Source organism: Ascaphus truei, chromosome 1 (genome assembly GCF_040206685.1).
Source record: "Ascaphus truei isolate aAscTru1 chromosome 1, aAscTru1.hap1, whole genome shotgun sequence".
Taxonomy (NCBI): Eukaryota; Metazoa; Chordata; class Amphibia; order Anura; family Ascaphidae; genus Ascaphus; species Ascaphus truei.
The window spans coordinates 248,463,266-248,607,444 of NC_134483.1; the positions used below are offsets into that span (position 1 = coordinate 248,463,266).

General features: G+C 45.4%; 3 protein-coding genes across 6 annotated transcripts in view; 1 reads left to right on the top strand and 2 right to left on the bottom strand.

Moving 5' to 3' along the window:
• Positions 1 to 1,893: 1,893 nt before the first annotated feature.
• On the bottom strand, positions 1,894 to 33,399 carry ZBTB5 (zinc finger and BTB domain containing 5). Of its 2 annotated transcripts, none has more exons than XM_075602716.1 (2): positions 33,328 to 33,399; positions 1,894 to 6,479 (listed from the first exon to the last, which is right to left on the bottom strand). In XM_075602716.1, the coding sequence occupies exon 2, from the start codon at positions 6,473 to 6,475 to the stop codon at positions 4,439 to 4,441; it is 2,037 nt and encodes a 678-aa protein (XP_075458831.1). In that variant the 5' UTR covers positions 6,476 to 6,479; positions 33,328 to 33,399; the 3' UTR covers positions 1,894 to 4,438. The 2 variants fall into 2 exon arrangements, with proteins under 2 accessions (XP_075458831.1, XP_075458821.1); XM_075602706.1 differs by lacking the exon at positions 33,328 to 33,399 and adding an exon at positions 14,024 to 14,500.
• A 3,661-nt stretch (positions 33,400 to 37,060) lies between these two features.
• On the top strand, positions 37,061 to 72,986 carry POLR1E (RNA polymerase I subunit E). The gene is made up of 12 exons (XM_075602728.1): positions 37,061 to 37,209; positions 48,051 to 48,154; positions 51,035 to 51,111; positions 54,549 to 54,646; positions 56,800 to 56,855; positions 57,406 to 57,550; positions 59,119 to 59,226; positions 60,390 to 60,486; positions 61,249 to 61,382; positions 66,141 to 66,222; positions 66,902 to 67,033; positions 72,625 to 72,986. The coding sequence occupies exons 1-12, from the start codon at positions 37,146 to 37,148 to the stop codon at positions 72,779 to 72,781; spliced, it is 1,254 nt and encodes a 417-aa protein (XP_075458843.1). The 5' UTR covers positions 37,061 to 37,145; the 3' UTR covers positions 72,782 to 72,986.
• Positions 72,987 to 142,752: 69,766 nt separating this feature from the next.
• Positions 142,753 to 144,179, bottom strand: part of LOC142496203 (uncharacterized) — an 8,552-nt gene continuing 7,125 nt past the window's right edge. The window contains exon 2 of one of the 3 annotated variants that reach the window (XM_075602747.1): positions 142,753 to 144,179. This exon is cut by the window's right edge and continues 130 nt beyond it. In XM_075602747.1, coding sequence (XP_075458862.1) covers positions 143,627 to 144,179 — 553 coding nt within the window. In that variant the 3' untranslated portion in view covers positions 142,753 to 143,626. The other 2 variants (XM_075602738.1, XM_075602756.1) reach the window with 2 other exon arrangements.

Genomic DNA, 144,179 nt, shown 5'->3' on the forward strand with positions numbered 1-144,179 from the left:
GCACATACATGGGACTTGTCCTGTTTACACAATAAATAGGTTAGGCTTACAGCTACATTGCTTAAAAAGGGGTAACTACCTTGAAATTTAGCATGCTACTGTAGGCATGAAAAGAAATACTGCACAATCCCAATAAATACCTTAATGAACCTCAATGTTCCCAACCCCTGTACTTTGAGGAATTTAATTATTGCAAAACCCATTCAGGACTAAGGTGCATTAATGTAAGTTGTCTTTAACTAGATACTCTGGGTACCGCTCTAAATACAAAACCTTCTAATTCTCTATTTTTGGTAAGTTACAAATATGGGTAGAGATGGACAAAATTCAGACATTTGAATTCGGGAGTTCCTGTCAGCCGCGAATGTCCATGCCAACCACCACAGAGCTAGAGAGAAAGCTAGAGCATATTTGTTTTAGTTTTTTAACTACAGTCCAGATTGATTGAGAGATATAGATATCAATCTCCCCTTAAATCCACCTTGAAATAACTTGTGGAGACATACCAGTGCACAAAAAGGAGCACACCTGGGAGATATGCAAGACTTGCTGTCCTTGTGGCCGTGGAAAACAAAATGCAGAAAACGAAGACCCAAGAACAGCCCAAAAGGATTAACATGGCGGGGTGTTCATGCTTTTGAATGGGACCCTGCAATATTAAATCATTCGCTTGAATGGGCGATCTGCAGGGAGAGAATACTGGTATTCACCTTTCAGATGAGCTGTGCAACCATCTGCAGCTGTGCCCCCACAGTGCTGAAGGTAAGAGATGCAGGACTGTACTGTATTTCCTTGCAGCTGGATGATGTAAAGTTCCATATAAGGGCCCAAGAAAGAACACAGGAGCACACAAAGGTATGGAAAATTGTATTCAACAAGTGCAAATAGCAAACAAGTAATCACTTACATATAAGTAAAATTCAGTCCGTTTAGGAATCAGTCAAGCTCCTCGACACATCGGCAGGGCAGTGGGATAGGGGAGGTGCTGGTGTGGTAAGCTTCAATCCCGCGCGCTGGGATGAAGCCGGTCGCAGTCCACGACAGCTCGCTTCCGGGTTCACGCGCCGTTGTGATACCCGTGTGAAGTAAGCCCCCTTGTCCTCGTCACTGAATTTTGCTGTCCCGTATAGGGGAGATGATGATGAATGAGCGATGACCAATATGTTAAAAAGCACACTATAGTGTAAGATAACCAATTTGTGTATAACCTGGTTTCTACACTCTGGATTTCCGCATTTCTGGGCCAGTAACTTGAGAAAGAATTTAGCATAAGTTCTAAACGTTGTGTGTGCCACTAAAAAGAATAAATTTCTTCTCTGCAAATCCAAAGTGCCCAGGATCCTTCTATTTATTTAATATACTCTGAAACTACAACAGACAGGTTGTTTCCCTGAACCACGGAGCACCGGTACACTAAGAGCAAGTATAGTGCTGATAGTATTTTTAAGGTGTGCAAGGCTATTCTCTGTATTTACATTATTGAGACCTATAAGGGCATCTACATCATCCAAGGGCAAGGAAATACAGTACAGTCCATCTTACTGTACCTTCTGCACTGCAAGGACACAGCTGTGCAGCTCATCAGAAAGGTGAGTACCGATATTCTCTCCCTGCAGATGGCCCAATAGGATTAACACTGCGGGGTCACATTCACGTAAATAACACACAGCTTTAAATTGATCAACTTGGCGACTAAAAAAAATATGTCTGGGTATAACAGCCAAAAATAAATACTTGTGCGAGTTCTTTGTGGGTGCAATACTGTGATTAAATGTTGAATGAGAAGAAAGCAAACGGTTACAGATAGTGAAAGAAAATATACAGTACTACAGGAACTTGTATATTTCATACCTTTCATAATAAATCATCAACGCAAAAAATGCAAAAAACGAATTTCACGTTTCACTAGGTATGTTTTTTTACTTTTGAATTACAAGTTGGTTAAAATACTGCTTGAATAGCACATACAGAAACAGTACTTCACTGATCACTTGATACAAACTTGCTTTTACAAGGAGAAAAAAAATGCTGACACCTATCCCAAATATTTTGGTTAATTACAAAAAGTAAATTAGATTCAGCAGGCTAGTTTATTTACTTTGGACACAGTGTAACGTGAGCACCTTTATTAAAAAGACACCAATGTTTGTTTAGCCATAATACATAGAAACAGATTCTACAACTATTTTAATTATTAGTATTACATTAAAGCATGTTGTGGTAAGTGGAGAACACTGAACCATTCTTTTGTCATGTATTTATGAACGAGAACATTTGTTTTGTTAAAACAAGATCACATTGTTAAAGCTTTTTTTAACGAGGGTCAATACCCTAAAGTCAGTTTACTATAATAACACCTTAAGAGGGAAATACTCCTCCCAATTAAGATATTTAAACCTGGTTGAAACCGAACACACTTAGAAATTTGTCATGTTTACAACCAAAAAAAAAAAAAAAGCGTTTCAATGCCAGAGCACTGGTTTACTTAAGGTTGTCATTCCTCAGCAACTCCTTCCATGAAGTTTACCCCCAGACCTGCCTCCAATTTTTTCCCTTTTAACTTGAATACAGTTCTATTCAACAGGTAAAAGTTTCCTTAGAATACTATTATCATAAGCACAAGCTTTTATTTTAAGTTTGTTGTCGCACTGATATTAAATTATGCCAACGATGTTTGAGGATCTCCAGTTGAGAATATATTTGAAATGCGCGGTTTGTGAACTGGTTACCCCAGTCTCACTAAATATCATGACAAGTTTTGCTTGTTTTCTAGAAGACATCGTGTTTACAGGAGCAGCAAACAAGAGCTGAAAGGAAGAGGGGGGCGGTGGATCCCTGCTCTTCTATTTAATGGACTAGTAGCAACCACATGTTCGCTACCCAATCAACGACATGGTCCCAAGCTTCCTGTATCAATAAAAGGTTTGATATTCTGACCTTTACAGGACAAAATCACATTTTAATAAGGGAAGTGCACATACTGAGGGCCAGGGTGTTATTCATATCCAGAATGTACCTTAAAGAAGTTTTAAAACGTTGCAGATAGAGACACGGCAGAGTACTTTTGTGTCTGTTGCATTTGAATGAATAAGGATTAGCCTGAGACATCTTCAATACCTTGTAAACTTGGGGGGGGACTTATTGCAGAGAGGCTATTTTTAGGGTGAAAGTGTAATTGATCTACTTTACACAGGAGCTTTTTATACACATAATTGTACATGTAATGGAAAGTGGGAAGATCAAGATACTGGTCCTGTAGTGACCAAATATACCATATGCGAAGATCTGTTATACAAAGGAATCTTTATGCACAGCTGTCAATATTATAAACCTCACAAATGTAGTTATGTCATCAGCCTTCCCTCTTCATCCAACTAATTAAAGTGGAAGTTCAACACTTGCATTCATTTTGCACAATTATTATTTTTTTCACACAAGTATAAATACACTTAATGGAGCTTCTGTATAATTGTTGATGGTCTAGGTAAACTTTGCTTTCTCCATTCCGTACAACCCCAACACATGTCCCCCATCCTGAGACCCAACAGCTACTCAGACTACAACTTCCTGGCCGCGCTGTAGTTTAAATAGCTGCCAGGTCCCGAGGGAATCCCTGTCAGGACTTTTAGTCAGAACAGAAAAGCATTTACCCGATTACTCAATTACAGAACATCAGCCAAGTGGTTTTTACATGTTTATAGGACACATTAAAAAAAAAAATTTTTTTATTATGTTAGCAAGTAGGTTGGACTGGAGCTTTAAAAAATTTTGTTTTTAAAAATAAAACAAAAGTTGAAGAACATGTCAGTCACATGAGTTGTGCTGGACAACAGTAAACAGGAGCACTGGCGGTGGAGATCCTCTTATTGGTAAAGATGTAGCAGGACTTGCTGTCCTCAGCATCACAAACAAGCAAAAGTCCACAGCACCAACGTTTGCTCCTGAATGAAACCCCACGCAAAGTTAATCCTTCGGTACCGTGATTGGCAGTGGCACCAAAGACAGCAAGTCTTGCTACATCTGTAAGTTTCAAATATTTTCTTTCATTAGGAAGACACACAGTCTTTCCTAAAACGGGCAGCGGGAGAGGGAGAAAAATCTCGTCTTTTCCATTAAAACGTTTACAGTAAGACAAATGCTTATTAAAATTCAGCATGTTTTCATCGTTTATCGTTTTACACAAATATACACAAACAAATTAAGTACTTTCTGGCACCTCAAAAGAGAAAGAGGTGAAATTGTTATTTGTGTGTGCGTTTCCAAGACACGTTTTTATCCAAGAGTCGCTTGCTTCTTAGTATATTGTGAATAAACAAAGTCAGCCTTCTTAGCTTTTTCAGTAAGGAACAAAAGATGAATTGATGATTCACGTGACATGAAATATATAAATTGGTCTTGGAGGGTTTCTTTATTTTCTGAAGAAGGTGATAAGGAAAAGTTAAAGCAAAGTTGTGGGAAGATTGCTGTTTTGCCACCTAAGGCAAGTGGTTTTGGAATGCTTATACAAGTGGCTAGATTGACTAAACCTTTTCCCACATTTCAAGCAGGCATAGGGTTTTTCACCTGTATGCACACGGATGTGCTTTTTACAGTCTGTTAGGGTCAGAAAGGTCTTGCAGCATATTTTACAAGCATATTTGCGGGCACCTTCCACCACCAACACATTATGCTCAGATAAAGCCTTCTTGCACTTTGAAAGAACATCTGCAGATGCCCTGGTCAACTGTGGCGGACCCTGCTGGGATGTATGCCCATTTTCGTATGAGGAAGTTGCCCCATTCATCAGGAGTTGAGAATTGGATGCGCTGTCCTGTAGCTGGGTGCTCCGTACAGAAGTTACAATGGGCATTTTGGGGGCGATGCGGCGATAGCCTGGAAAGCTACAAGCACCACCCCTGGCATTTCCCATAATAGACCTGGACATAGAGTGAAGCCCCAAGCCAGACCTTGGAAAGTCCATTCCAAACTGATCTGTTGCTCGGTAACCAGACTGAACACACGGCATAGACATTACATCCTGCATAGGACGAGCAAAATGAGAATCTGAAACATCACTGAAGGGATTATCCATATGAGATATGGCCGAAGAATGACCACTTGTGGGTCCAGAATCTGGGCTAACTAGGTAAGACATTTCTCCATCCATTCTGCAGTCACTGGTAGTATTTGGAATGTTGTCATCATTGTTTTGACTTAAGCTGAAGTTGCTATTTCTGCTCTTGTTCAGAAAGTTAGAGATGCTAAAGGAGGATTTGTGCTCTAGGTTGGATGTCACATCTAACATATGAATATCCCCTACTCTGTCAGTACTTGACTGAGGATCAGAAAAACTCCGATCACTGCTTTCTGGGCTTAGTTCGATCTTTTCAGCGCTTACAACTCCTTCTACTTCAACAGGCTCACTTCCCTCTGCTTGTGAAGTGACATCACTCACCTCATCCTGAGGCTCAGGGGAACTTAGAGGTTCAGATTTGACAATTACTCTCATGTGGTCTTTTTCACTCACACTAATCCCATGGTTTTCCGAGGAAAATAAATTTTTTCCACAAGCAGACGCTTGGTCATATCTAGTTTGAACTGGGGTCGTCTGGGATGCCATTGATATCTGTGAAATGGCTTCCCCACTGTTGTCAGACTGGCTGGGTACTTGTGCATCTTCTTGGTTGTTGTAGGACTGATCAAATATAATTGTGCTATCATCCTGGTTGTCTGGTGCAGAATCAGATTTTGAATTGTCCACCATTTTGAGGGAATCGGGAGAGAAATATTCTTCACGAGAATTAACCATGGAATGCATACTCTCAGGGGTAATGTCTGTTATGAGCGACTCATCAATAGAAGGCCTCATACGTTGCCTAGCCCTTTCTTCATTTGACTGCTTTCTTTTGTGAAGCCGTCTTATTGGAAATGTGGCCCTTTGCTCCACCATGCTACTTCGTACTGACGAGCTCATTGAATTCTGTTGCTGCTGTGGCTGCTCTTCATTACTCTGACCTGAATTCAAGGCAGAGCTCACTATGCTTAATCCCAGTTGCTGAAGCATGAAAGATCTCTGCATGCGAGCATTCTGTTCCTGGACCCTGTCATTGGGGGGAGACATGGGCAGTGTCCTTGTAGTTAGGTAGTGCTTGCATGCTTTCACTACAGAATTTAGGTGCAGGTGAGACGCTGCCAGTAAAACATCCATGACATTGCTCTCTCCAAGCATAAGTGTGGATGTATACATCATATCTACTAGTGCAGCAAAGGCTTCTGCTGTCACCACCTCACTATCCAGCTGGATCATGTTCATGCTCTGATCGCTCTCTGCCACCGTAAAGAGAGCCCGGAAATGAGTACTGCATGCTGCCAGCACAGAACGATGAGCTTTGAAATGACGATTACCAACCACGATAACGCAGTCACAGAGCTGTCCATGAAGTCTTTGATAGTTCAACTGCTGAAATGTCTGATCAAAATGTCCTGGAAAATCCATGGCCCTACAAACAAAAGAATGATCAGTAAACATTACACAATCAATTACAAGCAGTGCACGTAGTAATAATGATATAAGAGAAGGACACAAAGCACCAAATTAATTCCAATCTCAAAATATTAAAGCAATAAAATAAACAGCTTAAGGCATGATAGAAACAAACAGCAGAACAATACATAAAAATGGAGTTTGTGTGATATGTACCCAATTTATTTCTATGTAGCACATGGTGTCAATACTAAAATACACATATTGTAAAGAATTTGAAGAGAAGTACAATAACTAAAGTTCTGTAGTTTTCCAAGTCTGGCAGGAAGAGAGAAGGATCATGGCAACTAGCCCATCTTGGGACATGACAGTTGTACCACAACAACAACAACAACAACAAATGTTCAGTGTCACCAAAACACAAATCCATGTAAGGTGTGTCTCAGTTTTTTTAATACGCCATTTTTATGCTGATAAAAAAAAAAGGCATTCCTGAAGGAATTCTGTGCTACGGTTACTTACACCGTTTCCCGCATATATTGGGTAATTCCTGCATTTTATATCTTGTGCATACACAGAATTCCAAAGGGAATGTACAAGGGCTGCTTTTAAATGCAGAAAAGTCAAAGGTTTACTCTACTAAACACTTTAGCAGCCAAGGTAGTTTCCTCCTGAGAAGCCAAGAAAATTTAGTGTAAAACTTTCTATGTACCTACGGTATGAGAACCTTTTTTTTTGTAGTAAAAAAGTTAAGGTTTTCAGCAGTATCCATCCTGATTAGATTGCATTTCAGGCAACCATATGTCATAAATCTGAATTTTTACTATGTCTAGTCTCCTTCTCCCCTAGCAATATGCATTATAATAATTCTGTATACAACAAATTCCCTTAATATTTGGCATCAATAAATAAAAAAGTTTTTTTTTGTCTCTACTTGAATGTGTGATATTAGTTAGTACATGGGTAGGTACTGAGTGTGCTGCATAACGACGTTCAAAGGGAATGCAAGGTAAGCAATGTCCTACAAGTGACAAACTTACCCCACAAAGTGCGTCAGTCACATTGTAGCTTGTAATTATGTTTCTCTTTAGCCTCCTCTAATCGAGAACGGAAAAAAAAAAGCTCACAATAGTGGGTAAACTATCATAGAGGCAGCAAAACGAGAAACAATGAGGCGTGTGTATAATTAGTAAAACTGCTGCACTCCTAAAATGCAACAATAAAGATGTCGCCATGTGCATGTAGCAATCCCCGTCAAATAGACCAGGGGTGCGCAAACTTCTTCAGCTGCGCCCCCTGCCTGGCAGCCACAGCGTTCGCACTCCCCCTCTCCAAGGAATCAGCGTCAAATGACGCGGTGGTCATTTGACGTGCGTTGCCATGGCGACGGGTCATGTCACATGACCCCGCTGCATCGTTTGACGCTGCGTTGCCGAAAACACGGCAGAGAACAGGTAAGTGAGTTAGAGGACTCACACCTCCCCAGGCATTTAATTTAAATGCCGTGGGGAAGAGTGCGGGACCTCTGTAACCGCCGTGCCCCCCCCCCCCCCCCCCTTATAAATTCTCCCCAGTTTACGCACTGCTGTATTAGACCATACATTACTCAAACCAAAGTTTAAATGAATGACTATGCAGAGCACGAGTCTTTAATAAAAACAAACAACTTTTCGGTCCTATATAAAAAAGTAGCTTCTTCAGGGTTGGAGTCATTGGTATAGGATCAAAAACATTGTTGCTTCTCTCGGACAATGATATATATATTTTCACCAATGACTTGTGTGCTGCATTGCCATTTATTTAATCTTTGGTTTGGGTAATGTATGGTCTAACTAAAAGATGTACACAAAATAAATCTGTTATCTTTTATTTGTAAACACACAGATACCCAACAAGCTCTGAGAAACCCCAAACATTACCACATCATATATATGTGTATATAAGTGTCAAAAGGAGTGCTAGTGGGCATGGCTAAATGTATACAACAAAAAACAAACAAAGATGCCCAAAGCTACTTCCAATGCGACAAAAATACAGTGCAATACCTATATATTCTCTTGAAAAAGGGTCATTTAGTTTAACCATTTGACCAAAGCATCTTAAGCCTGCTGCCACTTCAAGGCATGACTATTAGCAGGTCCTAACACAACCTGAGTTACAATTCTTATTTACCTGTATAATTACAGGAAGAATGATCTGCATTGGATCCCCCGAGTCCTTTGTACTGCCCTTGGGATAAATAGTGTCATGAAAAGGGGGTGGCTGGCCCGGTAATAAAGGGGTTACACCCCAGCTGGCCACCCCTACCATTGTGTGGGAGACGAGGGGTTAACTGTAGTAATGTTTGTGTTGTCATGCCCCTGCCTCAGTGCAAAATGTGTTTTCCCCTGGTTACATGTATTTCTCCCCTTACAGTGTATGGCACCAACCACATACACTGGGATCAGGTCGGGAGGGAAAGGGTGAATTGTATTTACATGTTTATGGACCTTTGTTCCCCTTCCCGCCTTTTTAATCCCCGTTTGCAGCCCGCCCCATAGGTCGCCATTGGAGCTCCATGCAAGTTTATGGAGATTTCAAGGGTTTTGGCCTGATATCAAAAAAGACCAGCAGATGGCGCCCGAGAGGATGAGCGGAATTTCTCCATTGAAGTGAGTGGCGTAATGTCTTTCAATGGGGGTTCCTCAAGTCCGCTCTCCAAGAACGAGCTGGCTGCCGGCCAAACCGCAATCTCTGAAAGTGGATACAATTTCAATAAGAGAGCCTTTGAACACTAAAGTGCCGTAGGAACCTGGTCACGGCCAAGTTCAATCATATTAAAATTGTAACTCCGGTCCTAGGGCAGATAGCGGTACAGTTCTCTTTGCCCCTAGCTCAGGGGACCCCCCTTACTCGACCCCAACAGGGTCCGACGGCCAATGGCCACGGGAAAGGGTCGTGGCCGCCACGAGGGTTGCCCCACTAACCGCAATGGCGGAGAAAAGCTGTTTGGTTTTAAAAACACCAAGTGCGAAAGTACGAAAATGTAAAACCCAGATCTCCGGTTCGATAAGGACTAGAGGGCTGCGGTTTGGCCACCATGTAGTCACTGCTCCGGCATGATTGCATGGCAATTCCCAGCCCTCTCCGATCAACCGAACGGAGTATGGGTAACTGTTTAAAATGTGGTTCTGCCATTGACTCCAATGGTGGAGAAATGCAATATGTTTAACATGTGGTGTTAAAGTGCTATATTGTTATCTCCGGTTCGGTGGGTCCCAGCTAGCTGAAAATTGGCCACCATGTAGAATCCCCTCAGGCATTAGGGTATGGCAATTTGTAGAATAGGAGGATCCAATGCGCACAGAACAGAATATTTTTATGTATATGAAATATTATGGACTCACTGTATTTTATGCCAAGTGTAAAGCCCGCGAAAACTACTGGCCCATACAGTATGTTAATGGTCAGGGGGCGACAGTATGTCTACACAAAGGCCACTGATCAAAGGCTCATCCCCCCGGTTTGTATATAAAGGGCGGAGGGTTTGTATATAAAGGGCGGAGGGACATGGCCTTTCACACGAAGTGCTATAATTCACACCTTTAGTCAGGTTTCCTCGGCCCAGATCCCCATCTGGCAGACTTAGTGACGCCAACTCTTTTGAGTGGGGTTAGGAAAATGGGTGCCTGACTAAGGAATTGTGCGTATGTGCCCGCTACCTGGGGACAGGTATCAAAGTGCTTCCCACGTTAACTGGCAAAAGGTGATAGGGTACAGATAATTGTTAACCAATACCCGAGACCCAATGTTAGGGTATAGAGCCCAAATCACATAAAAACGATGGTAAGCTCTATGCCCAGTGTGGTTCATGTTCGTCTTCATATTCCATCTGAATGTTACCTGATGCCTGATGAATTGTTAATCTGAATCCTGATGACTTCATTGCCCCATTCCCACGTAAGTGTATATATTCTGTGTTATTTGTTCAATATTGTGTGTTCACCTTCCCTGAAGGAATAAACTTTCTTTATCATATCACAGTCGCTTTCAATTCAACCCAGTTATTTGGTGTATATAATAACCCTGTAAGCTACCGTGACAAATAGTTATTTTGAAAGCTCCTTGTATTGTCCCCGAATACATTTGTATATAGTCATCATATCTCCTCTTAGACACCTCTTTCCTAATGTAAATAAATCTAATTTAGCTAGTCTCTCCTCATAAGTTAGAATGTCCATCCCCTTTATTAATTTGGTGGCTCTTCTCTGCACTCTCTCTAGTTCCAAAATGTTTTTTCTTAGCATTGGTGCCCAAAATTGTACTCCATATTCAAGGTGTGGTCTTACTAATGCTTTGTAAAGGGGCATAATTATGTTTACTTCCCTTCCATCCATTGCCCGTTTGATGCAAGATAAGATCTTGTTTGCCTTTGCAGTTACTGCATGACTTTGGGCACTATTGCCAAGCCTGCTGTCTACAAGAACTCCTAAATCCTTCTCCATCAAGGATTACCCCAATTTATCCCCATTTAATTTGTAATTCGCTTTTTTATTCTTGCATCCCAAATGCATAACCTTACATTTATCTGTATTAAACCTCATCTGCCATTTACCTGCCCACGTTTCCAGTCTCTCCAAGTCCTTCTGAAGAGAAATTACATCCTGCTCTGATTCTATTACCTTACACAATTTAGAATCATCAGCAAAGATGGAGACTTTGCTCTCGATGCCAACCACAAGGTCATTAATAAACAAGTTAAAAAAGCAGGGGTCCCAGCATCGATCCCTGTGGTACCCCACTCACGACTTTAGCCCAACCTGAAAAAGTTCCATTTATGACAACCCTCTGTTGTCTGTCCTTTAACCAGTTCTCAATCCAGGTGCATATATTATTACGGAGTCCAATTTGCTTTATTTTGTACACCAACCTTGTGTGAAACCGTATCAAAAGCCTTTGCAAAATCTAAGTAGACCACATCAACTGCATTACCCTGGTCTAAATTCCTACTTACCTCCTCAAAGAAACAAATAAGGTTAGTTTGGCATGATCTATCCTTCATAAATCCATGCTGACTATTACTAATAATTATGTTTTCCATTAGGTATTCCTGAATATTATCTTGTATTAAACCTTCAAGTAGTTCCCCCACTATTGAAGTCCGGCTTACAGGTCTAATTCCCTGGTTGTGATCTAGCTCCCTTTTTAAATATAGGCACCACATCTGCTTTACGCCAATCTTGTGGTACTGAGCCTGTGGAAATGGGAGTGCTTGATATAGGTATTGCACTGTGTATCCTTTATTTGTAACAATAATCCTTGGTGTTCAGTGGTGGATAGATTCCCAGGACAGCTACTTTACACTGCTCTTCTGTAGGACCTGCCTCCGGTGCTCTAACTCCGGATGACAACGTCATTACCTGGAGACACCAAAGTGCAGGGCCTGCACTCTAGTCGGCCTCCTACACGAGTTCTGCAGGAGGCTCCTCTGAGAATCCTTGACCCACTGGATGCCAATGAACCCCCTCCATTTAAATTTACCAGAAGAAAAAAAAGTGAAGACGTACTTTCCAGTACAGTTCTGCAAGCTTATCAAAAACAATCCTTTAATTTTTTTTTTTAATCAAAAAGTGTCATCTTGGAAATGATGATGGGATATCAAAGTCAATTCTGACAAAACAGCACCGAATTATGAACAAATAATTTTGCTTTTAGTATATGTTCTTCAATAATAATAATATTTTACTTGGTTATTTAGTTAAACCCTCTGGCCAAAGCGTCATAAGCCTCCATACCACGTCAAGGCATAACCAAATTTTGCAGGTCCTAACATTAAAAACTGTGAACCTTTCCCGTTTACGTCTGTAAGGTCCTGTTCAAAAAGCAAAATGTAAAAACCTCTGAAGTTAAGTTAAGTTTTTAACTTAGGAGGTTTTTACATTTTGCTGTATGAACAGGACCTACTATGATTGTTTCCCCTCATACAGAGGCAAAAGGAAAGGTTCACAGTTTAGTGTTAGGACCTGCAAAATTTGGTTATACCATGACGTGGTATGCAGGCTTATGACGCTTTGGCCAAATGGTTTTATGATGCTTTGGCCAAACGGTTTAACTAAATAACCAAGTAAAATATTATTATTGAAGTATTTACACTTTATACCATATATGTTTAGTCAATTGGAGGTAGCATTGGGCTCCCCTGTCATTTTTTAGTATACGTCCAATTACTCCAACAGGGGGGAACCTAGAATACAACAATGTGTGTAGACACACACGTATTCCTAACTCGCGCCTATTCTGTTCGTGCAGCAGTTCCTCCCCATTTTTCATTATCAGGATTGGAAACAGGGGGTCGTCAAAGCTCAACAGGGCCAATATCAGCTCAGGGGACACCCTGGTTCCAGAGATACTTACCAGTTAACGCTGGTACTTCCAGGTATTTAAATCCTACACGTGATGCAGACCGTCATAGCATCCTTATTAGCCCGTGTGATGACAGATTTAAACTGCCATATTGTTTCCCCTGGAGGGGACTTCAACACGCTACCTTCCCCGCCACAACATTTTTGTAACCGACTGATAAATTTCAAATATACTTTTGTCCGGACTCCTACATTGCAAAAAGAATGTGACATTTTCCATTGTTTACTTTTAACTGGGTTAAATGAATGAAGTGGTTACTACATCTGGTTCTCAGTGACTAGTGCAGCCCTACTTCATTCACGCAATTGCAAATCCCACATTAGGCTTTCATTGCAATGTTTATTTAAATTAGCTCACTTTGCACAGTGCACAACTTTGCAGGCATTTTCAGGTCTGAAACACACTTCAATAGTACTTCTACAGCAATAGTACCCCAATCGTACTTCTCTCCTTAAATACTGTATGTTTGGCAATATTCCTTCCATTTGTCATGATTTGTATGCAAACGTTATATTTTACTAGTCACACAATACGAGGCAGCTTATATCCTTACAGTAATGTTTTCCAAAATAAATAGGTCACCAAAATCACCAATATGAATAATTTCCATTATTAATTTTCTGCAAATTTACCTAAACTTGTCGACAACTCGGCCAAAAATTATTGTCAGATCAAAAAAAAAAAAATGTGTTGGGGATCTGATAAATGGAGCTGCATTCCCAGGACTTGTGTCTTTCACCTGTCAAATTGGTTTGCTTCTTTAAAAAAAACAAAAAAACCTAAGTATACAATAGAACAATAACAAAAATGTGTGTGCGCTTTAAAGCTGTAACCCCAAATGGTCCCCCCCGATATTTTTTGTAACAGTGTATATAAATTATATAGGAGATAATATACAGCTTTGAGATAAGAGATTATATATATATATATATATATATATATATATATACTGTATATAAAAAAATATTTACACAGTTATACAAACATTAAAGGACCAATGCAAATACACTGATATTGTGTAATGTGCGTGTGCGCGTGTGTATGCGTGTAATATATAAATATATATATATATAGACACATATGCACACATACACAGACAGTTATGTAAACAGTCGGCGGTGTAGATACTTGGCGTGTATGAGGATATGAGACACACACCTGTCTGTGACGCAGGTCCCGGTCACACGCCCGCCTCTTTGTGTGTGTCTGGCGGCTCCCCCGGGTGCTGCCGCCGCCGCCGCCGCCGCTTCTTCTTCTTCCCCTTCTGGCCTCGGCCTCCTCCGGCTACCGGACGTGACGAAGACACCGGGGGACAGAAGACAGCGCGCAGCAGGAGGGGGAGGCAGCAGCCAATGGCTGGAGGAAACTCAGGGCGGAGACACAGACAGACTGAGCCCCAGACACCACAACCTCCTCCTCCTCCCGTCTCCAAGCTGTGACGCCCCGCGCACAGGCGCGCGAGCCTCGATAGAACGGCCACAGTATAACGGACCCGCCTGATTGGTCAGCTTCCCCCGCCTTGTCCTCGCGACCTTTCACCGCAAGCGCGCACGCGCGCCCCTTGCGGGAAAACAATGGGGGAAAACAGCTACCAAAATGAAAACAATAATAATTAATAACACATTTTATTTACTTAATTCTCCCGGCCCTCCTACCCCCCAAAAGAGAGAGATCTCATTTCGAAGCACTCGAAATAGATAGAAAATCCCACCCCATCTGATTGTGCCACTGAAACGCGCGTGACCGTCCTCGCGCCTGAGAACAGTCATTTGGAAGTCAATAGGACGCTGCGGATGCATAGATTGGAGGTGACAGACCACGCCCCGTCGGCTGGGGAGACATTCTATTCGCCCCGCCCCACCCGTTCTGTCAGTGTGTCTGAGGAAAGGTGCTGAACATACCTGCATTATTAATAGCTTTGTTTATTTTGCATGTATACATTAAATCACAATTGCAGTATACTCGTATTTCCATGGCTATCTTTTTATTGAGTGGATGGGAATAATATATGTGCTGCATTGCAAAACGTAGGATAGTGTTGCCACCTGTCCCACAGGCAGGGCCGGCGACGCTGCAGCCATGCCCCCACCCCCTCCAATTAACTTTTGCACATTAATATTGTGTATTGGTATGAATAAAAATGTTATATTTATAATTGCAGATTTATTTGACATGAAAAATTATATGATACTGATTGTAGATAACAAAACTGATTTATGTATTTTTTTGGCTTTTCTGTTCAGTACTGTGGATAGGGTTGTCAGGTGGCTTGTCCAAAAATACTGGACACAATGGTAAAAGATAAGACCAACCCCCCCCCCCCCCCCCAATACATGTAAAAAAATACCCCCACGCTTCCCCGAATACATACTGTATAAAAAAATACCCCAACGCCCCCGAATACATACTGTATAAAAAAATACCCCAAGGCCCCCCGAATACATATAAAAAAATACCCCAATGCCCCCCAAATACATATAAAAAATACCCCCACGCCCCCTGAATATATATATATATATATATATAAAAATACCCCCACACCCCCCGAATACATATAAAAAATGCCCCCACCTCCCCAATACATATAAAAAATGCCCCCACCTCACCAATACATATATAGCCTGGCCTTCGGCAGCTATAGCTAATTCTGGGCCTTTCCTCTGTCAGTCCTGTTAGAACTGGACCTTTCCTCTGTCAGTCCTGTCCTCGCCTCCCACATACAACTTCTACTCCTTCTGGTGTTAACCCCTCCAACCTCATACCCATCCCCTGCCACCCTCCCTCCTCTCTCCCTTTCTCCTGTGCCCTTTGGAATGCTCGCTCCCTCTCTAACAAGTTCCTCTCTGTGCATGACTTCTTTCTCTCTCACTCCCTGCTTCTCTTTGCTATAACTGAGACCTGGCTCACTCAGTCTGACTCTGCTCTGGAAGCTGCCCTCTCTTATGGTGGCCTTTCCTTCTCCCACACTCCGCGCCTTGATGGCAGGGGTGGAGGTGTGGGGCTCCTGCTCTCCTCTCTCTGCCGTTACCGAACTATTCCTATTCCCCCCTCTCTTGCCTTTCCCTCCTTTGAGGTTCACACTGTCCAGATCTTCTCTCCTCTCCCTGTTCATGTGGCGGTCATGTATCGCCCACCTACCTCTACTCATCCCCCTTCTGCCTTTCTCTCTCACTTTGAATCCTGGCTCTCTTTCTTCCTCTCCTCAGACTCCCCTGTTCTTCTTCTTGGGGACTTCAATTGCCACATTGATGACCCCTCTCTCCCTTGGGCTTCCCGCTTTCTTTCTCTAACCTCTTCTTTTGGCCTTCAACAGTGGACTGCAGCCAGCACCCACAAGGATGGCCACTACTTAGACCTGGTTTTCACTAAAAATTTCTCTCTCTCTGATTTCTCCATTTCCCCTTTTCCTCTCTCTGACCATCACCTCATCTCATTCTCTCTATCTCGCTTCTCAACTTCTCCACCTCCATCTACACCCCGGTTCTGCAGAAACCTGCGCTCTATTCACTTACCTGACTTTGAGTCCACGTTACACTCCTCCCTCTCCTCTCTCAGATCTGCTACAGACCCTGACAAACTGGTCAGGAACTACAACTCTGCCTTGTCCTCCTCTCTTGATCTACATGCCCCGCTTTCTCTCTGCCGCACTCGCCCTTTTAACCCTAGACCCTGGTTAAATTCCCACACGCGCATGCTGCGTTCCTCCACTTGTTCCTCTGAACGCCTCTGGAGGAAATCTCATACTCTCGCAGACTTCCTTCACTACAAATTTATGCTATCCTGTTTCAACTCTGCCCTCTCGCAAGCTAAACAAGCCTACTTTTCTTCACTAATCAACATGCACAAGTCTAACCCACGCCGACTGTTCTCTGTCTTTGATACTCTACTCAAACCACCCTCCGCTGCCTCTCCTTCCTCCATCTCCGCTCAGGACTTTGCTGACTATTTTAAGGAAAAGGTGGAATCCATACGTCAGAACATCCCCTCTGTTTCTTCCTCCCATCCTACACCTCTTCCTAACTCTCCTCCTGCCTTCCTTGACTCTTTTTCCACTGTCTCAGAGGAGGATGTGTCGCTGTTGATCGCCTCTTCTCCCTCTACCACTTGCCCTCTTGACCCCATTCCCTCCCATCTCCTAAAACCTCTTGCTCCTACTATAATCCCTACGCTCACGCACATTTTTAACTCCTCCCTCTGCTCTGGAACCTTTCCATCCTCCTTCAAACATGCAACAGTCATACCATTACTCAAAAACAGCAAGCTTGACCCTACCTGTCTTTCTAACTATCGGCCTGTCTCCCTCCTGCCTTTTGCCTCTAAACTCCTTGAACGTCTTGTATTCGCTCGCTTGCTCCATTTTCTCAACACCTATTCTCTCATAGACCCTCTACAATCTGGCTTCCGTACTGCTCACTCCACGGAAACAGCCCTCACTAAAATAACTGATGACCTCCATGCTGCCAAAGACAGAGGTCATTACACTCTGCTCATATTACTCGACCTCTCTGCAGCATTTGACACCGTGGACCACCCTCTTCTCCTTCACATTCTCCATACTCTTGGCATTCGGAACAAAGCTCTATCCTGGATCTCATCCTACCTCTCCCATCGTACTTTCAGTGTCTCTTCTGCTAATACCTCCTCCTCCTCTATTGATCTCTCTGTGGGGGTACCCCAGGGCTCTGTCCTGGGACCTCTTCTCTTTTCTCTGTATACACTCTCTCTAGGTGACCTAATAACATCTTTTGGGTTTAATTATCACCTCTATGCTGACGACACACAAATATATTTCTCAACACCCGACCTTACACCTACTGTACAAACCAAAGTTTCTGAATGTCTCTCTGCTATATCATCCTGGATGGCCCTCCGCCGCCTTAAACTCAACATGGCTAAAACAGAGCTCCTCATACTTCCTCCCAAACCTGGCCCTACTACCTCCTTCCACATTACTGTTGGAACTACGATCATTCACCCAGTAGCCCAAGCACGCTGCCTTGGGGTCACACTCGACTCCTCTCTCACATTTGCCCCTCACATTCAAAACATTTCTAAAACCTGTCGCTTTTTCCTCCGCAATATAACAAAGATACGCCCTTTCCTCTGTTGCTCGACTGCTAAAACTCTGACTCAGGCCCTCATTCTCTCCCGTCTTGATTACTGTAACCTCCTGCTGTCCGGCCTTCCTGCCTCTCACCTGTCTCCCCTACAATCTATCCTTAACGCTGCTGCCAGAATCACTCTACTCTTTCCTAGATCTGTCTCAGCATCTCCCCTCATGAAATCCCTCTCCTGGCTTCCGATCAAATCCCGCATCTCACACTCCATTCTTCTCCTCACTTTTAAAGCTTTACACTCTTCTGCCCCTCCTTACATCTCAGCCCTAATTTCTCGTTATGCACCATCCAGACTCTTGCGTTCTTCTCAAGGATGTCTTCTTTCTACCCCCTTTGTATCTAAAGCCCTCTCCCGCCTTAAACCTTTTTCATTGACTGCCCCTCACCTCTGGAATGCCCTTCCCCTCAGTACCCGACTAGCACCCTCTCTATCCACCTTTAAGACCCACCTTAAGACACACTTGCTTAAAGAAGCATATGAATAGCACTGTGGATGTTCTGAACACATGATACATAAAGCTTGGCCCCCTGCAGATGCACTTACCAGAACTCCCTCCTACTGTCTCTGTACGTTCTCCCTACCTACCAATTAGACTGTAAGCTCCTCGGAGCAGGGACTCCTCTTCCTTAATGTCTAAAGCACTTATTCCCATGATCTGTTATTTATATTATCTGTTATTTATTGGATTACCACGTGTATTACTGCTGTGAAGCGCTATGTACATTAATGGCGCTATATAAATAAAGACATACAATACAATACAATACAATACAACAGGCAGTGGAAAGGTTAATTCCTCCAGTTGGTCTGTTTTGCATTTCAGCTCTGAGTATGTAGCAATATTCAGGGGCAGACCTAAGCAACCTTTGAATGTGTTAATCCAAAGGGTGGATATGGGTTGGAACACCCCCTAATGTGTGTGTGAGCCAATCGGTATCCAGCTTTGAGTTGTAATGATTCAAAGATAGAAACACTCCCTGAGGATATTCAAATTGAGACATATTCCCAAATTCAGTGAGTGATCAGGAGTCTTCAGAGAGAGAGCAAGCCAAGAAGAGTTCTCTCCCTCCTGCCCCACCTGGGTGAGGAGGGAGGGGAAGTTAAGCTGCCATGAGCAGAAATGCAGAGAGCAAGATCAGGCCTATGATGTTCTGCTGTATGCTGTGTATGCTGCTCTGAATAAAGAACCACAGAAAGAAGCTGCTGTGTGTGTATCACTGTTCCTGGTGTGAGGAGAATGGAGTGTCAGTGGGGGTCTCTCCTCTGGAGACCCCAGGGGATCCCTACTGGCTGGAGGCACTGCACCACCCAGAGAGAGCAATGTAACCTGTCCCACACCACCTCCTGTCCCTGTCCTGGTTCTCCCCACAACACCGCGGAGCCCTCAGCCCTCCTGTTTACCAGCAGGTCACAGCACCCAGACCACTCAGTGACCAGAACAAGTGTACCCCCCAATCTCATGTCGGGTGGGGTACCATAGAAGGGTTACACATATAAAAAATATTCCCACCTCCCAATACATATACAAAATACCCCCACCTCCCCAATTAAATTCAGACTTACCTTGGGGATGGTGTCAGGCCAGACACAGTGGTTGCGGGGGGGGGGAGGGGTGATTCTGTGGAAGGGGGGGGGTCCATTGGCTGCAGAGAGGAGAGGGGCAGTGGCTGCGGATGGGGGGGGTGGCGGTGGCTGCAGAGAGGAGGAGCCGTGGATGCGGAGGGGGGCAGTGGATGCGGAGGGGCCGGTGGCAAGTCAGAACAGTTGCCGCCATGCCCAGCTCTCCCCCGCTGCAGGCTTCTCTCTCCCTGTCTGTCCCACGCCAAGGTGTCTGAGGCTGACGCATGCCGGGCCTCCCTCTCACGCCGGCACTGACTTCCGGTGCTGACGCCAGAGGACGCGCCAGAGGCGCGCGTCAGCATTACAGCACCTTTGCATGGAACAGACAGGGAGAGTGAAGCCTGAAGCGGGAGAGAGCCGGGGCATGGTGGCCACTGCTCTGAGCAACCACTGCCCCCCCCCCCCCACCCCCCCCCCCCCCCACAGCCACCCTGCGTTCGAAGAGAGGTAATACCGGACACATACATGTCCGGTATTACCTTTCATTTTATACCGGACGCAGGGGCAAAATACCGGGCTGTCCGGTTCAAAACCGGATACCTTGCAACTCTAACTTTTTAGCCCACAAGTACAAGTATCATTGGACTATTCAGTAACTTTGTCTCTGATTGTGATGCTGTAGTGCTGTTGTCTGGTTGTGCTTACATTTCTCTGTGTCCTTGTGTACACTATGAGTTAATACACTCTTTCTCTACTCTACCTTATCTCTCGTTGAATACTTTACTACATGAGTATGGGCCAAGAATTGTTTTATTTTTAGGGATTGAGGGGTCCCTCTGGTTGCCCTACACCAAACAATATACTATCCATTACTACATTTACGCATTGGAGTGCTGACTCTAATTTTGTTATTTATTTATGATACTGATTGTCCATTCTCATTGTAGTGGGGGGTAGTTATGTGCATAGGAGGGAGGAGAAGGAGGTATGGGCCTAAGGGTAAAGGTATGGGCCTTGGGGAGGGACACAACACAGAAGTGGGAGCAGAGTGTGCAGCCTTGGAGGATGGAGGAGGCCTGCTTTAGGCCTGCCAGAGGGGGCCCTCACCGCAGATGTGCCTGGAGTCTCTTCAGATCTGGCACATGTTAGTATAGCCTGGGTCCCCCTGGTCCCCTGTTTGTCCCTGTGACAGGGTGAAGTCAACCCCTATCAGTTATGCCTGGGAAACATATGTCTGAGTGCTTCATCCAGCATTCATAAGGGTTAACTCAGGTGGAAGCTAGCTAATCATGATGTAAGCTGACACCTGAGAGCCAGCAAGATAGATAAGGATCTTGTTACCAGCAGTAGCTGCCTGTCTCAGATGAGAGCACATGGATAGATGTGCTGCTAGCCAGAAGGATACAGCACACTACTTACTGCAGCCAAAGTAAGATTTCTTTCATTTGTTTGCATGACTGCTTAAAAAGACTCTTACGGTTTGGGTATGGTTTAGCCAGCCAGCCTGCTAGCTAGGACTGCTGTGTTAGTCAGTTTTCTCCCAACGTGGAGCAGGATTTATTTGCTTAAAGGGACAGTGTACCCGCATGTTATGTTGCTGTGGAGAAATAAAGCCACTGAACGTTTTCATTTATCCTGAAAATACACGTGTGGACTGTTCCCTGACCTCGGCTACAGGCCGTCCTGCCACAGGTGGTGTCAGAAGTGGGATGTTGGACGGGCCCTGTATCTGAAGGGCCACACACACACACACACACGGGGGGAAAAAAAAATGGAGACAATTTTTTCTCAGTTCCTTGAGCAACAGCTCCAGCTAGCAGAGAAACAAGCTGAGCAACAGACCCAGCAATCTGAGCGACAGGTCCAGCAAGATGAGCGACAGGCCCAGCAAGATGAGCGACAGGCCCGGCGAGAGGAAAAGCTACTCCAATTGCTGGCCGAAGGCCCAGCTCCAGGCAGACCAGGGATTCCAAATAACCCATCGGTGATGCTGCATAAAATGAAGCCAAACGAAGACCCAGAGGCATTTCTCCTCACTTTTGAAAGGGTAGCCACGGCCCACGGCTGGACAGTTGATCGCTGGGTAACGACTCTGGCTCCACTCCTCATAGGGGAAGCTCAGGCATCCTACCAGGCTCTTCCAGCAGACGAGGCCATGAACTATCAGCAACTAAAGGCTGCTATTCTGGATCGCCTAGGCCTCACTCCAGAGACCTACCGATGGCGGTTCCGGACAGTCAAATATACAAACAGAGACAGACCCCGGGTCGTAGCCCACCGCTTAGTAGACTTATGTACCAGGTGGATACAACCGGAAAAACATGACAAGGCAGAGATCCTTGAACAGTTTGTGCTCGAGCAGTTCATACAGATTCTGCCCCCCTCCTCCCGCTCCTGGGTAAAAAGACACGCTGCATTTTCCCTGGATTCAGCGGTCCGCTTGGTGGAAAACTTCCTGGGCGACGACACCCAACAGGATAGCTGGGAACGGCCGGTGTAAACACCAATTGCTTCCGGTGATGCTAGAGGCAGGAGAGCTGACAATCGAGGGGTCTACAACCCGCCAGCTCGGGAGATCCAGTCAACCCGATCGGAAGACCCTTTCCCATCTCGGAGGGTTCCTGGTACAAACTCCCGCAGAGACGCCCATCCTGGGTCCGAGGCCACTGGATCACTCAAGGGAGGCCGCCACCCACAGTATTCCCCGAGAACCTGGACTCCTGTCACCCACCCGGTGGAGAGGATAACCCCACCAACCAGAAGGGAGGACCCCATCCAACAGCGGAGAGGTCCAAACACCGAGCCCCGTCGAGAGCTTCCGCAGACGACCGAGGTTGCGGATTCAGGAGATGATGAGATGGACTGTTCATATGGCAGAACCACTGCTACAGCTTATCTCCGAGGGGACCACAATCCGTGGTTAGTCCCAGCATCTCTGGAGGGGACAAAAGTAAACGCCATGCTGGACTCGGGCTCTGGAAAAACCCTGATTCTAGAGGGCCTAATTCCAAGCAATAGACTATCTTATGACTCTCCTTGGAATATCGAGTGTATCCATGGGGATACAAAGAGATACCCGACGGCGAACGTTCTACTGCGTATCCAGGATCAAGAGGCTAGCCTACTAGTGGGAGTTGCTCCCTGGCTACCTGCTCCTGTTCTACTTGGCCGAGACTGGCCCTACCTCGAAACATTGTTGGCCCCTACTCCTACGGAGCCTACTTCTCTGGTACCGGAGAAGCCCGGAGACTTGTTCCCTTTTTCCCCAGAGATTTTTCCCCGTAGACACCATGTCCCAAAGACACGTAAACAGAGACGTGCGGAAAAAGAGGACTGGTTAAGAAAGGCTGGGACTCTTAGTAACATTAGTCAGCCCAAAGGACTGCAGGTCATGGCCGGGGATGACCAGGGTGGGGAACAGATAGATACGGGAATTTTGCCAGACCTGGATCTTCCTGACTTCCGTCAGAGGCAGAGGGAGGACCCAGCTCTGGCTAGACAATATGAGAAGGTGGTACAGGTCAACAACAAGATAATGGATGAACAGGGTGTAAAAGTGTTTCCACATTTTGAACTGTTGAATGACATTCTATATCGTGTGAATAAGGTTACACAAACAGGGGAGGTCATTCGACAGATGCTAGTCCCTAAAGGGTTGATTAAAACAGTGTTCACCCTAGCCCATACTCTCCCATGGGGTGGTCATTTGGGCAGAGATAAAACCACGGACCGCATCTCGTCCTGGTTTTACTGGCCAGGCATACATGGTGACATCATGAAACTATGTGAGACATGTCCTGAATGCCAGTTAACTAGCCAAAAAGGACAGAAGCCGGCTCCCTTGGTTCCTCTGCCCTTGGTAGCCGTCCCATTCGAGAGAATTGGGGTAGATCTGGTCGGACCTTTAGAACCCTCTGCGAAGGGACATAAATTTATACTCGTTGTGGTAGATTATGCCACCAGATATCCTGAGGCCTTCCCTCTGAGATCAGCCACTGCTAAACAGGTTGCTCACAGGCTGTTAGAACTGTTCTCTAGGGTAGGACTTCCCCAAGTAATGTTAACTGACCAGGGAACAAATTTCATGGCAAAGTTAATGCAGGATGTCCTAAAGTTATTGGAGGTAAAATCCGTCCGGACCTCAGTCTACCATCCTCAGACTGATGGATTGGTAGAGAGGTTTAACCGTACTTTAAAAACCATGTTTAGGAAGTTTGTGGACACTGAAAAGCGAGCTTGGGATGAACTTCTCCCTTTCCTGTTGTTTGCGGTACGAGAAGTTCCCCAATCATCCACAGGCTTCTCCCCGTTTGAGCTCCTATATGGACGCCAACCTCGGGGTATTCTCGACCTACTGAAGGAATCCTGGGAGGAGGAGCCTTCCCCCTCCAAGAATACCCTTCAGTATGTCATAGACCTTAGAAACCGCCTAGACATGATAGGTCGGTTTGCTAAGGAAAACCTCAAATCTGCCCAAGAACGTCGAGAGGCAGTACAACCAAAATGCTCGCTTGAGGGTCTTCCAACCTGGGGACCAAGTGATGCTACTACTACCGACATCAGAGAGTAAACTCCTTGCGAAGTGGCAGGGTCCTTTCCAAGTTCTCCGCCGCACCGGGGAGGTGAACTATGAGATCTCTCAACCAGGGTCCAGGAAGGGTAAACAAATCTACCACGTGAACCTCCTGAAACCCTGGAAAATGATGAGATCGCTGTTCATCCACCCTCGGGAAGGAGAGACGGATTTGGGTCCGCAGCTTCCAAAGGGTAGTACGTACAATGACCATCAGGTTCCCATGGGAGGGCAGTTAACAACGGAACAAAGGTCAGACCTACTAGAATTATGTGACCAGTTCCCAGATGTTTTTTCGGAGCTGCCAGGGCAGACTAATTTAGTGTCCCATAGGATTGAGACAGAACCTGGCGTAAAAGTACGGTCCCGTCCCTATAGATTGCCAGAGGGCCGAAAAGACCTGGTAGAGAGGGAGATAATAGACATGTTGGAATTGGGCGTGATCGAGGAGTCCCACAGCGAATGGTGTAGCCCTATCGTGTTGGTCCCTAAACCAGATGGGAAGGTGAGGTTTTGCGTGGATCTGCGAAAGGTAAATGCTGTATCCAGATTTGATGCATATCCAATGCCTAGGGTGGATGAATTGCTTGACTCGCTTGGGAAAGCAGAGTATATCTCTACCCTAGATCTCACGAAAGGATATTGGCAGATACCTCTAGCGGAAGAATCCAAATGCAAAACTGTCTTCGCCACCCCTCTCGGGTTATACCAATTCGTCACTATGCCATTTGGATTACATGGGGCTCCAGCCACATTCCAAAGGTTAATGGACAAGGTACTACGAACCCATAGGGCATTTGCCGCGGCCTACTTGGATGACATTATCATCTATAGCAGACACTGGCAGTCTCATATAAAAAGGTTAAGGGCAGTCCTAACGTCCTTAAGAGAAGCAGGGCTCACTGCAAATCCAAAAAAATGTGCCCTGGGTAAATCCACTACAAAGTACTTGGGCTATGCCGTTGGGGGAGGGATAGTAAGGCCACTAGCTAGCAAGGTGGTCGCCATAAAGGAAGTCCCCACCCCACAGACAAAGACACAGGTCTGCTCCCTTTTGGGGTTAGCAGGGTATTACCGGCGGTTTATCCCCAATTTTTCAGAAATATCTGCACCCCTAACAGATCTGACAAAAAAGAGTGCCCCGACACAAGTTAAATGGTCTTGGGAGTGCCAAGACGCCTTTGACATGCTAAAAAAGTGCCTGTCAGAGGGCCCCGCTCTTCGGAGCCCAGATTTTAAAGAGCCCTTCATCATCCAGACGGATGCCTCAGATGTAGGACTGGGAGCAGTGCTGTCTCAGCAATTTGATGGTGTTGAACACCCCATACTGTTCATCAGCCGGAAGCTGTTCCCAAGGGAAGTGAGGTATTCCGTTATTGAGAAGGAGTGCCTCGCTGTAAAATGGGCAATTGAGGCCTTGAGACATTATGTCGCCGGAATACACTTCACCCTGGTCACTGACCATGCGCCCTTGAAGTGGTTAAACAACTTGAAGGACACAAATCCAAGGTTGACCAGGTGGTATATGGCCCTCCAACCCTTCTCTTTTGATATTCAGCATAGACCTGGAAAAGACCATGGAAATGCTGATTTTTTGTCAAGAGAAGGAGTGGAGGGTCGGGTTTCAGCCGTGTGAGACACTAGCCACACACAAACAGGGGAGGTATGTGACAGGGTGAAGTCAACCCCTATCAGTTATGCCTGGGAAACATATATCTGAGTGCTTCATCCAGCACTCATAAGGGTTAACTCAGGTGGAAGCTAGCTAATCATGATGTAAGCTGACACCTGAGAGCCAGCAAGATAGATAAGGATCTTGTTACCAGCAGTAGCTGCCTGTCTCAGATGAGAGCACATGGATAGATGTGCTGCTAGCCAGAAGGATACAGCACACTACTTACTGCAGCCAAAGTAAGATTTCTTTCATTTGTTTGCATGACTGCTTAAAAAGACTCTTACGGTTTGGGTATGGTTTAGCCAGCCAGCCTGCTAGCTAGGACTGCTGTGTTAGTCAGTTTTCTCCCAACGTGGAGCAGGATTTATTTGCTTAAAGGGACAGTGTACCCGCATGTTATGTTGCTGTGGAGAAATAAAGCCACTGAACGTTTTCATTTATCCTGAAACTACACGTGTGGACTGTTCCCTGACCTCGGCTACAGGCCGTCCTGCCACAGTCCCCTTACCTTTCCATAGGCAGCGGAGGCTGGGGAGAGTGCGGTGGGATGCGCAGTAGCAAGCACAAGCGGTGGCCATTAGGAGTATAGCACAGCAGGGGAACTACAAGTCCCAGCAGCCTCGGGGGCTGCAGACCACATGTTGCCAGCAACCAGTAGGGCTGATAGATGCATGGCAGTTAGAATTCTGACAGTTGGAGTTCTGACACTTAGAGGGACTGGCAGTTAGGAGAGTTAGGGAGTTAGAGCCAGGACAGAGAAAGGGAAGGTATGGTCTGGGGGTCAGTGGCACCCAGATTAGGCTAGATGAACCCTTTAGGTCCAAGATAGGCCCCACTCACCTAATCAGATTGTGGCTGCTACAGGGAAACCCCTATCTAGGGACATTTACCCTGTAGCTGTATACAGTTAGTATATAGTGTCATTTGAAGACGCTGCGCGGCAGACTGTGGTCCGGGTCGGACCACCACCACACTATCATAGACTATCAAAGGTGAGACCCTCCTACAGGAGTTCACCCCACGCAGAGGCGGAGGCGTCGCTGACATCGACGTTGCTGGATCAGTGGATCCCTTTTTTTTGTTGCCATAACCGGGTGCTGGAGCACCTGGGTAGGTACCTCACAACGTGCACCAACTATAACACTTTCAGTTACTGTGGGCAGCGCTGTCTCACACATTGGTTGGGTTGGTTCCTGTGGACACCAGGGAGGTTGGGTGCCCAGGTGCACCTCAGTACTTTGGGGAAATCCCATCAGGGGTGGACACTACGGTTGGAGGGCACAGTGGGGCTATGGCCGTTCGAGGCCTATATTGTATGTGGGTTAGTAATATACATAGTTTTACCTGTGATCAGTAAACTATTATTAAATACTAGCTGAGAGCCCCGGCGTTGCCCGGGATGTTTGTGGTGTGGGGGTGGCATTTGGGTGGGGAGTGGTCCACGCGGCCCATGGCGGTGTGCGGTGGTACTGCTGCTGTGGCTGTACTGATGGTGATTGTATCGGTGTGCTGATTTGGGAGGGTTTGTTGCTGATGTGGGGGTGCGGATGTGGATGTGCCGATGGGGGAGGTGCGAAGGTGCCAATGTGTGGGTGCTGATGGTGTTGATGGGGGCTGGGAATGGTGGGGAGCCGAGAATGCCAGTGTGCTGGGGGGGCATGGGATACCGGTGTGCTGATGTGGTGGTGCTGGGGATAGTGTGTGTGTATACGTGTGTGTATACACACGTATGTGTGTATACATGTGTGTATACATGTTTGTGTGTGTGTATACATGTTTGTGTGTATACATTGTATGTGTGTGTGTGTATACATGTGTGTGTGTGTGTGTGTGTGTACATTTGTGTGTGTATCCGTTTGTGTGTATACATGTTTGTGTGTGTGTATACATGTGTGTGTATACACATGTGTATACATTGTGTGTGTATACATTTGTGTATGTGTATACATGTGTGTGTATACATGTATGTGTGTGTGTATACATGTGTGTGTGTATACATGTGTGTGTGTGTGTATACATGATGTGTATGTATACGTGTGTGTGTGTGTATGTCTACATGTGTGTGTGTATGACTCCATGTGTGTGTGTGTACGTGTACATGTGTGTGAGTATACGTGTACATGTGTGTGTGTACGTGTCTACGTGTACGTGTGTGTGTCTACGTGTACGTGTGTGTGTCTACGTGCGTGTGAGTGTGTCTACGTGCGTGTGTGTGTCTACGTGTGTGTCTACGTGTGTGTGTGTCTACGTGTGTGTGTGTGTCTACGTGTGTGTGTCTACGTGTGTGTGTCTATGTGTGTGTGTGTCTACGTGTGTGTCTACGTGTGTGTGCGTGTCTACGTGTGTGTGCGCGTCTACGTGTGTGTGCGCGTCTACGTGTGTGTGCGTGTGTACGTGTGTGTGCGTGTCTACGTGTGTCTGCGTGTCTACGTGTGTCTGCGTGTCTACGTGTGTCTGCGTGTCTACGTGTGTCTACGTGTGCCTGCGTGTCTACGTGTGCCTGCGTGTCTACGTGTGCCTGCGTGTCTACGTGTGCCTGCGTGTATACGTGTGTCTGTGTGTATATGTGTGTCTGCGTGTATACGTGTGTATGTATACGTGTGTGTACACGTGTGTGTACGTGTGTGTATACGTGTGTATACGTGTGTGTGTGTACACGTGTGTGTCTACGCGTGTGTGTCTACATGTGTGTGTGTATACGTGTGTCTACGTGTGTGTGTGTGTGTGTGTATACGTGTGCCTACGTGTGTGTGTATACGTGTGTGTGTGTATATACGTGTGTATACATGTGTATACGTGTGTCTGTGTGTATACGTGTGTCTGTGTGTATACGTGTGTCTGTGTGTATACGTGTGTGTGTGTGTATACGTGTGTGTGTGTGTGTGTGTGTATACGTGTGTGTGTGTATACGTGTGTCTGTGTGTATACGTGTGTGTGTGTGTATACGTGTGTCTGTGTGTATACGTGTGTCTGTGTGTATACGTGTGTCTGTGTGTATACGTGTGTCTGTGTGTATACGTGTGTCTGTGTGTATACGTGTGTCTGTGTGTATACGTGTGTCTGTGTGTATACGTGTGTCTGTATAGGTGTGTGTGTGTGTCTACGTGTGTGTGTGTGTCTACGTGTGTGTGTGTGTGTCTACGTGTGTGTGTCTACGTGTGTGTGTCTGTGTACGTGTGTGTGTGTCTGTATACGTGTGTGTGTCTGTGTGTGTCTACGTGTGTGTGTGTGTCTACGTGTGTGTGTGTGTGTCTACGTGTGTGTGTCTACGTGTGTGTGTCTGTGTACGTGTGTGTGTGTCTGTGTACGTGTGTGTGTCTGTGTATGTGTCACTTCTGCCGCAACTCCGGTCAGAGACCGCCCCGCTGACGCGTCACACGGCGGATCCATGCGCACACGCACGGCCAGGGCAGTACACGCACGCTCGGAAAGGAGCTGCCGGCGCCTCCCATAGGGAGGGAACTCGGCCGCACCCCCGCGTGACGTCAGTGTTCCGCGACGCGCATCGCGCACGCGCGCGGGTTGCTCGGCAACCAAGGCAATCACCAGGAAAGCCTGACCTGCAGGCTGTTTCAGATTACTGCCTCCCGGACACCATTGGAGGACCGGATCACACCCCTGCAAGGTAATTGGATCCTTCCCACATATATACCTGCTCCTGTCTGGCATTCCTTGCTGAGCATAAGCTCCTGTTTATGCATTGTGCTCACCGCTGCTGTTTAGTTGGCTTGAACTTTGCTTGGTCTGACCTGTCTGTTCTCTCCTGTCCTGAGCCTGGCTGTTCTTTGGATTCCTACACTCTCCAGCGCTTTGACCCCGGCTTCGCCCTCGACCATTCTACCTTCTATTACCCTGGACCTTGGCTACGAAAATCTACCATCCTCTACTCTCCAACCCCGGAACACGGCAAGTACCCTGACTACCCTGACCTCTCCAACCCTACGACGCTGTACGACTTGGACTACGCATTCCGGACAGGACTGCGTGGTTGTGGGTCGGTGTCTTTCTATCCCCACCTCAGCCCCGCGGTCTTCCATTCTGTTTGTGGTGAGCGCAGCGTGACAGTATGTCTACGTGTGTGTGTGTGCCTACATGTGTGTGTGTCTACATCTGTGTGTGTGTGTGTCTACATGTGTGTGTGTCTACGTGTGTGTGTCTTATGTATAGAGATATATATATATAGTGTGTGTGTGTGTGTGTGTGTGTGTGTGTGTGTGTGTGTGTGTACGGAGGGATCAGGCTGGAGATGAAGGAATGTGTGTGGGGGGGGGGGAGCTGCTTACTTTACAGTCGGCAGCATCTTCCTCGTGCAGGCCGGGAGACGGACCCTGCAGTCATCTGGTATGGAGGGGCGGGGATCAGACGGGAGCCGGACAGAGGGCATGTGGAGGGGGGGGAAGCTGCAGGGAGAGCAGCACGGGGCATGTGGAGGGGGAGGGGGGAGAGCAGCACGGGGCATGTGGAGGGGGGGAGAGCAGCACGGGGCATGTGGAGGGGGGGTGAGCAGCACGGGGTATGTGGAGGGGGGGTGAGCAGCACGGGGCATGTGTGGGGTCCCTCCTGCAAGGCTGGCGGGAGCCCCCCCCCCCACTGGCCTCCGCCTCGAGGTGAGGCGGTGCCGAGGAGCGTTGCAGGCGGCGCCGGGTAGGCAGGGCTTTGCTGTGAGGGGGGGTGGGAGAGGTGAGGCGGTGCCGAGGAGCGTGCGGCGAGGCCCGTGGGTATGCTGCCTCACCCATCCGCCCGCTGCCTCACCCATCCGGCCGCTGCCTCACCCATCCGGCCGCTCCCACGTGGATGTGAGGCGGGAGGCAGCGTGTTGTGGCCGCTCCCCCGCTGTGTCCCGGGCGCTCGCTCCGCTCCCCCGCTGACTGTAGCGGCACCGGGGTGTGAGCTTGGGAGGGGGGGTGTGTGAGCTTGGGGGGGAGGGGTGAGGTGTGTGTGTGACACTGTGTGTGTGTGTGTGTGTGTGACACTGTGTGTGTGACACTGTGTGTGTGTGTGTGTGTGTGTGTGTGTGTGTGTGTGTGTGACACTGTGTGTCCTTTGGCTCGTCACTCTGCCTCAGGCCAATGAGAGGTGTGCGGGGGCGGGCGGCCCAAGGGACCAATGAGATTTCCCCTAGGGACACCGGACATCCAGACAGGCAGGCATACAGTGCTTTCAATTATATAGTATAAGACAAGTGTGTGATCTTATTGCATTGGGTCCTGTGAAGGGGTTATCCGGCGCTGTCATGATCCCTCACAGGTGGAAGCACTGTCACCATCGGATCAGGTACACCCCGGGCTCCCAGCAGCGGAGCTTCAAGCCTCTTGTCAGCCACAGGTAAAGCACCACACACTCAGTAGCCACCACATTTCCCATAGGGTGGGGGAAACAGCGCTACATAAAGATTGCCGGCAGGGTGCCTGGGCCCCCTGACTCACTGAGACAGTGGTTATAGCAAGAATACAAAGAATTTATTGACAGTGTCAACAAGGCTACACGTGTTTGGGTGCGACCAAGAAGGACAACCCCAGCGATGAGATCAAAGGAGGATTGTGTGTGAGTTTAGGTTCAGCGCGAGCCCTCCGCTTGGTTGAGCCAGGGCTGCCAAATCTTCTTGAATTTTAGATAGCTTGTCATTTCTTCCATCTGGCAAATAAACCATTTCCTGTGTTTGATATTAGATATAGATGGCAGCCTCCCTTGCTTCCAGAGTGTAACTATCTTGCATCTTGTGGCTGTGTTGATATCTGTAAACAATTTGTTTTCAGCTCGGACAAGCTTTTGGAGGGGTCTACTCAAGAGAAAAGCCCATGGGTCCAATGGGATATTAGTTGAGAAAATTGTTTGCTCCATGACCCTGTTCCACAGGTCAGACACTTTGGGGCAGAACCAGCACATGTGTAGAACGGAGGTGTTTTCTCTGCAGTCCTTAGGGCACAGTGGGGCAGTAGCCTGGGCAGAATTTTGATATTGCCAAGGGAGAAAAGTGCCACCACAGCATAACTTTGTATGCTTTCTCTTTGATAGTAGTTCATATTGAGCTACAGACTGCCACATTAAATATATCGGTCCAATCATCTCCATCAAGCTCTTCATTCAGATCATATTCCCATAGTGCTATGGATTTTAGCTTGTTGTGAGAATTGTCCTCTGGAAGGACAAACATAGCTATAATCGGGATGTCAGGCTTTTGGGGCATTCTGCCTACAGTTCCTAGTTATTTTTTTTCAGATGGTAAATGTATTCTTTTTTTATGTTCACTCTGGTGCCACACTGACATTTTGAAAGAGAAGCCTGTGGCCAAAATCATTTTATAGGGTCTATTTCAGTGATTCCCAACCAAGGTTCCGTGGAACCCTGGGGCTCCTTGAAACAGTCTCAGGGGTTCCTCCTATGGACCACAGACCCCACCCTCCCCAGGGAGGTGAGGTGTTTTGGTATGTATTTTGTAGGGTGGATTGAGAGAGAGTGGGGTAATTGACGGAAGGTAAGGGTGAGTGAGAGAAGGGAGTGAGTGAGGAAAAGAGGGAGTAAGAGTGAGACGCAAGGTATAAATACATGCGAGGTGGGAGGGGGGAGAGTTAGTGAGATGGATGGGAGAGAAATACATGGGTAGAGGGTGGAAAATAGAGGTGGCTCGTGAGGTCTGAAATGTGGTGACTGACCCCTGTCGAACCTAATATGTGTTAGCCAGATAGGGGTTCCCTGAGATTTTTCGAAATACTTCAAGGGTTCCTCCAAACAAAAAAGGTTGGAAATCACCGGTCTATTTATATAGAAAAATATGTTAGGGAAAACAAAGTTGGTTAGAAATAAACTCTGAATGTGTGGCCAGCACAAGACGGTGAAAAAATAAATAAAACAGAGTTTCCTAAGGGAGATACCAAGCAGACCTTTACTCACAAATTTCTTAGTGCAGTCTCTTCATTTATTAAAGAGCAGTGAATAACAAATGTAACATTTCAGGTCCCATACACAGACCTGACATCTATCTATTATAGCTTCTTCATTGCAGAAATCTTGCCAGATTTACCAAAAATATGGAATTTGTCAATGGTTTTTTTTGGTCCCTGATAAATCTGACGTCTTGCAGCCACAAGACTGTAATTAACTTAAGTCTGTCGAGCCAAAGATAAATACTGAGACTAAATTAAGTTATCTTTATAATTAAAGATCAGGTACTAACAAACCGAGCCCAATAAATACATGGCGACAATATAACTGTACTAAGTCACTCTAGCAGTCTTTTTTCATAGTACTTTGGCAGATGTCCAAAGATTTCCGCATGTGTCTGGCAATAGCCATGTGGCTTTGGGGGCAGTGATTCTCAACCAGAGTGAGGTGACACCCTAGTGTGTCACAGCTCGAAGCCAGGGGTGTCAAGAAAACTTTATAGAGCAAGACGGAATTTAAAAGAATAAACAAAAACAACTATAAACTTAAAAAATTGTAAAGATTGCACTGAAAGTAAAAAAAAAAAAAATGAAAAAATCAGATATGTATGTAGCCAGGTCCCCCTCTGTGTCGGCACCCCCTCCATGTACTCACCTCCGCGGCGGTTGCAATAGCAGCGGCCATTAGGTAGGGACACTCTATGACTATGGGGACTACAAGTCCCATGAGCCTCTAGGCCAAAAGTGACACGGCGCGGCTTAGCCAATAGGGCGGCTGTTATTAGATAAACAGTTAAAGCTGCAGTTCAGTCAATATCCTGCATGTGTGTTTTTTTTAATAAATCAGTTCTGTAGTAAGAAAAAATACTTTTAGCATTTTCTGTTTTAAAAAACAACAACTTTGAAAGACCAATTTTCTAATATTCTATTTTAACAGCCATTTGCTAAGGCACTGCCCCTTCATGTCCTGTCACAAGCCTTGGCACACCCCTTTGTCAGCACTGCCCTCCCTCTAGCACATGTCAGTGCAGGAGTGCTCATGAATATTCATGAGCTTCCACTGAGAGACAGAAGCAGAAGAAAAACATATGCCAGCTCTAATTATGTCACCAAATTTCACCTATCAATACATGGAGAACGAATTGACTGGCAGCTATACAGTTCTTTAGGTAATTAGAGATTGCACACATGAAACTATTGAAGTAAAAAAATAAATTAAAAAAAAAAAAAGACTGAACTGCAGCTTTAAGGCCTTTTTAGTGCAAGGGAGCTTGCGCTGGCAGTTTTGAATAGGGACCGTTGAGAGGCTGCAGTTACATGTTGCTAGGCAACCAGTGAAGCTGGGAGGAGTTAAGGTTAAGGCCGTTGAGGGAGAGACAATAAGGAGATAGGATTTAGGAGTAAGTTATTAATTTAAGTGTAAGTTAGTAACTTATGCGTTATTGCTATAGAAGTTAGTGAGTTAGTTAGAAGATACAGAGGCGACCGGGCTAAACCTAATGCGGCTGCCTCCGCATTTTAAAAATAGCGCGGGCGGCGCGCGGCAGTCTTCGGCCGAGAACCTGACGGTTTTCCCGCGCCTCGGGCGCTTTCAATAGTAAGCGCCATTAGCGCTTATCTATTGAAGCGGCCGTTGGGCTGGAAAATCCGTTTTTAAACGGCTCCCGGCCAGCTCAGGGCGAACTTTAGATTAAAAGTTGCTGCAGCAGTAGTGAGTTAGTGAGTATAAAGTAAGGCAGTCGACGCCAGGAGAGGCTATGGGTAGGTAGTGAGGGTGCAGGGGTCAGTGACCCATTGCATTAGGCCAGGTACTTTCCCCCAGGCCCCAGATAGACTCTGAGGCACCTTAATATTGTGGTTACTCCAGGGACAGGCCCTAGGATAGGGACACTGCCCCATTAGAGCTGCGTAGTAAGTGAGGTATCCAGCAGACGCTGTATATCCAGGAGAGGGGTCTGGGACCAGCCCCCCCACCCCCCCTGAAATCAGAAGACTACCCCCAGGTGGGATCACCTCAGAGGACAGCCTTCCACGTGGAGACCACGTCGCTGGAGCTAAAGTCGCCGGATTGCAGATCCGTTCTGTTGGAGTGAGCGGGTGCAGGAGCGCCGGCAGGTACCTTAGTAAAGTGCACCAACACCTTATATTTTACGGCGCTGATTACGCCAAGGTGGGAGAGTCACACTTGGGGACACTCGGTGGGTGGAGTGACTAAGGGGACTCACAGGTATTAAGGACACGGTGTGGGGACACGGTGAAGGGTTGCGCCCTGCGAGGTGCGTTGGCTAGTTGTGCTATTAGTGGGAACTGGTCTGATGCATCTTCATACACCTTATAGTGATAAGTATATATATATATTTGCTCAGTAAAGTCTGTTCTTGTTTTATTATACAAAGTGTGTGTTATTGGGTTGTGTCCTGTGAGGGGCTCCTCCCGCAAGGTTGGGATCCCTCCCAGGTGGAGGCGTTGCACCACGAGTATTGTGAATATATATACACCCCAGGCTCCCGGCACGGAGGCATAGGCTCCTGTGAGCCATACAGGTACATACAGCAGTAGTACTGTAGCTTCTGTGTTTAGAGGGAAACAGTGCTACTATGATTATTTAATATAGCTCCTACAGTGAAAACAGCATGACTATGAAAACAAAAGGATTACGTGTGTCAACTGTGTTTAAAAGGTCTGCTAGTGGGGCCACCATCTAAAAAGGTTGTGTAATACTGTTTTAGGATTTTCTCGCAGACTTTTAAAGCAGCAGTTCAAGCAATATCCTACATGTGTTTAAAAAAAAAAAAATCAGTTCTGAACTATGAGAAAATTAAAAAATTAAAAAAAAATGTTTTAAAGACATTTTTTTTAATTTCAATTTTTTTATTGTTTTTCGCATATAGTATTACATTGTACATTTCTGACTCTTAAAAAAAACTGTGGCACAGCATACATATACGTTTGTAGTCACATGAGATCACATAACAGATAACATTTATTTTAATATAACTTATATAACCGTATTAACTGTATGGTTCCCCATACGCTTGTTGGTTGAATGAGAGTGACTTCTGGATTTAAAGACATTTTTAATGTTTCTAATGTAGGAAGCATTTCCAAAGTGACAGCCCCTTCCCCTTCTGACAGGCTCTGGCTCTTGAGCCCCGCCCTCTCTCTAGAAGTGAACCAATTGTATCTAGTAACTGCCCAGTCACTCATATTCCAGGAACTACATTGCACAAAATGCTGAATTAAATAACCCGGAGCAAGCTATTGATTACAGGAGAACGGATCGATCTGCAGCTTAGCTAATCACTTGTCAGTGTGCAGATTGTATTGATGCACATATTGAATGGGAAAAAAAATATATATTTTTTTTTAAACGGCAGCTTTAATTATCCAGACATGTCCAGCCACAACAGGGTTGGGGTGGGACAAAGTCGTCAAATCTCCCAACATAGCCTTGGTTGATTGGATATGGCCGTCTGCCAAACTGATGCTGAAAATATCACTGTATCAAGAAAAAGTTCCCAAAGAAGGCAATAGTATTTTTTATTTGATAACACGGTGCTCTTTTTATTTGGAACTGGGACACATTGCTCACAGGATCCAAGATGGGACTTATTCTGCGATCCCTATGAGCTATTGTCCTATTGGCAGTAAAAAAAAAGTGCATCAGTGCAGGAAGGGAAACCTAGTTTTAAAAAAGAGGGACCAAAGACCCCAATATTACCTATTTTGTTTTCTGTCAAAGGGGCTTACAACATAAAGGTCACCCTGCTTTGTAAGAAAATATAAAACTGATGACCCCCTTCCCTTCCCCCAACCCACGGCTTGCACAGCGAACGAGAGTCAAATACCTTTGACAATCACCAAGTGGTAAAAAGTGCTATTAAAAGTAGTGGTCCTGAATCTCAGTGTTACAAACTCCGGGGGTTCTCACCGGCACCAAGACTGAAATCTGTCAGATCTTATGGTTCTGGATTTAAAAATATCATTGAGATCTGACACCCCTGCCTGGACCTGATATATGTGTGAAGATGTTAACCTCCAAAGGACAAAATGAGAGAGATTTGGCTTTCTTGACCAAAAAACGATATTTAAATGGGAAAAATGTGTTGTTTTTTTATAGCGAGACTCCATTGAAGTCTGTGAAACTGCTCATGCTAAAACTTAACGAGACTGACTCTAAAACAGCAAGAGGCCCAGTTATGCATGGCTATCCTCCCTGGCAGCTAAAGGGTTAAACTGATTGGTATTTGCCTTGACTCCATTCAGGATGAGCAAGTGGTCCATCAGGCTGGTTTACGGATGCACACACAGTCGTCTCCCTGCAGATGTCACTGTGTAATATTGCAGTCACAGAATGTGGGAGGTCTTAGCCTGGTGCTTTGTTTAGGACCATTCCTCAATAGTTTCGATTCCTCCTCCACAAGGCCAGCCCCAGTAGGAGGGATTGGTGCACAACGTGCTGTGTGATCACTCATGGCTTCCAGAGCAACCTGGGCATACAGAGGGGATCCAGACCAGGGGCAAGAAGCTTTGCTGGGTAAGAGCATGAAACACAGAACTTGGAACATTTGGCTTCTCATGCTGGAGAAACTAGGGTGTGTAGGAGAAATAGCAGGGACGAGCTGCTGCTGCTGCTTATATCCAGGAGTGCAGGAACTATTTATGTGTGGGGAGGGGGGGTGGAGGGTTGCTGTACATACAAAATTACTAACATACATACAGCTCTTAAAGTACTGTATATGAGTAAGGTGTCTGACTTGTTCTAACCGCTTTCCCTGCCAGAGGAACTGGCATTGCAGTGAACTCCAGCAAAGAGCTTTTAGGAGGGTCATTCAAAAAGTATGGGGACAGATGCTGTGCGATATTATTAGCAAAGTCTGTATATTATGTAATATAAAAGCAGCCGTTCAAGCAATATCCTACATGTGTTTTTTTTATATCCGTTCTGTGCTATGAGAAAATAATTATAGCATTTAAAAAAAAAAAAAAGTTTTAAAGACATTTTTAATGTTTCTAATGTAGGAAGCATTTCCAAAGTGATAGCCCCCTTCCCCTTCTGACAGGCTCTGGCTCTTGAGCCCCGCCCTCCCTCTAGCAGTGAACCTATTGTATCTAGTAACTGCCCAGTCAATCATATTCCAGGAACTACATTGCCCAAAATGCTGTGCAAGAACTGAAATAACCCTGAGCAAGCAACGTATTACAGGAGAACGGATCGATCTTAGCTAATCACTTGTCAGTGTGCAGATTGTATTGATGCACATACTGAATGGGAACAATCTATTTTTTAAAACGGAAGCTTTAATGTATATATAGCACTTACCTGCAGCTGGGTCCATACGACGTCTCCTGGCCTTCTGCTGTCTTGTCGCCTTTAAAATCATGTTTTTCTTCTGCAACACTAATCAAAATGGGCACTTGGCGACATGACACCGCGTTGCCATGGAAATGGGATGCTATGACATCACGCAGTGCCCCGTTACCATGGTAACACGGCGTCATATGACACCACGTGGCCATTTTGAATAGTGCTGCAGGAGAAAAACATGATTATAAAGATCATGATGGTGGAGACGCCGGGGGACACCGCCGCAGGTAAGCAGTCGACAGCGGCCACAATGCAGTCGCCCCGTGCGACTGCATTTGTCAAGCCATGTATGTATGTATGTGTTTTACCAGGAAGTAATACATTGAGAGTTGCCTCTCGTTTTCAAGTATGTCCTGGGCATAGTTAAGATGATAAATAATACATGGTTGCAAATACAGTTACATAAGTGAACAGGGTATACATTATATACAAGACATAGCATGCACAGTTAGAGATAATATATATTATAGGCGTATGTAACAGTTATAGACCAGATTAAAATGTGAGACAGCTTTGGTTTTGAAAGAACTTAAACTGTGGTGGCTGTGAGAGTCTCAGATAGATTGTTCCAGTTTTGGGGTCCACGGTAAGAGAAGGAGGAGCGGACAAATACTTTGCTGAACCTTGGGACCATGAACAGTCTTTTGGAGTCAGATCTCAGATGATAAGTGCTGCATGTGGTAGGGGTGAGGAGCTTGGTCAGATAGATGGGTAGCTTGCCAGAAAGTATTTGAAGGCAAGACAGGAAAGATTAACTTTGCGGCTAGACTCAAGTGACCAATCTAGTTCTTTGAGCATTTCGCTGTGTTTTAGTTGCATTAGAGGACAAAACGGCATATTGAATTGTAGAGGGTATCAAGTTTGCTAAGGTGGGTTTGGGGTGCCGAGCCATATAATATGTCCCCATAGACGATAATTGGCATTAGCAACTGCTTTGCGTTAAGCTATCTGACCAGCAGACTTAGGGAGGATTTGTTCCTGTAAAGTACAGCTAGTTTGGCATAGGTTTTGGATGTCAGGGTATCAATGCATCCTGAATGTTAAATGGGAGTCAAACCATATGCCCAAGTATTTAAAACTAATTACAGGAGTTAGGGTGGTGTTAGCGTTGGTTCTGATCTGGAGCTCAGTCATTGGAAGCTTTAAAAATTTAGCTTTGGTCCCAAGTACCATTGTTACAGTATTACCAGTGTTTAAAAACAGTTTGTTTTGGGAAATCCAATTTTCAAGTCTTGAAAAGTCACATTTGAAGTATGTGTTCAAGGTCAGAGGCTAGGGTTGTGTGCATATAAGATTGTGTCATCTGCTGCATGTGTATTGAAGCTTCCTTACAAGCTGTGGGAAGATCATTGATGAACACTCAGAAGAGTAGGGGCCCCAGAACAGAGCCTTGAGGGACACCACAGGTGATATCCAAGGGGATTGGAGTTAGAGCCTGAGATGGACACATGTTGGGATTTACCTGATAGGTAGGAATGAAACCAGTTTAAAGCATTCTTCCCTATTCCAGAGCTCTGGAGTTTGTTAAGCAGGATAGCATGATCAACAGTATCAAAAGCCTTTGCAAAATCTAGGAATATTGCACCAGTGAGTTGACCCCGTTCCATTGCAAACTTTTAGGAGAGTAGTTACTGTGGAGTGTTTGGGGCGAAAGCCAGATTGGAATTGGCTAGGGAAATTTGTCTTGGTATAGTAATCGCTTAGTTGGGAGTGAACACATTTTTCCATGACTTTGGATAGTGAAGGGAGATTGGCCTGTAGTTTGAGACAGTGTTTTTGTCCCCACTTTTTTAGATTGGGACAACTCTGGCAGTTTTCCAGGTCTTGGGGAGAAGGCCTACATATACGAAAACAGAATACATTGCCGCTCTCCAATTGTATAGAACCTATATAAATGTAGGGTGCATACGGGAATAATAAACACATAAAGAAGGAGAAGGGTTATGAGAGTAACCCAAAAAGAATCCTATTTGCACTCACTAACAATAATAAATGGCTAGGAAAAATTCAATCCGTGGGAGGGGCCCATTCGCCATTTAGTAAATATATTAAAATAGTTTATTTAACAGATATGCAAAGAACCAAAAATAAATTATTAAAAGAAACCGGGTAGGTACAGGAAGGTGAGTGATCAATTTAACTTATAATCATAAATAGGTTGTCACCATCTAGTGAGATGAGGGACAACATGTATACATATATTGTAATGATACACAAATGGTCCTATAGGACAATATCTCAAAAACCGCTATATACCCTTTGCTTAGTAAAGTGTATATGTATCATATACCTATATTGAATTTTTCCTAGCCATTTATTATTGTTAGTGAGTGCAAATAGGATTCTTTTTGGGTTACTCTCATAACCCTTCTTCTTTATGGATAAGGCCTACAGCCAGAATAGAGTTGGTTATGTGGAAGCAATTGGTTTGGCAATGGCTGGGGCACCAAGTCTTAGGAACTTGGATTGCAGTAAGGTTGTGCTTACAGTGCTGGCAAAAGCGACTTTGCGACAAACCAAAACTTATAGTAAGCGCGGCGCGACGGATTGGTCGCGATCGCTGGAAGTCATCTCTATTTAATTTTCCAACAACTGTTGCATGACCGTCGCGTCGCCATCGCCGGCACCATAAGCGTAGCCTTAGTCAGGTCCACATTGGATGCTTGGTTTTAGTTTGAGGAGCGCTTGTGTAATCTCCCCTTTGGATACTGGGAGAAATTGAAAATTGTGGGCAGTGTTGGGAGGGGGTGGGGCTATAGGGGTACTCTCAGAATGTGGTTTGGGTTGCGTTTTGCTAATAAGTTAGTAGCACACCCCACAAAGTAATCATTGAATGCATTTGCAATGTCAGTGGGATTTGTCAGAGTAATATCACCCTTAGTGATATTACTTAGTTGTTGATGGTTAGAAGGCTGGAATATATTGTTGATAACCTTCCAGAAGTTAGCTGGGTTTGATTTATTTTGGTGAAGATTGTCAGTAATATTGTACTTTTGCATGTCTTGTTTGCCTTGTGCACATATTCTGCAGTCATCTTTAGTGATTAAGATCGTTGGTAGTGCCAGATACTTTGTAGCGTTTCCACAAAACATCCCTGAAATGGTAGAGTGCTGTAAGGTCAGTTGTAACCCACAGAGGTGTGAGGTTGTGTGTGTTTTTTTTTTTTTTTTTAGAATTCGGATTGGAAATAGTTGAGCGCAGAATCAGGGTCGGGCATTAAGTCGATTCTATACTAAGGACAGTTGGTAAGGTCACCCAGAAACTGTTGTGGGTTAACGTTTCTAAATGTTCTAGTGAGGAGAACTTTATGGTTTGATTGGGGTGGTTTAATTTTCCTTACACAGTACACTATTGCATGGCCACAGAAAATGTCAGGAAGGATGCCAGAGGATTGGATTCTGATGGGATTTGAGGAGAGAATCCAGTTTAGCAAGGAATGGTTGTGCGATTTCAGGTTTGTCCTTGTGGGTTGGGAAATGAGTTGCGTTAGGTTAAGTGACTTGAGTTGTATCTGGATTCTGTGGTTTTTAGGGTCGAGCCAATTGAATTTGAAATCCCCCAAGAGCTAGCAGCTTTCTTTTCTCATTCAGAGAGGAAATGGAGCCAAGAAACTTGGTGATATCAATCAAGGACTGTAGGGGGGCGGTAGATATGCTTAGCAAAGGGGAGGCAGATTTTGGCAACTAGGATTTCAAAAGAGGGTGGGCTTGGGGGCAATTTAACAGTGAAAATTGTAAGGTGTCTGCAATATAAAATAACACCCCTCTTCCTCTCTTTGACCTATCTTTCCTAGAAATTGAGTATCCCTGAATGGCGATATTTGCATTGGGGGTTTTGGGGGTTAGCCATGTTTCTGTGAAAACGATGTCTTTGGGTTTATGCATAAGGCACCATGCCCTTAGTTGATCCAGTTTGGGCAGCAGACTCAGGATATTTATATGGGCGACAGACCTTTTTGGAATTTGAAGGGGGTATTCCCGGGTATGGGACATAGTTGAAAAGGGAGGGCCTGGGTTAAGTTCAATATCACATGCTAGTGAGAGTAAAGTATGAGTAGAAATTTGAGTAGTTGTTTGCAAGTTGTACATTTGTGATGTTTGCCATTAGAGTGAGCGGTGGTTGGTGTGCTGGTTTTCAGAGTTGTCCACCAATATTCAGTAGATCAAGGCTTTTGAGTAATCCAGGGTGTATGGTTTGGGCCAGGAGGAGTTTAAAGTGGATAGAGAGAGTAACATTTCCATGAGGCCATGAGAAAGAACAAAGTTGAGGTACATACCAGGTTCATTATCACAGAGATAGACTTAAAAGCAGAGGTGTGCCTTTTCCTTGTCAAAATGGTTTGCAACATTGCAATGCTAGGGCCTATTCAGGGTTTGTAGAGGGTAGTTGTGTGCAGTCAGTTTTGAGAGAGGCTGCAGTAAAATAAGGTGTAAAGGAAGGAGGTTAAGTGTGCAGGCATGGGCTCATAGTGTGGTCAGAGTAGCTCACCGTTTGTTGTCTTGTGGAGTTGCAGGAGATGCAGTCTTCCTTAGTCCACCTCTAGTCAAACTATAGTCTAGTACAGGGGGGCGCAAACTTTTTTCCCTGCGCCGCCCTGACGGCTGTCCCCTCGCTCCCGCGCCCCCCCCAACCCCAACTTACCCGCGCTCCGGCGTAATGACGTCACGTTGCCATAGCAACGTGACGTCACATGACCTCGCAGCGTCATTTTGACGCCGCGTTGCCATGGCGACGCCGGGAGGAAGCCGCCGGAGCCACGGGTAAGTATGGTTTACAGAGGCCCTGCAGCTCCCCCGGCACTTAATTTAAGTGCCTTCGGGAAGCGCGCGGGGCCTCTGTAAACCCCGCGCCCCCCGTCGGCAGTCTCGCGCCCCCCCTGGGGGTCGCGCCCCACAGATTGCGCACCGCTGGTCTAGTACACAAAATAGACAGAGCCCCTGGTGGTAGCACTCTATTCCAAAATGATATGGTGATTTTTTAAAAATAACTTTATTAATGACAATAACGTTAAAATATTGGGGTCTAAAACAAAGATTAAATGTTCCAAGTGTGTGCGTCTCTATTGGATAAATGTGTCCAGAAGAGTGTACATAATTGGGTTAATGTCCAGTGTTTGGGTAGTTCACTGGCCCTAGTGTTCCTCGTGTAGAGTGAATCGACTAGAGTACCAGTGGATTGTCAGCAGCTTGGGCCACACATGCAGCGCCCCAGTAGAATATACTAGTTGGTGCTCTTTAGTATGATACCTATGCTGTGCTACTGCGTGACGGCAGCCAAAGCATATTAAAGCCGCTGTATTGAACAAAACTTGGTCAAAGTGCACCTATTGTATGTTCCCGTCACCTCCCCATAAAGTAGATGGTATGTTCAATAGGGTGTATGGTGCTTGGTACATAAACATCTATAGCTGTTGATGTCTGAGGTGTGCTGTATACTAGTATTGATAAAACTTGTACTGGTGTATAATATGACACTGCTATAACTCTGTTCTAGATAGACACCAAGTTAATAGCTGAGTACTGTACCTTTTGGGGTTTTATATCGGTCAATTGACAGACCTGTCCCCATTTGGCACAATGCTCAGCATGTGTGGCCGCACTCTGGCACTCCAGAGGTTAATTGCTGGTTAGGTTTGCCTGTTGCTAAATCGTATTGTACCCTATGAGCTGCTCGCCGCATCAGGGAACTAGCATTGTGGCTTCCTTACATAGTTAGGTAATTCAATGTTGTGCCAGATTAAATAGTTGCCTTTACTTGTATGTGACTAGTGAGTCCATTGGGACCCCAATAGTCCTTCAATGTGCACTGGAGGCGCCACGCTGACTCTCTCAATATCGCCGAGTCAGTGTATGTGAACTCGAGCACCTCCGCGTGCACGTGGTCACGTGCTTGCCGACGCGCGCGTTTCGCGGGTGCTTTTTCAAGGCTGAAAAAAATGACGTTTCCTGGTAACCCCGCAGAAATATTACAGCAATACAATGACTATTCAGCCTTGAAAAAGCACTCGCGAAACGCGCGCGTCGGCAAGCACGTGACCACGTGCACGCGGAGGTGCTCGAGTTCACATACACTTGACTCGGCGATATTGAGAGAGTCAGCGTGGCGCCTCCAGTGCACATTGAAGGACTATTGGGGTCCCAATGGACTCACTAGTCACATACAAGTAAAGGCAACTATTTAATCTGGCACAACATTGAATTACCTAACTATGTAAGGAAGCCACAATGCTAGTTCCCTGATGCGGCGAGCAGCTCATAGGGTACAATACGATTTAGCAACAGGCAAACCTAACCAGCAATTAACCTCTGGAGTGCCAGAGTGCGGCCACACATGCTGAGCACTGTGCCAAATGGGGACAGGTCTGTCAATTGACCGATATAAAACCCCAAAAGGTATAGTACTCAGCTATTAACTTGGTGTCTATCTAGAACAGAGTTATAGCAGTGTCATATTATACACCAGTACAAGTTTTATCAATACTAGTATACAGCACACCTCAGACATCAACAGCTATAGATGTTTATGTACCAAGCACCATACACCCTATTGAACATACCATCTACTTTATGGGGAGGTGACGGGAACATACAATAGGTGCACTTTGACCAAGTTTTGTTCAATACAGCGGCTTTAATATGCTTTGGCTGCCGTCACGCAGTAGCACAGCATAGGTATCATACTAAAGAGCACCAACTAGTATATTCTACTGGGGCGCTGCATGTGTGGCCCAAGCTGCTGACAATCCACTGGTACTCTAGTCGATTCACTCTACACGAGGAACACTAGGGCCAGTGAACTACCCAAACACTGGACATTAACCCAATTATGTACACTCTTCTGGACACATTTATCCAATAGAGACGCACACACTTGGAACATTTAATCTTTGTTTTAGACCCCAATATTTTAACGTTATTGTCATTAATAAAGTTATTTAAAAAAAATCACCATATCATTTTGGAATAGAGTGCTACCACCAGGGGCTCTGTCTGTCTATTTTGTGTACTAAGTTACATGCCCCTTGCAGCACCACTCCCTCTGTAATATATCCAAGCTGAAGCGGGGGTACACCATAAGTTTCAAACTATAGTCTAACTATATATTCTCACTTAAAGATAATCACTTTAAATGGCAATGCATCCCTTAAAGTGGTGTTACTTTTATACATCTAAGCAGTCAAATGACCCCCTTTCTCCCCCCCCCCCAATAAATCTGCCTGTTACAAGTTGGACAATTAGGCTGAGTCCATGGTGACTCAGCCCGTGCGTAGGCGCGCTGAGGCTGAGGGAAAGCGGGTGCTTTCCCTGGCCTTGGTTAGCGCGCCATCCGGGGGCGTGTCGGGGGCGAGCCAGTGACGTCACGGAGCTGGTTCGCCCTCATTGGGCGAACCGCTCACGTGACCGGCCCTGCGCTCTCTTGAGCGCTTGAATTAAAAAAATTTCTGAGACCTACGCTTCCGCTCACGCTCAGCACTGAGCCCCTGCAGCCGCAATGAGAGCGGCTTTAGCAGGGGCTCGCGCACGCTTGTGGAAGCGTGTGTCTCACCAAGTTTTCAGATTTGGCGCTCGCCGTAGCGCAGGGCCGGTCACGTGAGCGGTTCGCCCAATGAGGGCGAACTAGCTCCGTTACGTCACTGGTCCGCCCCCAGACACGGCCCCGACACGCCCTAACGGCGCGCTGTGTAAGGCCAGGGAAAGCACCGCTTTCCCTGAGCCTCAGCGCGCCTCCGCACGGACAAAGTGTCTGTCTATGTCCCAGGCCTAAGGAGTGAAAAGCCTGCTCAGATAACTGGGTAACTTTGAAGGTAAGCCCGCGGCCACACACGCGCCGCACGCAAAAGCCTGTAAGGCAATGCACACGGCCATAGTGTGTGCACGAGCGTGACGACGCAGCCATTTTTCCGCGGTTCAGTCAATGAGGGCGAACCGTTCACGTGATGTTACGGGCACACCCCCCAAACATTGAATTGGTGCTGCTCTTGGTCTCCTCCTCCAGATACCACAGGCCACTGATCACCTGTATTGCAGGCGTGCGCCTACTATGTACAAGCCCTAAGGCTGCGGCCAGGCTGGAAGTGCGTGCGCTGGTGCTAGAGCGCTGTGATGTCATGCGCTCTGCTTGGCTGTGCGATTCCTGGCCAGCTAGTTGCGCTTGGGGGTGTGTGTGGCCATGACGTCACGGAGCTGGTTCACCCTTATTGGGCGAGCCGCTCACGTGACGTGCAAGCGAGTGGCAGAAACAAATGAATTTCTCTCCAAGCATCTGTAACGGACGTGCTCGCTACAAACCGGGACCGGACCGCAGGGCTGAGGTGGGGATGTGAATACACTGAACTTAGGCCACGAAGCCGGTTCTGGATTGCGCAGTTCATAGTCATTCAAAGCAGGTTCAGGGTTGGAGAGGCCGGTGTAATCCATTGACACGCCAGGGTTGGAGACGGTAGGGTAGTCGATGTCCAGGCTAGAGTTCGGCAACAGGAAGTCAGTTGCACACCGCTTCAGTGTAGGAGCTGAAGCGTGGGAATGGCCTCTGCGCGAGGAGTGAGAGCGGCCCATGATAAGGTCTCTGCGAAGGGAGAATGCAGGTCACAGGAACAAGGCAAGGCAGGCACTGGGAATCCAGCGCTTCAGCACAGATACCAGGAAGCAGACCTCTGCCTGGGGTGAATGCAGTAGGTCTCATGAACAAGGCAAGGCTAAGGCAAAGTAGCTCGTGGCAAACACAGTTACATCCTAGTCAATCTAGGGTTATGCTCAGCAACTTCCTGGGTGGAGGGGCTGGCTCTATATAGTATAGCCAGCGAATAGGGGCAGAGCTGCAGTGATTGCAAGCACAGGTGAGTGCTTGCAAATCCAAGGGAAGGTCTGTTCTGAGAGCTCACCAACTCTGCAAGAGTGAGCTCCAGCCAAAACCAGGAACAGATTCCTTACAGCATCTGAGCGCCGTGGGTACACGCAGGCGCGCACTCACGCTGGCCCCACACATTGTAGCAATGTGTTTCATCGCAGAGCGCGCCCGCTCAGCATCACCCTGGTTGCAGCCTAAGACAGGAAAGATGTACGTTGCGTCTGGACTCGAGGGAAAGCTAACCTAGTTCAGTTAACACTTCAAAATGGTGGGTGTTGAAGTTACATAGTAAGACAAAACGGCATATTGAGTGGTAAAGACTGTGACGTTTGCTGAGGCTAATTTGGAGTGCTGTAGTAGCAAGACTGCTTGTATTGGTTGCCAGGGAACTTTAACCCTAACTTGAAATGGTTAAGCCAGTCCTGTAATGTGTGTTTGTGGCACCGATAACATCACCATCCAGCCGCCACTGCATTTAAATTAATTGCCATGGGACAGTGCGCGAGGCCTCTGTAAGTTCCCTTACCTGCTCTCTGGCAGCCTCTGGCACAAATGACACCATAAGGCTGCGGTCCCAGTGCACGCGCGCCCGGCGGGGGAGTTTGGGGGGGGGGGGCGGCGCGTGCACAGCGCTGCACTCGCGGTCCTGGGAGGGAGAGGATATGATGGGAGGGGCGTGGCGGGGGGGGGTTTGCGGGGGCGTGGCCATGATCTCACGCGGCTGGTTCGCCCTCATTGGCTGAACCGCCGGTGGGGGCGTGGCCACGGCTCCGTCGCAAGTTCCACACACAATTTTTTTTGTGTGTGTGTAATCTTGCAGTGCAGCGCGGCTGCTGAATGTGCGCCGACGCATGTACTCGGACCTGAGTGACTGGGGGGGGGCGGTGCTTTTGCGCACAGCGCACGCCAAGGCGTGTGCTGTGTCAGTCATTGGGACCACAGCCTAACGTCGCATGACGTTGTGAAGTCAGAAGATGCCGGCGAACAGGTAAGGGGTGGTGTGAGCAGGGGGAGGAAGCGGGCAGGGGGGCGCAGACTGAAAAGTTTGCGCACCCCTGTGCTAGACAGTGTGAATGAGCAAAGTTTCACTCGCACTTGCAAATGTGTTCATGCATTTTTGTGTTATTTTCTGATAACTTTTTTCCCTCCGGATTTCTTTGCAGTCCAGTTTTCTAATGGAAACATCCAGTCTCCTGACAGTTTGGATTTCACTTTATACAGGAACAAAGATCACAAAACCCCTAAAACGAAAAAGCAAAGAATCTTGGTAAGACCGCTAGGTCAGAGGACACTAGCTGAAGCAGAGTTTACTGCCTGGATTAGTATTTGCGTTAAGGAGAGTTTGCTGTGGTCAACGTGATCACGCTCTAGTTTAAACACTTCAGTTATAGCCACTGCTCTTTCTCCGACCATAGGCATGACTATCTGTTTGTGTGTATGTATGTATGTATGTATGTATGTATGTATGTATATATATATATATATGCAAATATAGCTGTATGCTCATCTGCATGTCTTAGGCAGGTCTGCAACCCCGCCTTTCCCCATTATCACCCAGCATACAGCACTTACACTGCAGCAAGGGATTCTGGGAAATGACATGCAAATGAGCACACAGTGTCACTTTTTGCCTCAATAACCATTTTTAACATGGTTCCCTATAGGCTTAAGCTTGCTGCATGGTCACAGCTTTGAGCACAGCCAGGGTTAAGGTGCATACCCAGAAAACCACCCACAGACAGCTGTTTCGACCTTGATGGGTCTCATCAGTGTGGGGTTGATTCTACTGGGAATGCAAGAGAGGCTTATGGGATAGGCTAAACCATAATACTGAGTTAAGTTATGGTGAGTAAAAAAAGTGACAAAAACCCTCCACAGGAAATATATATATATATATATATATATATATATATATATATATATATATATACACTCATTATTTCTTTGTGTTTTGTCTTTCTCTTGCTTGCTCCGCCTCTTCTGACTGGCCAAAGTCTGATGCTGCATTGTGCTTCAACTTCCACTTTTTTTTTTTTTTTTTTTTTTTTTTTTTAGATAACTAGGATTTATTTTAAAAGAACACCCTCCCTTTCTGCTCTTCTAAGTTACATGCAGCATCTCATTTGCACAGAAGCCCAGTAATACTACTTTTGTCCATTTAAATACCCTTTCTTGGATTTACTCCAGTGTGCTATACATTAACACACTGGAAAGTCATGCTGTTTTTGGCTGTCCACTGTGCTATGTAGTGGTTATGAAGGGTGACCAGTTTTTTAATTGGTATTGATTAAACACATGCTGATCACGTCCTTGGACAATTGATGTAACTGACCATGAGCGGTACACAGCAGCATTTGACATAATTCATATTTGTGAATTCAGTCCTTTTCTTGCATAAAATCTGTCTTAAACTACAAGTTAGATTGGCTGTAGCTTGTGGTCTCTCCTAGAGGACCAACGTGAGTTCATACATACAATTATAGTGTGCAGAGCTTTTGAAACATCACAGGTCTCTTCAAGCTACACTTGATTTAAGGATCACTATAATTTAATCTTATTTGTCACTTTAAAAGGTATCACAACCTACAACTGGACCAATAAGACATTCAAACTACAGGTTATAATTGTATATACAGACATATAATATTAATCACAAATAATTATTGTATAGTAATGTTATTTAAAAATGGCTAATGGCCATTACTCTGGAGGGTGGGTTATGAGGGTAGGTGCCAGGGGCATTCCCCCATGGTAACTATGGCTTCCAAGGGGTTAATTATTTTTGATTTGATTGGAAAGGCAGATTTCAGGTTAATATTTCACTGCAATATATACCTGGCGTATGACTAATGCGAGCCAGTGTTGGAGCCATATGAGATTTTCGACTTCCAGTTATGGTGCGATTGTGGGAGAATGCTCTTTAGAGGAGCTCTTTGCACCTGCCTTGTACACCCATATATACTTTATTTTTCTGCAAATGTTGCCCTTTTTTCTTAAATTCCTGGATGCTTTAAAGCTGGAAGATACTACCTGAATGGAAAAAAATCTCTCAGCCCAGATGTTGCGAGGGGTACAAAAGAATGACAGATAAAAAAAACTCTGAGTCCAGTGTTACAGATTGCGGCAGCTCCAGCAGAGAGCCCCCTGATTTTTATGAAATTCTAACACCGGAAAAAGGACTGCATAGAACCTTTTACCGTATTTCAAGCACCTTATACAAGTCAAAGAGGCTATAGAAAAGTGTACGTCTTCAAGCTGAACAGAGGATAGCATATGCCTTCGCTGACCCAAATCTCATGCGAAAACATCAACTCATTAGACAAGAAGTATAACTTCTGCTTAAAACTTAGATTATCGCAGCTAAATAATTTACGAGTCAGTGGTTTACCTGAAACTGTGAGGGGAGAAGATCTGCTGTAGTTTGTAGGTTAAAAAGTGCCACAGCTGGTGGACCTTGACTCCAGCTCAATACCGCTACAAATTGAGCGTGCTGATAGAATGGGCCATGTTAAGGAACAAATTAAGAGGTGGGTAGATCAAGGTGCTGAGGAAAAACCGGGGAAACTCGCCAGAAAAATGAGCTAAAATCAATTTATTGAACTACATAAAAAAACATGAACAGAACAAAATTAGCTCCTCCTCCCACGCGTGTCACGCCCCCTGTGGCGCTTTTTCAAGGAGTATACTGCTAGGGGAGGGAGAAACTTTGGTTAATTCCTCCTATGTTGTCTTATATATTAACATACCTCTCTTTTTGTAACTTTGTAACAGTTAAAGCCGTTAAAGCATTTCGCCTACCAGCGGAGGTGAGCATGAACAGTGTAAGGATACGCTTATAGTGCCGGCGACGCTGGAAAAATCAAATTGAGATGACTTCCAGCGATCGCAACCATGCTGTCACATCGTGCTTACTATAAGCGCACGTGACGGGGGCAATGCAATTGTTTTGACGCAACGTCGCTGTCGTCGGCACTATAAACACAGCGTTATTGGGAAACTCCTTTGTGATTAAACGTATTCTGTATGTGTACACGATATTATTATTATTATTATTATTACTGAGCTTTTTAAAGATGAAAGTTTATCGTAATAATATTTGTGATTGATTGCATATCTAACTGTTATGTCTATCCTTTTATTTTTCCAGGCAGCAGAAACTGACCGACTGAGTTATGTGGGGAATAATTTCTCCTCTGATGCTTCCAAATGTAACACTCTGTGCAGGTAGAAAAATATTTGACGTGGTCCATTCACATGCTCTGGCTTTAGCGAAAGGAAAACTTTCTAGAATGGCCAACTGCACTGTAAAATCAGCTTTAGGTAGCACTTCCATTTTTGAGATGAGACGGATCACACTTTCACTGCCAGAGGGCATGTTACACATTACAGAGCAAGGTTTTGCTGGCCCCTTTTATAGCAAGTGGCCAACAAAGAACATGTTGCATGGTGTTTTCTTTGAATTCTTTAACATGATGTTGAAATACACACCTTTTTTGAATGTTCCAATAAGCAAATGCCAGGACTATGCAGTATCCCCAATCAATTTCAATAGTAGTGCCGCAGGAGGAAGCCACAACCTCCATATTAATGAACAATTGGTTAACCGAGGAAGAAGTTCATAGGCGGCTTGAAAAATTTAAAGTAAACAAGGCACCTGGCCCTGATGGCATACATCCAAGAGTTCTCAAGGAGTTAAGCTCAGTAATAGCAAAACCATTACATTTAATATTCAAGAACTCCATTTCCACAGGCTTAGTACCACAAGATTGGCGTAAAGCAGATGTGGTGCCTATATTTAAAAAAGGAGCTAGATCACAACGGGAATTACAGACCTGTAAGCCTGGCTTCAATAGCGGGGAAACTACTTGAAGGTTTAATATGGGATAATATTCAGGAATACCTAATGCAAAACAAAATTATTAGTAATACAGGCAGTCCTCGTTTTACAACGAATGGCTTATCCAACGCTATGCAATGCATACCTATGTTCATTTTTACAACGCCAAAACGGCTTATGCAACGCTCTTACGACGCTTTGCAACGTTGTGTATGTGTGTATATATTTACACACATACACATAAACAACGTTGCAAAGCGTCGTAAGAGCGTATATATATGTATGTGTATATATTTATTATGTTATATTATATATAATACAGTATATACACTATATAATTTATGTATGTGCTGCATATCTTATGCATTGAGCTCTGTCTGTGTTTTATGTTCGTCTTTGGTTTTAACTGCATATCTTATTGCCTGCGTAAAATATTTGGTGTATTTTAGTGTGTTAAATGCCTTCAAGAACGGAACCTTTCATTTAAACAGTGTTGCTATGGGAAAACGTGTTTCGCTTTACAACGTTTCGCTATCCAACGCCATTTTGAGTAACGCATTGTGTCGGTTAACCGAGGACTGCCTGTAGTCAGCATGGGTTTATGAAGGATAGATCATGCCAAACTAACCTTATGGTTTTCTTTGAGGAGGCAAATAGGAATTTAGATCAGGGTAATGCAGTTGATGTGGTCTACTTAGATTTTGCAAAGGGTTTTAATACGGTTCTACACGAGGTTAGTGTTAAAAATAAAGCAACTTGTACTCGGTAAAAATATATGCACCTGGATTGAAAACTGGTTGAAGGACAGACAACAGAGGATTGTCATAAATGGAACTTTTTCAGGTTGGGCTAAAGTCGTGAGTGGAGTACCTCAGGGATCAGCACTGGGACCCCTGCTTTTTAGTTTGTTTATTAATGACCTTGAGGTTGGCATCAAGAGCAAAGTCTCCATCTTTGCTGATGATACAAAATTGTGTAAGCTAGTAGATTCAGAGCAGGATGTAATTATTCTCCAGAAGGACTTGGAGAGAATAGAAACTTGGGCAGGTAAATGGCAGATGAGCTTTAATACAGATAAATGTAAGGTTATGCATTTGGGAAGCAAGAATAAACAGGCGACTTACAAATGAAATGGGGATAAGTTAGGGGATTTAGGAGTTCTTGTAGACAGCAGGCTTAGCAATAGTGCCCAATGTCATGCAGTAGCTGCAAAGGCAAACAAGATCTTACCTTCAATTAAACGGGCAATGGATGGAAGGGAAGTAAACATTAGTAAGACCACACTTTGAATATGGAGCACAGTTTTGGGCACCACTCCTTAGAAAATACATTCTGGAACTAGAGAGAGTGCAGAGAAGAGCCACCAAATGTAATAAAGGGGATGGACAATCTAACTTATGAGGAGATGCTAGCTAAATTAGATTTATCTACATTAGAAAAGAGGCATCTAAGAGGGAATATGAGAACTATATACAAATATATTCGGGGACAGTATAGGAGCTTTCATAAGAACTATTTATCCCAAGGACAAAAGATTCTGGGTCATCCCTTAAATTTGGAGGAAAGGAGATTTCACCAGCAACAAAGGAAAGGGTTCTTTACATTAAGGGCAGTTAAAATGTGGAATTCATTACCCATGGAGACTGTGATGGCAGATACAATAGATTTTGTTCAAAAAAAGGTTGGACATCTTTTTAGATGGGAAGGGCATACAGGGATATACCAAATAAGTAAACATGGGAAGGTTGTTGATTCAGTGAGTAATCCAATAGCCAATTCTTAGAGTCAGGAAGGAATTTATTTTTCCCCTCATGAGATATCATTGGATGATATCTCACTGGGGTTTTTTGTTTGCCTTCCTCTGGATCAATAAGAAGGTATAGATATAGGATAAAGCAGCGGTGCGCAAACTGTGGGGCGCGACCCCCAGGGGGGGCGCGACACTGCCGACGGGGGGCGCGGGGTTTACAGAGGCCCCGCGCGCTTCCCGAAGGCACTTAAATTAAGTGCCGGGGGAGCTGCAGGGCCTCTGTAAACCTAACTTACCGTGGCTCCGGCGGCTTCCTCCCTGCGGCGCCATGGCAACGCGGCGTCAAAATGACGCTGCGAGGTCATGTGACGTCACGTTGCTATGGCAACGTGACGTCATTACGCCGGAGCGCGGGTAAGTTGGGGTTGGGGGGGGGGGCGCGGGAGTGAGGGGACAGCCGTCAGGGGGGCGCAGGGAAAAAAGTTTGCGCCCCCCTGGGATAAAGTATCTGTTGCGTAAATTTAGCATAGGTTGAACTTGATGAATGCATGTCTTTTTTTTCAACCTAATCTACTATGTAACTATGTATATTCTGCACATATGAACAGATGTACAAAAGAATGCTGCAGAGATTCCCATGATGCAGCAATGACTTTGGAGTTCTAAAACGAAAGGGAAAAAAAATATGTATGTATGTATGGCATCCTTTGCAAGTCCTGCAATATCTTAACCCCGTTTTTTCCTGAAATGAAAAAGTGACGGAGAATACTTTAGATTTAAGAGTAGAAAGGCAGCAGGGAGTCGTGAATTGAAGAAAATTCACGAGTGCCCGCCTCCTGCCTTTCTACTTTTGAATCTGTTCCAATACGGGATCCACTGCAGGATTACACCCCGACAGTATTTGGTGCACCATCATTATTCGTTACTAGGAGTGCCAGCTCTTACAAATCTTTCTCTTGTGAGAATACTTTAGCACATGATATACCGATAATAGACACAAACGGATAATTGTTGAAGAAATATATCCCTGTAAAATCTTTGTCTATGTTAATAATATGCCCCTTGTTTTTGTAGGTACTTTGTCGGAATTTTAAACAAGGAGTCGGGAACGATGGAAGTATATGACGCTGAGCATTTCAAGATGCAGCCAATACTGGGAAGCAGCACCAACAGTAAGAAATAAGAAACGCCATGACATTGCTTTTCCAGGTTATGCAAGTGCATGAAGACTAATGCTTACCAAAATCTACAATTAAAGTGTAGGAGTCCTTGTCATTGACTGACTGAACTATGTGATTACATTGCCTTTTACTTCTCCTCTACTGACATGTAAACTGAGGGTCAGGAAGAGTATCAAAGTGGTAGTTTCATATTAAGCAGGGGTACCCAGATGAAACCCGGTGGCCTTGGGATCTGATAGGCAGTTATTAGTGCCTGAGGCATGCTATGTAGAAAGAGGGTTTTTATAAGAAAAATACAGATGTAGCCAGGTTGATATTTATTGGTGATACCATAAACGGAGTTAAAGTAGATCTCTCTCCTGGGGCAAACAATATGACCGGCAAATGTTACGTGATCCACAGGCCAATAGGAGGCTGCAAAGTCATCGGGGGGAGGTTCCTAGAGGTTCTGCACCGGAGGACCCCTTGGTTCCACTTATGTAATTAAAGAGATTTCCATAATTTGCCGGTATTGCACCGTAACTCGAATTATTAGTGTTTCCATAAGTCAATGGCCGTGATGGTGCAGAAAACCACAATCTATCTCTGTCTACCCCACAAGAGAGGACAATGAAGCCAGCCATATCTGTAATATTATCAATAAGCTATGCTGATGGTCACTAAGACGTATTCCACAGACACCTGTTTCTTATTGGCTATAAGAGGTGTTAAGTCCACATGCATTGTACATCAGAGCAAGTTGTAGGAATGACCAATTTATTTGCACACAGATTAATGTACCTGATCTGCATGTTCATTTATGGATTTGTCTGGCTCTGGATGCAGTGTATAGGTTTAAAAACCACTGCAGCCGAGTATCCTACCCAAGTGGCATATTTGAGTCTATGTAGCTAGAGGTATGTGTATACACACACACACACACTAACTTTTTCTACTCTACCATTTTTATATTTAAAAATATATACATCCATACTTAAATGGTATTTTGAGTGGTGTTTTCAGCTAGCTTTATATACAGTATAAGCATAGTAGCACTTTTTATTCTTATGTTTCAGCTGTGTCAACATGTGTACGTGAAAGTAGGACCAAGTATTTTTAACAACGACGTTCTTTGTAACTTTTTTTTGTTTCCAAAGGAAAATCAACATTATAAGAATGGCAGTATTATTAAGAAATAACTAAGAGCTTACTTGGTTAATATATCAATAATATTTTAAAATACAGTAGCCCTCAATGTTCGCTTGCATATACTGTAAAAAAAGAAATAAACAGCTCGCGATCTCTATGATGCAACACGGCATAATAGCGAAGTTAACAGGATCAGATCTAGATTAAGGGTCTCCTGGCCTGGTCACAGGTTTTTGCTCCATCTGCTTTCCCCTCTCACCACTCCGTATACACTGGCGACACACTTTATTCGAGCTTGGCTAGTCCCACGAATTCGGGTATACCCGGGTGTATTGAGGTTTGTGACTGTTTTCTGCCCGAGTGCATTGAGTTATTTTCCAAGCAGGGATTGAAGCATTTTATTCCTTCTGGCTGCAATACTGCACAGTATATATATAAATACTGCATTACAATTCATGAATTTATGCCATCTGGTAGACACGCGAAGCATTGCAGCCTATTAAATCCTAATCATTATCATTTAACAGATCAGCCGCCCATCAGCCAGGCATGAACCCAGGCTGGGAAGGCAAATGCAACGGGGCTTGTCAGAGGTGAGGAGTGGCGCATTCCAGGTATCTGCCAGGTACATACCGGGTATTTGCTCGAATAAAGTGTGTCGGTGCAGTACGTCCGCCTTGGCATCCTTTCGGTGATATCACATGCTGATGAGACGTTACCTCCCTACGCTCTTTCGCAACACGTTGCTTCGTCTGGCGTGGCCATTTTGACCTCACAGGGTTGCAAATATTCAGCAACTGATCTCTCCAAAATTCTATAGAATTTTAAAGAAAGTGGGATTGGTAAAAACATGATTATATATGCACATACACGTGGGTTCTTTGCAATGGTAAAAAAGGATATAGATAGATTTCTATATAATTTTTTTTTGTGATAGCGGATTGCTGCTTTAAAATATACAGCATTCTAATGTAATTTTCCATGTCTTGTTTTTTTTTTTTTTTTTTTTTTTGTAGGTGAGGTACAAAATGAAGATGGGACAGACCAGCCAAGCAAAAGTTACAGAGAAAAGGTAACTGCACAAAAATGTGCTTTTGCGTTTTTTTTTCCCCTTGATGCGTATATACAGTATAAGCATTTTAATGAGAGCCGATTTATGTCGCAGCTCCGCATTTGTTCATGTGTTGAGATCTGAATGTCCAATTCATTGGATGCAACCGTGGATTTATAACAGAGAAAAAGCTAGGATTGAGCACTATCTCAGTGTAGAAATAGAGCGAAACAATGCACTTTCCTTGCTTTTTCTCTCTTATAATTCTTGGTTGCACCCCCTGAGTTGGAGATTGAGATTTATTGGAATCTGCTGGAAGGTCTGAGAGGCGCAGCACCGTTAAAACCCGAAGATTTGTCAACAGCTTTATAAGTGGTTTTTATATTGACTGATTCACCATGACCTTTTTTCACAATTAAGTTGCCTGATCTGTATTTTGTTCTGAGATCTCGAGCATTAAATAGGTTTTAGTGGCGAGCGAAAATGCGCGCAAATTTGCGTTGCTGGTGAATATTATTATTTTTTTTTTACTGATCTGTGCTGTTCTAACGCAAATTAGTTTATCTAACAGATGGATTCTCTGATTGAAGCCTTCGGTACCAACAAGCAGAAACGGGCATTGAGTTCTCGAAAGTTGAACCAAGTGGGCAGTGAAATTTTAAGCAAAGCAATGGAGAAAGCAGCGGAAGAAATCATTGAAAGCAGAGGAACCACAGGTGTGCAAAGGACATGTTGGGCGAGAAAATAATTGTCTGGTTTTGATGTCTGAGTGTGTTACATTACTACAGCAGCTTGGTGAACAAATATAAAAAGTTTAAGTACAGTATAGTTGCTCTTCCTCTACTTTAAGTTTTTTTTATCTTATTTTTTGTTTGAAAGTTGATGTATTTTCACTCGCAAAATAATATATATACACTTTTTGTATGCAATTTTTGTAACCAGTTTAAGGTTCCACATGGATTATTTTTGACACGCTGCTGCCCTATTTTTGCCACAAACTCGGTGGAGGTTAATAGCCTCCATTGTTGGCAAAAGATAACACCCTGATATCACAACAACTTCCCCCTGATGTTGTGGGGTCATCTGCTTGTGCTTCTCCATCACTGTTTTCAACAGCAACACTACTATAAAATTATTTATATATATATATATTTATACATAGGTTGCTACTCCATAAGACCCCTTAGGTACCACTGCTTAGTTAATATGGCTCCTTATGGCCCATATAAGTGAATGGGCTGGAAGGTAATCTTCAAGCACCTTGGTGATCTAATATAACAGTGTACTTGCTCTTTCTCTACTTTTGCAGCCCATTCCTAGCGTTGAGGATTTTTTGCTTAAAGACCTAATTTTAACCCATCTAGACCAGGGGCGGACAACTTTTACATAATTTTTGGGTGGCCCACTGTCCTAATGTCCCCCTCCTCCTCTCACTCAATCCCCCCTCCCATATAAGAATGTTACCTTGGTGGGTGTGAGGTGGCCTCTGATCCCACGGGATAGGGCCCCGCAGCATACGGCCCGGCGGCCGGAGAAAGAAACTAGTTGGGCGAATAGTCCCAGAGTATCATTACGTGGGCCATTCCAAAGGGCAAAGTGGCCCGTGGGCCACATGGTAGCCATCCCTGATTTAGACCTATTTGGTGATATGCATACCTTGGGGGGAACAAAATGTTGTTAACAAATTAGACGACTATTTCTATTTTTTTATTGTAGATTTATCAGGTGTTGTGAGTTGAACACCCATACTGACCTATGTTTTTGGGCGCAGTGACATCACGTTCTTGTTATGCTGCTTATGCCTGATTTTTCTTTAAAAATGAATGGAGAAAAGTTTGCTGTTTTTTTTAGTAATGTAGAAAAAGGAAAGGATACATATAGTTAGTTAGCCCGACAGGGGGACGGAAATATCGGGCTATCTAGTGTCTGATCGAACAATAAATAGATTTATTCATCATTTTTGTCCTGTGCTGGTAACCTGACTACTTTTTTTTTTTTTTTGTGATCCAGTAGAATACAACAACAATTCTATCGTGCACCACCCAAGCCTTCTAGGGCAATACAATATGTGAGTGTGGCCATTGTGTTCTCAATGGGTGCTCCGATCTAGAAATGTGCATACAATTCATGGAATAAACAGGGCACAGGACATCTTAAAGATGAAAAGATGATGGTACAATTTATTCAAACAAAAATCGACCGCTCGGTGAAACATGCAGACCATTATATATAATGTATGTGTATACATTCTCTTTGCTAGTGTTTGCCATGTTTCCCTTTGTAGAACTGGTGAAAGATGCTGTTGGCAATAAAGAGCAAGACTCTTCCCTGTTCCTGCCTCCTTGTGATTTTAGTGCTGAGAAACCTGAAGATGTCTACAAATTTGATGACCGTATCTTTTTACTGCATAGAAATACGTTTGTTTATGTGGGGGGGAAACCCAGAGGTTACATTTTAATGAGGGAACTGGTGATGCATTTGAGTGGCCAGAGGCAATGAAAGAAGCTGCTACTTCTAGTGATAATTCAGTATCAAGAGAAATTGGAAGTGTACAACTCTGTCTATAAGGGCTTCAGATCACCAATCATTTGTATAGTGGTTAATGCTTAGCATATGGAGATGAGGTTGCAAAAAATATGCGTCCAAGTTAAATTTAGACGGTCTGGGTTCAGTCCAAAGCACTAACCGCTTAGATTTATGGCCTTTTGCCTTGGCTGCATTAATGCCTCTTGATTATAAAGTCACCATTATATTTCAAAGTCACTATACACAGTAACTGCACGATGTTGTCATTAGTATAATCTATGGGGGGGGAGGGGGGTAAATGATTTCTGGAGTAAAGTAATGAAATCCTGTGAATACAGTATCACTGCTTACCTCTAGGTAACTTAAAGTGTATTGAGATTGAACGGCACTTCTGTCGGCTTCAGCTTCTCCTGGAAATGTGTAAAAATTCACCGCTTGGCAGCAGCAAGTTTAAAGAGCAGGTTTGTGTTGCTGCAAAGGAATCGGAAACCAATTATTATTGGAACCCAATGGACTCGTCTCCTCTGATGCCATCAGTGTAGAAGAATGACATCACAAATCAAACAAAGAGCAGCATTCTGACTTCAGGCCAAACCACAAGAAAATCTCACTTTCTTTTAGGTTTCATTTTGATTAGTATGTGTAGTGCATGGTTTAGAAACCTTTTTGAGGCTGAATTGGGGTAGCTTCCCTTTCACTTAAGGCTTTTCATGACCTTGATCAGCGTGCACTTCCAATTTTGCTTCTGACACCCCACGGTGTATACAGATGTAGCAAGATTGTGCTGTGCCGTGGACCAAGAAGCAAAAGTCAGCGGCGCCGGAGACGGTGCCTACCACGGTAGAGCTGTGGACAGTCCATGTTTCTGAATGGAACCTCTTCAGCGTTAATTCTCCTGTTCCACGACTGTCGCGGTCTCGTGGCCTTACGTGTCGGCGTTACCGAAGAGCGCTGCGCTTACACCATCTGTACTTGTTGCAGGTATGTTTTTTTTTTTCGTGGTGTGATTTGGCCTTAACCAATTTCAAGTCCTCTTCCCTGCGGAGTATGCCGCTCTTGAAGTTGCCTCTGCGGCATTTAGGAACATTACTTCTGAAGAGCTCCAGCAGATGGTGGAAAATAAGAAGCAAGTATTACTCCTTAGGTTTGGGATTTATACAGAAACCAGTACTGTAAAAGCGAGCTGATATGCACATGTGCAGTGCGTTATCAGCATTTCAAATAGAAAAAATATTGCAGCACACCAATAAATCCCAGAAAGACTCTTACACCAGGGGGGTCATTGAGCTTGATCTGGCGCTAACTGCCTTTGACTTGAGGGGCTTTTATCACCAGATCGAGCTGAAATACCCACTGTTGGAGCTTAGTGAATCCTTCTAAGACCCCGACAGAAGTCTTAACTGACTGAATTGTCAGCATTGTGGCACAAATTGTTGATGCCATACATATGGAAGTCTCTTTGGGGAGTTTATTGGTTGGGTAAGCTATTTTTTATTTTTTTTTAATGCTAGCTGCTTATTGGTAAAAGTAGCGTGTTGCAATTCCCTCCAGGGGAAAGGAAATGGCGGCTGGAATCTAATGCGTTACGCAGGCAAACAAGAAACCGTAACGGCATTCATTGCGGCTTCCTATTGGCATCTGATGCTGGTGATTTTTAAATACCAGGAATTAACTCTGGTGGTACCTATACCGCTTAGTATCTCAGCAGCTGGGGGCCCCTGGTGCTGCAACGAATGCAGTTTAGCTGTGGGGACCTCCTTGATACCATCTTGAATAAAGATAAAAGATAAGAAGTTTGAGGTATGATGTGGCAGGAAGTGCTACTTATGCACAAACCGTAAGAGATTGCTCCTTTAAAATTGTAAGAGGTTTCCCTTCATTGTTTCAGATATGGATTGTTTGTTCTTCAAGAACTTCATGATATGCCCAAGGATGAGAAAGATCGCGACCACAAGGCTCGCTGTCTGTGGTACTTGGATGCTTTAATTAAGCTCAGCCAACAGAAAGTAGTTAAGCGGAAAGGTAAGTCGTGTGTGTGTGTGTGTGTGTGTGTTTTCGTGCTCAGTATATGGAATTCCTTGCTGATGCCTGAAAATGGTTGGTTGGAGCGTGTGTGTCTATTGATATAGTTTAATTTCAAATAACCGCATGCATCATATTGACTTCCTACAGTACTTTCACACGGTGTGTGTGTGTGTGTGTGTGTGTGTGTGTGTGTGTGTGTGTGTGTGTGTGTGTGTGTGTGTGTGTGTGGAGAGAGAGAGACACACACGTGTATACACACACACACACGTGTACACACACACACACACACACACACACACACACGTACACATATAATTATTATTATTTTTTTTTTTTTAAGAACTGGCACTTTTTACAGTGACAAACTTCCAGGAGCTAACATTCTCCCATACTGAAGTCCGAGATATCGCACATATACTGAATGTTCTTAACATTTTGTTGAGGGAAAAAAATAACATTCAAGAAGTAGACCACAATATTAACAGCTATTGTTTTTGTTTTGTATGATATTACAATAATATATTAAGAACACTTAATTTAAGATTTGTGAAGTACAAATAACAAAATATTACAGAACAGAAGAGTAAATATAGCTTTCTTAAAGGGTTACATAAGAACAGGAGTCAGAAGTAATTCCAAACATGCAGTTATAATGACTGAAAGCAATATTAGAATTCATTTTTACGTTCCCTTTTTTTTTTTAATATTGAAAAATTTTACAGTACAATGAAACAAATAAAGCTATAGACCTTGTGGATAGAAATTAGTAGCGGAGGTAAAAGTATAAAGAAAATGTTTGTAGGGATATGCTATAAACCACCAAATATCTGTGAGATTGAGGAAGCTAAAATACTTTTGCAAATGGAGAAGGCATCAAAACTAGGGCATGTTTGCATAATGGGGGATTTTAATTATCCAGACATAGACTGGGGAAATGAGATTCGCATTACAACAAAAGGAAAAAGGTTTTTGGGGGTGCTTAAAGACAATTTGCATGACCCAAATTATTGAGGAACCAACCAGGAGAGGGCAATACTTGATTTGGTAATATCAAACAATGTAGAAGTAATAACAAATATCAAGTCCGGGAAAATTTGGGTATCAGTGATCATAACATGGTCTCATTTGAAATAAATGATCAAAAACCATATTACTTGGGTTTCACAAAGACTTTAAACTTTAGATGGCAGATTTGATTAAATTGAGGTTTATTCTACAAAGTATAAATTTGGATGATTTTTTTGCAGGTAAAATGTGGAAGATAAATGGTCAGTCTTTAAAACATTGTTAGAAAAATCACACTTCTTGTGTAATTATAAAAGAAATAAGTGTAAACCAATGTGGCTAAATAAACAGGTGGGGGAGGAAATAGAAAAGAGGCGGGCATTTACATTCTTAAAGTCAGAAAGGACAGAGGCAGTATATCAAAATTATAAGGAATGTAACAAAAATTGCAAAAGGGGAATCAAATTGGCAAAAATTGATAATTTAAAAAAAGATTGCAATAGAAAGTAAGATCAACCCTAAAAAGTTCTTTAAGTACCTTAATAACAAAAAAAATAGAAAACAAAATATAGGACACTTTCAGTGGGAGACGGGCAGGCAGATTAATACCTCTGCTTTTTCCTTATCTCCAATAAACAAATTATTTGCCTCTGTGTTTACCAGGGAAGAATTAATTTCAATTGTAGTGCCGCAGGAGGAAGCCACAACCTCCATATTAATGAACAATTGGTTAACTGAGGAAGAAGTTCATAGGCAGCTTGAAAAAATTAAAGTAAATAAGGCACCTGATCCAGATGGCATACATCCGAGAGTTCTCAAGGAGTTAAGCTCAGTAATAGCCAAACCATTATATTTAATATTCAAGAACTCCACAAGATTGGAGTAAAGCAGATGTGGTGCCTATATTTAAAAAGGGAGCTAGATCACAACCGGGGAATTACAGACCTGTAAGCCTGACTTCAATAGTGGGGAAACAACTTGAAGGTTTAATACGGGATAATATTCAGGAATAGATAGGATAGATCATGCCAAACTAACCTTATTTGTTTCTTTGAGGAGGTAAGTAGGAATTTAGACCAGGGTAATGCAGTTGATGTGGTCTACTTAGATTTTTGATACGGTTCCAGAAGAGGTTGGTGTACAAAATAAAGCAAATTGGACTCAGCAAAAATATATGCCCCAGGGTTGAAAACTGGTTGAAGGACAGACAACAGAGTTGTCATAAATATAACTTTTTCAGGTTGGGCTAGGGTCGTGAGTGGAGTACCTCAGTGATCGGTACTGGGACCCCTGCTTTTTAACTTCATTATTAATGACCATGGCGTTGGCATAGAGAGCAAAGTCTCTATCTTTGCTGATGACACTAAATTGTGCAATGTAGTACAATCAGAACAGGATGTAATTTCTCTCCAGAAGGACTTCGGGAGACTAGAAACTTGGACAGGTATATGGCAGATGAGGTTTAATGCAGATAAATGTAAGGTTATGCATTTGGGAAGCAAGAATAAACAGGCGACTTACAAATGAAATGGGGATAAATTAGGGGAATCCTTGATTGAGGAGTGCTTGTAGACAGCAGGCTTAGCAATAGTGCCCAAAGTCATGCAGTAGCTGCAAAGGCAAACAAGATCTTATCTTGCACTGGGAGGATCCGCCATCCTGGCGGCTCGAGACCGTCTCCTCACCTTAAAACACCTGCCGCCACGGACACCCAGGATATGCAGCCTCGCGGTCCCGTTGCGCGCGCGGATCTTGCGTGGCCTGTCTGCCCACCCTGTCTTTTGCTCTGTCTCCGCACCTGCTGCGGCGAGTGCGCTCATCCAGCCTGCCCTCTAACTCACGCCCCAGTCTCCGCCCCCGTCCTGGTGACGGACAGGACCGGCGAGGGAGTAACTTGTGCTCCGGTTTCCGCCCCCTGACCTCAGTGACGCGCGCGGGTCGGCACGCGCTCAGTCCCGCCTCTGTTCCTAATTAGGCTCCATCATAGGGCACACGTGTGCACCAGCAGCCTATAGGATTAATTTTCCTTGTCCCGCCCTGGCTCCCCATTGGAGGATCTCCCTTTATATACCCTCTGGCTCCAGACCCTCATTGCTGTGCATAGTCTTGTGTGACGCCATGCCTTGCTGCATTCAGTTCCTGTATCTCCTGCCACACCCTGCTACGTACCATGGACTGCGCACCTCTCTACTTCTGAACCTGGCTACGCACCTTGACGATCCGCTACTCTCCAGTCTTGATCCGGCAAGTACCCTCTACTACTCTCACATCTATACTCCTGACCTGGCTTGCACGACCAATCCACATTCTAGGCGCGCCCGCGTGGCTGTGGGTTGGCGTTACTCAATTCCCTACTTCAGCACCGCGGTCGCGCTTCGTTTGCGGTGAGCTACGCGTTACACACATCTTGAATATGGAGTACAATTTTGGGCACCACTCCGTCGAAAATACATTATGGAACTAGAGAGAGTGCAAAGAAGAGCCACAAAATTAATAAAGGGGATGGATAATCTGATTTATGAGAGGCTAGCTAAATTTGATTTGTTTATATTAGAAAAGAGGCATCTAAGAGGGGATATGATAACTATATACAAATATATTCGGGGACAATACAAGGAGCATTCAAAATAACTATTCATCCCACGGGCAGTACTAAGGTCATGGGGTCATCCCTTAAGGTTGGAGGAAGGCGATTTCTTTACAGTAAGGGCAGTTAAAATGTGGAATTCATTACCCATGGAGACTGATGGCAGATACAATAGATATGTTCAAGGTTGGACATCCTATTTAGAAAGGAAAGGTATACAGGGATATATACCTAATAATAAGTAAACATGGGAAGGATGTTGATCCAGGGAGTAATCTGATTGCCAATTCTTGTAGTCAGGAAATAATGTATTTTTCCCCTTATGTGATATCATTGGATGATATGTCACTTGAGTTTTTTGTTTGCCTTCCTCGGGATTAATATACTGTAAGTACAAATATAGAATTAAGTATACAGAATCTAGGTTCAAACAGCACTACTCCTACATATATATACAAAATGAGTGGTGCACCCAGGTATAAGGGTCTCCCTAGACAGATACAAAAAATAAAAAATTACCTGCAGCGCTCATAAACTGCTGTGACACCAATAGTGGTCAAACACAGCAATTTAATGCAAAGAGAGCAACAAAATCACAAAAACAGAGCATACTACACAGGGCACAATCGGGATACAATTACCCAGACAAATGCTCCCCCAGAGATGTTTGGATTGTTGGTTTCCTTTTTTCTTTTTTGTGTTGCCTTTTTGGCAGTGTGTAGGTTGTGTTTTTTTTTTTTGTTGTTTTGTTTTGCACTTTGTGAAATTTTAGTATGTAGATTCGTGTGTTGTCTTCCTTGTCCCCCTTCCCCAGTCCTCCTGGGTATACCCCTCTCGGGGGGAGTATTGGTTTGGGTAGTGCCCTGTGTAGTATGCTCCGTTTGAGATTTTTGCTCTTTGCATTAAATTGCTTTTTGTGTGACCACTATTAATGTCACAGCGCTTTGAGTGCTGCAGGTACTTTTTTTTTAGTTTAGGATAAAGTACGTGCGTCTAAATTTAGCATAGCATTTAACTTGATGTATGTCTCTTTTTCAACCTCCTCTACTATGTAACATATTGAATAAAGTTCTTGGTGTTGCGTTTGTTGAAGGCAGCATATGACCATCGTGTCTTCATGCTGCCTTGAGTTGTTCTTTACACCCTTTTTGTTCTGCTTACAGAGATTCTGAGCCCTGAGTGTCCAAACATCATATGTGGGAAACTAATGAAAAACTTTACTGTTGTAATCTATAAAAATGGCAGGTACGATTACAATATGTAGTGTTATAATTTTTCTGAAATAAATATTTTTAGAATGTTTCATTTTTGTTGCTAGTCACATTGCTACATTAGCCCAACAGTTCGGTGCAGTAAAGTCTGGGAAACAGAGCCATATTTGAAGCAACATACTGTAGGTCCCATAGGATTATTTTGATTTCCACGCAGTGCAATGTATTTGCTCCAGTTTTGCAGTCAGGTGATTTTGATACACAACCCCTTATGTATACAGAAGTAGGTTGGTGAAATAATGTGATTACAGATCTGCGTTTTGTAGCACCTTTTACTTTGTGGATTTTTGGGGGGGCAGGAAGTGCTGGCCAAGTCTAATCTTTTCTGTGTCTTAGCTGTAATGGAAGGCAGAGTCACATTGAGTGCGTCAATCATGGCCTCTGACCAGGGACTGAGCAATAAACTAATTGTTGTGTAAATGCTTTAACAGCAAGGAAAATCATACAGAAGGTTGCCCCTTTGCTGGATGTTTTATTTTTCAATGTGTTGTGCAGAGACTGAACCTTTACAGAAAATGTGCCCTTAAGAAGCACTTTCTTGCATGAGCCTCAGCCTGAAGGCATGTGCATTAATCATCATAAGAAGTTATTGTAAATTATTAATAGTGTTCTGGGTTATCTAACAACGTGCCTGTTTTTATCTTCCTTTCCAGCATACTGAATTCAATATCCGGGACAACCAAGTCTAAAATAGTGGCTCATGTGATAGCCTTGGCGTTGCATATCACTGACTTTCAAGTAGATCTGACATTTTTGCAGAGGGACATGAAGCTAAAAGAGAGCAGGTGAGGCTGTATTCCAGTGGTCGAAGGACCGGCAATGCAGTGTGTATTGCTGCATCATGTAGAATCACGTCTTCCACACACACTGTGCAATAAAGGAGGCATCCTCATCTAAAGATGCATGATGGACCATTTTATTTCCTTGGTTACAGCTTATCCAAGCAAATGTTCACTAGATTACCACAGTATAAAGAAAACTAAATGCTCCTGTTAACTGTTACCCTACCTCTCACCACAATGAATAGGGGCCAGAGATGTAAGAGGTTTAATGCACTACAGCACCCTTTAGCAGCGAAAAGGTTTAATAACTTATAGATAATACATATTTTATCTTTAAGGTATTTTGCATTTGGATTTCAGATTTAAAAAAATTGGGGGGAAACCTGCCATGATATTACATTTAAATAGTGTTTTTATTATGTTTTATTTCATTTTAGAGGGTTTTAGCCATGGGGCCTCTTTATAGATGCATTATATATTTGCAAAAGATAAGTTGGTGGGGATTGCATCCACATAGTAAATGCATCTAAAAATGTATTGGGCCGCTCATCATATTGTTGAAAGCAGCAGTACAATGTTGCTAGGACGCCAAATTAATTTATTTATTTATAAAATATTTTACCAGGAAGTAATACATTGAGAGTTACCTCTCGTTTTCAAGTATGTCCTGGGCACAGAGTAAGACAAATAATACATGGTTACAAATACATGGTTACAAATAGTTACATAAATGAACAGGGTATACATTATATACAAGACATTGCATGCACAGTTAAAGAAAATATATATTATGGGCGTATGAAACAGTTACAGACCAGATTAAAATGTGAGACAGCCTTAGATTTGAAAGAACTTAAACTGGTGGTGGATGTGAGAGTCTCTGGTAGGTTGTTCCAGTTTTGCGGTGCACGGTAGGAGAAAGAGGAGTGGCTGGATACTTTGTTGAGCCTTGGGACCATGAACAGTCTTTTGGAGTCTGATCTCAGGTGATAGGTGCTACATGTGGTAGGGGTGAGGAGCTTGTTCAGGTAGCTGGGTAGTTTGCCCATAAAGAATTTGAAGGCAAGACAGGAAAGGTGAACTTTGCGCCTAGACTCTCTAGTGATGACCAATCTAGTTCTTTGAGCATTTCGCAGTGATGTGTGTTGTAGTTGCATTGGAGAACAAAACGACAAATTGAATTGTAGAGGGTGTCAAGTTTGCTAAGGTGGGTTTGAGGTGCCGAGCCATATACTATGTCTCCATAGTCAATAATTGGCATTAGCATCTACTGTGCGATACGCTTTCTGACCAGGAGACTTAGGGAGGATTTGTTCCTGTAAAGTACAGCTAGTTTGGCATAGGTCTTGGTTGTCAGGGTATCAATGTGCATCCCGAATGTTAAGTGGGAGTCAAACCATAAGCCCAGGTATTTAAAACTAGTGACCGGGGTTAGGGTGGTGTTAGCGTTGGTTCGAATCAGGAGCTCAGTCGCTGGAAACTTTACAAATTTAGTCTTGGTCCCAAATACCATTGTTACAGTCTTGTCAGTGTTTAAAAACAGTTTGTTTTGGGAAATCCAGTTTTCGAGTCTCAAAAAGTCAGACTGAAGTATGTGTTGAAGGTCAGAGAGGCTATGGCTGTGTGCATATAGGATTGTGTCATCTGCATACATGTGTATTGAGGCTTCCTTACAAGCTGTGGGAAGATCATTAATGAACACTGAGAAGAGTAGGGGCCCCAGAACAGAGCCTTGCGGGACACCACAGGTGATATCCAGGGGGTTGGAGTTAGAGCCTGAGATGGACACATGTTGGGATCTACCTGATAGGTAGGACTGAAACCAGTTTAAAGCATGCTTACCTATTCCAGAGCTCTGGAGTTTGTTAAGCAGGATAGCATGATCAACTGTGTCAAAAGCCTTTGCAAAATCTAGGAAATACTGCACCAGTGAGTTGTCCCCGTTCCATTCCACACTGGATTTCATTGCAAACTTTTATCAGGATAGTTACGGTGGAGTGTTTGGGACGAAACCCAGATTGGAATTGGCTAGGGAAATTTGTCTTGGTATAGAAATCGCTTAATTGGGAGTGGACACATTTTTTCACACGGATGACGCCTACTGTATACTATGTCCCTAACCTTTCAGAAAGGATAAAATAATAAACCGGCAATTTTTATGGATCGTCAGGAACTCGGTGAATCTAAAGTGGTGCTGACAGAGGAAGGAAATGCACGGCTACAGTAGTTCTTACACAGTGTGTGTGAGTGTTAAGGGGTTCCCTGTCAACCAAGAAAATTCAACAACGCAGCTGCGATTTATTAAATAACAAGGATCCTACTAAATGCTGCAAATGTGCAGTCAAACTCTAAAATAGCTAACGAGACTTCAACCCTGATGCCCACTACATGCTAGATCTCAATAGTCCTGCATTTCTATGGCAAAACGTTGACAACCAGAACCATACTTGACTTTCATTCTGTGGCCGTAAGGGTTATAATAGAGAGAGAGACTATAAGAGTGAAGAGATAGTACTTTTGCACTCTTAAATATAACCTCTGACATCTTACAAAACCGCTTTTGTGTAAATGATAAAACCTAACTTTGTAAAATTAAAGCCGCAGTTCTCCTACATGTGTTTTTTTTTGTTTGTTTTTTAAATAAATCAGTTCTGTACTATGAGAAAATACTTGTAGCATTTAAAAAAACAACCAATTTTTAAAGACATTTTTTACTGTAATCTAATTTAACAGACATTTGTGTTTCTATAGAAACCATTTACAAAGTCCCATACCCTTCCCCTTCTGACAGACACTGGCTCTTGAGCCCTGCCCTCTCTCTAGCAGTGCACCAATTGTATCTAGTCACTGCTTGGTCACATGATCTTCCACACAACTTTGCATTGTGGGTAGTTTTGGAGCAATAAGAGTGAATTAAATAACCCTGAGCAAAGCAATCGATTACAGGAAAGCGGATCGATCGGCAGCTTAGCTAATCACTTGCCAGTGTGCAGATTGTATTGATGCACATACTGAATGGGAAAAAAAATAAATATATATATATACATATATACATATACATGTAGAGGTATCAGTACCGTGTTAGCCGAGCTTCAATAATCAAAAAAGAAATAGATGATACCGTTCTGTGGCTAACGAAATGCTTTTATTTGTAAAGCACTGTATATACTGTGGGCTCTCCATTCATGTTAATTCACACTGATACACATACACACACTTTCATCACTTGCTTTCAGGAACCTTTTGACACCTCCAGCCATAAAACACATCCACCCCGGGGGAAGGACCAGCACAGATAACATTCCAAGAAACACTGTTTATAGTATTGCTTTTGCTTGCTTCATTCATTGTAACATCGCCGGAAGAAGAGATCAGTGTATCTCGAAAGCTCGCACAAATAAAAGCATTTCGTTAGCCAAAGAACGGTATCATCTAATAATTTTTTGATTTTTTTATATATATATATATATATATATATATATATATATATATATATATATATATATATATATATATATATATATATATATATAATTTGCATACCCAGTTAATCAACCCCACACTGATGAGACCCATTAAGGTCGAAACAGCTGTCTGTGGGTGGTTTTCTGGGTATGCACCTTACCCCTGGCTGTGCTCAAAGCTGTGACCATGCAGCAAGCTTAAGCCTATAGGGAACCATGTTAAAAATGGTTTTTGAGGCAAAAAGTGGCACTGTGTGCTCATTTGCATGTCATTTCCCAGAATCCCTTGCTGCAGTGGAAGTACTGTATGCTGGGTGATAATGGTGAAAGGTGGGGTTGCAGACCTGCCTAAGACATGCAGATGAGCACACAGTTGTATTTGCATATTTGCTTTCCTGTGGAGGGTTTTTGTCACTTTTTTTACTCACCATAACTTAACTTAGTATTATGGTATAGCCTATCCCATAGCCTCTTTGCATACCCAGTTAATCTACCCCACACTGATGAGACCCATTAAGGTTGAAACAGCTGTCTGTGGGTGGTTTTCTGGGTATGCACCTTAACCCTGGCTGTGCTCAAAGCTGTGACCATGCAGCAAGCTTAAGCCTATAGGGAACCATGTTAAAAATGGTTTTTGAGTCAAAAAGTGACACTGTGTGCTCATTTGCATGTCATTTCCCAGATTCCCTTGCTGCAGTGGAAGTGCTGTATGCTGGGTGATAATGGGGAAAGGCGGGGTTGCAGACCTGCCTAAGACATGCAGAGGAGCATACAGTTGTATTTGCATATATATATAAAATCTAATTTTATCTATGCATTCTGATCGAAAAGATTATGGGTATAGACTGTCACAATGTACTGTAAATTACTTTTGTTGGAGATTACAGTAGGTGTGATGTGATTTCGGGTATATTGAGAAAGTGATTTGATACAGGAATTTCAGTACACGGCTACACAGTTTGTTTGAAATGAAGTTAATATTGATGAAAAGCTTGGTATACTTTCTCAATACTGTTAATGCTGAGAGAGAGAGAGTGTGATTGATAGAGAGATTGATGCAGTGTTGCATTGAAAAGAAATGGTATGGCCCTTATTTATGAAGCACTGCTCTTCCACAAGACCCCTTCTGGACTGGAAGGTTTCTCATGGATAATTACCGCTTGGTAAATATGGGCCAGTATCTCTTACAAATGATCCACTCTATATCGAATAGTGGCATAATAAGCTAATTCCCAGTGACTATCATTGTGTATTTATTAGAATTGTCTTTTTTGATGGCTCCAATCCTGTAATGGCTAGAACTGACCAGTTTAGATTATTTTTGGATCCTTTTTGTATTGAATAAAGTGTGTGACCCGGAGTGCAAGTTGACGATTTTGGCATAAATATATTCTCTTTTTCCTACCTGCACCACTCAGAATTAATGTTTACACACTTGCCATCGACTTTAAAGGAAATATATATATATATGTATTATAGATAAAATAATATATACTGTAGATAAAATATTAGAGTAACATTTTATCTATTAACCTACACAGTGATATATAATTTCTTAGTGCATCCTAGATGTCAAAATTAAACAAACACCACTTATAAACATATATTTAAAGTTGTAATTGTGTATTTGCCGTGCAGACTTGTACTGTGGGTTGCAAAACTCTTTAATGAACCAACTTGAGAGTTCTTAACAGCTTAAATTACGGTTTACAAAGCTCTCAACCTCACAGGTCACACTTGATGTGTTTCAAAAGCTCATACTACCATCATTTCATGAATTCTCCTCTGTGGTTCATGAAACAGTATCACAACCTATGACAAATCTAGACATTGCATAGAGTTTGCATTACCTGATAACAGGGATTTTGAGGGTGATCTTAAAATATATGTGAGTTGGGAGGCATGTTAACTCATACAGTGACAAATGAATACAGAAGGTGCTTCAATTATTGTAGTCGACCGCACAACAATTCTTACTTGCATTCAAGACAACTTGAGACAACATTTTCTGCATTTGAGCTATTTTTCTGAAATTGTAATATGATTACTGTGCACCTGATCATTTCCATTATTAACCCAGTTGTTTTTAAAAAAAAAAATTATTTACTATTTTTCGGTTTGTTTTTACAGGATACTTGAGATAGCCAGAGCCATGGGGCTGAAGATTAACAAGAAAATGATGTTCATGGGAGCTTCGATTGACGAGGGTCACAAAATAGGGGTGCTGACCATTCCTTTGACCGTGTATAAACCTCCAGTTGGAGGGATAAAACGAAAGAAAATGTAAAGAAAAGTAACAGTTGATTTAAACCTGCGGTTTTTGTCTGAAGAAACTGGATTGACTTGGATTCCCTCAATGTGGACTTGATTTTTTTTTTTTTTTTTACCTTGAACTGTATTGTCAAGCAATATCTGTGTCTCCGTTCTATGGCTCTGATGCAATGGACCAGTGCAACTGGCAGTAATAAAAGTTAAATTCTTTTTGGATTTCACACGGTACCTTTATCACAATGTTCTCAACGATTGTCCTCTGTGGTGTTTCCCAAAACGTCATAATCAGAATGAACACCCCAGAGGCAATTAGCCATCGTGCGACATGGGACTGGGAATGACCCCTGATTCACCTCGGTCAAAGGGGCCGAAAGGTGATTTATTAAAGGGAAGATGGTGAATTAGGAGCGAAAGGTGTAGGTTGCGATAAGGCAGGTGTTTAGTGATTATTTAAAGGTTTGTTGCTAGGTTAATGGGAAGGGTCAAATCATTGGCAGACGAGTGGTTGACAGGTAGGAGTCCAAGTTTGGGTCGGAATTTGGAGATAGAAATAAAAGGCAGAAACAAGATATCACTTGCCTGTGAAGAAGGCTGGATCAAAATACAGCTATTTTATTTCCCCAAAAATAGTCTGATACGATGTTGTGGGTGGCGTAACTGGAGCCTTTAATGCTTGCACTAAAGAAAAAAAAAGCAATGCAGTCTGGTGTGCTTTGTGAGTGAGTGTTTATATGATGTGCCAACGACGGCAGCCTGCCCATTGGTGCAATTCCCTCAGCCATACATAAGGCAATCTAGTCAATCCATGGCAAGGTCAGAGGTGGCAGCAGCACCTTGGTGCGAAAGGAGGTATCACAGCGTGGAGGAGAGCATCTGCAGGAGTGGACAAGAAAACCTGCAGCAATGCCTGGAAGAGTGATTGCTGACACGAGACGTATTATGGAGCAAGGAAAAACCCGGGCGCTCCCTGGTGAAATTCTAGAACAGGGGAAATATAGAAATAAGTGTTACAACCTTATAAACAAAGGTCCCCGCAGGTTCATCTTCTCGTCCTATGGCTCTGACCCCAATAGGATCCTTATCCAGGATCCTTGTTAGTACAGGGATATAGAGAGAAAAGGGGGGGCACAGGTTGAAGAATTTGGGGTATGTATAGTATCTAGATAGATATTGGTGGGTGTGCTTGAAAGATATATCAAATCACTTACACGGCCTTGTGTAAATGCTCTCACAGCAAGGTTTCGTTGCGATTTTCTTGTCTTTATGTTCCCGTGGTTGGTTTCTTTCTTCTTTTCAGGGCTTGGTTTTCCTCCTGGATTTCTTCAACAGTCCTCAGTTTACAGTGAGGATGTCCCCCTCGGAGTGAACAGATTTAAAGACAATTGTTAGAGGAGAATACAGACGATATTTTATAATATCCAATGCTTTCAACTTTAAAAACATACAAAAGCAGCAAATGCTGCAAGCACTCACACGGGCAAGTGTGAGTGCAATCCTAGGGGAAGGTATCTTTTTATCCAATCAGGTCTTCACACGTGGTGACCTATAGGGGTAATCAAGGTCTAGTATGTAATAATAGATATAGTTCAAATAATACTCACACGGCCTTGTGTGAGTAAATACACATCAAGGTGTCTTTAACTTGGATGTTTTCTTTCTTCTTTTCTTCTGGTCCCACGTAGGAGCTCCACCTTTTAAGCTGGAAGGCAGGAACAGTTCCTGCATAAATGGGTTAAGGGGGATATTAATCCACTGGGTGCCAATTAGGGAGTGTTGGGTTCTCTGAGTACATTGTTGACAAAATTAACAGAGTAAAAAGCAACAGTCCCCTCCTAAACAAAATCCACAAGTAGAAAATGTGAGTTCCCCAGGGAATTGAACTTGTACATACCTCAGTGTCAAGGTGCTGGGTAAATATATTGATTATAGTGTAATTATTACCTTCCGCAAAGGATGTTTATTATGTAATGAGAGAGAAATGGATATGACGTGAGGTGTAGACCACTGGCAAGATCATTCAATAATTGGTTCCAGCCACTTTGCATTTATGCCAGTGTAATAGGTTAATGTTAATGATGATGAAAATAAAAAGGCAATTATTTCAACGTGGATGTAATTATATAAAAATGTGGTAGCGATTTTCATGGTTTCTGTATGATGAGCAATAAAATTAAAAAATGCTTATAAGTTCAAGCATGATTGCACAACAGGTGCAAGTAACCACCCCACATTTCGCTGTTTCAACACTTCGCTAACACCATGCCAACGGTACATAACAGAGAATATAGGGTAAAGATGGTGCCTTGGTTAGACAAGCAGAAGCCCACTTTGATTAAAGAAGGTTTCACATCCGGTTTTCATATTGCCTCATTAGGTATCCCAAACTGGCATCGGTGGAATCAGTGGACGAACACCCTGAGGTAGTGAAAAAGAGTAATCATTGAGCAGATTAGCGGGCCCCTTTTCAATTCCGCCTTTTCATCATCTTTGTCACTACTGGGTATTGTGCCAACCTCCACCCCTCCCCCCAAAAAAAAAAAACGCTTGAACTGGTATGGCAATGTGGGCATGGGCTAAGGCTGACATAGTCGAGATATTTAGTTTATTACCCATTCTTCCGGAATGTTTTAACAATCGGTTTTCAGTTTGAAGGATGTTACTATATTAAGTGCTCCCCAATGGGTTTTATTCACATTCCAGTGGATTGTTACATGATTTGGGGTGCCCTTAGTAGCTGAAAAAACAGTAAGTCCTACCGACCATCTTTGCTTCCTTGGGATAAGAATTGATACTAGGTTAATGACATTTCTTCAGCAAGATGGCTATTTGCAGAGGTTAAGCTAATGGGAGCCGGAAACAATGGCAAGAAAGATTAGGCTCAAACAGCTGCAGTCATTGTTGGGACATTGGCATAATTCGGGATGCAAAAGCCAAATGCAGAGGGGATTTTTTAGACGATCCGCATCAGCATTCAAAACCTGAACGGGCAGGTTAGTTTCTGGAGAAATGAAAGATGGCTTTAAGGTATGGAATACCTGTTAGATAATTACAATGGCTGCTCCTGTAGGCTGCTCCTGTTTACAGATTACAGTAGGGGATGGTGCATACTGGTGTGGAAGTATAATATTTTTATATTAACATATGTATAACTATAAGATAAGCCATAAGTGAAGCAGTACAGCAGACATATGAAATACATTTTTTCTTCTCTGAACTTATTCTCACCTTTATAAAAGCTGACTCAATTTGTTATCTTGTTCTAGATGGGCCTCTCGCTTTACTTCTAATCTATAAAAATTCCTTTGAGCAGTTAGGCGAAGGAGGAAAAACAGCTAAGAGTTTATGGGGGATGAGGGTGCCATAAATTATATCTTTCTTTGTCCTGTCTAGTTGGCAAAATATAATTGGTAATTATGTAGAAATAAAATAGGATGCCCGATGAAGTCATATGGGCGAGCATTGCAAAATGATGTATCCACGCCCATTACGTTTTGGGTATAATGTAGACTGCATGGGGCATATCTAGTTAGTACATTTATGTTAGATCAGACTCATGTTTGATTGTAAGAATAAAAGTGTATAAATTTGTGCGTCAAATTGTTAAGTGCAAATCATATGTGTGTGATTAATCCGTGGTACAGTGTATATATAGCATACTAGCTGAACAGTTGCCATATGTGTATTATTAAAAAGAATAAAGCTTCTTTGGACCCCCATTTTACTAGATTATTCAACTTTTTCTGGAAGGCCATCCCATCCCCTCCATTAAGTGCTTTGGTCCCAAATAATATCCAGGGAAGACAGGAATAGAACACTAAAATCACAAGGGGATTTAGAGGTCCAGGACTCAGATGGTATATTTTAGCTGGCAAAATATCCCTGGGTCCAAATAGAAGCCTCTGAAGCATTACCTACTGTATTAGATCTCAGATCCACTCATATTTACCAAGATCCTAGCAACAAGGATGAATCAATTTCTCTCTAATTTGATTGACCCAGGTTGGGTTCGTACTAGGCAGCCAAACTTTAGTCAATATGTGCATAACAATATATTTGACTCCTAGCTGTTACATTTGGAAGATACCCTCCAATGCTTTTAAGGTTCGATACTGAAAAAGCATGGCAGGATTGGATGAGACTACATGTAAAGATATTTCTGAGAATGGGATGATTAGATGCTGCTTTAATATAGCCAATATGACCTGCTGGTGGTCCCCTCTCCCCCTCCCCCCCCCCAATATTATTTGTGCTTGATTTGGCCAGTTGAAGCTCTACTCCAGAGAATCCCGTGACATCTCAGGCATAATATGTGGCACAAAGAAGTATATACAATGTGGCTGTTCCGCAGATTATATCCTGCTAACATTGTCATTGACATTGACTAGGCCATTCATATCTTTACCAAACGTATTTCATAAAGGATCTAAATTTGTCTAACTGGTTATAAAATGAACACCAATAAATCAGAATCTAATAAAATCGGGTGTTCTCGTACAGTGCGAGTAATTGTGATGCGCAAATACATTTCATATCGAAGTCAGAGCAGAGGGCGCTCCGCATCAGCACAACCACAGACCAGCACTCTTCTCATCACTGTGAGTGTGGAGGCAGCTCTTCACGAGATCTCATTTCTCTAAGGTATCCAGTGCCCCACATTCAGGGAAACCACTTAATATATGGCCATAATAGGCAATTGAGGAAGATCTGTAGTGTGTCTGATTTAAACTGCTGCTGCAACAATAGAATAGCCTAAATTAATCTTAATTTACTCTAAACTGAATGTGTTCAACATAGTCAGACTCGGTAGCAATATTCAGATACAAAAGAGCATCTGAAAACAACATTGTTTTTTTTTTTTTTTTTTTTTTTTTTTTAAATAGGTTTGAAGGATGAGGTGTTCAGAGCTGAACCACATTCATTTCACCTCTGCTTCCCGAGATACTTAACTCCGTAAGTGCTGCTGGTATCTCTGCACAGTTTAAATGCCTGTGTCACGTGGGCCAATTGGAAGTCGCAAGGGATAATCCTGTTCATTTAACCATGAATTTGTAAACATGTATCTGTAATCATACATCTATGCTCAGGACATATTGTACTTGAAAACGAGAGGTAACTTTCAATGTATTACTTCCTTGTAAAACATTTTATAAATAAATGAATTAGCATATCGCTCCGGTGTGCTCCTTTTTCAGCTTAGGCATGTCTCCCTAATTAATTCCACAATTTCAGATTTCCCTTTTGGAAAGTGATCCGTGGGTCAAAGGAACTGCCGGATTAGAGGCGGATCCAAATTCGCATAAATAACTGTGCCCATTTCTACTGACGAGGGTGTGGTCATTGCACCGAAATGTTGATGATGATGATGATAATTAATTTTTTATTCTGAATATTACTATTAGTGTGGAATGCATTATCTTTCAAGTTTCCACGATTTTGTGCAGTTTGTAGATTTTGTGCAGTTTGTAGCAACTGTGGATAAACAGCACTCGACAGTAAAAAAAAAAATGGAGCCTTGAAGCGTATATCACGTGTAAGGTGTGAAACACTTACGCCAAGACTATTCTTATCACCATTTTTTTTAAATCAATCTATGGATACAATGAAATATTAATCAATTTACGCGGTTGGTTTGGAGTGTGTGTGTGTGTGTGTGTGTACATATATATATAATCTGTAAGTCTCTGGCTCAACCCCTGATGAAGGATTGTTATACAAAATGCATAGGGATTTGTTAAGCCTTTGGAGACATCCCTTCTTGTTTTTCTCATCGAGCCACAAGGACTATTTCAGCAGTGAAGCAATCTTGCTAGCTGGACGCTACATTAAACTTTACGCAGAAACAGTATTCATTTGTCTAGACCAGGGGTGCGCAAACAGGGGGGTTGGGTGGCACAAGATTTTCTAGTGGGGGGCGTGGCATTTACAGAGGCCCCCACTCTCCCCCAAGGCATTTAAATTAAATGCCGGGGGATCGCGTAAGGCCTCTGTAACTTCTCTTACCTTGTCTCCGGTCAATGTGGCGTCAAATGATGCCGCGGGGTCAGGTGACATCCTGTTGCCATGGCAACGTAACATCACTTGACCCCATGGCGTCATTTGACCCTGGAGACAACGTAAGGAGGGGGGCGTGAGCAGGGGAGAGTGCAGACGGGGGTGCAGGGGGAAAGTTTGTGCACCCCTGCTCTAGACTGTACCAGCTTGCATTACAAGGGAAAACAAACGGAGCAAACTTGTGCAGATGATTTCTTGTAATCCTGTTACAGGGATGAGTGAGGTTGAGGGAATGGTTAACCAGAGTCAGGACCATGGCGGTGAGGCAATGCTAGAATTTATAAAGGGGCTAAAGGGTTGGTTAGTCAGATCGTCTGCAGGTAGTAGTAGGGTGATTCTAGTGGTTGTTGTTACATAGTTAAATAGTAGATTAGGTTGAAAAAAGACATGCGTGCATCAAGTTCAACCTATGCTAAATTTAGATGGCAGATACTTTATCCTATATCTATACTTACAGTATATTGATCCAGAGGAAGGCAAACAAAAAAGCCCAGTGAAATATCATCGAATGATATCTCATAAGGGGAAAAATAAATTCCTTCCTGACTCCAATTTTCCCTGAATCAACATCCTTCCCATGTTTACTTATTTGGTATATCCCTGTATACCTTTCCCTTCTAAAAAGATGCTCAACCTTTTTTTGAACAAATCTATTGTATCTGCCATCACAGTCTCCATGGGTAATGAATTCCACATTTTAACTGACCTTACTGTGTAGACCCCTTTCCTTTGTTGCTGGTGAAATCTCCTTTCCTCCAACCTTAAGGGATGGCCTTGTGTTCTTTGTACTTCCCTTGGGATGAATAGTTCTTTTGAAAGCTCCTTGTACTGTCCCAAAGGATCGGACGCAGGCTCCACCCCAGTCAAGCTCAGTTCGCCTGATTGGCTCCTTCCTTCTCTTCTGCCTGTGACCAATCCCGATTTCCTTACCCTGCTATTTAGTCTCAGCCCTTCTACCAGGAACTTGGCAGAGCATAAACCTTGTGACATGAGCTAGTCACATTCACTGTTGCCTCACCTTGTCCTGCATTGCCTTGTTCCCGTCTACTATCCTGCTCTCTCCAATCCTCGTCCTCGGCTTGCCTTCAACTATCCTACATTCTCCTACACTAACCTGGCTATCCACGACTACAAACTACACCGCTGCAATCTTGCATCTCTAGGATGGTGTTTTCTAATCCCCACCTCTGCCTCGTGGTCCTGTCCAGTTTGTGGTAAGCATCTGTTACAGTATGCTCAGGCCCGCAAACACGGATCCTGCTGAGGTGGGTCGTATTTTGGCCCTGCATGCCAGCTTATTTCATAAGCTAAGACTATACCTGGACCAAAATGAGTGACACATGGATCAACTCCAGGCCATCGTACAGGCCACACCAGCTCCAGTAGCACACACATTGGCACCCACTGCCCCCATTACTGCGGTAGCACCAGTCCAGTAACCTTGTATGTCTCATCAGAACCACGACTTTCTACTCCCAACCGCTATGGCAGGGATCCACTTGGCTGTTGGGGTTTCCTCAACCAGTGTTCGATTTAGTTCAAGTTATCATCCTCCCGCTTCCTGTCTCAGTGCTCCTGTGCATACATTATGTCCCTTCTGACGGATGAGGCCTTGGCCTGGGTCTCACCTATGTGGGAGGACAGACCGGGAACTTACTAATGATCTAGCTTTATTCACGCAGGAACACCGGTGGGTATTTGACACACTCTTCTCTTCTGCACGTCTCACTGGGCTTTCGACCATTGGCCCGCTAAGCGATAGAGTTCCGGATTCTCGCCGCCGAGACTGGGTGAAATAATGAGGCACTCACTGCTGTCTTCTGGCATGGCCTCTTTGAAAGCCTTAAGGACTAACTTTCCGTGCTTTAACGGCTAGGGGAGCTGGAGGATCTCATCACCCTTTGCATCTGCAGGAATGGAGAGTCAAGAGAGCTCAGAGCCGAGGAGATACCCTCTCCTTTCCACCCTAACCAGTAGCTTCCATTCCTTACTATTACCCAGAACCAGAGGAACCGATGCAACAGGGAGGTAGTAGGCTCTCTTCCAGCAGGAAACTCCACCGGAGAACTACAAGACTCTGCATGTACTGCGGCCGTGTCAGACATCAGGCTCTCCGATGCCCCAACAAAGCGGGAAATGCCATTTTCCAGCAAGATCCAGGAGAGTCATACTGGGAACTATTTTCCCTTCTCCTTTCAGGCCTACCAACTAAGCTCCTTCTTTCCGTAGAGTTGCTCGGAGGATCCTTCGTGGTCAAGACACATGACTCCGGATCAGGTGGCAATTTCATCGATCTGGCCTTTGCCGAGAGACACTGAATCCCTCTTATTAAGAAGTGGTCACGGGTTGGATTAGAAGCGATCAGTGGTAGGCCGTTACAGCCAGCATTCATGTCCCTGGAAACGGCCCAGTTATGTTTGAGGATGGGCAACGATCATACTGAGGAGATACGCCTGGACGTCATCTCCTTGCCATCCGTCAACGTAATTCTGGGTTTACCCTGGCTTCAACGGCATAACCCCCTGGTGGATTGGACAGCGTCTCGACTTGCACGCTGGAGCACCTGATGTAAGAAGACCTACTCAGATGTATCCCAGACCCTGTCCAGTATCGTCCTAACACCCGAGGATACCCCATTCATCCTATTGAATGCCTACACCAATTATGGGCACGCCTTTGACAAGGCCCTGTCTGAGGAGCAGCTGCCACATCATCCCTTCGATTGTCCCATCGAGCTGCTGCCCAGGTCAGTGCCCCCCCGAGGTTGATCCTACCCAATGTCTCTTCAGAGACTCGTGCCATGAAGGTGTATATTCAGGAAAATCTGCAGAGAGGTTTGATCAGGAAGTTGTCCTCCCCTGCCAGGGCCGGCGACTTTCGTGGACTGAACAAAATGATGGTCTGTTGCAGGGTACATGCACCCACACGCGGATTTTCTTGATAAGGCTTATTTATTGAGCCTTAAAAAATACAGCACACAAAAACAAAACAGCTTCTTTTCAGCATACAAAAACAAAACAGCTTCTTTTCAGTATACAAAAACAAAACCGCTTCTTTTCAGCATACACAGACAGCTCATCAAACATGTATTTTGAAGACAGACCTTATAGCAGTAATCTTACTTCAGCGTTTCAGTACTATCTCTTGACCAGACAGCCTGCATGTGTTTACAGCCTGGGGTTTTTAAAACACCTTGATGAGGCAGCTGGGATCAGACTAATCAACTCAGCTGAAAGTTAACCTCGTCACTGCTGCACTGCAGACCTACACATAAGTCTGCCAGGCATAGGGCTGGTGACGTTTATTCACCCTGTCACATGGTCAAAAATCGCTATCCGCTGCCTCTCATCTCCGAGCTCTTCAACCAATTGCAGTGAGCGTGCATCTCCACAAAACTTGACTTGCGAGGAACCTATAACCTTGTCTGGAATAGTCAGGGTAACGAATGGAACACCTTTAATGTCTAAAATAAACACAATGGTAATATAAGTAAAATAATGTTGAACATAAAAATATTGAATGTGGAAAAAATGCACTGGGTGGTGCCAAATGATGCAGAGTGCTGCTGGTGAATGCCAGAGATAGATCACAGGGGAGAAATGGAGACTCCTCGTGATAGTCACAGTCCTACGACCAACTGATGGGCACTGATGGAATAATGGAACGGAGAAAGGGTGTATATGGGTGCCGTTGTGAGCCTCAATGCTCAATGGGCTCACCAAACCTCTGCGCGATTTTACTCCGGCTAGATGAAATCCCCGTGAACACTCCTCCGATGCGGGTGCAAGCAGTGGTCTATGCACGGATTTCCGGGTATGATGTCACTTCCGGACGTGACGCGATGACGTGATGACCCTTCCCGGCAGTGTAGTATGCTGTGTATTCCTCCTCCACACGAGCAGTAGACGAAGCCAACTAGTTTGGTGAAATGCATAGGAGGAGGAGCCAAGGGTCTGTGCATCCGTTTGCCGTAGGGGTTTCCATCACGCACTGCCAAGTGCGCCCTGTGAGGACTTTGCATCTATACTGTTCTACTGCTGGTGTGGAGGAGGAGTACACAGCATACTACACTGCCGGGAAGGGTCATCACGTCATCGCGTCACGTCCGGAAGTGATGTCATACCCGGAAACCGGTGCATAGACCACTGCTAGCACCCGCATCGGAGGAGTGTTCACGGGGATTTCATCTAGCTGGAGTAAAATCGAGCAGAGGTTTGGTGAGCCCATTGAGCATTGAGGCTCACAACGGCACCCATATACACCCTTTCTCCGTTCGATTATTCCATCAGTGCCCATCAGTTGGTCGTAGGACTGTGACTATCACGAGGAGTCTCCATTGCTCCCCTGTGATCTATCTCTGGCATTCACCAGCAGCATTCTGCATGATCTGGCACCACCCAGTGCATTTTTTTCACATTCAATATTTTTATGTTCAACATTATTTTACTTATATTACCATTGTGTTCATTTTAGCCATTAAAGGTGTTCTCTTACCATTACCCAATTCATTGCGCTTCCTCCCTTTTTTGTTCTTTGAAGTTCACACCACACCAAGGACTGGGGTTCCTTGTTTTGGAAGCTGCAATTCATTGAGTTTTTGGTTTGAACACACCACACACCATTATTATAATATTTTTTTGCTAAAGGCATTGGTGCCAGACCCTTACACTTGTGTGCTCCGGATTAGTTCATGTCACACCATTTTTATTCCTATTCGGACATTTAATTTTTTTTTTTTTTAATCAACACAAGATTAGTTCATCTTTCATTACTGCATACATAGTTATTTCAGATTTGGATTCTTTTTGGCGCACTCACATTCTTTTTCTTTTTTGTTTCAATGAATGGAAGATGGCATTTAACTCTCAAGATGGATATTACGAGTATTTGGTCATGCCACTCTGCCTGAGTAATGCTCTGGCCATTTTCCAGAGCTTTGGTAACAAAATCTTTCGGGGCCACTTGGCAAATTTGTCATAGTCAACCTGGACGACATTCTGATCTTCTCAAAGGCGACACATGAACACACTGATCACGTCAAACAGGTCCTACGACGCCTAAGAGAGAATCGCTTGTACGCCAAGATAGACAAATGTCAATTTCACCAGACGAGTACCTCCTTCCTGGGGTACATAATCGCAGCTATAGGATTGGCAATAGATCCGGCAAAGGTCAAAGCTGTTCTGGAATGGCCACGTTTCAGCGGCTTAAAGGCTATCTACCGCATCTTGGGATTCGTCAATTACTATCAGTGCTTCATCCTAAACTTTTCTTCGGTTCTGCTCCCATCATTGCTCTGACCAGCAAGGGGGTGGACCCTTCACAGTGGCCAGTTAAGGCCATAGAGGCCTTCGAGAGATTTAAAAAGGCATTTGCATCCGCTCCGATCCTGGTACACCCAAAGCCCGCCTTACTGTTCACCCAGAGGTGGATGCCTCCGAAGTCGGGGCAGGTGTGTTACTGTCACAAGACAAGTACGACAAGGTGAGGCTACATCCTTGCGCTTTCTATTCAAATACATTTTCACAAGCCAAGCATAATTATGATGTGGGCAATCAAGAGCTTTTGGCTATTAAAATGGTGCTACAGGAATGGAGGCATCTATTGGAAGGTTCTGAGAATCCCATCATAATCCTTACCAACCACAAGAATTTGATATATATTGAGGGTACTCGTCACCTGGGATCTCGGCAAACCAGGTGGTCTCTTTTCTTCTCACGCTTCAATTTCATCATCTCCTACATTCCTGGCTCCAAGAATGTAAAAGCAGATGCTCTCTCCCGCCAATTCTTGATGGATGACATTGCGGAGGATTGCATGAAACCTATACTGCCGGCTTTCCAGATTATTGCGACCGCCACCTTAGACTCCTTGGAAGACATAGTTTGCGAGCAGTCTCGTATACTGGGGGGCGTCATCATCCTAGTTGGTCAGCTCTACGTGCCGCTGCACTTTTGATGAAGGATCCTCAAAAAGGGTCACAGCTCCAAGACTGCTGGGCACCCAGGTGTGACGAAAACTATGGCACTCCTGCATCTGACAGTTTGCTGGTCTGAGATCCGTTGGACCTTTGTGACAGCATGCCGCGTGTGCACTCAGACCAAGACTCCAAGGAGCCATCTGGTAGGTCTCCTCCAACCTCTTCTGTTTCCGGACCATCCATGGACTTTTTTCATTTATTTATAAAAATATTTTACCAGGAAGTAATACATTGAGAGTTACCTCTCGTTTTCAAGTATGTCCTGGGCACAGAGTTAAGACAAATAATACATGTTTACAAATACAGTTACATAATGAGCAGGGTATACATTATATACAAGACATTGCATGCACAGTTAAAGATAATTTGTATTATGGGCGTATGAAACAGTTACAGACCAGATTAAAATGTGTGACAGCCTTAGATTTGAAAGAATTTAGACTGGTGGTGGATGTAAGAGTCTCTGGTAGGTTGTTCCAGTTTTGGGGTGCACGGTAAGAGAAGGAGGAGCGGCAGGATACTTTGTTCAGCCTTGGGACCATGAACAGTTTTTTGGAGTCTGATCTCAGGTGATAGGTGCTGCATGTGGTAGGGGTGAGGAGCTTGTTCAGGTAGCTGGGTAGTTTGCCCATAAAGAATTTGAAGGCAAGACAGGAAAGGTGAACTTTGTGCCTAGAGTCGAGTGATGGCCGATCTAGTTCTTTGAGCATTTTGCAGTGATGTGTGTTATAGTTGCATTGGAGAACCAAACGACAAATTGAGTTGTAGAGGGTGTTAAGTTTGCTAAGGTGGGTTTGAGGTGCCGAGCCATATACTATGTCTCCATAGTCAATAATTGGCATTAGCATCTGCTGTGCGATACGTTTTCTGACCAGGAGACTTAGGGAGGATTTGTTCCTGTAAAGTACCCCTAGTTTGGCATAGGTCTTGGTTGTCAGGGTATCAATGTGCATCCCGAATGTTAAGTGGGAGTCAAACCATATGCCCAGGTATTTAAAACTAGTAACAGGAGTTAGGGTGGTGTTAGTGTTGGTTCTAATCTGGAGCTCAGTCGCTGGAAGCTTTAAAAATGTAGTCTTGGTCCCAAACACCATTGTTACAGTCTTGTCAGTGTTTAAAAACAGTTTGTTTTGGGAAATCCAGTTTTCGAGTCTGAAAAAGTCAGACTGAAGTATGTGTTGAAGGTCAGAGAGGCTATGGCTGTGTGCATATAGGATTGTGTCATCTGCATACATGTGTATTGAGGCTTCCTGACAAGCTGTGGGAAGATCATTGATGAACACTGAGAAGAGTAGGGGCCCCAGAACAGAGCCTTGCAGGACGCCACAGGTGATATCCAGGGGGTTAGAGTTAGAGCCAGAGATGGACAGATGTTGGGATCTACCTGATAGGTAGGACTGAAACCAGTTTAAAGCATGCTTCCCTATTCCAGAGCTCTGGAGTTTGTTGAGCAGGATAGCATGATCAACTGTGTCAAAAGCCTTTGCAAAATCTAGGAATACTGCACCAGTGAGTTGACCACGTTCCATTCCACACTAGATTTCATTGCAAACTTTTAGCAGGGTAGTTACGGTAGAGTGTTTGGGGCGAAAGCCAGATTGGAATTGGCCAGAGAAATTTGTCTTGTTATAGTAATCGCTTAATTGGGAGTGGACACATTTTTCCATGACTTTGGATAGGATTGGGAGAAGGGAGATTGGTCTGTAGTTTGAGACAGTGTTTTTGTCCCCACTTTTGAAGATTGGGACAACTCTGGCAGCTTTCCAGGTCTTAGGGATATGGCCAGCAGACAGGATAGAGTTGACTATGGAAGCAATTGGTTTGGCAATTGCTGGGGCACCAAGTCTTAGGAACCTAGATTGTAGTAAGTCAGGTCTACATTGGCTGCTTAGTTTTAATTTGAGAAGCACTTGTGTAATCTCCTCTTCGGATACTGGGCCAAATTGAAAATTGTGGGCAATGTTGGGAGGGGGTGGGGCTATGTGGGTACTCCCAGGATGAGATTCAGGTTTGTGATTTGGGTTGCGTTTTGCTAATAAGTTAGTAGCACACCGCACAAAGTAATCATTGAATGCATTTGCAATGTCGGTGGGGTTTGTCAGTGTAATATCGCCCTTAGTGATATTACTTGGCTGTTGATGGTTAGAAGGCTGGAATATGTTGTTGATAACCTTCCAGAAGTTAGCTGGGTTTGATGTGTTCTGAAGGAGATTTTCAGAGTAATATTGTGCTTTTGCATGCCTTGTTTGCCTTGTGCACATGTTCCGCAGGCATCTGTAGTGATTGAGATCCTTGGTAGTGCCAGTTATTTTGTGGCTTTTCCACAAGGCATCCCTGAACTGGTTGAGTGCTATAAGGTCAGGTGTAACCCACGGAAGGTGGGCACCCCGTACCCTTATTCTTCGTAGTGGAGCATGGGTATCACAGAGTTTTAAGAACTCGGATTGGAAATAGTCGAGCGCAGAATCAGGGTTAGGAATTAAATCGATTCTGTGCCAAGGGCAGTTGGTAAGGTCACCCAGAAACTGTTGTGGGTTAAAGTTTCTAAATGTTCGAGTGAGGAGAACTTTAGGGCTTGATTGGGGCGGTTTAATTTTCCTTACACAGTACACTATTGCATGGTCACTGAAAATGTCAGGAAGGGTGCCAGAGGATTGGATTCTGCTAGGATTTGAGGAGAGAATCCAGTCAAGCAAGGAATGGTTGTGCGATTTCAGGTTTGTCCGTGTGGGTTGGGAAATGAGTTGCGATAGGTTAAGCGACTTGATTTGTGTGTGGATTTTGTGGTTTTTAGGGTCAAGCCAATTGAAGTTGAAACCCCCAAGAACTAGCAGCTCACTCTTCTCATTCTGAGAGGAAATGGAGCCAAGAAACTGGGTGATATCAGTCAGAGATTGTAGAGGGGCTTTAGGGAGCGGTAGATGCCAGCAATCAGGACAGGCTTAGAGAAGGGGAGGCAGATTCTGCCAACTAGGATTTCAAAAGAGGTTGGTCTTGGGGGGCAATTTACCAGTGTAAATTGTAAGGTGTCTGCAATATAAAATAACACCCCTCCTCCTCTCTTTGACCTATCTCTCCTAAAAATGGAGTATCCCTGAATTGCAATATGTGCATCAGGAGTTTTAGGGGTTAGCCATGTTTCTGTAAGAACGATGGCTTTTGGTTTATGCATATGGCACCATGCCCTTAGTTCATCCAGTTTGGGCAGCAGACTCTGGATATTTATATGGGCGAGAGATAGCCCTTTTTGGAATTTGAAGGGGGTATTCTGAGGGGTATGGGACAGAGTTGAAGTGGGAGGACCTGGGTTAGGTTCAATATCACCTGCTAAAGAGAGTAATAGTATGAGTAGAAATTTGAGTAGTTTGCAATTTGTTACTTTATGATGTTTGCCATTTGAGTGTGCAGTGGTTGGTGTGCTGGTTTTCAGGGTTCTCCACCAACATTCAGTAGATAGTGCAAGGCTTTTGAGTAATCCAGGGTGTATGGTGATGTTGGGCGTGGGCCAGAAGAGATGTGTTTGTAGTGGATAGAGAGAGTACCATTTCAATGCGGCCATGAGAAAGAATAAAGTGGAGGTGAAAAGCAGGTTCATTATGCCAGAGGTAGGCAGTGCTGCATGGAGCTGTTGTGAGCCAAGTGTGTGTGTGTAGACTAAACAGCATGGATCATAGTGTGGTCAGAGTACAGTAGCTCACTGTTTGTTGCCATGTGTAGAAGAGTTTGCAGAAGGATCCAGTCCCCAGTCACCTCTAGTCAAACTATAGTCTAACTATATTTCTCATTTAAAAGCTCACTTTAAATGCCTCACTATCTAATGCCAACGACTTCATCGTGGAGCTACCCCCATCCAGGGGCATGACCACAATTCTGTGGTCATGGATCGCTTCACGAAGCACGCCCATTTTGGCTCCCTAAATGCCAGCATCTTATCTGAGATCTTTATCTGAGAGATCTTCCACCTCCACAGGGCACAGATCATTGGATCGGTGCTCCCAATTCATCTATAGGTTTTACGACTCGGGACATTTTTACACTTCTTCTCCTCTTACCATCCACAGTCCAATGGACAGACGGAGCAGTTCATCTGCCGTTTCATCTCTGACACCCAGGATGACTGGGCCAATCTACTACCATGGGCAGAATTCGCCCACAATAACTTACGGAATGAGCTGTCCCAGGAATCACCATTTTTTGCCAATATCAGTTTTCATCCATTGGCACTTCCGTCCTGCAGAGTTCCGTCAGGGGTCCCAGCTGTTGACGACTGGATTGGACAGTTGCAGGAGCTGTGGGCCAAGATCTAGGTGAGTCTGGTGAAATTCGTCACGTTCCAGAAAAACCATGCCGACCGGCATAGGCGTTCTTCTCTGGTATATCAACTTGGAGACATGGTGTGGCTCTCCCAACAAGGAATATCAAGTTGAGGGCACCCTCCAAATCGGTCCTTTCCTCATCATCGAAAGGATCAATCCAGTGGTATTCCGCCTGCGCCTACCACCCACCATGAAATTTCCGGCAGTCTTCTACGTCCCTCTGCTTAAACCATTTGTACAGGATCTATCTTTTTCCACTTCCATGGCTCCCCCCTCAGCCTCTCCTAGTGGTTCAGTCTATACTCGACTCCAGGAGGTCCCGAGGGGGTATGCAATACCACTTACATTGGAAAGGATTCGGACTGGAGGAATGGTCCTGCATTCCCCGGGATCAACTCCATGCTCCGCGTCTAGTCCGGGCCATCCTTTGAGCGCCCGGAGGTCACTCATCAGGGTGGGGGGGGGAGGGGTAGTGTGAGGATCAGACGCAAGCTCCGTCCCCATCAAGCTCAGGTTGCCTGATTGTCCACAGGCAGGAGAGAAGGCAGGAGCCAATCAGGCACCTGATTTGCTTACCCTACTATTTAGGCTCAGCCCTTCTACCAGGAAGTTGGCTGAGCATAAACCTTGTGACGTATGCTAGTCACATTCACTGTTGCCACTCCCTGTCCTGCATTACCTTGTTCTGTCTACTATCCTGCTTTCTCCAATCCTTGACTTTGGCTTCCCTATGACCACCCTGCTCTCTCCAATCCTTGACCCGGCTTGCCTTCAACTATCCTACATTTTCCAACCGTGACCTGGCTATCTACGTCTATGAACCTACACACCGGACGCGATCTTGCGTCTCTAGGTCAGTGTTTTCTAATCCCTACCTCGGCCTCGAAGTCCTGTCCGGTTTGTGGCAAGCATCCATTACAGTTGTTTAATAAGCATCCTGTAAATTCAAACTCAGAGTTTGAAGCAATGCATGGGTTGTTGCGATCTTTCAAGAAAGTAAAGGGTGCTACATGATTTGGGAAAGGGGTTGCTTAGGGCAAAGATGCAGGTGAGCATCAATGTGATACTGTCATGGCTAAACCATTGCTAAGTCTTTATAATCTTGTGACCCAAAACTTTCTGGGACTGTTTTGACACAAGGGGTTATGACTTCCAGCTCCACTACTTTTAGATATATTATCCTTTAGCTAACTATAATATGCAATGGATATATTGCTTTTGACATTGTTCTGACTCGAGAAGATTCATGAATTTATGTAATTTTGTGTATTTTGCTTTTTCTGATTCGTGTATTTTTATGCTTTAAATTTTTGAGTGCTGTATGGTATTACTTTTTCAGTTAATTAGGGTCTAAGGGCCCTAACCTATACCATAGCACCTCAATAAGGATACCCACTTAAAAGCGCACAGTAATTGTGACACTATATTTGTGTGTAGCCCTGGTAGGAAATAGGGCTATTGGTCTATCCTCCTACTGGTATAAGCCCTGCTAAGGGCAGGCTGACAGTAGTTATCATGGGTTTCCCCCACTTCAAGCCCTGCCCTGAGTGGTGGAGGTAGGCCACCTGACTCTGTGTCTAAGGCAAGAGACATAGGGGAGGGGCCTGCCAAAGTCATAAAGGGCAGTGCACAGTCTATTTAGTGAGTCAGTGTCAGTCTGTGTCAGTTCTGAGAGAGAGAGTTCCTGTCAGTGTGATACAGTTGGAGGAGATCAGGCAGGCACTGAGTAGAGTTGATAGAGCTACGGTGGACTAATGCCTCTCACCCTGCCTAGGGGGTAAGGGAAGAGCTAGCCCCACCCTGAGCTCCTGCAGCTTGGGGTGGTGGCAGGGATACAGTGAGCACCCTGAGACCATCCTGAGGGTGTGCAGTCTGGGGAGAGAAGACCCTGTACCTGATACCAGCGTGTTGCTGTGATTACTGCTGCTGCTGTGTGCTGTGTGCTGCTGTGAACAATAAAGAGAGCTGCTGCTACTTTTTTTTTTTATTTCAATTTTTTTATTGTTTTTCACAAAATACACACATATCATACATTTCGTTATACAAACATTGGAGGAGTACTAACTGTCATGTACAACATAGTAAATATTCACGAATCATTGTTCCTGTTTAAGTTAAATATGTAACTAGTTGTGTTGAGTATTGCCTATTCACATATTCCCCCATTAGGTACATTAAAGTGGAAGCGGCCGCTTCTTTGTGTGCATCTTTTATTGTCAGGGAAGAAAAAAGAAAGGATAGGGGGAGAGAGAGGGGTGAAAGGAGAGGGGGAGGAAAGTAGAGTTGGGGAGGGAGAGAAGGAGGGGAGGGGAGGAGGGGGGGGAAGGGGGGGACCAGCCCAATTGGCCCCTTAGTTTTTTCCGATAGCTTTCGTAGTAGTCTGTTACACACCTGGCCATATTTCCCATGTCTTATGGAACTTGTCCATTTTTTGGGTTAGTTTTGCTGTAAGGAGCTCGATTGACTTTATTTCGCGGAGTCTTCGTAGTATTGTCTGTTTGGATGGTGGATTTATTTTTTTCCAGGCAGCTGCCACACAACAGCGAGCTGCCGTGAGTACGTGTATTGTCATTTTGTTTTCTGCCGTCTCTAGCTCGTCAATTGGTTTAGCCAGCACCATGGTCAGCGGGTCCATCTCAACCTCCACCCCCAGGTATTCTCGGATTAATGATTTGATCATGACCCAGAACACCTGAATCTTTGGACAATTCCATATCTCCTCTTTGTCCGCATCCCCTCCAGCACAAATCTGGGGTCCCGGGAAAGATCTGGCTCTACCTACTCGGGGTTAAGTACCATTGAAATAGAATTTTATAAATGTTCTCTTTGGTGGTGGTGCATATTGATGTTTTGGAAGCTGCCTCCCAGATATCCTCCCAGTCTTCCCTATCGATCTCTATGTTCAAATCTTCCACCCACTTGAGCATATAATTATGTTGGGAACAACCTGCTGTTCTTGCCAGACCCAGATACACTTCCGAAATCAACCCCTTACAGTAATATCCTTTCCTGCATAGGCGCTCGAAATTTGTTAATGGTTGAAATGTTAATTCTTTGGAAAGAGTTTGCAGGTAATGCCTGATCTGCAGGAAGCCAAATATTGGCAGGTTCACTGTTTGGTGTTTTTTCTCTAGTTCCTGAATCAATAGGATCTTTCCGTTTCCTATAAACTGCTCTGCTACCATTATCTTTAACTTTTTAAATTCACTGAGTCTCTGTGGGAACAAGCCTGGGGGGAACTCCGGGTTGTTAAATATGGGTGTTAGTTGTGAGGGTGAGGCCGTTAGGTTAAACCTATCTTTATTTTTAGTCCATATTCTCCATGTACATTTCATTGCTCCCAGCTTTAATGTTTCTGAGAAGGTCTCCCTACCCCTCTCGGTCCACAGCTGCTGCTACTTTTAACAAAGACTGAGAATGGAATCTCTCATCCCTGAGTGGGAATTCTCTGTAAGGGGTCCACCCCATATCCCTGGGGCTTCACAGAGATGGAGGCGTTGCACCATTGAGATCAGATGAAGGCAAGAACCCCAGAAATCTGGTCCTGTACTCCCCCACACCATCGCGGGAGACTCAGGCCCTCCTGTTGCCCGCAGGTATGCACCACCTAGACACATGTAGCCAGACCTTAGTAAACCCTAGGGGGTCCGATCTGCGACCGGGGGGGGGGGGGAGGGGGAGTGTCTGAGGGCTACATGTGTTAACACTATAACTTGTGCTTCCTTTTTTTGGAGTGCATTCCTTGTGTTTTGTTGTATTGTTTGTTTGTTTATTTGGAGAGAACTGTTTAGTTTGTAGAAGGGTGATACTCTATGGGCAAGGTCCCAAGAGGGTATGGTAAACTGTGAACATGCTTACCAAGCTGGCTGAGGTAGGGCTGGTGACTGGTATTGCGTTGTGACATAATGTTTGTTCTTGAACGTTGCCAGGAACCATGAGATCAGTGGAGGTATTTCAATGTTAACAGCGTTGTAATAAATGCTTTGGTCTATTTCCCCCAAGAACGGTCTGGTGATCTGTATTGTTATTTTGGGGTGTTTTAAAAGGTGGAAGGGGTGTAACGGAATCAACACTGCACCAGTTAAGAGGACCCAGGAGTTGTAGTAGGAAGTAGGGTGCATGATTGGGCTAGGTGTGAAGTGTGTGAAGTGGAATCACAATGTTTAAGCATTGCATTGTTTTATTCCTATGGGGAATAGGGATAGGTTGGGAGAGAAAAGAGGGGGTGGCTAACAGATGGTTAGCCATGTTTGCACAAGGCTCCTGGCAGTTGGGCAGGAGCAACTTGCAGGGAATGTCCAAACCTCCCATGTGTGGTACAAGTTTGGATGATGTAGCCTATTTAAAAAAGGGGAAAAGAGTGAAAAATAAGTACATTGGAAAATTGACTTTGTCATAGTGGGGCAGTGGTACTTGACAAGAGAAGAGAGAAAGGGAGGGGGGTACACTTCCTAGGTGGGAGTGCTTATTGTGAGAAAACTGTTTGGTTTGTAAAAGGGTTGGGTGTAGCAAGGGTATGGTTAAAATAGGGACTTGCTATCCAAGCTGGTAGAGGGTACAGCTGGTGACTGGCATAACGTTGTGACGCAATGTGTGTTTTTGAAAGTGGGCAGAGACTATGAGATTGATGGTAATATTTATATTGTAACAAAATTCTAATAAATGCTGTGGCCTTTTTGACCCAAGAATGTTCTGGTGGAGGTGTTATTTTGGTGGGTTTGAAAAGATGGAAAAACGCTTCACAAGTCAATGAAACAGTTACGTTTATGAATGAAAACATCCCAAACTGTGCAAAACCCTAAAAGGTGTGATACTGCCTAGGTTTAGTTTTGTTGTTATAGGTGGGAAGTCGGGGGTCACTGGAGCGGAACTGCGTTAATTTCAACTATGGACACCCCCACCCTGCTTCTCAATATACCCGGCTGAGTGAACAATATGGATAATCTCCTGCATGGGAGGCAACAGGAAGCCACGATGTCACCCGTCGTCCTCCTATTAGCCTGTATGACACATTAAATTTAAACCTTCATGAAGAACCTGCAGCACCTACAGAGGTAAGTATCTGAGGAAGCAGGGGGACCGTGAAGCTAAAATTAACATGATATAGCTCTGGGGACCCCATACTTCCCGCCTAGGAGAATTTTTTTTACATGGAATGCTGCTAATTCGTTCTCTATTAGGCATCAGCTACAAAAAACTACTTTAGCATATGTTTAAAAACACCACACAGCGCACACTGTAACTTTTCCCCATAATATAAAATGTTATTCTTATTTCAAATAATTAATAAAATGGTGATAGACTACGCAAGGTCTATAATGTGAATGCACCAAATATATATTTGTTTCAATTCAGAGAGAAGAATACATTTAACCTCACAGTAAAATGTGGATCAAAATGACAGATTTTCTATTCAAAACACATCCATGCCTATTTTTCTTCCACCTTGAATTGCAGTCAAATTAGCAGAATTGAATGAGTCTCACGCTAAGAATACATGGAGAAATTATAATGTGTTATATTTCACAACAGAAAGATTCCAAGTTGACAGTTTCATTAAACCTTAGACAGGCTAGTTCTGGATTAAGTATTAAGATTGACTTTTCCGGTGCTATAGTAAACAATCGGAAGTATGTATGTATATCTTTATTTGTATAGCACCATCCATGTACATATCGCTATACAGGAATAATACACATGACATAATAGCAATAAGCGCTTCATACAGTACATAAAAGTAACATTAAGAAAAGGAGTCCCTGCCCCGAAGAGCTTACAATCTAAGTGATAATTAGGGAGAATTTACAGAGACAGTGGGAGTGTGTTCTGTGTTTGTGCATCTGCAAGGGGTCAAAGTCAGTGCATATGAGATTGTGAAGCTACCCAAATGTTTCATTAAAGAGGTTTGTTTTAAGAAAGGTCCTAAAGGTGGAAAGAGAGAGAGGGTGCCAGTCGGATATTAATGGGAAGGACATTCCAGAGGTGTGGGGCAGTGAGTGAGAGGTTTTAAGCATCAAAGGGCATTAGATTCAAAAGGTTCAGTTTCACTTAAACATCTCAAAATGTTGTTTGGTTTTTCGTTGTTTGGTTTTTCACTTTGCTTCTGCAAAGGGAACAACCGTTATTACTTTGAATGAGATTTTAAGGTGTAACCGTCCAGATGTGAAATCGTAATATACTCATTGTATTTGTATATAGTCACTGAATACACAAAAATCTCCTCTTCACAAAGCAAAGCAACAAATCATCTGGACTGGGTTGGCGGCACCACCCAGTACCAGGGACACTTCACTTTGAGGTCACTGGACCCAGCATGGGATAGGAACTGTGACCAGTCTCTGGAAGGTCTCAGTTTAGAAGGAAGTCTAGTAATCGAGCCAAAATCTCATCCTTCCACCTCCGCTTACACGAATCTTGAGAACCGACTCTTGAGAACCTTGAGAACCTAACATGCCCTCGCCACCAACTGGTAAGTCCATGAGCAGGGATGCAGTCGCACCCCTCGGCTATTTTAGCCCTACATAGTTAATTGCAACTAAAATCTGGACCTGCAATAACTAAGAAATCTGAACTTAGAACTAACTTGGCCCAAGCTCACCCCCTTATTTATAACCTCTCTCTGGAAGGTTCCAGAACATGCCAGAAACTCTTTTCAGAGGGCCTCTAGGGTTGCCAAGACAACACATTTGTTTCAATGTTCCAAAATCTTTAGTTCTTACACAAGAAAATTATTTAACTTCTTAAACCCCAATAGGCTCATTCACTAAACTTCGATAAGTGGCTTATAGCACTATAAATGCCCTTGTAGTGCGATATTGCCTGTGTTGCTATTCACAAAGGTCCGATAACAGGGCAATATCGCACTAAAATGTACTACAACACAGGGGTGCACAAACTGGGGACAGCGCGAGGCCTCTGCAACCTCAACTTACCCGGATTCAGTAGACTTCTGGACGTGTTGCGCTAGCAACACAGCGTCAAATGATGCCACAGGGTCATGTGACGTGCGCATCGCAATGGTAACGCGCGTCAAATGATGCAGGGTAACGGGATGACACATGACCCACTGCGTCATTTCACGCTGGGTCACATGAAAGGGGAGAGTGCGAGCGCTGGGGCTGCCACACAGGGGTGGTGCAGCTCAGAAACTTTGCGCACCCCTGCTCTAACACTCCAAAAAGCCGTACAAAAAGCCAAAAAATGCCTGAAATCACATTTTTTGCCAGAAACTGCTATTCACTAAGCAATGAAAATCATATCATACTTTAGAAACTTGCAATATTTTGTCGCCAGCTAAATGCTGCTCCCGATACTATTAGTAAAATTCACATTAAAGCAGTTTCATTACCGTACCATAGCGGCTTTGGTAATGATTTCTGTTTTTTAACACAAGTGTACAGGAGCACGGGGTCTCCTGAGCTGAATCGCATTGATTTCAGCCTCGGGGACCCACTATTTCCCAAGATACAGACCCCGGTATGGGGTGGCAGTATCTCATGCAGTATTTCTATCCCCTGGTCACGTGGGCCGTGACGCGGAGAATTTAAAAATGGTGGGGACACCGGCACCACATAACTGGGTCTGTATTTCAGGAAGCAGGGGGTCCCCGAGACAGAAATCAATGCGGTTCAGGTCAGGAGACCCCCTGCTCCCATACACAAGTATTAAAAAAAAAGTATTAAAATTAAAATGTAAACTGCACGATCGCCTGTAAGAGTCGTGCAGGGAGACGCAGCGTCTCTGTGCATCTCTTCCTTGCTGCAGTTTAAACAAACAGATTCAGTGCAATAGAACTTAGAAAAAAAACAAAAAAACAAGTAGTGTGATCTTGCATTTTTTGACCGCACTTTAAAAAAATTTGTGTTTTTTCTTAGCGAATACCATTTTGACAGACAAGTTTTAGTGTGCGGTAAAATAATGCAAAGTCGCTCGGCAATGCACTGATTTTACCGAGGTTTAGTGAATAAGCCCCAAAGAGTTAACAATCTACAGTACTGCTGTAACCAACAGTCATTGACATGCAGGTTCATTATATAGTATGCTGTCAAGAACTATACATTGGGTAAATCTCTACGTGGACTGTACGTTCAGTGGTGGAAGTGGTCTAAAACAACAGCAGTACTGTGTCTAAAAAAAGATATACATGAATACACATTGTCACAGCTTTTTAAACTGTGCCATAGAAAGCTTTAAGCAACATGTATGCTGTAAAAATAGAAGTGAGGGGGGTGGGGGGGGGGAGTGAGGGTATGATTTCTAAAACTACATCCCATTTTCCTTTACAAATAAAGTGGAATGGAAGCATGGGATCCATGGCTTCAGAGTTAAGAAAATTAAAAGACAGTTGGAACCGAGAATCCCAGTCTAGACTATAAATTTCTCGATTGGCTCTCGACTCTACAGAGAATACCAAAACCCACCAAATATTTGTAGCCCTCTTTCCTGCTGCTCTAGAGTGACTACTGGTACTGTACACACCTGCTGGCTCAGCGAGATCTGGGCCTCCGCTAACTGGGAGCCTGGGGTAATAATAATACTTTTGGCAGCGCCTCCACTTACCTAGGATCCTCAATGAGTGAGATTCCCCTAGGCAAGAACCATAGTAACACACTTCAGTTTGGTAACCGTTTACTGATACGCATAAGTAGAACCTTATCTTATAACTATAAGTAATAACACACATATGATATTGCATTGAACTGACTGACATGCAATAACGTCTACAAGTGGCTCGGCCACTCTCTTATAGAGAAATGTCACTCCCCGTCACCGCGTGCACCCCACACCGTGTCCACTATTATGTGTATATGCGCAGTTCTCTGGTCACTCAACCCAGTGTCCCCAAAGAGTCCTCCCCCCAAGACGGGATCAGCGCCTGTTGGTACCGGTGTTGGTGCACTTATAAAATACCTTCCGGTCACTGTGGTGACCGGCAACAAACTTCAAAAAGGATCCGCCGATCCAGCGCAGTCTCACACGAGTGGATGATGCCCAGCAGCTTGGGCCCAAACGACTGTCACCACCGCAGCTCCGAGACGCTGTGTCCCTATCTGTCTATGCAGTAAGTGACTAGTTGTCGCTACCTATATAGGGCGTCCCTGCAGCACCACAAGCTTATGGTGACTCAGGGTATAGTAGAAAACCTCTCAATGAGAGAAAAAGCGCCGCACAGCCAAAAAAGAATAAGTGAAGGCTGATATTAGGGAATAAAAAAAGCTTTATTTGCACAAGGTGCAAGCGAGTCCTCTTGACGCGTTTCGGCCTGGCAGGCCTTTGTCGGGTTGGCGGTGAAGAGGACAGCTCATGAGGCGGAGGCATCCCATCTTTATCCAGGAGAAACAGGAGCATCTACCACACTGAAAGACCGGACAGGCTTGGTGCATACAACCCCAAGGACTAACACGTGAGTTCCCCGCGCCCCAACCCTATAGTGCTCATGGTGAGCCGGTTGGGGGAAAGGACATTACATCATACTACACTATATCACGGTTGTTTATAGCCTGGGTCTCAGGATTTATTTCATAAATTCCTACCAGCGGGACTATGTTCTATTCTGAGCGCCTGGAGGGTTAGTCAGTTGATTTACCCGTTTGTATGACTCAGGGTATACACTGGGGCCTGAGGGGGAATCTGGCCTACGCAGGTGGGTCACTGATCCCCTGCACACACACTACCTCTCCTCTTGCTCCTCCGGTGCCCTCTGGCTAGCGTGGTCTCTCCCCTACGCTTCCCATTCCTGCCTGTCAGCAATCCCTGCAATCCTATTCGCTCCCTGGCGTCAGGTGACTTCGCTGAGGCTCCTGGGGGTTGTAGTTTACTGCAAAGTCTCTCTGTGATTGGCCAGCCATTCGCGCGCTCTGCCCTGAGCATGCGCGAACTCTCTCCGCTCTGACAGTCACACCTACTATTGCGCAACAACATGGCGGCACCCTGTGCTGCCGGGCCGCCGCGGAACATCCGAACACTCCCTCAAGAGGCACCCTGCAGCGGAGGTGGACAACCAAACCAGGACATCCCTACATTCTCCCCCTCGTAGAATCCAACGCCCCCGCTTGGGACCATACCAATACACATATTTACACAATAAAAATGCATAATGAGAACTACAACTTATCACTGTATACTCTACATGAGGTTATATATTTCATTGAACATTCCAATCACCGATCTCACTCTATGGTGAGCCCACTGCTGAGCCTCATAATGGGGTGCCCCGAATTGATCATACGCCATCTTCATGGGAAGTTGACCAGTTCTTTGGCTTCTGCGCAGGTGCTCTTCCGTTACTCCCTCTGGAGAGTAACAAATCTCGCTTGGCAATTCAAACTCTGCCCTTGAGGGGCTCAATGTTTCTACACAGTCTCTTTGGGGCACAAAGCATGGGCTCTGTGGGTCTAGCGGCTGGCTCATTGGAGTCAGCGTATCTGTCGTTGGACCAAGGGGCCATTTACCCGTAGCTCCTTCGGGAGATGCCCCCGCGGTTAGAAGGCTCATTTGAGAGGTTCCTTCCATAGGATCCTCAGAGGTGGCATTTACTACAATCTCTGGGCCATCCTCTGTACTATCTGACTCTCCATCGAGCGAAACAGTGGGCACTTCCAATTTGTTGTCCCCTACTTGAGGTATGGGAAGAAGATGGTTTCTATGCCATACCTTTACCCGGCCTTCTGAGTCTTTGATGCGGTATACCGGGAGGTCAGGCATCTGCGACTCCACTTCATACATGCCATCTCTCCATCGGTCAGCCAGTTTGTGCTTTCCGGGGACACCCAAATTGCGAAGGAGGACCACATCCCCTGGGCGGATTTCCTTATGGCGCACTTTGTGATCATAGCGCCTCTTGTTGTTCGCATTTAGTTGAGCCGCTGCCTTCTCGGCCAGCTTATATGCCTGATGCAAGCTGTCTTGTAATCTTTGTACGTACCGGAAATGCGTCCTGTTGGATACCCCATCGGTAGATATCCGCAGTCGCACATCCACTGGCAGCCGAGCTTTTCTTCCAAACATTAGGAAGTACGGGGTATAACTTGTGGACTCGTGGCGAGTACAGTTATAAGCATGCACTAAAGTCTCCACATGCTTACTCCACTTGGTCTTCTGTGGGCCCTTCAGGGTGCCCAACATGTCGAGCAGCGTTCGATTGAACCGTTCGGGCATAGCATCCCTTTCCGGATGGTACGGGATAGTTCGTGACTTGGTGATACTCAGTAACTTAAGCAATTCTCGAATGAGGTTACTTTCGAAGTCCCGGCCTTGATCAGAATGCAATCGATTTGGCAGTCCATAATAAATTAAATACTTCTCCCACAGCACTTTAGCTACAGTCACTGCCCGTTGGTCTTTGGTAGGAAAAACTTGGGCATATCTTGTATAGTGGTCAGTGATTACTAGTACATTTCCGATGCCCCGGGTGTCAGGTTCGATGCATAGGAAATCCATACACACCAGATCCATGGGGCCTGAACTTTTTAGATGGGCCATGGGTGCCGCCCGCATGGGGAGTGTTTTCCTCTGTATACAACGAGTGCACTGCCTACAATGTATCTCCGCGGATTCTCTCATTCTGGGCCAATAGAATCGATCACGGAGTAGACAGAACGTTTTGTCAATGCCAAGATGACCATGATCGTCATGTAACGCCCGGAGTACCATGTTTTGCAGAATCTTGGGCAGAAATAACTGTCGCCTGTCGGGATGATTGTGGTACGGTATGATCCGGTACAATAGACAGTTGTCCAGTCCAAATTTTCCAAACTCCTTCATTAATAGGGCCACTAGTTCTTTGGGAGCTCGTTTAAGTATGGAGGGGTTCTTTTGTTGCAAGGCTTGCCGAACTAGTCCAATTACTGGATCCTGAATTTGATATTGCATCAATTCCTTCCATGCAATGATCTTATCCTCCGTGATATTCATCCCTTCTGGGTGTTGGTACGCTCTAGGAACTGCTCTGGACTGACACCCTAGTGAATCTGCTATTCTTAACTCAGAGAAAGCTACTCGATCGTCAACCACTGCAGCTAGAGAACACAGCGCACGTATGCCATGCCCCGGAATTTCCTCCCAGTAGGGTGGAGCCCAGGTCTTCAAGACAGAGCGTCTGCCCCTATGTTAGTAGGCCCTGGTTTGTACTTGAGATTGAATCGATAGTTTGACAGCGCTGCTAGCCAACGGTGGCCTGTCGCATCCAGTTTAGCAGAAGTATTGATGTATGTCATCGGGTTGTTATCAGTCCTGACCTCAAACTGAATGCCATACAGGTAGTCATGTAACTTATCCACTATAGCCCACTTGAGGGCTAGGAACTCCAGTTTGTGGACTGGGTAGTTCTGTTCGCTTGGGGTCAAACTTTGACTAGCATATGCCACCGGTCGGAGCCCAGTGTCATATTTCTGATGCAACACTGCTCCCAAGCCGTTGAAGCTGGCATCCACATGCAGGACGTACTCTCGGTCAGGATCTGCGTACGCCAACACCGGGGCCTGGGTTAGATTTGTCTTCAACCCTAGGAACGCCTGTTCACATACAGGAGTCCACTTGTCCCCAAATGGTGCTTGAGCCGAAGTGGCTTTCCTTCCCGTGTCTTCGGCATATATTTTTAAGAGATTATTCAGAACTTTGGCTTTACCCGAGTAGCCTTCCACGAATCTTCGGTAGTACCCGCAGAACCCCTTAATGACCGTAATTCTTGGACGTTATTGGGTCTTGGCCAATTCACCACAGCTTCTATCTTCCCAGGATCGGTAGATATTCCTTCAGCCGACACAATGTGGCCCACATAAGTCACTGACGTATGGCAAAACCGACACTTGTCCATGGACAGCTTAAGCCATTCGTTGCTGAGTTGATCTAGCACTTTCAACAGCTGTTCCTCATGCTCCTCCATTGTCTTCCCGAACACTATGATGTCGTCAAGGTACACCAGGCATTCCCGAGGGTTCATGTCCCCAATGGTCTTTTCCATCAGACGCTGGAACGTGGCTGGAGCACCGCATATTCCTTGAGGCATACGCGTGAACTGATAGAATCCCAAGGGGCATATGAATGCCGTCTTTTCTTGATCGGCAGAGTCCATAGTACCTGGACCTCAAGTCCAGCACACTGAACCACTTATTCCCGGATAGGGCGTTCAGGAGGTCCTCAAGTCCAGCACACTGAACCACTTATTCCCAGATAGGGCGTTCAGGAGGTCCTCGATTTGCGAGAGGGTGTACTGGTTGGGTACCGTACGGTTGTTCAATGTTCTATAGTCCACACATAGGCGTACGGTCTCATTCTTCTTGCGCACTACCACGATAGGCGATGCATAAGGACTACGCGATCTGCGGACAATGCCGGCCTCCTCCATTTCGGTTAACAGCCTCCTCACATCTTCCACATCCCTTGGTGCGATGCGTCGAGACCGTTCGCGGAAAGGCGTCGTATAGTTCTGTCGAATGGTGGGCTGGGCACTGCGGCTGCACCCCACATCCATATCGCTTGTGGAAAACACTTCCCATCGGGTTTCCAGCTTGGTCTGCAGTCTTCTCTTCCAATCCTCCGTCAAAGGCGAATCCCCGAAATCAAACACCAGCTTAGGGGTCGCTGCATGAATGGTGGCGACCGGCCGCCTAGCTTCTGTCATTCCCTCAGGGGTCACCGGATATATTCGGCCCAGCGGCTGCCCGTGGTCAATGGGCATGGGATAGGGGAAAAGGTTTCTCACGTAGACCCGAGTTCGGTGCGGAATTTTATGCGCCCACTTCTTAACTGAGGCCAATACCTTGTAGCCAAACCGCTGGTCATCGAGTACCGTACTTTCCAAGGAGAATAGCCGATCCGCCCGACGTCTCGCCGGGTAGTGACATGCTGCTGTCATCATCCTTCCTTCTCCTGGAGGAATCTCTGTCACTCCACCCTCCATATTGTACAACATCCCATGCTCTTCTTCGGCCGCGATCCTACCGCAGGCCTCTTGTAATGCTGGGCACGCAGCTATAGCCAGCAATGTAGACAAGGGAATATCCCTAATTGGGTGCTCTATATCCTTAGTGTTGCCTATGAGCATAACAGTAATAATGCACAGACCAGGTTACATCCTCTTAAGGCAGGGCTGCACAACATACGGCCCGCGGGCCGCATGCGGCCCGTCTGGCCTCTCTGTGCGGCCCGCGATGACTCTGGCCCGGCGCCAGTTAATTAAATAAATAAAAAATAAAAAAAAAGTTTAAAAAAATGGCGGCGATTCATCCCTCCTCCCTCCCTCTCCCTCCCAGCCCCCTCTCCCTCCCCGCCCCCGGGTTTTGCGGTGCATGGGGGCAGCAGCAGCATGAAGAGGATGTGTGGGTTTTTTTCTTCAATAGCAGGCTGCCGTGGAGGTCAGAGCTTGCCAGGGGCGGCGCTTAGTACCGGGGAGGAGAGGATGTGCTGAGCTCATCTAAGAGAGGTGTGTGTGTGTGTGTGTGTAAAACGGGCTGGTGGGGGGTGGGTGTGAAAAACGGCCTGGTGGGGAGTGGGTGTGAAAAACGGGCTGGTGGGGGGTGGGTGTGTAAAACGGGCTGGTGGGGGGTGGGTGTGAAAAACGGGCTGGTGGGGGGGGTGGGCTGCTGACATGTGAGGGGGGTGGGCTGCTGACATGTGAGGGGGTGGGCTGCTGACATGTGAGGGGGGGCTGGGCTGCTGACATGTGAGGGGGGGGCTGCTGACATGTGAGGGGGGGGCTGATGACATGTGAGGGGCAGGGGGGAAGTGATGTGAGGTGCAGGGGGGGGAAGTGATGTGAGGTGCAAGGGCGGAAGTGATGTGAGGTGCGGGGGGGGGGGGAAGTGATGTGAATTGCAGGGGGGGAAGTGATGTGAGGTGCAGGGGGGGGGAAAGTGATGTGAGGTGCAGGGGGGGAGAGTGATGTGAGGTGCAGGGGGGGAGAGTGATGTGAGGTGCAGGGGGGGAGAGTTATGTGAGGTGCAGGGGGGGAGAGTGATGTGAGGTGCAGGGGGGAGAGAGTGATGTGAGGTGCAGGGGGGAGAGAGTGATGTGAGGTGCAGGGGGGGAAAGAGAGTGATGTGAGGTGCAGGGGGGGAGATTGATGTGAGGTGCAGGGGGGGGAGAGTGATGTGAGGTGCAGGGGGGAGAGAGTGATGTGAGGTGCAGGGGGGGGAGAGAGTGATGTGAGGTGCAGGGGGGGGGAGAGTTATGTGATGTGCCGGTGGGGGGGAGAGAGTGATGTGAGGTGCAGGGGGGGGGGAGAGAGTGATGTGAGGTGCAGGGGGGGAGAGAGTGATGTGAGGTGCAGGGGGGGAGAGTGATGTGAGGTGCAGGGGAGGGGAGAGAGTGATGTGAGGTGCAGTCGGGGGGGAGAGTGATGTGAGGTGCAGGGGGGAGAGAGTGATGTGAGGTGCAGGGGGAGGGTGAGAGTGAGTTGCAGGGGGGGGGAGTGTCATATTGAGGGGAGGGGGAAAGAGTGTCATATTGAGGGGAGGGGGAGAGTCATATTGAGGGGGGGTGAGAGAGTGTCATTAAGGGGAGGGGGAGAGAGTGTCATATTGAGGAAAGAGAGACATGGGGGGGATGCTGACTTGTGGGGGGGGATGCTGACATGGAATGGGCTGGGGGGATGTGGAGGGGGGTATTGTGTGTTTGATGTGGAGAGGGGTATTGTGTGGGTGAGGGGGAGAGATGGTGGTATGAGAGATAGATGGGGAGTATCGTAAAGATTGATAGTGAGGGGTTCTGGGGGAGATATGAGGATGAGGATGATGATGATGATGATGATGAGAGGTGGTGGAGGAGAGATGATGATGATGATGATGATGATGATGATGATGATGATGATGATGATGATGATGATGATGATGATTTAACCCGTGCGGCCCAAATTTTTTTTCCTTGGAGCAGTTCGGCCCTTCTCCCTTTACGAGTTGGGCAGGCCTGTCTTAAGGCATAAGTCAATCCTATCATTCCAGCATGGAGTGAGCAATAAGTATGATAAACCATGCAGCCAGCAACGGTAGCTCCCCCGCTTCCTGCAAGTACATACGGATCACGGCTTGTACAATGTCCGTATTAGTCCCCATGATTATAGGGGTGCTGGGATGGTCTTGGGGTTCCGGGCACACTAGCGCTTCCACCTCCATGGGGTGATGCTTGCCGGTATTCAACTGTGGGATGTCCAGGTGTACTCTCACTACTCCATCGATAGGGTATTCTTCATGGCTTAGCCCTCTCAACCTCATGGAGTCTGCAGACAGTAGCGGCAACCAATGCAGATGCTGATCGTAGAAAGGGCGATACACAATGGTTACTTGGGAACCAGTATCCAGCTGGGCTGATGCATAGATACCCTCAATAATGACCTTGACAATGGCCAGTGGCCCGATGCGGCTACTTATCGGAGCAGAGCCCGGTGCTTCACTGGCATCCTGGGCAGCATCCACGTGGGGTACCAGGCCGGGTTCCGTGGTCTGGGGAATACACAGCATGGATTTGGCCGGTCGGGCGGCGTTCTTCGCTTGGCGGGGCAGTGGGCCGAGATGTGCCCCATCTTACGGCAGTAGTAGCACTGGATATTGCTTCATGGGGGGCTATCCCGAAATGTTGGGGAAGCTCGTCCCGAGGTGGTGCGTCCACGGGCAGCCTCGGGTTCCTCAGACTCCTCCTTCTCTGCATTCACATCCCCCGCCAGCTCCACTTTAGCCTCTGACTTCTTGGCGTCTTTGGAGGGCGCCCCTGTCTTCTTCCCCGGGTTCAAGTCCTGACCCAACAGCACGATCTCATGTGCCTGTACTCGGTCCATCAGTTCATCAAACGACAAAGCTTGTCCTGGGACCAGGCATCCGCTGACTCTTACTGACATGGATGCAATGGAAGAAGTCCCCTCAGCAATTGCGTGGTTCGCAATCCGTCTGCATCCGCCTTCTGTACTACCTTCCTCCTCACCAGGGTCCAAAGATCCAAGTGTAGACGCCTAAGGAAATCAGACACCATTTCCCCTTCTTTCTGGGTTAGTGCGTGGAACTTGGCCATCAGTGCAAGTGCATCCACCGGAATCCCATAGGCTTTGGTGAGGGCGTGGATTATGCCGGGCGTGTCGGCATCAGGGTGGTCGTCTCGGTACCAATGCACCATATGGGAAGCTGGCGGTCGCAGACATTCAATTATGCGCTGCCTCCTCACGGATTCAGTGCAGGACCATTCAGGAGTACCTGTTCAGCATGATTCAGCCATTCTTCAAATCCAACTCTTGAACGCCTTCAGCTTCCGGTACTGGTGCGACTGAGTGGATTGATGGATGGCCTCTGCTAGTACAGGGATGGACATATCATTAGGCGTGATTTTTCCTGCAGAAGGGACATTTGCATCAAGTCTTGACATACTGCTTCTACTTAGAGAGGGCCGGATGGTGGAAGGGGTGAAAGATACGCGAAGGCTCATGGCGGTGGGCCACCGGGGATTCAGACTGCTCTCAGGGGTACTGAATGGATTGGCCGTTATGGCACTTGACGGGCCAGGGTATTCCCTCTGTGGCGTAGACGTAGCCAGTGGTTCGGCTACGCCCGCTGGCACCAACAAGCAATGGATGACCGGGGCTTCAGGCAGGATTAATATGGAGGGTACTGCTTCCGGGCATATGTCCCGTTCCGTGGCAAATAATGCTTTACGCCAGGTTTGCTCTGCATCATACTTATGGTCTACAACTCGGGCCGTGTCCAGGAACGGAAGTTTCCTCACTTGATCCCCTACGGTGCCCAAAGATGTGGCGGCAGGGACATTTCCAATGGCTATGGCACAGATCAGTGGGACTTGGTCTTGTTGGGCCCACTTGCGCACCTCGGTCGTTGAGGGCACAAACATGGTAAAGCTGAAAGCACAATTTAGTTCTGAAGGGGCACCCCAGGTCTGAGATCTCAGCAGCGCCTCCAAATGTAGCCCTCTTTCCTGCTGCTCTAGAGTGACTACTGGTACTGTACACACCTGCTGGCTCAGCGAGATCTGGGCCTCCGCTAACTGGGAGCCTGGGGTAATAATAATACTTTTGGCAGCGCCTCCACTTACCTAGGATCCTCAATGAGTGAGATTCCCCTAGGCAAGAACCATAGTAACACACTTCAGTTTGGTAACCGTTTACTGATACGCATAAGTAGAACCTTATCTTATAAGTAATAACACACATATGATATAGCATTGAACGGATTGAAATGCAATAACGTCTACCAGTAGCTCGGCCACTCTCCTATAGAGAAATGTCACTCCCCGTCACCGCGTGCACCCCACACCGTGTCCACTATTATGTACATATGCGCAGTTCTCTGGTCACTCAACCCAGTGTCCCCAAAGAGTCCTCCCCGATCCAGCGCAGTCTCACACGAGTGGATGATGCCCAGCAACTTGGGCCCAAATGACTGTCACCACCGCAGCTCCGCGACGCTGTGTCCCTATCTGTCTATGCAGTAAGTGACTAGTTGTCGCTGCCTATATAGGGCGTCCCTGCAGCACCACAAGCTTATGGTGACTCAGGGTATACACTGGGGCCTGAGGGGGAATCTGGCCTACGCAGGTGGGTCACTGACCCCCTGCACACACACTACCTCTCCCCTTGCTCCTCCGGTGCCCTCTGGCTAGCGTGGTCTCTCCCCTATGCTTCCCTTTCCTGCCTGTCAGCAATCCCTGCAATCCTATTCGCTCCCTGGCGTCAGGTGACTTCGCTGAGCCTCCTGGGGGTTGTAGTTTACTGCAAAGCCTCTCTGTGATTGGCCAGCCATTCGCGCGCTCTGCGCCGAGCATGCGCGAACTCTCTCCGCTCTGACAGTCACACCTACTATTGCGCAACAACATGGCGGCGCCCTGTGCTGCCGAGCCGCCGCGGAACATCCGAACACTCCCTCAAGAGGCACCCTGCAGCGGAGGTGGACAACCAAACCAGGACATCCCTACATATTACTTACATTTTTTTTTTTAAATCAACAAATATATTAAGATAACTTTGATTAGGAGCCGGCTTGCTGATTTCTGTGTAATATTTTTCACAGGGTATCGGTTGATGGGGAGGACAGGGGATCCCTCCCCGTTTCTCTCCTCCCCCTCCCCCCCTGTCTCCACCCCTTCTCTCTTATTCTCGTTCTCTTTTCTCTTCTTTATCTTGGCTAGTTGTTGTTTCCTACAAAGTATATATCCACAGATATTTGCCACAGTCAGAAGTTGGTTGGGCGGACCTACTGTCCGCCTAGCCTGCTCAGGTCCATATAAGGGGCATACTCTAACTCAGTGGTGCGGAAACTTTAACCCGTGCGCACCCCTGATTGCTCTCCTCGGCGCTTCACTCCCCCCCTACTCGACCCTGGCGTCAATTGACCCGCGGGGTCATGTGACGTCTCGTCGCCATGGTAACTCTGCTGCGTCATTTGACGCCGGGTTACCAGGATGACGCGTCGCTGGAAGGAATGTGCATTATAGAGGCCTTGCGCGGCCCCCGGCATTTAATTTAAATGCCTGGGGGGAAAGCGCGGGACCTCTATAACTGCCGCGCCCCCCAGAAAATCTAGCGCCCCCCAGTTTACGCACCGCTGCTCTAACCAACAGTGTTTGCATTTATATGAATAATATATTTTCCCCATGTTATTCATTTATGTTTCTCCGTTACCCTCCCTTCTGGGTAGTATGGTATTGTATTTTGTACCCTGAGTATTTTTGCATTATATGATATCCTGTTTTGAAAATGCAATAAAAACAATTGAAACAAAAAAAATAAAGTAGTGGCACATCATAGCATCACACGTCCACCACTGGATTTACAGCTAATAATTTTATTCTCCAAAGAGAATGATCTCTTGTGAGCTGAAGTACGATCTTATGGTACGACACTTGTGGTAATAGAACCCTTGAAGATCCTTAAGAAATTACATCTCTGCTCCCTGAGGACTTCTGAGTAAATACTGCCAGGACTAGGTGCTTTATTAAACCTGACTTCTTCACTTTCATCTCAGTTATTCAAGTGTCACATAATACAGAGTTTGAGATATCTTGTTTCTATAATGACTTTCTGGGGCATGGAATTTGATTGTCGGGGGTTATCATACCACAGCAATCTGAGGCTGAGGAGAAGGAAGCTGCTGGCAGCCTGTTCACAAACATTGAAACATATTCTCTACGTTCACAAATATAGAGCCTGCGGTTGTCGCCTTCCCTGGAAACAGAGGGGTGGGGAGGGCGGATGGGTTAGAACATGAGTCTGGCTACATGATAATTTAGGGGCAATATTCTTCTTTTGAAATCTTTGTCCCAGTAATAAAATGAAATATATTATTAGAACTCCCTTTCTTTTCTAATGAAAACTTTTTTATATTCTCAATTTGTATTATTTGAGTACCCATTTTCAACTTCTTGTATTCCCTGTACATATAAAGTAGTAAAATAACAAAGGTGGGAAAAGTTAGAGTAGGTAGTGTGACAACTTGATGGAAGGAAGGACCAACACGACTACCCACTCTTCTTTGTCTGTATTTCCTCTTATTTTAGTGATCTATATTCCCTTCTTTTCATTTCTTTTACTCCTTAACTGATTTAGGCATATTTGTTTATACATCTCATCATAACGATATTTTGGCTCCATGACAATGTGGTCATTACGGCAGTGATCTTGCGTCTAAATCGGGTATGGACATTCTCCTCTGCTTCACCGATCACAGCAATGACCCGTGGGACCTTAGAGAGCTGCATCTGCAATCAGCCCTTGCCACGTCATAAAGGCCATCAGTGTGCCGGCCCTGATTTCATTCACTGAATTTCATAAAGGCTTTGGAAGAGTTAAATACTTTTCCTGGGAACTTTTCATTCAGTTTATTTTGTGTTAGAATATGCTTACGATACGTTTTTGTGAACTTCAGCCAAATGATGCAGTGCAATGCTCACAATGCAACAGATTGTTTTTATTTTAATGTTGGTCTACAGCAAGCATGTCAAACTCAAAGGCTAACACGGGCCAAATAAACAAGGTTTAAATTTAGGTGGGCCGCAAAAAAACAAAAACTTCAATTTTCATAGAAACGTAGGTTTATTTCGAAAAGTACACTATAAAAAAAAAAGAACAAGAACAACGATAAAATTAATGTTTTCTTCCTGACACTTGGCATCTCTGACTCTCTCTCTCTGACTCTGTCTCTCTGACTCTCTCTCTCTGACTCTCTCTCCCTCTCTCTCTCAGACTCTCTCTCTCACACTCTCTCTCAGACTCTCTCTCTCTCTCAGACTCTCTCTCTCTCAGACTCTCTCTCTCTCTGACTCTCGCTCTCTGACTCTCTCTCTCAGACTCTCACTCTCTCTCTCTTTCTCTCTCTCAGACTCTCTCTCTCTCTCTCTCTCTCTCTCTCAGACTCTCTCTCTCTCTCTCTCAGACACTCTCTCTCTCTCAGACTCTCTCTCTCTCTCTCTCACTCTCAGACTCTCTCTCTCTCAGACTCCCTCTCTCAGACTCTCTCTCAGACTCCCTCTCTCAGACTCTCTCTCTCAGACTCTCTCTCTCAGACTCTCTCTCCCAGACTCTCTCTCTCTCTCTCTCTCTCTCTCTCTCTCTCTCTCTCTCTCTCTCTCTCTCTCTCTCAGACTCTCTCTCTCTCTCAGACTCTCTCTCTCTCAGACTCTCTCTCTCTCTGACTCTCTCTCTCTCTGACTCTCTCTCAGACTCTCACTCTCTCTCTCTCAGACTCTCTCTCTTTCTCTCTCAGACTCTCTCTCTCAGACTCTCTCTCTCTCAGACTCTCTCTCTCTCTCTGACTCTCTCTCTCAGACTCTCTCTCTCTCTCTCTCAGACTCTCTCTCTCTCTCTCTCTCTCATACTCTCTCTCTCTCTCTCTCTCTCTCTCTCTCAGACTCTCTCTCTCTCTCACTCTCACACACACTCTCTCTCAGACACACTCTCTCTCAGACACACTCTCTCTCAGACACTCTCTCTCTCTCTCAGACACGCTCTCTCTCAGACACACTCTCTCTCTCTGACACACTATCTGTCTCTCTCTCAGACACACTCTCTCTCTCAGACACACACTCTCTCTCTCTCAGGCACACTCTCTCTCTCAGACAAACTCTCTCTCTCTCAGACACTCTCTCTCTCTCTCTCAGACACACACACACTCTCTCTCTCTCTCTCTCTCTCTCTCAGACACACACTCTTTCTCTCAGACACACACTCTCTCTCTGACACATTCTCTCTCTCTCTGACACACTCTCTCTCTCTGACACACACTCTCTCTCAGACACTCTCTCTCTCTCTCTTTCTCTCTCTCTCTCTCTCTCTCTCTCTCTCTCTCTCAGACACACTTTCTCTCACAGACACTCTCTCTATCTCTCAGACACTCTCTCTCTCTCTCTCTCAGACACACACACTCTCTCTCTCTCTCTCTCTCTCTCAGACACACTCTCTCTCTCAGACAGACACTCTCTCTCTCTCTCAGACTCTCTCTCTCTCTCTCTCAGACACACTCTCTCTCAGACACTCTCTCTCAGACACTCTCTCTCTCAGACACTCTCTCTCAGACACTCTCTCTCTCGTGACGCGATGACGTGATGACCCTTCCCGGCAGTGTAGTATGCTGTGTATTCCTCCTCCACACGAGCAGTAGATGAAGCCAACTAGTTTGGTGAAATGCATAGGAGGAGGAGCCAAGGGTCTGTGCATCCGTTTGCCGTAGGGGTTTCCATCACGCACTGCCAAGTGCGCCCTGTGAGGACTTTGCATCTATACTGTTCTACTGCTGGTGTGGAGGAGGAGTACACAGCATACTACACTGCCGGGAAGGGTCATCACGTCATCGCGTCACGTCCGGAAGTGATGTCATACCCGGAAACCGGTGCATAGACCACTGCTAGCACCCGCATCGGAGGAGTGTTCACGGGGATTTCATCTAGCTGGAGTAAAATCGAGCAGAGGTTTGGTGAGCCCATTGAGCATTGAGGCTCACAACGGCACCCATATACACCCTTTCTCCGTTCGATTATTCCATCAGTGCCCATCAGTTGGTCGTAGGACTGTGACTATCACGAGGAGTCTCCATTGCTCCCCTGTGATCTATCTCTGGCATTCACCAGCAGCATTCTGCATGATCTGGCACCACCCAGTGCATTTTTTTCACATTCAATATTTTTATGTTCAACATTATTTTACTTATATTACCATTGTGTTCATTTTAGCCATTAAAGGTGTTCTCTTACCATTACCCAATTCATTGCGCTTCCTCCCTTTTTTGTTCTTTGAAGTTCACACCACACCAAGGACTGGGGTTCCTTGTTTTGGAAGCTGCAATTCATTGAGTTTTTGGTTTGAACACACCACACACCATTATTATAATATTTTTTTGCTAAAGGCATTGGTGCCAGACCCTTACACTTGTGTGCTCCGGATTAGTTCATGTCACACCATTTTTATTCCTATTCGGACATTTAATTTTTTTTTTTTTTAATCAACACAAGATTAGTTCATCTTTCATTACTGCATACATAGTTATTTCAGATTTGGATTCTTTTTGGCGCACTCACATTCTTTTTCTTTTTTGTTTCAATGAATGGAAGATGGCATTTAACTCTCAAGATGGATATTACGAGTATTTGGTCATGCCACTCTGCCTGAGTAATGCTCTGGCCATTTTCCAGAGCTTTGGTAACAAAATCTTTCGGGGCCACTTGGCAAATTTGTCATAGTCAACCTGGACGACATTCTGATCTTCTCAAAGGCGACACATGAACACACTGATCACGTCAAACAGGTCCTACGACGCCTAAGAGAGAATCGCTTGTACGCCAAGATAGACAAATGTCAATTTCACCAGACGAGTACCTCCTTCCTGGGGTACATAATCGCAGCTATAGGATTGGCAATAGATCCGGCAAAGGTCAAAGCTGTTCTGGAATGGCCACGTTTCAGCGGCTTAAAGGCTATCTACCGCATCTTGGGATTCGTCAATTACTATCAGTGCTTCATCCTAAACTTTTCTTCGGTTCTGCTCCCATCATTGCTCTGACCAGCAAGGGGGTGGACCCTTCACAGTGGCCAGTTAAGGCCATAGAGGCCTTCGAGAGATTTAAAAAGGCATTTGCATCCGCTCCGATCCTGGTACACCCAAAGCCCGCCTTACTGTTCACCCAGAGGTGGATGCCTCCGAAGTCGGGGCAGGTGTGTTACTGTCACAAGACAAGTACGACAAGGTGAGGCTACATCCTTGCGCTTTCTATTCAAATACATTTTCACAAGCCAAGCATAATTATGATGTGGGCAATCAAGAGCTTTTGGCTATTAAAATGGTGCTACAGGAATGGAGGCATCTATTGGAAGGTTCTGAGAATCCCATCATAATCCTTACCAACCACAAGAATTTGATATATATTGAGGGTACTCGTCACCTGGGATCTCGGCAAACCAGGTGGTCTCTTTTCTTCTCACGCTTCAATTTCATCATCTCCTACATTCCTGGCTCCAAGAATGTAAAAGCAGATGCTCTCTCCCGCCAATTCTTGATGGATGACATTGCGGAGGATTGCATGAAACCTATACTGCCGGCTTTCCAGATTATTGCGACCGCCACCTTAGACTCCTTGGAAGACATAGTTTGCGAGCAGTCTCGTATACTGGGGGGCGTCATCATCCTAGTTGGTCAGCTCTACGTGCCGCTGCACTTTTGATGAAGGATCCTCAAAAAGGGTCACAGCTCCAAGACTGCTGGGCACCCAGGTGTGACGAAAACTATGGCACTCCTGCATCTGACAGTTTGCTGGTCTGAGATCCGTTGGACCTTTGTGACAGCATGCCGCGTGTGCACTCAGACCAAGACTCCAAGGAGCCATCTGGTAGGTCTCCTCCAACCTCTTCTGTTTCCGGACCATCCATGGACTTTTTTCATTTATTTATAAAAATATTTTACCAGGAAGTAATACATTGAGAGTTACCTCTCGTTTTCAAGTATGTCCTGGGCACAGAGTTAAGACAAATAATACATGTTTACAAATACAGTTACATAATGAGCAGGGTATACATTATATACAAGACATTGCATGCACAGTTAAAGATAATTTGTATTATGGGCGTATGAAACAGTTACAGACCAGATTAAAATGTGTGACAGCCTTAGATTTGAAAGAATTTAGACTGGTGGTGGATGTAAGAGTCTCTGGTAGGTTGTTCCAGTTTTGGGGTGCACGGTAAGAGAAGGAGGAGCGGCAGGATACTTTGTTCAGCCTTGGGACCATGAACAGTTTTTTGGAGTCTGATCTCAGGTGATAGGTGCTGCATGTGGTAGGGGTGAGGAGCTTGTTCAGGTAGCTGGGTAGTTTGCCCATAAAGAATTTGAAGGCAAGACAGGAAAGGTGAACTTTGTGCCTAGAGTCGAGTGATGGCCGATCTAGTTCTTTGAGCATTTTGCAGTGATGTGTGTTATAGTTGCATTGGAGAACCAAACGACAAATTGAGTTGTAGAGGGTGTTAAGTTTGCTAAGGTGGGTTTGAGGTGCCGAGCCATATACTATGTCTCCATAGTCAATAATTGGCATTAGCATCTGCTGTGCGATACGTTTTCTGACCAGGAGACTTAGGGAGGATTTGTTCCTGTAAAGTACCCCTAGTTTGGCATAGGTCTTGGTTGTCAGGGTATCAATGTGCATCCCGAATGTTAAGTGGGAGTCAAACCATATGCCCAGGTATTTAAAACTAGTAACAGGAGTTAGGGTGGTGTTAGTGTTGGTTCTAATCTGGAGCTCAGTCGCTGGAAGCTTTAAAAATGTAGTCTTGGTCCCAAACACCATTGTTACAGTCTTGTCAGTGTTTAAAAACAGTTTGTTTTGGGAAATCCAGTTTTCGAGTCTGAAAAAGTCAGACTGAAGTATGTGTTGAAGGTCAGAGAGGCTATGGCTGTGTGCATATAGGATTGTGTCATCTGCATACATGTGTATTGAGGCTTCCTGACAAGCTGTGGGAAGATCATTGATGAACACTGAGAAGAGTAGGGGCCCCAGAACAGAGCCTTGCAGGACGCCACAGGTGATATCCAGGGGGTTAGAGTTAGAGCCAGAGATGGACAGATGTTGGGATCTACCTGATAGGTAGGACTGAAACCAGTTTAAAGCATGCTTCCCTATTCCAGAGCTCTGGAGTTTGTTGAGCAGGATAGCATGATCAACTGTGTCAAAAGCCTTTGCAAAATCTAGGAATACTGCACCAGTGAGTTGACCACGTTCCATTCCACACTAGATTTCATTGCAAACTTTTAGCAGGGTAGTTACGGTAGAGTGTTTGGGGCGAAAGCCAGATTGGAATTGGCCAGAGAAATTTGTCTTGTTATAGTAATCGCTTAATTGGGAGTGGACACATTTTTCCATGACTTTGGATAGGATTGGGAGAAGGGAGATTGGTCTGTAGTTTGAGACAGTGTTTTTGTCCCCACTTTTGAAGATTGGGACAACTCTGGCAGCTTTCCAGGTCTTAGGGATATGGCCAGCAGACAGGATAGAGTTGACTATGGAAGCAATTGGTTTGGCAATTGCTGGGGCACCAAGTCTTAGGAACCTAGATTGTAGTAAGTCAGGTCTACATTGGCTGCTTAGTTTTAATTTGAGAAGCACTTGTGTAATCTCCTCTTCGGATACTGGGCCAAATTGAAAATTGTGGGCAATGTTGGGAGGGGGTGGGGCTATGTGGGTACTCCCAGGATGAGATTCAGGTTTGTGATTTGGGTTGCGTTTTGCTAATAAGTTAGTAGCACACCGCACAAAGTAATCATTGAATGCATTTGCAATGTCGGTGGGGTTTGTCAGTGTAATATCGCCCTTAGTGATATTACTTGGCTGTTGATGGTTAGAAGGCTGGAATATGTTGTTGATAACCTTCCAGAAGTTAGCTGGGTTTGATGTGTTCTGAAGGAGATTTTCAGAGTAATATTGTGCTTTTGCATGCCTTGTTTGCCTTGTGCACATGTTCCGCAGGCATCTGTAGTGATTGAGATCCTTGGTAGTGCCAGTTATTTTGTGGCTTTTCCACAAGGCATCCCTGAACTGGTTGAGTGCTATAAGGTCAGGTGTAACCCACGGAAGGTGGGCACCCCGTACCCTTATTCTTCGTAGTGGAGCATGGGTATCACAGAGTTTTAAGAACTCGGATTGGAAATAGTCGAGCGCAGAATCAGGGTTAGGAATTAAATCGATTCTGTGCCAAGGGCAGTTGGTAAGGTCACCCAGAAACTGTTGTGGGTTAAAGTTTCTAAATGTTCGAGTGAGGAGAACTTTAGGGCTTGATTGGGGCGGTTTAATTTTCCTTACACAGTACACTATTGCATGGTCACTGAAAATGTCAGGAAGGGTGCCAGAGGATTGGATTCTGCTAGGATTTGAGGAGAGAATCCAGTCAAGCAAGGAATGGTTGTGCGATTTCAGGTTTGTCCGTGTGGGTTGGGAAATGAGTTGCGATAGGTTAAGCGACTTGATTTGTGTGTGGATTTTGTGGTTTTTAGGGTCAAGCCAATTGAAGTTGAAACCCCCAAGAACTAGCAGCTCACTCTTCTCATTCTGAGAGGAAATGGAGCCAAGAAACTGGGTGATATCAGTCAGAGATTGTAGAGGGGCTTTAGGGAGCGGTAGATGCCAGCAATCAGGACAGGCTTAGAGAAGGGGAGGCAGATTCTGCCAACTAGGATTTCAAAAGAGGTTGGTCTTGGGGGGCAATTTACCAGTGTAAATTGTAAGGTGTCTGCAATATAAAATAACACCCCTCCTCCTCTCTTTGACCTATCTCTCCTAAAAATGGAGTATCCCTGAATTGCAATATGTGCATCAGGAGTTTTAGGGGTTAGCCATGTTTCTGTAAGAACGATGGCTTTTGGTTTATGCATATGGCACCATGCCCTTAGTTCATCCAGTTTGGGCAGCAGACTCTGGATATTTATATGGGCGAGAGATAGCCCTTTTTGGAATTTGAAGGGGGTATTCTGAGGGGTATGGGACAGAGTTGAAGTGGGAGGACCTGGGTTAGGTTCAATATCACCTGCTAAAGAGAGTAATAGTATGAGTAGAAATTTGAGTAGTTTGCAATTTGTTACTTTATGATGTTTGCCATTTGAGTGTGCAGTGGTTGGTGTGCTGGTTTTCAGGGTTCTCCACCAACATTCAGTAGATAGTGCAAGGCTTTTGAGTAATCCAGGGTGTATGGTGATGTTGGGCGTGGGCCAGGAGAGATGTGTTTGTAGTGGATAGAGAGAGTACCATTTCAATGCGGCCATGAGAAAGAATAAAGTGGAGGTGAAAAGCAGGTTCATTATGCCAGAGGTAGGCAGTGCTGCATGGAGCTGTTGTGAGCCAAGTGTGTGTGTGTAGACTAAACAGCATGGATCATAGTGTGGTCAGAGTACAGTAGCTCACTGTTTGTTGCCATGTGTAGAAGAGTTTGCAGAAGGATCCAGTCCCCAGTCACCTCTAGTCAAACTATAGTCTAACTATATTTCTCATTTAAAAGCTCACTTTAAATGCCTCACTATCTAATGCCAACGACTTCATCGTGGAGCTACCCCCATCCAGGGGCATGACCACAATTCTGTGGTCATGGATCGCTTCACGAAGCACGCCCATTTTGGCTCCCTAAATGCCAGCATCTTATCTGAGATCTTTATCTGAGAGATCTTCCACCTCCACAGGGCACAGATCATTGGATCGGTGCTCCCAATTCATCTATAGGTTTTACGACTCGGGACATTTTTACACTTCTTCTCCTCTTACCATCCACAGTCCAATGGACAGACGGAGCAGTTCATCTGCCGTTTCATCTCTGACACCCAGGATGACTGGGCCAATCTACTACCATGGGCAGAATTCGCCCACAATAACTTACGGAATGAGCTGTCCCAGGAATCACCATTTTTCGCCAATATCAGTTTTCATCCATTGGCACTTCCGTCCTGCAGAGTTCCGTCAGGGGTCCCAGCTGTTGACGACTGGATTGGACAGTTGCAGGAGCTGTGGGCCAAGATCTAGGTGAGTCTGGTGAAATTCGTCACGTTCCAGAAAAACCATGCCGACCGGCATAGGCGTTCTTCTCTGGTATATCAACTTGGAGACATGGTGTGGCTCTCCCAACAAGGAATATCAAGTTGAGGGCACCCTCCAAATCGGTCCTTTCCTCATCATCGAAAGGATCAATCCAGTGGTATTCCGCCTGCGCCTACCACCCACCATGAAATTTCCGGCAGTCTTCTACGTCCCTCTGCTTAAACCATTTGTACAGGATCTATCTTTTTCCACTTCCATGGCTCCCCCCTCAGCCTCTCCTAGTGGTTCAGTCTATACTCGACTCCAGGAGGTCCCGAGGGGGTATGCAATACCACTTACATTGGAAAGGATTCGGACTGGAGGAATGGTCCTGCATTCCCCGGGATCAACTCCATGCTCCGCGTCTAGTCCGGGCCATCCTTTGAGCGCCCGGAGGTCACTCATCAGGGTGGGGGGGGGAGGGGTAGTGTGAGGATCAGACGCAAGCTCCGTCCCCATCAAGCTCAGGTTGCCTGATTGTCCACAGGCAGGAGAGAAGGCAGGAGCCAATCAGGCACCTGATTTGCTTACCCTACTATTTAGGCTCAGCCCTTCTACCAGGAAGTTGGCTGAGCATAAACCTTGTGACGTATGCTAGTCACATTCACTGTTGCCACTCCCTGTCCTGCATTACCTTGTTCTGTCTACTATCCTGCTTTCTCCAATCCTTGACTTTGGCTTCCCTATGACCACCCTGCTCTCTCCAATCCTTGACCCGGCTTGCCTTCAACTATCCTACATTTTCCAACCGTGACCTGGCTATCTACGTCTATGAACCTACACACCGGACGCGATCTTGCGTCTCTAGGTCAGTGTTTTCTAATCCCTACCTCGGCCTCGAAGTCCTGTCCGGTTTGTGGCAAGCATCCATTACAGTTGTTTAATAAGCATCCTGTAAATTCAAACTCAGAGTTTGAAGCAATGCATGGGTTGTTGCGATCTTTCAAGAAAGTAAAGGGTGCTACATGATTTGGGAAAGGGGTTGCTTAGGGCAAAGATGCAGGTGAGCATCAATGTGATACTGTCATGGCTAAACCATTGCTAAGTCTTTATAATCTTGTGACCCAAAACTTTCTGGGACTGTTTTGACACAAGGGGTTATGACTTCCAGCTCCACTACTTTTAGATATATTATCCTTTAGCTAACTATAATATGCAATGGATATATTGCTTTTGACATTGTTCTGACTCGAGAAGATTCATGAATTTATGTAATTTTGTGTATTTTGCTTTTTCTGATTCGTGTATTTTTATGCTTTAAATTTTTGAGTGCTGTATGGTATTACTTTTTCAGTTAATTAGGGTCTAAGGGCCCTAACCTATACCATAGCACCTCAATAAGGATACCCACTTAAAAGCGCACAGTAATTGTGACACTATATTTGTGTGTAGCCCTGGTAGGAAATAGGGCTATTGGTCTATCCTCCTACTGGTATAAGCCCTGCTAAGGGCAGGCTGACAGTAGTTATCATGGGTTTCCCCCACTTCAAGCCCTGCCCTGAGTGGTGGAGGTAGGCCACCTGACTCTGTGTCTAAGGCAAGAGACATAGGGGAGGGGCCTGCCAAAGTCATAAAGGGCAGTGCACAGTCTATTTAGTGAGTCAGTGTCAGTCTGTGTCAGTTCTGAGAGAGAGAGTTCCTGTCAGTGTGATACAGTTGGAGGAGATCAGGCAGGCACTGAGTAGAGTTGATAGAGCTACGGTGGACTAATGCCTCTCACCCTGCCTAGGGGGTAAGGGAAGAGCTAGCCCCACCCTGAGCTCCTGCAGCTTGGGGTGGTGGCAGGGATACAGTGAGCACCCTGAGACCATCCTGAGGGTGTGCAGTCTGGGGAGAGAAGACCCTGTACCTGATACCAGCGTGTTGCTGTGATTACTGCTGCTGCTGTGTGCTGTGTGCTGCTGTGAACAATAAAGAGAGCTGCTGCTACTTTTTTTTTTTATTTCAATTTTTTTATTGTTTTTCACAAAATACACACATATCATACATTTCGTTATACAAACATTGGAGGAGTACTAACTGTCATGTACAACATAGTAAATATTCACGAATCATTGTTCCTGTTTAAGTTAAATATGTAACTAGTTGTGTTGAGTATTGCCTATTCACATATTCCCCCATTAGGTACATTAAAGTGGAAGCGGCCGCTTCTTTGTGTGCATCTTTTATTGTCAGGGAAGAAAAAAGAAAGGATAGGGGGAGAGAGAGGGGTGAAAGGAGAGGGGGAGGAAAGTAGAGTTGGGGAGGGAGAGAAGGAGGGGAGGGGAGGAGGGGGGGGAAGGGGGGGACCAGCCCAATTGGCCCCTTAGTTTTTTCCGATAGCTTTCGTAGTAGTCTGTTACACACCTGGCCATATTTCCCATGTCTTATGGAACTTGTCCATTTTTTGGGTTAGTTTTGCTGTAAGGAGCTCGATTGACTTTATTTCGCGGAGTCTTCGTAGTATTGTCTGTTTGGATGGTGGATTTATTTTTTTCCAGGCAGCTGCCACACAACAGCGAGCTGCCGTGAGTACGTGTATTGTCATTTTGTTTTCTGCCGTCTCTAGCTCGTCAATTGGTTTAGCCAGCACCATGGTCAGCGGGTCCATCTCAACCTCCACCCCCAGGTATTCTCGGATTAATGATTTGATCATGACCCAGAACACCTGAATCTTTGGACAATTCCATATCTCCTCTTTGTCCGCATCCCCTCCAGCACAAATCTGGGGTCCCGGGAAAGATCTGGCTCTACCTACTCGGGGTTAAGTACCATTGAAATAGAATTTTATAAATGTTCTCTTTGGTGGTGGTGCATATTGATGTTTTGGAAGCTGCCTCCCAGATATCCTCCCAGTCTTCCCTATCGATCTCTATGTTCAAATCTTCCACCCACTTGAGCATATAATTATGTTGGGAACAACCTGCTGTTCTTGCCAGACCCAGATACACTTCCGAAATCAACCCCTTACAGTAATATCCTTTCCTGCATAGGCGCTCGAAATTTGTTAATGGTTGAAATGTTAATTCTTTGGAAAGAGTTTGCAGGTAATGCCTGATCTGCAGGAAGCCAAATATTGGCAGGTTCACTGTTTGGTGTTTTTTCTCTAGTTCCTGAATCAATAGGATCTTTCCGTTTCCTATAAACTGCTCTGCTACCATTATCTTTAACTTTTTAAATTCACTGAGTCTCTGTGGGAACAAGCCTGGGGGGAACTCCGGGTTGTTAAATATGGGTGTTAGTTGTGAGGGTGAGGCCGTTAGGTTAAACCTATCTTTATTTTTAGTCCATATTCTCCATGTACATTTCATTGCTCCCAGCTTTAATGTTTCTGAGAAGGTCTCCCTACCCCTCTCGGTCCACAGCTGCTGCTACTTTTAACAAAGACTGAGAATGGAATCTCTCATCCCTGAGTGGGAATTCTCTGTAAGGGGTCCACCCCATATCCCTGGGGCTTCACAGAGATGGAGGCGTTGCACCATTGAGATCAGATGAAGGCAAGAACCCCAGAAATCTGGTCCTGTACTCCCCCACACCATCGCGGGAGACTCAGGCCCTCCTGTTGCCCGCAGGTATGCACCACCTAGACACATGTAGCCAGACCTTAGTAAACCCTAGGGGGTCCGATCTGCGACCGGGGGGGGGGGGAGGGGGAGTGTCTGAGGGCTACATGTGTTAACACTATAACTTGTGCTTCCTTTTTTTGGAGTGCATTCCTTGTGTTTTGTTGTATTGTTTGTTTGTTTATTTGGAGAGAACTGTTTAGTTTGTAGAAGGGTGATACTCTATGGGCAAGGTCCCAAGAGGGTATGGTAAACTGTGAACATGCTTACCAAGCTGGCTGAGGTAGGGCTGGTGACTGGTATTGCGTTGTGACATAATGTTTGTTCTTGAACGTTGCCAGGAACCATGAGATCAGTGGAGGTATTTCAATGTTAACAGCGTTGTAATAAATGCTTTGGTCTATTTCCCCCAAGAACGGTCTGGTGATCTGTATTGTTATTTTGGGGTGTTTTAAAAGGTGGAAGGGGTGTAACGGAATCAACACTGCACCAGTTAAGAGGACCCAGGAGTTGTAGTAGGAAGTAGGGTGCATGATTGGGCTAGGTGTGAAGTGTGTGAAGTGGAATCACAATGTTTAAGCATTGCATTGTTTTATTCCTATGGGGAATAGGGATAGGTTGGGAGAGAAAAGAGGGGGTGGCTAACAGATGGTTAGCCATGTTTGCACAAGGCTCCTGGCAGTTGGGCAGGAGCAACTTGCAGGGAATGTCCAAACCTCCCATGTGTGGTACAAGTTTGGATGATGTAGCCTATTTAAAAAAGGGGAAAAGAGTGAAAAATAAGTACATTGGAAAATTGACTTTGTCATAGTGGGGCAGTGGTACTTGACAAGAGAAGAGAGAAAGGGAGGGGGGTACACTTCCTAGGTGGGAGTGCTTATTGTGAGAAAACTGTTTGGTTTGTAAAAGGGTTGGGTGTAGCAAGGGTATGGTTAAAATAGGGACTTGCTATCCAAGCTGGTAGAGGGTACAGCTGGTGACTGGCATAACGTTGTGACGCAATGTGTGTTTTTGAAAGTGGGCAGAGACTATGAGATTGATGGTAATATTTATATTGTAACAAAATTCTAATAAATGCTGTGGCCTTTTTGACCCAAGAATGTTCTGGTGGAGGTGTTATTTTGGTGGGTTTGAAAAGATGGAAAAACGCTTCACAAGTCAATGAAACAGTTACGTTTATGAATGAAAACATCCCAAACTGTGCAAAACCCTAAAAGGTGTGATACTGCCTAGGTTTAGTTTTGTTGTTATAGGTGGGAAGTCGGGGGTCACTGGAGCGGAACTGCGTTAATTTCAACTATGGACACCCCCACCCTGCTTCTCAATATACCCGGCTGAGTGAACAATATGGATAATCTCCTGCATGGGAGGCAACAGGAAGCCACGATGTCACCCGTCGTCCTCCTATTAGCCTGTATGACACATTAAATTTAAACCTTCATGAAGAACCTGCAGCACCTACAGAGGTAAGTATCTGAGGAAGCAGGGGGACCGTGAAGCTAAAATTAACATGATATAGCTCTGGGGACCCCATACTTCCCGCCTAGGAGAATTTTTTTTACATGGAATGCTGCTAATTCGTTCTCTATTAGGCATCAGCTACAAAAAACTACTTTAGCATATGTTTAAAAACACCACACAGCGCACACTGTAACTTTTCCCCATAATATAAAATGTTATTCTTATTTCAAATAATTAATAAAATGGTGATAGACTACGCAAGGTCTATAATGTGAATGCACCAAATATATATTTGTTTCAATTCAGAGAGAAGAATACATTTAACCTCACAGTAAAATGTGGATCAAAATGACAGATTTTCTATTCAAAACACATCCATGCCTATTTTTCTTCCACCTTGAATTGCAGTCAAATTAGCAGAATTGAATGAGTCTCACGCTAAGAATACATGGAGAAATTATAATGTGTTATATTTCACAACAGAAAGATTCCAAGTTGACAGTTTCATTAAACCTTAGACAGGCTAGTTCTGGATTAAGTATTAAGATTGACTTTTCCGGTGCTATAGTAAACAATCGGAAGTATGTATGTATATCTTTATTTGTATAGCACCATCCATGTACATATCGCTATACAGGAATAATACACATGACATAATAGCAATAAGCGCTTCATACAGTACATAAAAGTAACATTAAGAAAAGGAGTCCCTGCCCCGAAGAGCTTACAATCTAAGTGATAATTAGGGAGAATTTACAGAGACAGTGGGAGTGTGTTCTGTGTTTGTGCATCTGCAAGGGGTCAAAGTCAGTGCATATGAGATTGTGAAGCTACCCAAATGTTTCATTAAAGAGGTTTGTTTTAAGAAAGGTCCTAAAGGTGGAAAGAGAGAGAGGGTGCCAGTCGGATATTAATGGGAAGGACATTCCAGAGGTGTGGGGCAGTGAGTGAGAGGTTTTAAGCATCAAAGGGCATTAGATTCAAAAGGTTCAGTTTCACTTAAACATCTCAAAATGTTGTTTGGTTTTTCGTTGTTTGGTTTTTCACTTTGCTTCTGCAAAGGGAACAACCGTTATTACTTTGAATGAGATTTTAAGGTGTAACCGTCCAGATGTGAAATCGTAATATACTCATTGTATTTGTATATAGTCACTGAATACACAAAAATCTCCTCTTCACAAAGCAAAGCAACAAATCATCTGGACTGGGTTGGCGGCACCACCCAGTACCAGGGACACTTCACTTTGAGGTCACTGGACCCAGCATGGGATAGGAACTGTGACCAGTCTCTGGAAGGTCTCAGTTTAGAAGGAAGTCTAGTAATCGAGCCAAAATCTCATCCTTCCACCTCCGCTTACACGAATCTTGAGAACCGACTCTTGAGAACCTTGAGAACCTAACATGCCCTCGCCACCAACTGGTAAGTCCATGAGCAGGGATGCAGTCGCACCCCTCGGCTATTTTAGCCCTACATAGTTAATTGCAACTAAAATCTGGACCTGCAATAACTAAGAAATCTGAACTTAGAACTAACTTGGCCCAAGCTCACCCCCTTATTTATAACCTCTCTCTGGAAGGTTCCAGAACATGCCAGAAACTCTTTTCAGAGGGCCTCTAGGGTTGCCAAGACAACACATTTGTTTCAATGTTCCAAAATCTTTAGTTCTTACACAAGAAAATTATTTAACTTCTTAAACCCCAATAGGCTCATTCACTAAACTTCGATAAGTGGCTTATAGCACTATAAATGCCCTTGTAGTGCGATATTGCCTGTGTTGCTATTCACAAAGGTCCGATAACAGGGCAATATCGCACTAAAATGTACTACAACACAGGGGTGCACAAACTGGGGACAGCGCGAGGCCTCTGCAACCTCAACTTACCCGGATTCAGTAGACTTCTGGACGTGTTGCGCTAGCAACACAGCGTCAAATGATGCCACAGGGTCATGTGACGTGCGCATCGCAATGGTAACGCGCGTCAAATGATGCAGGGTAACGGGATGACACATGACCCACTGCGTCATTTCACGCTGGGTCACATGAAAGGGGAGAGTGCGAGCGCTGGGGCTGCCACACAGGGGTGGTGCAGCTCAGAAACTTTGCGCACCCCTGCTCTAACACTCCAAAAAGCCGTACAAAAAGCCAAAAAATGCCTGAAATCACATTTTTTGCCAGAAACTGCTATTCACTAAGCAATGAAAATCATATCATACTTTAGAAACTTGCAATATTTTGTCGCCAGCTAAATGCTGCTCCCGATACTATTAGTAAAATTCACATTAAAGCAGTTTCATTACCGTACCATAGCGGCTTTGGTAATGATTTCTGTTTTTTAACACAAGTGTACAGGAGCACGGGGTCTCCTGAGCTGAATCGCATTGATTTCAGCCTCGGGGACCCACTATTTCCCAAGATACAGACCCCGGTATGGGGTGGCAGTATCTCATGCAGTATTTCTATCCCCTGGTCACGTGGGCCGTGACGCGGAGAATTTAAAAATGGTGGGGACACCGGCACCACATAACTGGGTCTGTATTTCAGGAAGCAGGGGGTCCCCGAGACAGAAATCAATGCGGTTCAGGTCAGGAGACCCCCTGCTCCCATACACAAGTATTAAAAAAAAAGTATTAAAATTAAAATGTAAACTGCACGATCGCCTGTAAGAGTCGTGCAGGGAGACGCAGCGTCTCTGTGCATCTCTTCCTTGCTGCAGTTTAAACAAACAGATTCAGTGCAATAGAACTTAGAAAAAAAACAAAAAAACAAGTAGTGTGATCTTGCATTTTTTGACCGCACTTTAAAAAAATTTGTGTTTTTTCTTAGCGAATACCATTTTGACACACAAGTTTTAGTGTGCGGTAAAATAATGCAAAGTCGCTCGGCAATGCACTGATTTTACCGAGGTTTAGTGAATAAGCCCCAAAGAGTTAACAATCTACAGTACTGCTGTAACCAACAGTCATTGACATGCAGGTTCATTATATAGTATGCTGTCAAGAACTATACATTGGGTAAATCTCTACGTGGACTGTACGTTCAGTGGTGGAAGTGGTCTAAAACAACAGCAGTACTGTGTCTAAAAAAAGATATACATGAATACACATTGTCACAGCTTTTTAAACTGTGCCATAGAAAGCTTTAAGCAACATGTATGCTGTAAAAATAGAAGTGAGGGGGGTGGGGGGGGGGAGTGAGGGTATGATTTCTAAAACTACATCCCATTTTCCTTTACAAATAAAGTGGAATGGAAGCATGGGATCCATGGCTTCAGAGTTAAGAAAATTAAAAGACAGTTGGAACCGAGAATCCCAGTCTAGACTATAAATTTCTCGATTGGCTCTCGACTCTACAGAGAATACCAAAACCCACCAAATATTTGTAGCCCTCTTTCCTGCTGCTCTAGAGTGACTACTGGTACTGTACACACCTGCTGGCTCAGCGAGATCTGGGCCTCCGCTAACTGGGAGCCTGGGGTAATAATAATACTTTTGGCAGCGCCTCCACTTACCTAGGATCCTCAATGAGTGAGATTCCCCTAGGCAAGAACCATAGTAACACACTTCAGTTTGGTAACCGTTTACTGATACGCATAAGTAGAACCTTATCTTATAACTATAAGTAATAACACACATATGATATTGCATTGAACTGACTGACATGCAATAACGTCTACAAGTGGCTCGGCCACTCTCTTATAGAGAAATGTCACTCCCCGTCACCGCGTGCACCCCACACCGTGTCCACTATTATGTGTATATGCGCAGTTCTCTGGTCACTCAACCCAGTGTCCCCAAAGAGTCCTCCCCCCAAGACGGGATCAGCGCCTGTTGGTACCGGTGTTGGTGCACTTATAAAATACCTTCCGGTCACTGTGGTGACCGGCAACAAACTTCAAAAAGGATCCGCCGATCCAGCGCAGTCTCACACGAGTGGATGATGCCCAGCAGCTTGGGCCCAAACGACTGTCACCACCGCAGCTCCGAGACGCTGTGTCCCTATCTGTCTATGCAGTAAGTGACTAGTTGTCGCTACCTATATAGGGCGTCCCTGCAGCACCACAAGCTTATGGTGACTCAGGGTATAGTAGAAAACCTCTCAATGAGAGAAAAAGCGCCGCACAGCCAAAAAAGAATAAGTGAAGGCTGATATTAGGGAATAAAAAAAGCTTTATTTGCACAAGGTGCAAGCGAGTCCTCTTGACGCGTTTCGGCCTGGCAGGCCTTTGTCGGGTTGGCGGTGAAGAGGACAGCTCATGAGGCGGAGGCATCCCATCTTTATCCAGGAGAAACAGGAGCATCTACCACACTGAAAGACCGGACAGGCTTGGTGCATACAACCCCAAGGACTAACACGTGAGTTCCCCGCGCCCCAACCCTATAGTGCTCATGGTGAGCCGGTTGGGGGAAAGGACATTACATCATACTACACTATATCACGGTTGTTTATAGCCTGGGTCTCAGGATTTATTTCATAAATTCCTACCAGCGGGACTATGTTCTATTCTGAGCGCCTGGAGGGTTAGTCAGTTGATTTACCCGTTTGTATGACTCAGGGTATACACTGGGGCCTGAGGGGGAATCTGGCCTACGCAGGTGGGTCACTGATCCCCTGCACACACACTACCTCTCCTCTTGCTCCTCCGGTGCCCTCTGGCTAGCGTGGTCTCTCCCCTACGCTTCCCATTCCTGCCTGTCAGCAATCCCTGCAATCCTATTCGCTCCCTGGCGTCAGGTGACTTCGCTGAGGCTCCTGGGGGTTGTAGTTTACTGCAAAGTCTCTCTGTGATTGGCCAGCCATTCGCGCGCTCTGCCCTGAGCATGCGCGAACTCTCTCCGCTCTGACAGTCACACCTACTATTGCGCAACAACATGGCGGCACCCTGTGCTGCCGGGCCGCCGCGGAACATCCGAACACTCCCTCAAGAGGCACCCTGCAGCGGAGGTGGACAACCAAACCAGGACATCCCTACATTCTCCCCCTCGTAGAATCCAACGCCCCCGCTTGGGACCATACCAATACACATATTTACACAATAAAAATGCATAATGAGAACTACAACTTATCACTGTATACTCTACATGAGGTTATATATTTCATTGAACATTCCAATCACCGATCTCACTCTATGGTGAGCCCACTGCTGAGCCTCATAATGGGGTGCCCCGAATTGATCATACGCCATCTTCATGGGAAGTTGACCAGTTCTTTGGCTTCTGCGCAGGTGCTCTTCCGTTACTCCCTCTGGAGAGTAACAAATCTCGCTTGGCAATTCAAACTCTGCCCTTGAGGGGCTCAATGTTTCTACACAGTCTCTTTGGGGCACAAAGCATGGGCTCTGTGGGTCTAGCGGCTGGCTCATTGGAGTCAGCGTATCTGTCGTTGGACCAAGGGGCCATTTACCCGTAGCTCCTTCGGGAGATGCCCCCGCGGTTAGAAGGCTCATTTGAGAGGTTCCTTCCATAGGATCCTCAGAGGTGGCATTTACTACAATCTCTGGGCCATCCTCTGTACTATCTGACTCTCCATCGAGCGAAACAGTGGGCACTTCCAATTTGTTGTCCCCTACTTGAGGTATGGGAAGAAGATGGTTTCTATGCCATACCTTTACCCGGCCTTCTGAGTCTTTGATGCGGTATACCGGGAGGTCAGGCATCTGCGACTCCACTTCATACATGCCATCTCTCCATCGGTCAGCCAGTTTGTGCTTTCCGGGGACACCCAAATTGCGAAGGAGGACCACATCCCCTGGGCGGATTTCCTTATGGCGCACTTTGTGATCATAGCGCCTCTTGTTGTTCGCATTTAGTTGAGCCGCTGCCTTCTCGGCCAGCTTATATGCCTGATGCAAGCTGTCTTGTAATCTTTGTACGTACCGGAAATGCGTCCTGTTGGATACCCCATCGGTAGATATCCGCAGTCGCACATCCACTGGCAGCCGAGCTTTTCTTCCAAACATTAGGAAGTACGGGGTATAACTTGTGGACTCGTGGCGAGTACAGTTATAAGCATGCACTAAAGTCTCCACATGCTTACTCCACTTGGTCTTCTGTGGGCCCTTCAGGGTGCCCAACATGTCGAGCAGCGTTCGATTGAACCGTTCGGGCATAGCATCCCTTTCCGGATGGTACGGGATAGTTCGTGACTTGGTGATACTCAGTAACTTAAGCAATTCTCGAATGAGGTTACTTTCGAAGTCCCGGCCTTGATCAGAATGCAATCGATTTGGCAGTCCATAATAAATTAAATACTTCTCCCACAGCACTTTAGCTACAGTCACTGCCCGTTGGTCTTTGGTAGGAAAAACTTGGGCATATCTTGTATAGTGGTCAGTGATTACTAGTACATTTCCGATGCCCCGGGTGTCAGGTTCGATGCATAGGAAATCCATACACACCAGATCCATGGGGCCTGAACTTTTTAGATGGGCCATGGGTGCCGCCCGCATGGGGAGTGTTTTCCTCTGTATACAACGAGTGCACTGCCTACAATGTATCTCCGCGGATTCTCTCATTCTGGGCCAATAGAATCGATCACGGAGTAGACAGAACGTTTTGTCAATGCCAAGATGACCATGATCGTCATGTAACGCCCGGAGTACCATGTTTTGCAGAATCTTGGGCAGAAATAACTGTCGCCTGTCGGGATGATTGTGGTACGGTATGATCCGGTACAATAGACAGTTGTCCAGTCCAAATTTTCCAAACTCCTTCATTAATAGGGCCACTAGTTCTTTGGGAGCTCGTTTAAGTATGGAGGGGTTCTTTTGTTGCAAGGCTTGCCGAACTAGTCCAATTACTGGATCCTGAATTTGATATTGCATCAATTCCTTCCATGCAATGATCTTATCCTCCGTGATATTCATCCCTTCTGGGTGTTGGTACGCTCTAGGAACTGCTCTGGACTGACACCCTAGTGAATCTGCTATTCTTAACTCAGAGAAAGCTACTCGATCGTCAACCACTGCAGCTAGAGAACACAGCGCACGTATGCCATGCCCCGGAATTTCCTCCCAGTAGGGTGGAGCCCAGGTCTTCAAGACAGAGCGTCTGCCCCTATGTTAGTAGGCCCTGGTTTGTACTTGAGATTGAATCGATAGTTTGACAGCGCTGCTAGCCAACGGTGGCCTGTCGCATCCAGTTTAGCAGAAGTATTGATGTATGTCATCGGGTTGTTATCAGTCCTGACCTCAAACTGAATGCCATACAGGTAGTCATGTAACTTATCCACTATAGCCCACTTGAGGGCTAGGAACTCCAGTTTGTGGACTGGGTAGTTCTGTTCGCTTGGGGTCAAACTTTGACTAGCATATGCCACCGGTCGGAGCCCAGTGTCATATTTCTGATGCAACACTGCTCCCAAGCCGTTGAAGCTGGCATCCACATGCAGGACGTACTCTCGGTCAGGATCTGCGTACGCCAACACCGGGGCCTGGGTTAGATTTGTCTTCAACCCTAGGAACGCCTGTTCACATACAGGAGTCCACTTGTCCCCAAATGGTGCTTGAGCCGAAGTGGCTTTCCTTCCCGTGTCTTCGGCATATATTTTTAAGAGATTATTCAGAACTTTGGCTTTACCCGAGTAGCCTTCCACGAATCTTCGGTAGTACCCGCAGAACCCCTTAATGACCGTAATTCTTGGACGTTATTGGGTCTTGGCCAATTCACCACAGCTTCTATCTTCCCAGGATCGGTAGATATTCCTTCAGCCGACACAATGTGGCCCACATAAGTCACTGACGTATGGCAAAACCGACACTTGTCCATGGACAGCTTAAGCCATTCGTTGCTGAGTTGATCTAGCACTTTCAACAGCTGTTCCTCATGCTCCTCCATTGTCTTCCCGAACACTATGATGTCGTCAAGGTACACCAGGCATTCCCGAGGGTTCATGTCCCCAATGGTCTTTTCCATCAGACGCTGGAACGTGGCTGGAGCACCGCATATTCCTTGAGGCATACGCGTGAACTGATAGAATCCCAAGGGGCATATGAATGCCGTCTTTTCTTGATCGGCAGAGTCCATAGTACCTGGACCTCAAGTCCAGCACACTGAACCACTTATTCCCGGATAGGGCGTTCAGGAGGTCCTCAAGTCCAGCACACTGAACCACTTATTCCCAGATAGGGCGTTCAGGAGGTCCTCGATTTGCGAGAGGGTGTACTGGTTGGGTACCGTACGGTTGTTCAATGTTCTATAGTCCACACATAGGCGTACGGTCTCATTCTTCTTGCGCACTACCACGATAGGCGATGCATAAGGACTACGCGATCTGCGGACAATGCCGGCCTCCTCCATTTCGGTTAACAGCCTCCTCACATCTTCCACATCCCTTGGTGCGATGCGTCGAGACCGTTCGCGGAAAGGCGTCGTATAGTTCTGTCGAATGGTGGGCTGGGCACTGCGGCTGCACCCCACATCCATATCGCTTGTGGAAAACACTTCCCATCGGGTTTCCAGCTTGGTCTGCAGTCTTCTCTTCCAATCCTCCGTCAAAGGCGAATCCCCGAAATCAAACACCAGCTTAGGGGTCGCTGCATGAATGGTGGCGACCGGCCGCCTAGCTTCTGTCATTCCCTCAGGGGTCACCGGATATATTCGGCCCAGCGGCTGCCCGTGGTCAATGGGCATGGGATAGGGGAAAAGGTTTCTCACGTAGACCCGAGTTCGGTGCGGAATTTTATGCGCCCACTTCTTAACTGAGGCCAATACCTTGTAGCCAAACCGCTGGTCATCGAGTACCGTACTTTCCAAGGAGAATAGCCGATCCGCCCGACGTCTCGCCGGGTAGTGACATGCTGCTGTCATCATCCTTCCTTCTCCTGGAGGAATCTCTGTCACTCCACCCTCCATATTGTACAACATCCCATGCTCTTCTTCGGCCGCGATCCTACCGCAGGCCTCTTGTAATGCTGGGCACGCAGCTATAGCCAGCAATGTAGACAAGGGAATATCCCTAATTGGGTGCTCTATATCCTTAGTGTTGCCTATGAGCATAACAGTAATAATGCACAGACCAGGTTACATCCTCTTAAGGCAGGGCTGCACAACATACGGCCCGCGGGCCGCATGCGGCCCGTCTGGCCTCTCTGTGCGGCCCGCGATGACTCTGGCCCGGCGCCAGTTAATTAAATAAATAAAAAATAAAAAAAAAGTTTAAAAAAATGGCGGCGATTCATCCCTCCTCCCTCCCTCTCCCTCCCAGCCCCCTCTCCCTCCCCGCCCCCGGGTTTTGCGGTGCATGGGGGCAGCAGCAGCATGAAGAGGATGTGTGGGTTTTTTTCTTCAATAGCAGGCTGCCGTGGAGGTCAGAGCTTGCCAGGGGCGGCGCTTAGTACCGGGGAGGAGAGGATGTGCTGAGCTCATCTAAGAGAGGTGTGTGTGTGTGTGTGTGTAAAACGGGCTGGTGGGGGGTGGGTGTGAAAAACGGCCTGGTGGGGAGTGGGTGTGAAAAACGGGCTGGTGGGGGGTGGGTGTGTAAAACGGGCTGGTGGGGGGTGGGTGTGAAAAACGGGCTGGTGGGGGGGGTGGGCTGCTGACATGTGAGGGGGGTGGGCTGCTGACATGTGAGGGGGTGGGCTGCTGACATGTGAGGGGGGGCTGGGCTGCTGACATGTGAGGGGGGGGCTGCTGACATGTGAGGGGGGGGCTGATGACATGTGAGGGGCAGGGGGGAAGTGATGTGAGGTGCAGGGGGGGGAAGTGATGTGAGGTGCAAGGGCGGAAGTGATGTGAGGTGCGGGGGGGGGGGGGAAGTGATGTGAATTGCAGGGGGGGAAGTGATGTGAGGTGCAGGGGGGGGGAAAGTGATGTGAGGTGCAGGGGGGGAGAGTGATGTGAGGTGCAGGGGGGGAGAGTGATGTGAGGTGCAGGGGGGGAGAGTTATGTGAGGTGCAGGGGGGGAGAGTGATGTGAGGTGCAGGGGGGAGAGAGTGATGTGAGGTGCAGGGGGGAGAGAGTGATGTGAGGTGCAGGGGGGGAAAGAGAGTGATGTGAGGTGCAGGGGGGGAGATTGATGTGAGGTGCAGGGGGGGGAGAGTGATGTGAGGTGCAGGGGGGGAGAGAGTGATGTGAGGTGCAGGGGGGGGAGAGAGTGATGTGAGGTGCAGGGGGGGGGAGAGTTATGTGATGTGCCGGTGGGGGGGAGAGAGTGATGTGAGGTGCAGGGGGGGGGGAGAGAGTGATGTGAGGTGCAGGGGGGGAGAGAGTGATGTGAGGTGCAGGGGGGGAGAGTGATGTGAGGTGCAGGGGAGGGGAGAGAGTGATGTGAGGTGCAGTCGGGGGGGAGAGTGATGTGAGGTGCAGGGGGGAGAGAGTGATGTGAGGTGCAGGGGGAGGGTGAGAGTGAGTTGCAGGGGGGGGGAGTGTCATATTGAGGGGAGGGGGAAAGAGTGTCATATTGAGGGGAGGGGGAGAGTCATATTGAGGGGGGGTGAGAGAGTGTCATTAAGGGGAGGGGGAGAGAGTGTCATATTGAGGAAAGAGAGACATGGGGGGGATGCTGACTTGTGGGGGGGGATGCTGACATGGAATGGGCTGGGGGGATGTGGAGGGGGGTATTGTGTGTTTGATGTGGAGAGGGGTATTGTGTGGGTGAGGGGGAGAGATGGTGGTATGAGAGATAGATGGGGAGTATCGTAAAGATTGATAGTGAGGGGTTCTGGGGGAGATATGAGGATGAGGATGATGATGATGATGATGATGAGAGGTGGTGGAGGAGAGATGATGATGATGATGATGATGATGATGATGATGATGATGATGATGATGATGATGATGATGATTTAACCCGTGCGGCCCAAATTTTTTTTCCTTGGAGCAGTTCGGCCCTTCTCCCTTTACGAGTTGGGCAGGCCTGTCTTAAGGCATAAGTCAATCCTATCATTCCAGCATGGAGTGAGCAATAAGTATGATAAACCATGCAGCCAGCAACGGTAGCTCCCCCGCTTCCTGCAAGTACATACGGATCACGGCTTGTACAATGTCCGTATTAGTCCCCATGATTATAGGGGTGCTGGGATGGTCTTGGGGTTCCGGGCACACTAGCGCTTCCACCTCCATGGGGTGATGCTTGCCGGTATTCAACTGTGGGATGTCCAGGTGTACTCTCACTACTCCATCGATAGGGTATTCTTCATGGCTTAGCCCTCTCAACCTCATGGAGTCTGCAGACAGTAGCGGCAACCAATGCAGATGCTGATCGTAGAAAGGGCGATACACAATGGTTACTTGGGAACCAGTATCCAGCTGGGCTGATGCATAGATACCCTCAATAATGACCTTGACAATGGCCAGTGGCCCGATGCGGCTACTTATCGGAGCAGAGCCCGGTGCTTCACTGGCATCCTGGGCAGCATCCACGTGGGGTACCAGGCCGGGTTCCGTGGTCTGGGGAATACACAGCATGGATTTGGCCGGTCGGGCGGCGTTCTTCGCTTGGCGGGGCAGTGGGCCGAGATGTGCCCCATCTTACGGCAGTAGTAGCACTGGATATTGCTTCATGGGGGGCTATCCCGAAATGTTGGGGAAGCTCGTCCCGAGGTGGTGCGTCCACGGGCAGCCTCGGGTTCCTCAGACTCCTCCTTCTCTGGATTCACATCCCCCGCCAGCTCCACTTTAGCCTCTGACTTCTTGGCGTCTTTGGAGGGCGCCCCTGTCTTCTTCCCCGGGTTCAAGTCCTGACCCAACAGCACGATCTCATGTGCCTGTACTCGGTCCATCAGTTCATCAAACGACAAAGCTTGTCCTGGGACCAGGCATCCGCTGACTCTTACTGACATGGATGCAATGGAAGAAGTCCCCTCAGCAATTGCGTGGTTCGCAATCCGTCTGCATCCGCCTTCTGTACTACCTTCCTCCTCACCAGGGTCCAAAGATCCAAGTGTAGACGCCTAAGGAAATCAGACACCATTTCCCCTTCTTTCTGGGTTAGTGCGTGGAACTTGGCCATCAGTGCAAGTGCATCCACCGGAATCCCATAGGCTTTGGTGAGGGCGTGGATTATGCCGGGCGTGTCGGCATCAGGGTGGTCGTCTCGGTACCAATGCACCATATGGGAAGCTGGCGGTCGCAGACATTCAATTATGCGCTGCCTCCTCACGGATTCAGTGCAGGACCATTCAGGAGTACCTGTTCAGCATGATTCAGCCATTCTTCAAATCCAACTCTTGAACGCCTTCAGCTTCCGGTACTGGTGCGACTGAGTGGATTGATGGATGGCCTCTGCTAGTACAGGGATGGACATATCATTAGGCGTGATTTTTCCTGCAGAAGGGACATTTGCATCAAGTCTTGACATACTGCTTCTACTTAGAGAGGGCCGGATGGTGGAAGGGGTGAAAGATACGCGAAGGCTCATGGCGGTGGGCCACCGGGGATTCAGACTGCTCTCAGGGGTACTGAATGGATTGGCCGTTATGGCACTTGACGGGCCAGGGTATTCCCTCTGTGGCGTAGACGTAGCCAGTGGTTCGGCTACGCCCGCTGGCACCAACAAGCAATGGATGACCGGGGCTTCAGGCAGGATTAATATGGAGGGTACTGCTTCCGGGCATATGTCCCGTTCCGTGGCAAATAATGCTTTACGCCAGGTTTGCTCTGCATCATACTTATGGTCTACAACTCGGGCCGTGTCCAGGAACGGAAGTTTCCTCACTTGATCCCCTACGGTGCCCAAAGATGTGGCGGCAGGGACATTTCCAATGGCTATGGCACAGATCAGTGGGACTTGGTCTTGTTGGGCCCACTTGCGCACCTCGGTCGTTGAGGGCACAAACATGGTAAAGCTGAAAGCACAATTTAGTTCTGAAGGGGCACCCCAGGTCTGAGATCTCAGCAGCGCCTCCAAATGTAGCCCTCTTTCCTGCTGCTCTAGAGTGACTACTGGTACTGTACACACCTGCTGGCTCAGCGAGATCTGGGCCTCCGCTAACTGGGAGCCTGGGGTAATAATAATACTTTTGGCAGCGCCTCCACTTACCTAGGATCCTCAATGAGTGAGATTCCCCTAGGCAAGAACCATAGTAACACACTTCAGTTTGGTAACCGTTTACTGATACGCATAAGTAGAACCTTATCTTATAAGTAATAACACACATATGATATAGCATTGAACGGATTGAAATGCAATAACGTCTACCAGTAGCTCGGCCACTCTCCTATAGAGAAATGTCACTCCCCGTCACCGCGTGCACCCCACACCGTGTCCACTATTATGTACATATGCGCAGTTCTCTGGTCACTCAACCCAGTGTCCCCAAAGAGTCCTCCCCGATCCAGCGCAGTCTCACACGAGTGGATGATGCCCAGCAACTTGGGCCCAAATGACTGTCACCACCGCAGCTCCGCGACGCTGTGTCCCTATCTGTCTATGCAGTAAGTGACTAGTTGTCGCTGCCTATATAGGGCGTCCCTGCAGCACCACAAGCTTATGGTGACTCAGGGTATACACTGGGGCCTGAGGGGGAATCTGGCCTACGCAGGTGGGTCACTGACCCCCTGCACACACACTACCTCTCCCCTTGCTCCTCCGGTGCCCTCTGGCTAGCGTGGTCTCTCCCCTATGCTTCCCTTTCCTGCCTGTCAGCAATCCCTGCAATCCTATTCGCTCCCTGGCGTCAGGTGACTTCGCTGAGCCTCCTGGGGGTTGTAGTTTACTGCAAAGCCTCTCTGTGATTGGCCAGCCATTCGCGCGCTCTGCGCCGAGCATGCGCGAACTCTCTCCGCTCTGACAGTCACACCTACTATTGCGCAACAACATGGCGGCGCCCTGTGCTGCCGAGCCGCCGCGGAACATCCGAACACTCCCTCAAGAGGCACCCTGCAGCGGAGGTGGACAACCAAACCAGGACATCCCTACATATTACTTACATTTTTTTTTTTAAATCAACAAATATATTAAGATAACTTTGATTAGGAGCCGGCTTGCTGATTTCTGTGTAATATTTTTCACAGGGTATCGGTTGATGGGGAGGACAGGGGATCCCTCCCCGTTTCTCTCCTCCCCCTCCCCCCCTGTCTCCACCCCTTCTCTCTTATTCTCGTTCTCTTTTCTCTTCTTTATCTTGGCTAGTTGTTGTTTCCTACAAAGTATATATCCACAGATATTTGCCACAGTCAGAAGTTGGTTGGGCGGACCTACTGTCCGCCTAGCCTGCTCAGGTCCATATAAGGGGCATACTCTAACTCAGTGGTGCGGAAACTTTAACCCGTGCGCACCCCTGATTGCTCTCCTCGGCGCTTCACTCCCCCCCTACTCGACCCTGGCGTCAATTGACCCGCGGGGTCATGTGACGTCTCGTCGCCATGGTAACTCTGCTGCGTCATTTGACGCCGGGTTACCAGGATGACGCGTCGCTGGAAGGAATGTGCATTATAGAGGCCTTGCGCGGCCCCCGGCATTTAATTTAAATGCCTGGGGGGAAAGCGCGGGACCTCTATAACTGCCGCGCCCCCCAGAAAATCTAGCGCCCCCCAGTTTACGCACCGCTGCTCTAACCAACAGTGTTTGCATTTATATGAATAATATATTTTCCCCATGTTATTCATTTATGTTTCTCCGTTACCCTCCCTTCTGGGTAGTATGGTATTGTATTTTGTACCCTGAGTATTTTTGCATTATATGATATCCTGTTTTGAAAATGCAATAAAAACAATTGAAACAAAAAAAATAAAGTAGTGGCACATCATAGCATCACACGTCCACCACTGGATTTACAGCTAATAATTTTATTCTCCAAAGAGAATGATCTCTTGTGAGCTGAAGTACGATCTTATGGTACGACACTTGTGGTAATAGAACCCTTGAAGATCCTTAAGAAATTACATCTCTGCTCCCTGAGGACTTCTGAGTAAATACTGCCAGGACTAGGTGCTTTATTAAACCTGACTTCTTCACTTTCATCTCAGTTATTCAAGTGTCACATAATACAGAGTTTGAGATATCTTGTTTCTATAATGACTTTCTGGGGCATGGAATTTGATTGTCGGGGGTTATCATACCACAGCAATCTGAGGCTGAGGAGAAGGAAGCTGCTGGCAGCCTGTTCACAAACATTGAAACATATTCTCTACGTTCACAAATATAGAGCCTGCGGTTGTCGCCTTCCCTGGAAACAGAGGGGTGGGGAGGGCGGATGGGTTAGAACATGAGTCTGGCTACATGATAATTTAGGGGCAATATTCTTCTTTTGAAATCTTTGTCCCAGTAATAAAATGAAATATATTATTAGAACTCCCTTTCTTTTCTAATGAAAACTTTTTTATATTCTCAATTTGTATTATTTGAGTACCCATTTTCAACTTCTTGTATTCCCTGTACATATAAAGTAGTAAAATAACAAAGGTGGGAAAAGTTAGAGTAGGTAGTGTGACAACTTGATGGAAGGAAGGACCAACACGACTACCCACTCTTCTTTGTCTGTATTTCCTCTTATTTTAGTGATCTATATTCCCTTCTTTTCATTTCTTTTACTCCTTAACTGATTTAGGCATATTTGTTTATACATCTCATCATAACGATATTTTGGCTCCATGACAATGTGGTCATTACGGCAGTGATCTTGCGTCTAAATCGGGTATGGACATTCTCCTCTGCTTCACCGATCACAGCAATGACCCGTGGGACCTTAGAGAGCTGCATCTGCAATCAGCCCTTGCCACGTCATAAAGGCCATCAGTGTGCCGGCCCTGATTTCATTCACTGAATTTCATAAAGGCTTTGGAAGAGTTAAATACTTTTCCTGGGAACTTTTCATTCAGTTTATTTTGTGTTAGAATATGCTTACGATACGTTTTTGTGAACTTCAGCCAAATGATGCAGTGCAATGCTCACAATGCAACAGATTGTTTTTATTTTAATGTTGGTCTACAGCAAGCATGTCAAACTCAAAGGCTAACACGGGCCAAATAAACAAGGTTTAAATTTAGGTGGGCCGCAAAAAAACAAAAACTTCAATTTTCATAGAAACGTAGGTTTATTTCGAAAAGTACACTATAAAAAAAAAAGAACAAGAACAACGATAAAATTAATGTTTTCTTCCTGACACTTGGCATCTCTGACTCTCTCTCTCTGACTCTGTCTCTCTGACTCTCTCTCTCTGACTCTCTCTCCCTCTCTCTCTCAGACTCTCTCTCTCACACTCTCTCTCAGACTCTCTCTCTCTCTCAGACTCTCTCTCTCTCAGACTCTCTCTCTCTCTGACTCTCGCTCTCTGACTCTCTCTCTCAGACTCTCACTCTCTCTCTCTTTCTCTCTCTCAGACTCTCTCTCTCTCTCTCTCTCTCTCTCTCTCTCAGACTCTCTCTCTCTCTCTCTCAGACACTCTCTCTCTCTCAGACTCTCTCTCTCTCTCTCTCACTCTCAGACTCTCTCTCTCTCAGACTCCCTCTCTCAGACTCTCTCTCTCTCTCTCTCTCTCTCTCTCTCTCTCTCTCTCTCTCTCTCTCTCTCTCTCTCTCTCTCTCTCTCTCTCAGACTCTCTCTCTCTCTCAGACTCTCTCTCTCTCAGACTCTCTCTCTCTCTGACTCTCTCTCTCTCTGACTCTCTCTCAGACTCTCACTCTCTCTCTCTCAGACTCTCTCTCTTTCTCTCTCAGACTCTCTCTCTCAGACTCTCTCTCTCTCAGACTCTCTCTCTCTCTCTGACTCTCTCTCTCAGACTCTCTCTCTCTCTCTCTCTCTCTCAGACTCTCTCTCTCTCTCTCTCTCTCATACTCTCTCTCTCTCTCTCTCTCTCTCTCTCTCTCAGACTCTCTCTCTCTCTCACTCTCACACACACTCTCTCTCAGACACACTCTCTCTCAGACACACTCTCTCTCAGACACTCTCTCTCTCTCTCAGACACGCTCTCTCTCAGACACACTCTCTCTCTCTGACACACTCTCTGTCTCTCTCTCAGACACACTCTCTCTCTCAGACACACACTCTCTCTCTCTCAGGCACACTCTCTCTCTCAGACAAACTCTCTCTCTCTCAGACACTCTCTCTCTCTCTCTCAGACACACACACACTCTCTCTCTCTCTCTCTCTCTCAGACACACACTCTCTCTCTGACACATTCTCTCTCTCTCTGACACACTCTCTCTCTCTGACACACACTCTCTCTCAGACACTCTCTCTCTCTCTCTTTCTCTCTCTCTCTCTCTCTCTCTCTCTCTCTCAGACACACTTTCTCTCACAGACACTCTCTCTATCTCTCAGACACTCTCTCTCTCTCTCTCTCAGACACACACACTCTCTCTCTCTCTCTCTCTCTCAGACATACTCTCTCTCTCAGACAGACACTCTCTCTCTCTCTCAGACTCTCTCTCTCTCTCTCTCAGACACACTCTCTCTCAGACACTCTCTCTCAGACACTCTCTCTCTCAGACACTCTCTCTCTCAGACACTCTCTCTCTCAGACACTCTCTCTCTCAGACACTCTCTCTCTCTCTTTCAGACACACTCTCTCTCTCTCAGACACACTCTCTCTCTCTTTCAGACACACTCTCTCTCTCTCCCAGACACACTCTCTCTCTCTCAGACAGACACTCTCTCTCTCAGACAGACACTCTCTCTCAGACAGACACTCTCTCTGACACTCTCTCTCTCTCTGACACTCTCTCTCAGACAGACACACTCTCTCTCTGACACTCTCTCTCTGACAGACACTCTCTCTCTCAGACACACTATCTCTCTGACACTCTCTCTCTCAGACACCCTCTCTCTCTCAGACTCTCTCTCAGACAGACTCTCTCTCTCAGACACTCTCTCTCTGACACACACACACACACAGAGATACAGATACACACACATGCAGACACACACACACACACACACACACACACACACACACACACACACACACACACACACACACACACACACACACACACACACACACACACACACACACACACACACACACACACAGATACAGATACACATACACACACACACACACACACACACACACACACACACACACACACACACACACACAGATACACACACACACACAGATACACACACACACACACAGATACACACGTACACACAGATACACACGCACACACAGATACACACACACACAAGGAAACACACAGACACACACACAGACACACACACACACAGACACACACAGACACGAGAGCAACAGTGGAGAGCAGAGGCAGCGACGGATGTGAGTGACTGGGGTGAGAGGGGGAGGGAGGAAAGGCATGCGATCCGTGCAGGACAGGCAAATTTACAACTAACTCCCTCCCCCCCAACCCTCCTACCTTCTCCTATCACAACCCTACCTTCTCCTATCACCCAGGGCAGAAGGGGACGGGACACCGCGCAGTCACCAGCGGGCAGAGGAGCCGGAGTGCAGACACACACACTCACCGTGTGCTCTGCACAAAGCGGAAGCCCTGCCCTGGCTTCCTCTCTGCCTGCAGCCAATCCCCTGCGGCCCGGACGGCATGAAGGAGGGATAATAAGGAGGGATAATGGGGAGGGATAAGCGGAGGGATGGTGGGGAGTGATAATCGCGGCGCCCCTCTAGGCAAACCATGACACACAAGGGCGCCGCGTCGCACAGATTGGGGACCACTGGGCTGGGCCGCAAATATGTTCGTTGTGGGCCGCATGCGGCCCGTGGGCCGCGAGTTTGACATGCTTGGTCTACAGCTTTACACTATAGTGCGATCATGGTATAATCCTCATCTTCCAGCTTGATTTCTTTACTTTCACTGTAAAGAACTGAAATATACAAAGAATATTTATTCCAATTTTTTGCTAACACACTACTCACCAAGAAACTCGGTATTAGAGTGCATGAGGAACTTAGGGGGACACCCATCCCAGACTAACAACCGGGACCATAGAATTTTTTTATAGACACAGTCCCTGCCCAGATGAGTTTATAATCAATGTTTTTTTTTGGTGTCTGAGGCACAAGGAGATAAAGTGACTTGCTCAAGGAGCCGACAACGGCAATTGAACCAGGTTTCGATGCTTCAAACGCAGTGTCATTGGTTACAGTCAGTGACTTTTATTCACTGAGCCGCTCCTTCTCTTTGCATAATTTAAATCTGTTAAATGAAAAAGATCAGATTGAGCACAAAAAACGAAATGTCACCCTCACCAGACTGTAGTCTACTTCCACAGAAAATAGTAACTTCATAGAAATGTAAAGGCTGGGTACTCACCAATTAAGAAAACACGTTAAACTAAATGTTTTAATGTAGGATGATAACTAAGTTATTAGTATGTATATAGTGTGTATGTGTATATGTATATACATATAAATATATATACATTATTTAAGTTATGGTGGGTGAAAAAGGCGTCAAAAAACCCTCCACCGTTAGCATATACTGTAGCTAATAAAGAATATCACTTGTGAGCACATTTACATGTATTAGACAGGTCTGCAACCCTGCCTTTCACCATTCTGGGAGATTACATGCAAATGGACACATAATGTGTCACCTTTTGCCTGAAATCCATATTTACATGGAACTTATGCTCGCTGCATTTCACAGCTTTCAGCACAGCCTGGGTTAAGATGGATATAATCTGGGTTCAATCCTACCTCTCTTTATCAAGTGTCGCCTTATGGTGAGTTATATCCTGCTCTAAGCAGAGAACACAAACCAAAAATGTTGCACTTGAAAAAGCCTCGGCCACACCCTCACATATTATGATATATGGAGGGTATTGTGAGATTATTATTTATAAAGAAAGGGTACTCAGAGTTTGTATAAGAAAAGGTTTATCCTTTATTGTATTACAACAATATTCAGAAATATCAGAAATATCAGAACAAGCTTCTTATAAGCCAATGGCTAACAGTTACAGTATGTTACCAATCCATTCCTAACTATGCAGAGATTATAACTAGATATGCATTGTCAATACTCACAAACCAAAAGATATTATATCAGGTCAGGTCAGCCAGTCCCAGTCTCATCTGTGTGACTTCACACTTAAGTTCGGTTCTCTTTCTCTCTCTCTCTCTCTGATCTAACATGGAGTCGGGCCAACCTAATATAGAGTGTATTGTTTACTGCGTACGTGTGTCACGTGTCATGTGTCCATACTCTGTGGTTTGTGACGTATGATGTTTACGAGTCAGAAATTATAGTTAGTGACGTATGATGTTTACGATCTTAAGACGTACATTTAGTAACCTATGATATTTCATAAGTTCCCGTTCAAACCACAGCGTGTTTACCGTTATAAGTTCCCCTTTTTATGTCTTTGTAACCTGTCCTAATATCCTGCCACTTCTGAGCAAAACAAGCTATTATTTCTAAGACAAGAAAACCAGGAATTTAACAATATACTCTAAGCTATACTAGGCCTTACTATGATACTACGTATATAAGTACCTGTGACCTGTATTCATTATGCGTTATATGCCAGAAAATACCTGTAATCCATAACACCCTCTCCTACACATAATTATCATATTTTTGCAAATGCAGGAAAAACTATCAAAGCAGAAAATATTCATTATGTGTACTATTGGAAGACAGTGTCACAGCTCTCTGATGTAGATGAGCTTGAACTCATAGGAGTATGTGACTGATCGCCAAAACACCCACAACTGCGCATATGTGCACAAGTTATTCCACGATGGGAAGGTATCAATTTGTAAAAATCACCCAATTGTAAAGCGGGTTGATGTTGGCTTTCATACACACTCAAGAGCGTAGTATTCCAACGGGCACCAAAACAATGTTGATGTTTATTACCTGAACATGCAAGCAAAGTGGTACAATTATATGACCCGTGGCTGACAATACTGATATGACCTTCTTCAATTGTATAAAAAGACATTTGAAATATTTGACGGTGAATGTCTCTACACTTGAAGTTGGGTTGATCACCAAGAGACAGCAAAGATTTCACTTGCCAAAAATTACATAACATTAGCAAGCTACGCGGTAGCAATGTCCCATTAGGTGTTAAAACAGAAAACGGTCCAGAGGAAGCAAGAGAGTCCTGATACATAAAGTCTCTCATCGTATCGTGAACTGCATGCACTTTGAGGGGTTTCCGATTTGGCAAAACC

Excerpts from the sequence above, each read along its gene's own strand:
- ZBTB5 (XM_075602716.1), bottom strand. The coding sequence starts at position 6,475 with ATGGATTTTCCAGGACATTTTGATCAGACATTTCAGCAGTTGAACTAT.
- POLR1E (XM_075602728.1), top strand. The coding sequence starts at position 37,146 with ATGGCTTCCAGAGCAACCTGGGCATACAGAGGGGATCCAGACCAGGGG. Across the intron at positions 61,383-66,140 it reads GAAAGTAGTTAAGCGGAAAG|AGATTCTGAGCCCTGAGTGT; the intron begins GTAAGTCGTGTG and ends TTCTGCTTACAG. Across the intron at positions 67,034-72,624 it reads ATGAAGCTAAAAGAGAGCAG|GATACTTGAGATAGCCAGAG; the intron begins GTGAGGCTGTAT and ends TTGTTTTTACAG.